This window comes from Mytilus californianus, unplaced genomic scaffold, assembly GCF_021869535.1.
Source record: "Mytilus californianus isolate M0D057914Y unplaced genomic scaffold, xbMytCali1.0.p SCAF_4, whole genome shotgun sequence".
Taxonomy (NCBI): domain Eukaryota; kingdom Metazoa; phylum Mollusca; class Bivalvia; order Mytilida; family Mytilidae; genus Mytilus; species Mytilus californianus.
The window spans coordinates 49871571-50011629 of NW_026262690.1; the positions used below are offsets into that span (position 1 = coordinate 49871571).

Sequence of the window (140059 nt, forward strand, 5' to 3'; positions counted from 1 at the left end):
GATGAAATAACAGCAAATTTATTTACAACTGTATAATCTTTTTTAAATGTAATTTTAGCTAAAAGAAGTTAATTGAAAAGAACCATTGTTAAGTGGTTTTAGAATCATTTTTGGGCAGGGGATGGGAATCTCATATACCTAAGAAATAATCCTTTATGCTCTTTTTAACATGGGTATGCATTGTTATTAGTCAGTATCTTTATACCAAGCGTTATTAAAGTGTAAAATGTGGACAAATATAAAGCCAAACAATGTTAAAATGAGCATAGAGCATGAAAATTATTTCAATTCTAATTGGGAAAATTCAGGACTTTCGTAATTCAAGGCCAACATATAAGACATGGTCGAAGGCAGTGATTATGATTTGATAAAACACCAAGCATCAGGAAAAGCAACTGTTGACACAGAGATATGTCTCGCCTGTTGGCAGAAAATTAAAAAAAAAGACAATCTGATGGACATCAACATTGCTAATTAATTCAAAGCAGCTGGACCATAAACTAAGGGACAGTATATGAACTGATAATAATGCATCTTTATAGAAAACATCATTGTTCTATCACAAGTAGTTCCTATCAAACTAATTTAAACAGAAAATTGGTAATTAATTGAAAGTCAGTGGACCTTGAGAGAAGGTCTTTGAAATAGTCGCCAAACTGTTATATACTGATAGTAATGCAATATCAATGAAAATATCATTGATCTATCACAAGAATTTCCTATCAAACTGTCTTAAGCAGAAAACTTAACAATTGTTGACGCTGCTGCAATTGCTGGAAAAGCAATATCTATGTCTCGCCTTCCTCATCTTTCCTCGCAGGTGAGACAAAAACCGAAGTGAAACATTTCAAGTTAGTCTAGAATGATTTTATTAAATTCCCTAGTGAACACCAACAAAAAATTCCATTTTGATCTCCCGCATTGTTTAAAATACAATTGACTAAGTGTGATGTAATGCACTTGCACCTCATGTTCTATTGAATTTCGAACAGGGGTTTGTTTTTATAGGGAAAGAAGAGCCTCTTTATAGATTGTCCATTGATCCTTCCCATCAATTTTTATATGCCGTTGTTTGTCATTTTGTGCATGTTTAGGTTTTCTGCTGAATTTTCTAAGCAACTTGTCATTAATATTTTATATCATGTTTCAGGGGAGTATATCATAACCCCATTAAACAGCTATAACATGTTTTTTAATGCATGTATCAATACATATTCTTCCTTTATATTTTCAGCAAAAAAAGGAGAAAAGTGTATATAAGAATAAGAAGGTTAAGTCCACTAGCTACCAGTCACAAACAGAGCATAATATATAACCAGGAGGAAGTAACTCACAGTACTTCATTTTTTTAGATCTCTTTTGGCATATAAAAAATCAACAAGGCAGAAAATATGAAAACTACTTTTTTTACTGAGAATGATAATGATTTGTACAATGAAGAACATCTTCAGAATACAAATTAATAAAATTTTCCAATGTCTGAAAAAAATGCTTATTGAGATGTTAATTCTAGAGAGATCATTAAAATATGTTTAAAAAGTATTTCATAGAAAAGCAATATAAAACTGGTAAAATTATAAAATTTAGTAATTATCAAAATGGAACAAAACTTCCAAGGTTGCCTGAATGATTTTCAAGAAATGGCTGCTTGCATTATTTACAATATGACAATATATATATAAAGTAATTTTAAACCATGAAAAGAGTAAAAATGTAAATGCAAATTTTTTCAGACATTACTTAAAACTGCCATTTAAAAGTTCTGCTAAAATATGTATATAGTGTAAACTATGCTTGCCTATTCCACTTTGCTAATGGTTTCGAGAAATTCTTATGGTCTACATGTAAGTAGTCTGTACAAATTTGAACACTAACACTTATAAAAACTTGTATAAACAAACACACACACAATATAACATTCTTCTAAAATCTTTACAAAATTCCCTACAAAAATAATATTATAGAACAAATGGTATCCAAATATGAATACACAGAATAAAAATATTGCAAGTTAACAATAAACATCTTCTTAAATGTTTTGTTTCTGAACACTTGCAGAAAAACTATACAAACTTAGAACTCATCATTTACAACCCTCCCCAACTTTACAGTTTCTTTAAACACAAATTAATAACTTATTTATAAACCCTCCCATATTCTATATATTGCCAATGCATGCAAAGTCCAATAGAATTTGGCAGAAAACTATCATACATATGCTCAAAAGATCAAGAATGGATCTTATCTTTCTGACAAGATGATTAGCTGTTTATTGCATTGTTTCTCTGTGTATATGCTTATGTCATCACATCTGTATACAAATGTTAAATGAACAGACCATATTATGATTTACTATTTACTTATGGATATTAAAATGATAAAGGAAATCTACCATGTGTTCACTTTTTTATGTACATAAATAATGTTAGGTTTGGTTAAAAAAAATATCTGCCAGTTTCAAAGTATTTACCCTTTCATCAGATTACAAAATAAGAGAAAAATGTGCTGCTCTGAAAAAAAAACTGGTATCCAACAAAATATCAACGTATTCGACATTTATACAACAACAGTCAACCTCTCTGCCATGAAATGTTTCCTGATTTAAATGTTTTACTGAGTAATGAGCATTGTCACAATCATGAATCTGTGTTTGCATTGTTTCATTAGATTTCAATTTAGAGACATGAAAATCCTGTCTGAGATCATTTAGTGGGTTTATAGATTTATAGGACAGAAACAGTAACTGATTCATAGTCCAGAACGTAAAACTAATGAATGCAAAAAAATTGAGTAGAAATCAATTAAAATTACACATTTGGTTAACATGATATAGTCTTTACAAATCAAACATGTGTAATTTTAATTGAGATATGTAATAGTATCACTAACAGTATAAATTAACATTAGATCCAAATGAAACAATTAAAACAACATTCTGTAACATATGATTTCTTTTCCAATTTCATTTGGTCACACACATTCATAACATTGTCAAGTTTATGCAAGTTTATGCATCATCTTCATCATCATCATCTTCAGGAACATCCTCTTCGTCATCATCCTCTCCCTCCAAATCATCTTCCTCTCCATCTTCATCATCATCTACTTCACCATTGTCTCCTGCTATTCGTTTGAAATCTTCCTCATCGTCATCACCAAACAGTTCATTGAATGATTCTATCACCAAATAATTCTGGAAAACTTCATTCGATAGTTCAGCATTGCCTTCTCTCACAACTATTGCGCTACGTAAACCTGCCTTCACAGCTGCTGCAGCCTCTGAAGACATAAAGTATCAAGAAAAATATATATTATGTATTGAAATAATAGATAAGGACACAACACTTTATTGGAATGCAGGTATTATTTATTTCGGATCAGAGTGTTTCAAGGTCTAAAAATATTATCAAATATATTTTTTGTCAGGTTGTGTTCTTTTTTTTACATACAAGTTTGCCAACTTATGTTATGTTATTTGCTTGTTTCAATGTGTTTCTTGCATATATGAAATTCAAATAAGATGGTTTTACATGTAAAACGTCCAACATACAACCCTCTAAGATTCTTAATTAAGTTGGAGTATAAAAATAAGAAGATGTGGTATGATTATCAATGAGACAACTCAGAATCAGAGACCAAATGATGTAGAAGTTAGCAACAGTATGTCTGACACCATACCCATCTTCTTTCTCTTTCAAAATATTTTTTTCTTCAATACAGACATTATTATTGTAGCTGAATAAATTAGTGTTTACACTGTCTGACAGAAAGATATGCAACTATTTAATTTAAAAACTTATTTTTCTGTGCAATTTCTTTTGGCCTTTTAAAATAAAGCACCTAACATAAAATCAGAAGGATAAAAAAAATTATTTTCTATTAAATTATAAGCATTTATTTTTAACATTCACCAACAGTTATTAATATTTGAGATAAATAACTTAGTTAAGAATCTGAGAACTTGGTGTAACTTACTGCCTTAAATGCTCACAACAAATAATTTATAGTTTTCTTAATTCTATTGTCTTCTTCAAATCAAAGATTCAACATTTAAAGGTAGATGTGTTTTGTTCTTTTGTAAAGTTTTTTTTTCTTGATTTTCATAGTATCATTTGTCCCTGAGGGTATCATCAGCTCAGTAGTTAGTACTTCGGTACTGACATGATTTATAACAAACCTTTTTTTTTAAATTGTCCATTTATAAATTTTGAAATTATAAAGAAACTAAGGTTTCAACTTCCTCAGGCAAAGTTGACCTTAGATGAATTTGGCTATTTCATTTTAGGTACTTTTTGGTCATATAGCTCTTCAACTGTTTCGGTCCTTATACATCCTAAGCTTTCAAATAATCGGCTTTGACCATTCCTGATTAAGGTAAATCCAGAAAAGCGCTTTGAAATTAATAACGTGTTGTTTTCATTTTTTGTTCTTACTTCCCTCTATGATCGAGACATTCAGTGATTTGAGATTTCAGGGAAGGGTTGAATATAATCTATACAAAATTTACAGTAAATTCAGAAATTATTGTGTGCATTTATTATTGTAATTTTTGAAGAATGGGCAAAATTGTGAGATTAATTATTATGATTTCAGTAGATATATGTATATATATTAGATGTCAAAATCCAAATTCTTATTATTGCATTACTCACCCAATCACAATTATTCGCATTAATAAAAACCTCACAATAATTTCGGAATTTTCATCACTATGCCTCTGAGCAAACAAGTATTTACCTCCTTAATGTTGAGTGCTTAGAGGAGAAGCAGCAAATACCAATTTGAAAGTCAATGATTGAGATTTCTGGGAAGGGTTGAATATAAACTAGAATGACCAAATTGCATGTACATGTCTGTTCAAAGTCAGAAATTTTGTCAGTGACTGTTGCAGCTTTATTTTTAAAACTATCTGTTTGGGCCATATCTTTTGGTGTCTTTGTTATATTTTGAACTGTGGGCAACTAAGAGCTGTTATTTTATCTATGTGTAAATGAATAAAATACATAAAGTAATATCTCACCATCTGGACTATCTGTTAAGAATAATATTTCTTCTGGTTGAGCATCTATATCCTCTGCTATTTTAGTGTAACTTGTTTTGTCAGTTTTAGATCCTGTCGTTGTATCATAGAAACCAGTGAAAAGCTAAATACGAAAAAAAATCATCAATTTCAGAATGCATGACTACAACACTTGTCTACAGAAGTTTATAGATGAAAAATTACAGGTACATGAGCATTACTAACATCATAATATAACACCAATAAAGATGAACTGAATCTGCATAAAGAGGAATAAAATGTTAAATCAATAGATACTTTACAGTCTGTTTACTAATGATACATGTAATAAATGGCCATTTTTAAATCAATAAATTTGGTCTACGTGGTATGATATCAACCATGCATGTTTAAATTTATCAACTGTACATCTGACATTCAAATCCAAATACCATCTGTTTAATGGATGTATCTTTGGTTTATACCAAATACAATGTAATCACTTTTTACTCATAATCAAACTTGAATTCCTTTGACCAAGATTGGTAAAATAAATACCTCTAACAAGTTGCCATCATCTGTATTAGCAAAGAGAAGTTTCTGACTTTCTACACTCCCTGATGAGAAAACATACACAGCTATTCCTATTTCTACTATTTGTTGAAGATTTGGTCCTACATCTTCAAACAATCTACAATATACAGGTAAAATTAAATGAATATAATAAACAGTTTGAATTAAGAATATTCTGTGTTCAATGAGCAGTTACACAATGTTTTACCATACAGCATGTACAGATTTGCTGGTTTTTATAAATTATTATCAAGAACATGAATGACACTTTAAAGTTGACCACTTAACCATGAGTTTGACATATATCACTTATCCTGGCTAAGTGAATTATTAATTGTAAGCATCAGGGTATTTTGTCTATTTTACCTATAAATACATATACATGTAACTGTGAACCTTTTCCCTCTCTGATCTATAACATCGTATTCTACCTGCTAGGAAATCACATAGCAGTAAATGTACCATAATACTATGGCTGAAGTTGACAGACATGTTAAAGCGCAACCATGAGACCAAAGAAACAGGCTGTAACATTATCTGTCCAGTTGCTTAATACAGGGATGGTACATGTATACAAGTTTTGAGATAGATTCAGAGAAAAATAATAAATGATAATAATGTTAATGGAAAACATCGGTGATGTGTTTATAATAGTTTATCTCTGAATCTTCCAATAAATCTGCATATAGTTATATTTTTTTGGGGGGAAGGGGGATTTTTTTCATTACATGACTTTAACCTTCTTCATTAATTTGCATTTTTTGTAGTAGAATACGATTTCTACTGAAAGGTTAGACAATGTAGCTATACTGTATACACACTCTGCTTTTAGTTTTTCTTGTTCATATCCTTCTCTCCAGATGTGTCCCTGTAAGGCTTTTAGTGCTGTGGATTTCCTATCTTTGTCCATCTGCCATTTTACATTGGCCACAACAGCTTTAACTATATCTTCCTTGCTCCCGTCTGAAGCTGGTATCCCTACAACTCCTTCACATTTGTCTTCTTTGTCTTTTGCTGCCTGTCAACAAAAATAAAAAATCTTGGGTACTTTAACATAAATATGACAAATCACAAGCAATGGTAGTTTCATAAGCACTCACATCACTCAGTCTGGGTATGACATGGTACAATGTTCATGTTTCATATGAAGCAATATTTTTGTTATTTCAGTAGTGCAATTATACTGCAAAATATACACATTCATTGTATTTCAGTATCATGAATTTGCCTTACACATTCAAGTATTGGTTATGGTGTAAAAACAAATACGATGTATGTTATATTTTCATGCTGTAAAGGACAACTTTTTTCATAACTATGTTTTTTAAGTTAATGACAACCATGTCCTATTCTAGATTATTTATTTACACAAAAAAAAAAAAGTAAAATTTAATAGACCACTTTCGAGTTTGTCCTTCACCGGAAAAAACTCGTCAATTATGCGCCCCTTTATGACGCCATTTACCAGATAGAGGGGATCGCCTGTATCCCTGCACTATTAACGTTCATCAAGCGTCTTAGTGATCGTCATTGTGCAGGATAAACTAGAAATAATTGTTGTTATGTAGGTACTTAATCACAATTCCCTAATGACAGCAGTGCTGATTGTCAATTATGAGAATTCAATTTGCCGAATATTTCGTACAATATAGCATTATAGTTTTCCAACCACTCGCTCAACATTGGAATGGAAGTGACGACGCCCCTACACGCACGAATGACGTTCACTAAAACCAAAGTTTTTGACGGAAATGCATCGAACTCGAAAGTTGTCTATTATGAAGCCTTTTACAGAAAATTGAATATAAGATCAACTGCACAAGCAGAGCTTCAGTTTCAAGATTTAAAAGAGAACTTCATAGAATGGGAATCTCGATAGAAGAACAATCGGACAATTTCTTTTTGACCATTTTGGACACAAATTTTTTTTTTCACATTTCCAAAAACTGTAAAATCAGAAATTTTCATGAAAGAAAAGGTTAAGCGAAAATAAAAACACTTGTTTTATAATTTTATTAGCATTATTTGTATCCCAGACAATAAATGTTTTGTTAGCTTATTCATGTTAAATGCATGAAGTAAAAGAAATATCTCAGCATTTGATCTTATCTGGTTTATAGCTACCCATGTGTAAAAAAAACCCAAGCTCTTTTATTATTTTCTCTTTACATAACATTTGGTTGAGGCAAACTAAAGTTGGAGAACGGAAACGAAAAATTCAGCAATTTTTCCATTTGTTAAGGGGCATAACTCTAGAACGGTTATAGTGATACCACCAAAATTCAAAATGATCTGTGTTTTGTGGTAATAAGCATTGTGTATAAGTTTCATATCATTTGGTTGAGGCAAACTAAAGTTAGAGAACGAAAAAACAAAAAATTCAGCAATTTTTCCATTTATAAGGGGCATAACTCTAGAACGGTTAAAGTGACGCAACCAAAATTCAAACATGATCTGTGTTTTGTGGTTATAAGCATTTTGTATAAGTTTCTTCAAATTTGCACTCTACTCCAATCTTAATTGACTAGGATTGTCAGTTTTCCTATTGAAGGTCGGTGGTTTTTTCCAGGCACTCCGGCTTCCTCCACCAATAAAAACTGGCCGCCACGAAATAGCCCAAAAGTGGTGCTTAAAAGTGCTGTTAGAACACCAAAAATCAAAATCAAATCATAACATTTGGTTGAAGCAAACTAAAGTTAGAGAACGGAAACCAACTTTGGGACGTACGGACGGACGTATGTACCTATGGTACCTATGGACAAGGGTAAACCCTAAAAAGAGCCGACGATGAAAGGCATTACTTGACTTTTGAAAGCTATGTTTTTATATAGCATAGTGGGTAGTGGTTTAGGGCGCTGGATATAGTGCAGGCCGTATTGCCACGATGTCTCAGATGCAGGGTTCAAATCCCGCTGTGGGAAGAACAAAAATTTAATAACGCAAATTTGCAGATACATTGTTGAGCTTAGTAAGAGACGAAGTACCTATATATTATGGTATTAACCCTGTATAACCATAGGTTATCTGATGGAGAATGTCTGTCGTAATGTTATCACATATTTAGACGTATATATATATATATACACAAGTCTAAATTGAAAACAATGTTCAAACCTATGATTACGTTAGATAAAAACCGCAATTTTTATACGTGTGCATTCAAAACAAATTTCTTGGTAGAGGGGTCTAAATAATATATTTAAACAATAGCACAGACTAAATGCAGATTTTATGATTATTTCAATTTTTTTAAGACATAAATTTAAGAATTTTCTTAAATTTAGTGGAAAATTTAAATAAAAGATCACCTTAAAAATGATGCCAGAAATATTATTTCATACATATGTGAAATAATTAATAATTACAATTATATCATAAGAGAATATGTTTTTGTAATGGGTTACAAAAGAGGGACGAAAGATACCAGAGGGACAGTCAAACTCATAGATCGAAAACAAACTGACAACGCCATGGCCAAAAATAAAAAGACAAGCAGACAAATAATAGTACAGATGACACAACATAGAAAACTAAAAATAAGCAACACGAACCCCACCAAAAACTGGGGGTGATCTCAGGTGCTCCGGAAGGGTAAGCAGATCCTGCTCCACATGTGGCACCCATAGTGTTGCTTATGTTATTACAAATCCGGTAAATAGTCTAATTCGGTAAGTCACATTCGTGAAAAGTGAAGGGTATTGTAGTTACGACATAAGGAACATATCCGATATCATTTGTGAAACGGTTATACCATTACGGTCAACCAACTCGTGATGGCGTCCGTAAAATTTACGAAGGGATGATTTCAACTTCAACTCTTGGTTTAATAGCTTTCTTTACAAACTATAGATAAATTCAAGTCTCAATAAAATCAAAAGTTTCCATTCATTTATATGTGTATCTTCATAATCAGGAGCTTTAGTTTTGTACTTCATGAAAAAAATAACCAGATGTCTTTGAGAATTTATTTTTATACAATTAAAATCTGTATGAATGGTCAAATCTTTATATTTACAAAAGTAACTAATATACCAATGATATTATCTAAAATTGCTTCATTTTCAACATAACTTGTTTAAGTAAAGACCTTGATTACATGTATGAAATCAAGTTATAAGTTGAAGAAAAAAATAATTACACTTCCAATGCAAATAAATATTTGGAGATCTGAAAATAAGAGTACAGGTACACTAAATAAGAACAGACAAAAACATATTCAGCTATCAAATTCATTAGAGGAAGCACTAGCTGGAACCCCACACTTCAGGTGCTAATAGTGCATGCATTATATAATGCTCACCTTGTTGTTATGTTACTATGGCACATCCCTTGTGCCTGCCAGCTAGCATACAACAGAGGGTGATTAAGCACTAAAGGGTGCATATACTACACAGTATCCATAAGTTTATAAATACCAAAAGTCCACTGTTACCAACATTTCTAGGTGTAAAGTTCTATTTAAAAGGGCTTATTTGACATACTGATTTCATATCGACTCCACTTTGTACTCTTTGCAACTGAATTATCCACAACACAAATTATTTTTATGACTTACCAATTCTCTCAAGGCCTGAATGTCTTTCTTTGTTTCCTCTTCATCATAATTTTTTGTTAAATATTCCTCTATGTTTTCACTGACATATGGGAAAAGCGTCTCCTACAAAGACAATATAAGCTTATTAGTATGATCATGGAAAATTACATGCCATGCGAAGTTTAGTTTTTTTCTGGTATAATTTGTTTTTTTTTCATATCTTTATCATCAATATTTCATTCTTAAACCTGTAAAGTCACACTGCAAATGTTTGACATGCTACACAAAAAAAAAACAAGAGCTGTCTCATCTAAAATTTAGTCTCATATACATGTATTTTCCAAAAGATTATAAATAAGTCATTACAATTAACAAAGTATATTGGTTTCTTCATCTTGAATGATTGCTATTTAGAAATGTACATGTATTGCTGTTAATGACTGAAGACTGAACAGTTGCCTCTTCAGTCTTGGGGTCTTCTTTTGTGTTTGCATTCTTTGATTGCTATCTCATTGACATAAACAGGCCTTGGTGGCTGAGTGGTCTTAGTAGTCAAACTACTGTATCACTAGCCTGTCAACTCTCAGGTAATGAGTTCCAATCCTGCATGTGGCAGGTGTGCTTGACTCCAATCTTAATTGATTAGTATTGTCAGTTTCCCTACTGAAGATCAGTGGTTTCTCTTCCGACAATAAAAACTGACCGCCACGAAATAGCACAATTGTTCTGCTAAAAGTGGCGTTAAACACTAATCAATCATCACCAGAAACCGAAAATTTCTTTAAATTACAATGCATATGTTTGTAAAAGATACACATTCATTGTACAAGTGTTGACTGTGATGTTAAAAATTCTAATTGCATGTACATTCTTATTGTATCCTGAAATTGACTTGCTTTACTTGTGTAAAGTCATTTGAAAAAAGTTCTTTAAAAGAGGGAAACATATAAAAGTTTGAAATAACAACAACGGAGTGTTAGAAATAAGTTTTTGCCTGCTATAGTTCAGTTCAGTAAAGCAGGTAAAACACTAGTGACTCTGCCAATTACTGGAGATAATTATGCAAAATTGTTTATTACAACCTGGCTAAACTCAGCAAATTGCAATAAAGTTTATACATGTTTATTTTCTATTTTATTGCCTTTTTAACAGGATTTGGTATTTTAATACTTTATATTTTAAGATACAGAAAATTTATATATATTTGTTAAAAGAATGTACATGTACCCCAAATCAAAGAAAAAATCGTGAACTTCAATTCTTTGAAAAAATGCAAAAAAATCAATCCCGCCCTTAAGAAACATCCTCATCACAACAATAAAAATTATTAATGATCAATTATCAGGGGAAATAATGTAAATGTAATAGACTTTTTAAAATTATAATATCACATAACTAGCATTGAAAAATTTTACAACTTTAAACATCTGAATAACAACTTAATAATGAAGTTAACATTATAAAAATGAAAATTACCCTGTACCACCCTAAATATATACATGTAGCATCAATAATTCATCTTCAAGATCATAATTTTTATCAATCAAATGAAGTTTTGTGGGGCAATAAAAATGAAAAATATTCTTATATATTGGCCCCATATTTTATAATTAAAATTATATGATAAATTAGTATCATAAACTTTTTAATATAAGTATAATTTCATTAGGATCAGTTTCAAAATTTCAATCACAAAAATTGATTTCTTGTGAATAAACACAATGATGATAGAGACTGATAATAATTTTACTTAAGTTTCTGTTTTTCTAAAGTTATTTAACAGTCAATTGTGTTTTTAAGGAAAAAATGATACATTCATATGCAAATGTTTTCTAAAACACAAAATCTGACTTACTGTTTCAAAGATATTTTTTCATTATCTAAAAGTACAATGATCATAGTGACATTGCATTGTTTATTGATATCAGGAACAGAATAAGTAGCTGTATTTCAAATAGCAGTAAACAATAAAAGAGAGATAACTCTATTTCTAAAAATCTATACACATATCAGGCGTTCAAAATGAAAATCACACACACACACACTAAATTTTGTTTATTTGTATGGCGTCGGTTATGATGTGTGCAATACATGTACAATGCTAGATTCAACAGCATGAACAATTCATTTTTCTTCGCAGTTTTTTCGTTTAAATTGGTTTAAGTTAACGTTAATCTGCTTCCGATGTCGCATTTTCAAATGTGTTTTTATATTTCCCCGCATTTTTTTTTTCAAATTTCAAATTTCAGATTCAATAATTATTTTTATTTGATTCATGATTTTCAAACATAATACTGAGTCAAACTGGATCACAATACTTTATATTTATATTTAAAAAAAATATAAAATACCATCGAAACACGTCTGCAGAGATAGCATGCCGGTTAGTTATGGCTATGCGGAAGATGCATCACTGTGCATGGCTAACGATTAAAAAGCGTTACTTTACCTTCACGAAGTCGATAGGCGTTGTTGTACCCTCAATGTCAACAATCAAAGCCTTGACACCTTCAAGAAGAGAATCTGCTTCTTCTGCTGTTCTTTTTAATGATTCCATTACTGAGCCTTTATAAATTTGAAAATACACAAGTGACGGGTGACGCTTTCTATGGACAAAGAAGCAAATTAAACAGGTGCGCTAAATACTGCCGATAGATGGCGTTGTTTACTCTGCTGTTGCATTCAAAATTATTCCTCCCTCTGATTGATTATATGAGGTAGAGAACGATAATCTAAATTCCTCCTGCATTAAGGTAATTTCTGTGATGAACATAGCTAAATAACTTAATCACATTTGTATCATATTGGGGATGGATAATTATATTCCTTTATTCTTATATGGCGAATTTAATTAAAAAAATCACATTTGTAACAAAACAAAGCAGACGATGTCTGACATCAATGCAGAAAAGTGTCCAATAAGAATAATTGTTACTAAAACACGTCGGAAGTTTTCATTCCACCATTATTCCGAAGGCTCAGATGGGGGACGAATTAAATTGACCTGACACGTAACCAAATTTCTGTTTTATTATCACAGAAACATTATTTACAGGTAAAGTTGATTAATAGTGAGTCTATTTGATTACACTTTTGCACAGAATGATCTTCATTAGGAATGTAGAAAATGTCAGCTTATCATTCAGCTTTTTGTTAAATTAAAAGTTTGCCGACGTGGACTACTTGGCTGCGGTTTTCGTTAATTTCACCGGGGTATTTTTTTCTGTATACTGGATTACGAAAACATTTTTTTGTGGAAAGTATTAAATTATAGGTAAGGTCAAGCAGTGATTATAGAATTAATTTAAATATTGCTGCATATTTTTGTTACAGAGAGGGGCGTGGTAAACTTGGTAAAAAGTATCCCATCGGGTTGTCTAGAAATTTTCAGGATGGATCCTCAGGTTATCATGATAGGTATTGTTGCCTTTGTTGTCTCAGCTGTGCTGATATATCTAATATCTGCATTTGGATTCAAAGAGAAGTCGTATGAGGAGGCTATAGCTGAACAGAAGAAGAGACTAGAAGCTGAGCAAGATAAGGTTAGAAAAGAAAAGAAAGCTGAGAAAGAAAAGAAAAAGGGAAAGAAAAGTAAAGACAAGCCAAAAGAAAAGAATGTGCAACAGGTGAATGATACAGAGCCAGAGAGAAAAATGGTAAACTTGGAAATTGAACCAGAAATCATTGAACCACAGTTAAGTAGTGACCAGGAAAGTAAACCAAAGTCAAAGGCAAAGAAAAACCCAAAACCTATACTATTAAACAAAGATGAAAAGCCAAAAGTTGCACCTCAAATGCAAGAGACAATTCATTTTAAGGCAACTCCAAAAGATGAGGTAGAATTACTCCATGAACATGAAAAAGAAAGAAAAACATCACATACCAAACCAAAGAAAGAAGAAAAGATTAAAATTGAAATGAAAGAAGTTAAAAAAGCACAGCCAGTTGTAGAGGACATGGTTATAGTGCAGACTCAGAAACTTCAAGCTGCAGCACCAACTCCAGAGAAGAAAGTTAAGAAAGCATTAGGTGAGTTTGAACAGTCAGAATTTTACTTCGTCGACATTCATGATATTATCTTCCAATATACAACCAAATTTCTCAATCATGAAAATTGAAACAATTGTAGAGATGATACAGTCAATTAAGTTTTTGAAAACTGATAAGTTTATTGATGTGGAATCATTAGGATTCTTACATGAAAGTTGGATTGTATAATAAAATTTATATACTAGCTATTAATAATTAATAGTTCCTTTAGGCCTTTTGTCAACTTAAAATACTGCCTGCCTGGTTGGATATCAGGGTGAATTTAAAAAAAAACACATTCAATAAAACAAAAAAAAAATTGTATTTATATATTTTGTGGAAGGGCAAGGCAGAAATTTCAGTGGTTGAAGACTAATAATACAAGAAAACACATACATAAAATGCATTTTTAAGATCCAAAAGTCAAGTCTGTTGTCAAGGGCTTTTTGGTTAAAAATTTAAGTATTGTCATTTGTAGTGACAGTTTTTGTTGTTGTTATTCAAACACAACTATTCTGTTGTAATGACTCATTAGAAAGGTATTTCACTTAACCTATATATTTCATTTCATGGTACTGTAAATTTTTAATGTAATTAAATATAAAACATGAATGAAAATAATGGGATATGAACAGAGATGATACAATGTATAATAAATATTTTAGTCCTGGTGCGTCATGCTTCAGAGGATATGATAATGTTCTCTGTCTGTCCATAACACATCAATACTTAGAGACCATTCGCCATAAAGCTTTCATACTTGGTAGGAATATTTGTCGTCATATTATCTTAAACATGCTGTATGGTAGGAATATTTGTCATCATATTATCTTGAACATGCATCAGTTGATTTTACCATTTTTACAGGAGTTTTAGGACTTTGGCAATTTTTTTTAGTATTGTAAGGACACCTTGTGAACACATATCTTCTGAGTTCATTCTAGAGAAAGCTCTCAAATGTTGTTAGGTTGTTTGCCATCCTGTGTAGTTGATCATATTGTACTGCCTTTTAAATTCAACTATTTTTACAGGAGTTATAGGACTTTTACCATCTTTTTTATCCCACCGCTCTGGTGGGGGCATTAAGTTTTACCCTTGTCCGTCTGTACGTCCCGAAATTGGTTTTTTGTTCTCTAACTTTAGTTTGCCTCAACCAAATGTTATGAAACTTATACACAATGCTTATTACAAAACAATGCAGATCAGGCTTGAATTTGGGTGGCATCACTTTTACCGTTCTAGAGTTATGCCCCTTTACAAATGAAAAAATTGCTGAATTTTTTGCTTCCGTTCTCTAACTTAAGTTTGCCTCAACCAAATGTTATGAATCTTATACACAATGCTTGTTACCACAAAAAAAAAACCAGTTCAAGTTTGAATTTTGGTGGCGTCACTTTTACCGTTCTAGAGTTATGCCCCTTTACAAATGGAAAAATTGCTGGATTTTTCGTTTCCGTTTTCTAACTCAAGTTTGCCTCTTTCAGATGTTATGAAATTTATTCACATGCTTGTTACCACAAAACTCAGATCAAGAACGAATTTGGGTAGCCTCACTTGAACTATTCTTGAGTTATGTCCCTTTATAACATACATGACATATGCAAGTGAGGGCATCGAACACATTCCCCATTTATTTAAATTTTGTTACAATAACACCTTGTGAATGCAACTTGTTTGCTATCATGTGTATTTGACCACATTATACTGTCATTTTGATTTGACAATTTATATGGGAGTTATGGGATTTTTACCATACATGTATTTTGACTGTCGTAACCACAATGGCACACAATTATACATCTTGCTATGATGTTGCAATCTTGTTTTATACATTTTCAGGATAAAATCTGCAAGATCCAAAAGTATTTGCACCTACTATAATCTGCTGTTTTACAAAAAAAAAATTTTTATTAAAAAAGATTTCAAATATTTCCTACATGTACATGTACATTGTAATTCTGTACTATAAGATACAATGAATCTTAACTATGCACCTACATTAAACTTTAAAAGGCCATAGAAACAGATGTCAACAATCCAAATATACCAATTGGAAGTTGCCCATGTTTACCTACTTAATGAAAGAGTTCCATTTCTTTTGTTTAATTTCAATTTGATATCAGCCTGTTATGAGATATAATATTACATTCAGAACTGTTATATTATTTAAAATATACAGTGTAGGAGTACATGGAAAGCAGGACAATTTCATTCCTTAATTTTCCACTAACTCAACCCACTTTCTCCAACTTATCATTCTTATCTCAACCTTCAAAAGGACTCGCACCAAATCGACCCATTGTTAAAAAGGAGGTCATTCTCCCTGAAACTAGAGATACAAACTCACCTCAGCTAAAATTCCCAAAGATTGGTTTCAACCCTGATAAATGAAACTTCACAGTTGGAATTCACACATATAAGTTGTGCCGCTGCTTTTATCATGTTTATGATATTTTTCAAGGATTTCTTTTCAAATTTTTGTGCATTTTCAAGATTGTTTTGTTTTAACCAAATTTTTAAAACCTGTAATAACTCATTAACTCCTTCGGTTTTCAACCAGATTCTTTGAAACTTCACAGAAAATCTGCTCACTATTGAAATTGTTTATTCATACATACATGACATATTCAAACAGAAAAATAAGCAATCTTTATTATACGACCGCAATTTTTTTTTATTATACACGTATATTGTAGGCGTCAGCATCATCAAAGACATTTGGTTTCAGGACAATAACTTTAGTACAAGTGAATAGAAATCTATGAAATTTAAACACAAGGTTTGAAACCACAAAAGGAAGCTTGGGATTGATTTTTGGGGTTATGGTCCCAACAGTTTAGGAATAAGGGGCCCAAGTAAGCAATTTTCTTGTTTCCAGAAAATAACTTGTGGAACAGTGTATGGATCTCTCTAAAATTGTACCACAAGTTTCCATACCTCAAAGGGATGGTTAGGATTGGCTTTGGGGGGTTATGGGTCAAACCAGACAATATTTTCTCCTCAAAATTTCAGAAATTAAAAAGAAAATTTCTTTTAATATTACTTTTTTTTTGGGGGGGGGGGGGGGGGGGGGCAATTCGCAACAGCATAGTGTATTGCACAAAATAATAAAATTGAATATAAATTCAAATCATATAACCAATTTGAAGTTCTTTGACTTCAGTTATTCTGTGTCAGAATCCTATTATGTGTCAAATATTCAATTACAATCAAAATTCAGACCTGTATCGAGCACGAATATTGTGTCCATTTTTGCCCAAACTGTTCAGGGTTGGACCTCTGCAGTCTTATCCAGCTGCGCTCAGCGAAGCAATTTATCATATTTATGTAGCTATTAAATAAATTAATAAATAACTGTTTTTGTCTTTTTTTTTAGAAAATGATGTCAGGCAGATTGTATCATCCATTCAAAGTGCATCATTAAATGATGGGGAAATACAAAAATTGATTGATATTCTTCTGAACAGACAAAGTGGAACTGATCAATCCACAACTATTGAATCTTGGAATAAGGTAAAAGCAAGATTATATTGTTTTTAGCTCACCGGGGCCCTTTTGGCCCCATGTGAGCTTATGCCATCACTTGGCGTCCGTCGTCTGTCGTCGTAAACTATTTAAAAAATCTTCTCCTCTGAAACTACTGGGCCAAATACCTTCAAACTTTAAATAAATGTTCCTTAGGCTATCTAGTTTATAAATTGTATCCGAAGTTTTGATCCATCGACAAACATGGCCGCCATGGCTAAAAATAGAACATAGGGGTCAAATGCAGTTTTTGGCTTATATCTCAAAAACTAAAGCTTTTAGAACAAATCTGACATGGGGTAAAATTGTTCAATTGGTCAAGATATATCAGTTCAGAAATTTTCAGACGAATCAAACAACCCATTGTTGGGTTGCTGCCTATGAATTGGTAGTTTTAACAAAATTTTGCAGTTTTTTATACGCCCGTTTACGGGACGTATTATGGTATACCGTTGTCCGTCTGTCCGTCCGTCTGTCCGTCGTCAACATGTCGGACATTAACTCAAAAATGCTTTAACCAATTTGCATAAAACTTTGGTGAATTGTTTATATCTATTGACGTGAGCTCCCTTTCGTTTTTTATAAATTTTAGATTTTACGTTTCCGAGTTATGGGGTTTTATTCATTAAAAAAAGGGGGATTTTCCAGTTTTCAGACAATAAGTCAAGAATGCTTTCACCAACTTGCAAGAAATTGTGGTGAATTGTTTATATCTATTGACATGAGCTCTCTTTCGATTTCTATAAATTTTAGATTTTACGTTTTCGAGTTACAGGGTTTTATTCATAAAAAAGGGGGGATTTTCCAGTTTTCAGACAAAAACTCAAAAATGCTTTCAGCAATTCTTATGAAACTTTGGTGAATTGTTTGTATGTATTGATGTAAGCTCCCTTTAGAATTTTATAAATTTTACATTTTACATTTCTGAGTTATGGGGTTTTATTCATTAAAAAAAGGGGTGATTTTCCAGTTTTCAGACAATAACTCAAAAATTCTGTCACCAATTCTCATGAAACTTTGGTGAATTGTTTATATCTATTGATGTAAGCTCCCTTTTTATTTTCATAAATTTCTAATATGACATTGAGAATTAATTGAACTTGATTTGTTTATAGTCTTGACAACTGATTTACTAAGTATTGCACAGCAGCAAGAAATCTTTTAAATGAATATAAATTCAATTCATGTAACCAATTTCAAGTTCTTTGACTACATTTATTCAGAAACCTATAATATGTCAAATATTTAATTACAATCCAAATTCAGACCTGAATCAAGCTTGAATATTGTGTCAATTTTTGCCCCAACTGTTCAGGGTTGGACCTCTGCGGGCGTATCTAGCTGCGCACAGCGAAGCAGTTTATTGTTATTATTTGGAATATTATTATAGATATATATAAACTGTAAGAAGCAATAATGTTCAGCAAAGTAAGATCTACAAAAAAGTCAATATGACCATAATTGTCAATTGACCCCTTAAGGAGTTATTGCCCTTTAAAGACAATTTTACACAATTTGTTCATCAAGTTTGCTAACATTTAAAAATCTTCTTCTCTGAAATTGTTTATAAATTGTATCCGAAGTTTGTATCCATCGACAAACATGGCCGCCATGGCTAAAAATAGAACATAAGGGTCAAATGCAGTTTTTGGCTTATATCTCAAAAACTAAATCTTTTAGAGCAAATGTGACAGGGGTTAAATTGTTTAATTGGTCAAGATCTATCGGCCCTGAAATTTTCAGACAATCGAACAACCCATTGTTGGGTTGCTGCCACCGAATTGGTAGTTTTAACAAAATTTTGCAGTTTTTTGTTATTATTTGGAATATTATTATAGATATATATAAACTGTAAGCAGCAATAATGTTCAGCAAAGTAAGATCTACAAAAAAGTTAATATGACCAAAATTGTCAATTGACCCCTTAACCCTTTCGCTGATGAGTCCCGGTTTACCGGGATTCACGCTTCAGACAGCTGACGATGAGTCCCGTTTTACCGGGATTGGAATACCTCTGTTATATTTCCCGCTCAAAACAGTGCAAACACGAGTTATCTTTCTTTGTTGAATACCCGGATGAAAGTGTAAACATTGCGCTTCCGTTTGTTGAAAACCGTGTCAAAATCAGAGGAAATTTACGGAAATTTTTCAAAGAATATGGAAGAATTGAAGCCAAACTAGATACTTCTTTGACATAAAATGTCGTTTTATGTACAAAACACTTGGAATGGACATCATTCAGTGTAAGGAATTTGTACAGCCTCATTAAATTTTTTAAAATTTTGTCGTTTTGGGTTAAAAAATTACGATTTTGGGTCAAAGAGCAGAATTTTGAGAATTTCACCTAGATAATGCCGAAAATTTGAAAATTTGAGTATTTTATTAAGAAAAAATTATCAAAACATGAACAAAACTGTGAACATGGTGTTAGTGAATGAAATAAAGACACAAATAACTACAGACAAGTTTTTTATTGACATTTATTATGAAGATCTACCACTTGAGTAATAGTAGCCAGGGAAGCCATCGTCTCAGAGTAGCTTCTGTCTGGGCAGCTATCGGTGAAAGGGTTAAGGAGTTATTGCCCTTTAAAGACAATTTTAAACAATTTGTTCATCAAGTTTGCTAACATTTAAAAATCTTCTCCTCTGAAATACAGGTGAGCGATTCAGGCTCTTGAGAGCCTCTTGTTTAGGGTAGTTTTACTTTTTAAAACTGATGGTTGTTAGATATAAGAAGATGTGGTATGAGTCCCAATGAGACAACTCTCCATCCAAGTCAATATGGTTGTACCATTTTATTTGTTCTTGATGTTTGTGCTTTATTCTTTAACAACTGAAAAATGCCACTTTTTAAGCAAATTTTGGTGAAGATGTATTTTAATAAAACTTTTTTATGCAAATCTAATGTTAGATTATGTTCACTGCACTTCTGAATATTAACTGGTTTCAAAGTCCTATCTTGTATTGTAAAATTGGGTTTCTGAGTGTTTATGTTGAATATTTTTACATTTATAGAAAGGCCAGAAAGGTGATCCAATTGCATTGTTAAAAAGACAGCTTGAAGAGAAAGAAAAAGGATTGCAAGAAGGTAAATTTAAATCCAGGGTTTATCACGTTTACTGAATTTTAATTTCTTTTAAGGAAATTGTAAAACAGTATGTGCAAAGATGAAGAAAAAGAGTTAAGATATATAGCCATTGGTAAAGAAATGTACAGGGTAGATTATAATGTTGAACATTGTGTAAAATATTATGAAGCAGTTTTCAAGGATAAAGAGAGCACACAGTACATGTAATGTTCTATTGTCTTACCTTTCTCAAAAGGCCTGGCATAGATGTAACTTTTCTTTCATCTTTCAAATTTTTATGGTATCCTCAGTTTTCTAATCTAGAAAAAAATAATGATACATAATTATTTGATGTGCTGTTGAGATAAGCATAAGAAAATGTGTCTTTGGTCCTCCTTTTAGAATAAAAGTTTAGGTCATGACCCCTTAATAATGCTACATGTATACTCTGAACTGCAGCCATGATGACCTGACAATTAATATTTATCCAAACCTAGTGAAATTCAAATAGAATATTCTGATTCATTTGCTTGACCTTTCCTTCTGACCAACATTAAATCTCTTAGCTCAATAAGCCAACTTGCAATTTAATTATCACCTGCATGAAATGTTCTTCACACTTGTACATTCAAAAAGTATCCTTTTTCTAAAATTTATTCTTTTCCACCATGTTTGGTTTTGAAATATGCTGATAAGTAATAAAACATTCAATTTAAGTTTCCTATCCTGCAAGTTACTTGAGGAGTCAAATTTAACACTTTTAATAATGCGTGTAAATCACTGTCTTTTTAGACATCCTTTTTATTTATTATAAAAAATTTGACAACCATCAAGTTCTAAACTTAAAAGGTTTAAAAATTCTTATGTAATTTTCCCTTGTTTGTTTTTGTTGTCTTTAGAACAACAACTGGCAATGTCTAGCAATAACAAGTACAAAGAGCTAAAACAGGAAGTACAGAAAGATAAAGCCAGATTTGCTGCAATTGAGAAACAGTACCAGGACAAAGTTGCTGGTAAAGAACAGGAATTCCAAGCCCTGCAGTTGAGAATGCAAACAGCTATCAATGAAAATATGGCTGACAGAAATGCAACACAGGCCAGAATTCAGCAGCTTGAAAGGCAATGTGGAGATCAGAGTAGATATACACAGCTTATTGAGGTAAATAATATTATCAAAGGTTTCTGTAAAAGTCATTTAAGGAATTTTTAAATTAGGTAACCTCTCAGGAAAAAAGGAAAAGAGATGACGTGAGGCAGTAAATACATACTTGATTTATACATACTATATATTTTTGATTCAGCCATGCTGGATCTATGTGATCAATCCGTATTTGGAGATGGTGCAAAATTCTAAGATGAAGACATATTATGAAAATAATTATGTGTTTCTATGAATTGCAGAAACTTTATGCACCATTTTAATCATCAACTGCCAACTTTTGATATGTTATTTGTCCTGAAATTAAGAAAAGGTTTGGTAAACAACTTCTTTATTTTAGATATACACTAGCATATTGTTCCTTTGTAAATAAAAATTTATATGAAATTGCCATTTATTAATTAATGTGGAAAATGTGATTTATTAAATTTAAGCAGTTGATAAGAAAAATGAAAGTGTTTTATCATAATCTTATGTTCCTGTAAGCCATTAAGTAAAATTTGGATCGAGATGTGTAGTGGTATCAGAGTTGATTCCCACACTTTTTTGAAATGCTATTATTCCCATTCTTTCATTAGGCAAGTAAGAGTATTGATACAATACCAGTATGATAGACAACTGTCACAATTTGCAAAAAATTACATTCAAAGCTGTAAGAATTAATTGGATTCAACTCCACTCAAATGCGGTCTTAATTGACCACAGTTAATTTATCATGACAGTTGATAATCATAATGGTATTGAGGTCAAGTATTTGTGCATTCAATTTATTACACATCTAACTGAATACACAAAATCTTGACCTCAATAGTGTACCTATTATTTATTTTAATCAACACTACATAAAATTATTCTGTAAATTTTGTGTGAAAGCTGACTGATTAATAAGATGTGTTTTTTTTTCAAAGAAAATACTTAAAATAGAATATGTACAAGAAAATGCAACCAGATTTTATTTCACTTGTAAAATCAATGTCATAATCATCTGACATAAGTTAATAACTAAGGTCTATTTAATTTACAATTATCAGTAATTTGGTTTAAACAATAAACACAATTGCATATCTCTTACCTGAGCAATTTCTGCAATAAATTTATTTGTGTATTCCCCATTATATTGCTATTTAACAGTAATTGGAATTATCTCAGCATTAGGTATTTGTACATGTATATTTGATTACAAGAAATGTATTTTTTCCTTAATGAAGAATGAACACCAATTTAGAGAGTAATAGTTATTTATTTTTGTTGTTGTTGAGAAAGGGGATTTTTAATGCCTCTTTCTGGAAATTATTGAGCAAATTATTATTAATGACATATAAAAATATGCACGTTTGAATATTTCCCTTAACATTCTTGTCAAAATCATTGAATTTCAAATGTTTCTAAAAAAAGAAGATGTAAAAAAAATCTGACAGTGTCTTAAATTGAAATACCAAAATAATCTGGATCATTATTGCAAAATTCTGCATCTTTGGGCAATAGAGTAGTAATTTTAAAATCTTAATAAAATCAAGCGTAATCGGTTTAAGATATTTATCATAGAACATGTTATGTCTCCAAATAACAAAAGAGTCATTGATTTACATTAAAACAATATGTGCATAGGATAAACTTATCTCTTAAAAAATTATTAATGACCAGACCAAACCTTGAACTTATGCCATAGTTTTATTGGTAGAGGATGCAGGAGTGCCCAGGGGTACATCATCTACCACTGACAAGTGATTTACAAATTCTATCTCAGTCCAGTTATGAACAAATTCTATTTCAGTCCAGTAATCTACAAATTCTATCTCAGTCCAATATAAGTGAATCTCACTATTTTTGAAAATGATGAGGGCAATCTTGAACATTAACCCATATTATAGGTATAGTGGAAGTGTCTGCCGGAGTGCACAGGTTAAAACGTTGACCTTTGACAAGTGATGTACAAATTTTCTCTGTCCAATTGATTTAGATAACCTCCAAATTTTTGCAAATGATTTAATCAAACCTTGAACCCATGCGTTATTAATGTAAGTATGAAATTGGTAGATGTCATTATTTAGGTAGACCATGAAAACAAACAACATAGAACTGATGGTGCATACAATTAATTTTTTTCTATGTTTTGTAGGAAAACAAAAAATTGAAAGAGCAATATGAAAGAGTCAAGTAAGTAGTTTTTCCATAAAAAAATGGGAATGTGTGCATATATACAGAGATGTTCATATGGTTAAAGTTTTGCAGCATAATTTCTAAATAATTGGTCGAGTGTAATTTAGTGACAAAATATGGGGTTCTTTTTTTTCTTTGCATTGTTGTTAATTTTCAAGTTTAAGACCAAAGTCAGATTAATTTTGTATAAGGTTGATCTTTCTGGTTTTTATACAACCGCAAAAATTAAAAAAAATTTTATACCACAGCAAAAATTAAAAATTTTTTGGTCGTATATTGGTATCATGTCGTCGTCAGCGTCGTCCGAAGACAGATGGTTTTCCGGATAATAACTTTAGTATAAGTAAATAGAAATCAATAACATTTTAACACAAGGTTTATAACCACTGAAGGAAGGTTGGGATTGATTTTGGGTTTATGGTCCCAACTGTTTAGGAATTAGGGGCCAAAAAGGGGCCCAAATAAGCATTTTTGTAGTTTCCAGACAATAACTTGTGTAAAGGTGTATGAATCTCTCTGAAATTATACCACAAGTTTCCATACTACAAAGGGATGGTTAGGATTGACTTTGGGGGGTTATGGCTCAAACCAATTAGTAATAAGGGGCAAAAAAAAAGGGGAAAAACAAGGGTTTTTCTTGTTAAAGGACAATTGAGACAATTTAAAAGCAGTGTAAGGGAGGTAATCCAAATCAATTAAAAGAACACTGTTTGATTACCTCCCTTACACTGCTTGTAAATTATGTATTAAGAAATGATGATTGTCTTGAGGTGATTAGCTGTCAATTTATTTTTAGCAGTTACTATTAATTAATATTAATTTTAGCCATGACTATGTTTGTCATTTTATATTTTAAAACTTTTATGATGTATTTAAATGGGTAATTATGGTTGCAAACTCCATTAGAAATTTGAATTGAGATACTTACCATATCTTGAGGGAAAGATTTTTTTTTTTGGAATAAGGGGGGAGGTGAAAAAAATTGGAGGGGGGACAATTTCTCTCATTTCAGATTTCAGAAATTAAAAGAAAATTTCTTCAAATATTTTTTTTTGGGGGTTAATATTCAACAGCATGGTGTATTGCACAAAAGCAAAAAAATGAATATAAATTCAAATCATATAACCAATTTGAAGTTCTTTGACTACAGTTATTCTGTGTCAGAAACCTATAATGTGTCAAAAATTTAGTTACAATCCAAATTCAGACCTGTATGAAGAGTGAATATTGTGTCCATTTTGGCCCCAACTTTTCAGGGTTGGACATCTGCGGTCGTATGCAGCTGCGCTCAGCAAAGCAATTTATTTTCATTGTTGACCAACCAAATCTACATACTTTAGGTTTATAGAAGGAAATGGAATCAATGAAAAGGGAAATGGAAAATTGAAATTTTTTTCGTTTGTCCACTCTAACTTAGTTTCTTCATCCAAAATTTATGAAACTTAATACAAAATGCTAAGAACCAAAACTTTCAGACAGAGTTTGAATTTGGGCCATGAGTCATTTTGTTCTAGAGTTATGCCACTTTATAACTAGGAAAATTGCAAATTTTTGTGTTTCTGCACTCTAACTTAAGTTTGCCTCATTCAAACTTTATAAAACTCATAAACAATGCTTAGAACCACAACACGCAGACAGAGATCAAATTTTGGCAGTGAGTCATTTAGTGTTCTAGAGTTATGCCCCTTTTTAACTTGAAAAAGTGCAAATTTTGAGTGGAGGCATTCGTATCCTCAGACACATTCTTCTTTTTTGTTCAAAAAGAAAGAGAAAGGCAAATCAATAGGCTACAGGTGGTAAAAATAAGCATTAATATTTCTTTTGATTGAGTTAAGCCATTTCAATTGATATTTTATAGTGTGTCTTTCTATGTTGTGATGTTACACTATTGTTTCAGATAATGGTGAAGGTTTGTTACCATTACAACGTTTAAACCCGCTGCAATTGTTTGCACCTGTCCTAAGTCAGGAATCTGATGTGTAGTAGTTGTCGTTTGTTGATGTGGTTCATAAGTGTTTCTCGTTTTTTACATAGATTAGGACGATGGTTTTCCTGTTTGAATGGTTTTACACTAGTAATTTTTGGGGCCCTTTTAGCTTGCTGTCCGGTGTGAGCCAAGGCTCCGTGTTGAAGACCATACTTTGACCTAAATTGGTTTACTTTTATAAATTTTGACTTGGATGGAGAGTTGTCTCATTGGCACTCATACCATATCTTCTTATATCTATTGTTTTTGTATTGTAGGGCTGAAGCTGTACCTCAAGCAGAATTTATCAGTTTGAGACAAAAGGTTTCCATAATGGAAAATGAATTGTCAAATAATTGTTCTAAATTGAATGTGAGTGAAAATACAAGAAGAACACTGGAAAGTAAACTTTCTAAATATGAAGAAGAAAAGAAGAAATTAATTGGAGTACAGGTATTTCTAATTAATGTGTTAAAGCTATTTAACATGCATTATTTGCTTCGTTCAAATTTGTGGAAAGAGTCCCAAATATAGTTTAAAGGTTTAAGATTTACAATTATTTAAATTCAAAATTATGATTCTCAGGTCACTCACCTCAAAGAATTAATTGATGCTATATAAATTTGAACCTATTAAAAAAGCGCCACAAAAGCATGATCATTGTCAGAAAAATTATTCATATAAAAAAGACGATGTGGTATGATTGCCATTAAGACAACTCTCCACAAGAGACCAAATGACACAGAAATTAACAACTATAGGTCACTGTACGGCCTTCAACAATGAGCAAAGTCCATACCGCTTAGTCAGCTATAAAAGGCCATGAAATCACAAATGTAAAACAATTCAAACAAGAAAACTCACGGCCTAATTAATGTACGAAAAACAAACATGTAACACAGCAACAAACGACAACCACTGAATTACAGGCTCCTGACTTGGGACAGGCACATACATACAGAATGTGGCAGGGTTAAACATGTTAGCAGGATCCCAACCCTCCCGTAACCTAGGACATGCACTATCAGTATTGAAGTGTTTAGCAAAATTTATTGCAGCTGTAAATTTGGTCCTCAACAAATGAATAATACAGAAGAGGTGTTATGTTTTTTTTCTTATTTGATAAAACGGTCCACTAATGAAAACAAAATTAGTATTAGCCACTAGAAAATTACTTGTAGTGACAACTGTTCAGTAATATTGGAAACATAGAAAAATGTCATGTATTGCGTCATTATTGTAAAAATTACAGTCATCTCAGTAAGTCAAAGTCAACGTATACAACTTATCTGAGGTCACAACACTTCAATTGTTTACATGCTATTGTTAGTCTGGTATGTTAATGTAAAAATCAGCATCAATAATATTGCTAAATAGACTTATTTAAGAAAAAATGTTACAGAGAAAACAGTTCACTTCTAATGTTTACAAAGATAAGTAAATATAGATAAAAATAACTGTGGAATGAAACAGTTATTAGGAGGCCATCTGGTGAAAAAAAAAAAATTAGTCTTCCTCTTTTTATATGATTTTCTTTTATTGATGCTCTCAGGTTGGATATTTTAATTTGGTATATAAATTTTTCTACTGGTAATACGTATTTGGCAAATAATTAACATGAAATTCTGATTTTTGTTCCTCATTTTTACTACCAAGTAATATACCAAATTATGTTTATTTTTCTTTGAGGGACTCCAAATTATATGATGTTAGGTTTTAAATGAACAGAGTTTGACTCAAGCTTTTCAAAATTTTTACATAATTTATGTTGATTCAAGGGTTTATTACGGTATCTTAAATTTTGTTCATATATGTAATGAGTGATATAGTGAGACCTTAAGAAGATTTTATTTTGAGCTAATTTGACCAACACTTAGGTTTAGGGTGATGCTAAAAATTCATTTTGTTTTTGCAATTGATGAATAATCTCTGAAAGGCCCATTTGCAAACTGTTATCATTTAATTTGTTAATTTAATTGTTTATATTTTTCTTGGATAGGTAAGTTAAGTATCTTTGTTCATTTTTCATGCGAACCCAACAACTGATTGGCAATATTAAACTTTGGTCTTTAAAAATGCATGATTTGCTTACAGACTGCCAATAAAGAACATGTTACTATTTTTGTATAGTTTATTTGATATTTAAGTATAATTTTTGTAGGGTGATAGTGAAGGTGTTTGGTCAAAGAGGGTAGATGAGGTTAATCAACAGTTAAGGAAGAGTGAGGCAGAGAAAAATAATTTATCAAAGAACTTAAAGGCTGCAGAAAAGGAATGTTCTGATGTCAAGAGTCAACTACAAGATCTTAATAAAGCATTATCGGGAAATGATAATGTGTCAAAAGAATTAGAAGTCAAATTAAAGGTTTGTATTTAGAGCTGATTTTAATATTCTATGCTTTTTTTTAAAACTTGTTGGTATTTGAATAGGTTGAAGGTGATTTTTTGGTCTACTGGACATCGTTTTATCAATTTTGTTTTTAGCTCACCTGGCCTGAAGGGCCAAGTGAGCTTTTCTCATCACTTGGTGTCCGTCTTCCGTCGATGTTAACTTATTGCATTTTGAACTTCTTCTAGAGAACCACTGAATGGAATGAAACCAAACATGGCATGAATATTCCTTATGAGGTGCTGACCAAGTGTTGTTACTTTGAAGCCGATCCATCATCCAAGATGGTTGCCAGGGGGGGGGGACTTGTTTAACATAGGACCCTATGGACAATACATACAAATGTCTTTTTTTAGAGAACCACTGAATGGAATGACCAAGTGTTGTTACTTTGTAGCAAATCCATCAACCAAGATGGCTGCCAACGGGGGACTTAGTTTAACAAAGGACCCTATGGGGAATATATACAAATGTCTTCTTCTGGAAAACCGCTTAATTGATTGAAACCAAACATGGTATGAAGGTTTCTTTTGAGGTGCTGACCAAGTGTTGTTACTTTGTAGCTGATTTGTCATCCAAGATGGCTGCCAGCAGGGGGAGTAAGTTTAACATAGGACCCTATGGGAAATACATACAAATGTTTTCTTCTAGAGAACCACTGAATAGAATGAAACCAAACATGGCATGAATGTTCCTAATGAGGTGCTGACCAAGTGCTGTTACTTTCTAGCCGAATCATCATCCAAGATGGCCGCCAGCAGGGGACTTAGTTTAACATAAGACCCTATGGGAAATACATACAAATGCTTCTTCTAGAGGTGCACTGAATGAAATGAAACCAAACATGGCATAAATGTTCCTTATGAGGTGCTGATGAAGTGTTGTTACTTTGTTGCCGATTTACTGTTCAAGAAGGCCACCAGGATTTTTTATTAAATTACGGGGCCAATATTAAACCAAATTTGGCCTCAATCATTATTAGGGTATCTGTTATGATTTTAATCTATTTTTACATGATTTTTAAAACCAAAGTAGAATCAGGTGAGTGACACAGGCTCTTGAGAGCCTCTAGTTTAATATACTGAGGGCTGATGAAACTGGGTCAGTAGATTTTTTTAAAAACAAACTTGACTTTAGTATATACCAGATATATAGCTTATTTGTTCTGAAATTCAGGTATGATTTAGTTATATTTCCGGTTTGATATATATATAAAGTCAGACCAGTAATAATCACAATCAAAAACAGTAACTTTCTGAAGAGTGGTCAAATATTAGTGAATAGAGATTTGAGTATATGTCCAATGTTTGTTAATTTTATTTAAAACCTAGAATGTGAAATGGTCTTTTTTTATTTGTAATCTCAAAGATGACCTTATAGTCACTGTAGTATACATACCATGATAACTGCATGCAATATGCTATTGAATTCAGGGAGCTGAAAAAGAGAGAAGTTTATTAGAGACATCCTTAAAAGCTGTAGAAAAGAAGCTTGCAGAAATTGAAAAAGAAAAGGATACAGCTCAAAAAGAAAAATCTGAATTTCAAACAGAACTGAAGGTTTATAGTTTTTTATGCAGTATATTAATTGTACTCAGAATCAAATTAATCCATCACTGGCCATGTTAAAAGATGGATGTGTGACTACACAAACAAGCTTATCTTTCCTCTTGGTAATGTACCTGTCCTAACACAAAAATTTCAAGAGACATCTAGAGATCAACATGTGGTTTTCAACAATAATCAAGTTGCGAGCCTTGTCATGAATGATCTTTTGCATATAATATCCATGCATGAGATTTTTGTGCAATTCCATTAGTCCCTGTTTGATTTTAAAATTATGTTTTTTTTCAGTCTGCAATTCAGACACCCATCAGCATTTATTGTGAAAAATTGCCAACAGGTGTAATTTTCAGCTAAATATTATTTTATGATCTGTGTTACTACTTTGCATGTCAGAACACATTTCAGTGACTTTTCTTGTCATAGCTTGGAATGATTTGGTTACAATTTGCATTCATGTCTATGTTTGGGAAAGATGTGGTGTTTTATCAATTTTTATTTATTTGATACATAATTCACAAACATTTCCTGGTAGTAGACCCCTGTTGCAGTTTACCAATGATAATAAACCATTTTATTCATAATAGAATGCTTAGAAATTTGAAAACTTTTAACCTTAAAGAGCTTTCAAATATTTCGTATCAATTACCTGTATATAAACTTGCAGGAGTCAGTGATCCATCTTTATATAATATTTATTCTGTTTTCTAAAATATCTGATATTTTTATGCCCCCGCCATAGTGGTGGGGGCATTAAGTTTTACCCTGGGCGTCTGCACGTACGTACGTACGTCCCAAAATTGGTTTCTGTTATCTAACTTGAGTTTGCCTCAACCAAATGTTATGAAACTTATTCACAATGCTTATTACCACAAAACACAGATCAAGTTTGAATTTTGGTGGCGACACTTTAACCGTTATAGAGTTATGCCCCTTTATAAATGGAAAAATTGCAAAATTTTTAGTTTCTGTTCTCTAACTTAAGTTTGCCTCAACCAAATGTTATGAAACTTATACACACTGCTTATTACCACAAAACACAGATCAAGTTTGAATTTTGGTGGCGTCGCTTAAACAGTTCTAGAGTTATGCCCCTTTATAAATGGAAAAATTGCAAAATTTTTATTTTCTTCTAAATATCAAGTAATTTTTAAAAATTGGAGTTATCTTCCTTTGTCCATGATTATAGTTGAATCAACTACAATCAATGCTTTATACAATGCAATGTTTAATTTTGACTTCCACTGATAAAACACAGATCAAGTTGAATTTGGGTAGTGTCACTTTAACCATTATTGAGTTATGCCCCTTTATAAATCAAAAGATTTCAAAATTTTTAGTTTCCATTCTGTAACTTAAGTTTGCCCCAACCAAACATTATGAAACCTATACACAATATTCATTACCACAAAACTAAGATCAAGTACAAATTTTTTGTTTCCGTTTTCTAACTTTAGTTTGCCTCAACCAAATGTTATGAAACTTATACACAATACTTATTACATGTACTACATAATACAGATTAAGTACAAAATTTGGTGGCGACACTTTTACCATTCTTGAGTTATGTCCCTTTATAAACATAAAAATTGCTGAATTTTTCCTTTCCATTCTCTAACTTTAGTTTGTCTCAACCAAATGTTATAAAACTTATACACAACCGTTCTAGAGTAATGCATGTTTACAAATAGAAAAATTGCTGAATTTTTAGTTTCTGTTCTCTACTTAAGTTAGCCTCAACCAAATGTTATGAGACTTACACACAATGCTTATTACCACAAAACTCAGATCAAGTTCAAATTTGGGTAGTGTCACTTTTACTGTTCTTCAGTTATGTCCATTTATAGCTATATGATATGCAAGCGGGGGCATCATCTGTGTCCACATGTGGACACTATCCACATTTATTTAGATAATGCTACTCTGCAAGAACCAAAGGTTAAATAATATAATGTGCTTAAGAAAACAATACATTTATAAGTGTTTTTAATACTATGATTTTAAGTTGTCAGCACAAGGTTTGAAAAAAAATTCTGGCTAGGTTTAAACATATATAGGACTTTCACTTTATGATTTAGCCAAGCGTGGATAGAAAAGCCCTTTTAAAGTCATTGTAGAGAGAAATTATTTTTTTGTCAACTGATCAAAATATCTTTTCTGTTGAGTAACCTGGAATATTTGGGGTAGTATATAAAAAATTATGCGCATATACATTATCTCCTTTTACCTGAGGAACTTCTGTTAGTCCAACTTGCTTCAATTCTGCGTACCCAATTGTCTTGATAATATTTATCTTTTTTCTCAGCATGTGTTGAAAATTCATCCATCTGTTTAACTCCTTTCTGGTAATGTTGCAGGCTGTTTTATTAATATTATATTTTGTTAATGACAAATAGAGTATGACAGGCTGAGTTGCTTTAATATCCATGAATACCAAGTCCCAGGTATAGAGATTTAAAAAATTCCAACCTCTGCAGCATGTAAATGATACTAAATGAATCATTTTATTTATTTCTTTACAATACATTCCCCATTTCCATTCTCAATTTTAAACTTTGTCATTTTATAACAGTTTTTTTCTTCTATAACAGAAAATTCAGGAAGAAAAGAAAAAATTGGATGATGAAGTAAAAATGACAAAAGAGAAATTAGTTAAGTCAGAAGAATCTGCTAAAACAGCATCTGCGCCAAATGGAGATATACATAATGAGACAAGTGGAAACAAAATTACAATGGTTGAACATGAAAAAATGTAAGAAATAAAAAAAATTATATTTAAGTTTCATATTTACTGAAAATGTTCTATTTTTGGTTACATGTAAACTGAGAGGAAGATAAAGTAGATCATAAATAGGAAAAAACTAAATGAACCAGCCAGTCAAAATAAAGAAAAGAATAAGATTGAGCACTCTGAAAATGTACATTACATGTCTTATGGTGTGTGTTTTTGATTATTTACATTTGTTTGCAACACATAAACTTTTGTCATTGTTGAAACTTATAATTTTCTTTTCTTACTAACTTTGGAACGACATTCTAGTAAATCCCTTAATAGATTCGAGTACAACCAAGTCAGCCATAAAATTAGTTCAAACTTGTTTTTCCTCAGTCAGACGTATAGGCATGTTTGTTGGAACCAAATGTCAGACAGAAACTCAGACAGTTTGGCAAAGAAGTTAAATTTCTTTTATACTCTTATTAGCTCATACATTAAAAATCTGGATTAGGATGTTGATCAAGTACAAGGCAGGATATCTTCATATCAATCAAGTTATTATTCTGATTATGCATGATATATTTGTCACTTGGCATTTGGGAGCCATTAATCAACAATCAACCCTTTACACACTGCTTGATTTTACAGATTATCAGAGAAAACAGTTGAGGTAAAGAAATTAACAACAGAAGTTGAAAGTAGAAAGAATGAAATAACTAAGATACAGGAACAGCTAACAGCACAGAAAAATGAAGTGAATAATATGCAAGAACAATTAAAATCTTTGAAAAATGAAAATTCAAATCTCAAAAGTCAATATGACAACCAAACTCAAGAACTGTCTAGTGTCAAGGCAGATATTGGGAAGAAACAGTCTGCAGTGTCATCAGAAACTGAACAGCTGAAAAAACTTCAAGCTGACATTGATGCACAAAAGAAAAAGAATAATGTAAGTATTAGTACACCACCACTCAGAGAATACAGTCTAATGGTACCACAGATATTTAAACCTAGTTTATAATGTGAATGTGACCAAGTGGTCAAATCCGTAAATGAATTAGTAAATGTCTATTGCTGTTGACATCCTTTGCATACTTGTTATAAGTAATAAAGAAAATGCACTATTTTTCTTTGGATAATCAATGAACAGCAAATTGTCAAACTACATATTCTGTTTTTAAAATGAGATTAAAACAGTTGATTTTGTAGATTTTAAATGTTTTGAAGGAAACAGGTTTTTGACATGTTCAGTTTTTTCTCTCACAAATTGTCTTGAAAAATGAGGTTAATTAGCCTATATTCTCTGTGGTAATGGTGTATTTAAGATTATGAAATCAAAACTCATTATTTATTTCTGAGCTGTTAGAATTGAAATATTCAGAAAATATATTCTGTCAAATTCTCTTCTTGTGGATAAAGACCTTTCAGATTTAAATACAAATGGTTTTACATTTTTGTATATATAAGACTTAATAAAAAAATGTTACTAACAAGCATGTAGTGGGTGAGATTTGTAAAATAAATATTATTACACATATGTTCAAACATGAATGTCTATGGACCATGCTGTTTTAGTAGGCTGAATCAAACTTTTAAATTTTTGATGAACATCAATTTTAGTTGTTTTTTCCAATTTTGATTTAATTATTGTCAACTGTTTTGATTAATGTAGGACTTAAGAGAAAAGAATTGGAAAGCAATGGATGCTTTAGATAAAACTGAAAAGTCTTGTTCTGACAAAGTTCAGAAAGCAGTTAAAGAAACAAAGGTAAACAAGAAAAAAAATAAATTTTAAACACTGATATCATTTAATACTTGATTTTAATTCTTTGCTTCATTTCAAAATTATTGCACAAATTTGCATTTAAATTTTATCAGTAGATGTTGTGATTAACTTGTAAATCTTTACTTTAAGGGTAGGGGGTCTGCTTTTTATTATTTTATAAAATACATGTTGTGATCTATTGGTTTTGCTACCTGAGAAGGAGGTATCAGTATTGCAATGTGCATGTGACACTTTTTTTTGCAGTTAAATGTGCTTGCTTTCAAGGCTGTCCCATTAATAAGAATCAGAAATAAAATATTGATGAGGGTACTCAATTTCTTACTGATATAACTTGGGATTTGAATTTTACTTTCCTAAAAAACTTGGGATAGTGATGTTTTTTTGTTTTGTTTTTTTTTTAATCAAATGGATTTGTCTTGTATTTTTATACGCCCGTCAAATTTTTGACGGGACGTATTATGTTATACAAATGTCCGGCGTCCGGCCGTCTGTCTGTCCGTCTGTCTGTCCGGCGTAAACATGTCGCACCGTAACTTGAGAATGACTTATCCAAATTTCATGAAACTTAAGATAGTTGTTTCTTATGATGGTCAAACGATCTGTATACTTTTTGGTGAAGATAAGATTAAAACTTTTTGAGTTACGGGACTTAGTAACTAAAACAGGTGTGTGTTTTTTTTCACATGTCGCGCCGTATCTCAAAAACAATTTATGATTATTGCTTAAAACTTTACACACTTCTTAGTTATATTAATCTTAAGATCTTTATACTTTTTGGTGATGATTCAAAATTTTATTTTTGAGTTATTGAGTATTTTGTTAAAAAAGGGGGAGGGGTTTTTCACATGTTGCGCCGTATCTCAAAAACAGTTTATGATTATTGCTTTAAACTTTACACACTTCTTAGTTATATTAACCTTAAGATCTGTATACTTTTTGGTGATGATTCAAAATTTTATTTTTGAGTTATTGAGTATTTTGTAAAAAAAGGGGGAGGGGTTTTTCACATGTCGCGCCATATCTCAAAAATGATTTATGATTATTGCTTAAAATTTTACACACTTCTTAGTTATATTAATCTAAAGATCTGTATACTTTTTGGTTTTGATTCAAAAATTTTTTTTGAGATATTGAATTTTTTTTTTTTTTAAAAGGGGTGTTTTCACATGTCACGCCGTATCTCAAAAACGATTTATGATTATTGCTTAAAATTTTACACACTTCTTAGTTATATTAATCTAAAGATCTGTATACTTTTTGGTTTTGATTCAAAATTTTATTTTAGAGATATTGAGTTTTTTGTAAAAAAAAAAAGGGGGGTTTTCGCATGTCACGCCGTATGTCAGAAACTATTTATGCTTATTGCATAAAAATTCACACACAAGACGACGGGCGTATCATGCGCTCATGGCGCAGCTGTTTATTTCATATATATTTAACTTTTTCTGAAGGAAAAAGACGGTTGTGTGTCAGCTCATTTCTTGTCTTAAAATGTAACAAATCTGAGACATTTTCAAGAAATTGAAGTCTGATAAGTTAAGCTGCAAGCTGTTCTCAAATAGTCTTTAACAATTTTATGTCTTAGTCCTTCAACATATTGACCATTAGAAGGGGTAGGCATAATGTTTTCTGATTGATGCGTCTATCTATTGGTCCGTCTGCCCTGCATCAGGTTAAAGTTTTGTCTCTAGTAAGATCACCATGACTTGGTGTTATATCATCTTTGAAACTTAGTATCAAAACAATGATTTACATGCCTTTAATCTATGACCTGAAATATAACACCTGGAAAATCGTCTTTATATGATTGCATGTGCTTGTCTGTATATTTGTGTTTATAAAAGTTTTATTGGGTCATATGACCACCAGCTTTCTTCAGATGTCATCTGGATGGTTAATTAGATGCAACTAGTCTAATATACACATGAAATGTTGATACATTGTAACGAGTCCATGCATTGTTAAATGTTTCTTTAGGACTTTGAACATAGAAATGTGATAGTGTCAGCTGTGTGTATTGTCATATGAACACATTTGTTTCTGTAAATCTTTTAATTTATGAATTATTTTAAATTGTTAATTTTACTGTGTTTAAGCTAAATCTTCAACTTCATTTCATTCAATAGAAATTCTGTTTGATTTGGTAAAAATTGAAGAATTTGTAATACTACCTATATTGTCAACTAAGTTATTAAAAAAATATAATTACTACTTTGCCATTTTCATAAGAATCATCAGACATTTGATGTACTCTGAAGGCAGAAATTTTGTTTAGGTTCAATTTCATAGTTAGTATCCACAACATTAAAATCCCCAAAGATGTTAGTTAACCTGCCTTCTCGAACTGAAATTACAAGTATTGTTGGAAATCATGCTACGAAGAATATGTTACGGTAACACGGTGTTATTGTATCTTACCTTGTTTACTTATGACGTTGTCTTTTCCTATAGTCATCGATACAAATTCATACAGTCGAGACATCTTTATTTCTATACATGCAGTTTTAGTATTACCTCTTTACGATAAGTATGATAAGTATGAATTCCTGCTTAACAAGTTTATAGGACAAAAACAATGAAAATTTACCCCCCATGAAATTTTGTGCTTCAACATTATATCAACATTGAAAGGTGGAAAAGAATTGTTGCTTTTTTACTTTGCTTTGAGCAACAGTTTATTTCTAAATTAATTTAGGAAAAATGTACACAATTGAACAGTTTTATTTAAGCTCATTGTAAATTTGAAGTAAGTACATGTATCATGCAAATATTAAAATGGTTAGATATAGAGTTTAATAGAAGATATATATTTCGAAGTGTTTTCAGACAGTTTTTTGATGGTACAAGTTTAATGTGATTTGAACAATCAAATTTTGATTTATAGGAGCAAGAACAGATTATGGTCACAAATACACAAAAGTCAGACCAGGCATTACTTCAGAGGTTGTTTCCTGATGTTAAAGTTAGTGAAAAATTAGTAAGTACATTGTACCTCTTACATGAATACATGAATATAAAAATTTTATGAATGAATAATTTTTTTTGACAAAAAAATGTTATATATCCTATATCAATAAAAGCAAATGATTATGACAGAAAAGTACAACATATGCCCAACAAAATATCATCGAAGTATATGATCTATAATTATTATATTTGGTATGATTTTTGTTGCTGCTTCAAATACTTACAGAAATTTTTAACAACAAGTTAATCATAAGTGACTTTCGATAAAAAAAATGTTTTTACTGTAAATTCAGAAATTATTTCGTGCATTTATTATTGCGATTTTTGAAAAATGAACAAAAATGTGAGATTAATTATTGCAATTTCAGGAAAATCTGTATACAGATATATGTACTAAATATCAGAATGCGAGTTCTTATTATTGCGATCATCACCAAGTGGCATAATTCGCATTAATAAAAACCTCGCAGTAATTTCCGAATTTAAAGTAACTGGAAATTTTTTGAAAACTATTGAGAAGGGAATTCATAGATAGCTTTTATTTTCAGGTTCATAAAGAATGGATGTCCACATTTGAAAAGGAAATCCAGACATATTTAGTCACCTTAAAGTCACAAAAAGGAGTAAGTAAAAAATAGTTGCATATTTTCATTTCTCTTGGATATTTTATAGTCAATGTGACTAAGTATTAAGTAAAAGATCCAGATCTATGCTGAAATGTTTGTGTTGACTTTAAGGGATTTACTGCTGTGCAAGTTGGATGCTTTGTAGATCATATTCACTGTTATTGAATTGGAAATATCATCTTCCTTATACTGAATTGGAAATTACATTTGATCTGCCTTTGATTTTCATCATCACCAAGAGGAGAATTAGAAAAAAAAATCACTTAATTTTAAATATCTTTTTCAGAGTGCCAAATCAGATGATTCCTCAAAATTAATAGAAGACAACAAAAGATTAGAGTCCCAAGTTGAGGAGTTCAAAACAGTTTTACAAACTACAGTATGTATAAAATTGATTAAATCAGTACATGTACACTGTAGTTATATATAACAGTCTGTTGATGATTGATTCTGGAAGTAGGTTTAAAAGCCAAATGTCAATAAAGAAAAAAGTAACAATCAAGGTTACAGCCTTAAATTATCTAACAGATTGATAAGAGATAGTTGATGTTTAAACTCGGAATAAAGCTACTCCAAACAGCCTGTTCACCAGATTATTTTTTCTTTCTTTGAAGGTAGAGCATATTGTTCCCACTTCAAATGATTAACTGATAACAAATTAATTAAGTGTCAATTGGAAAGATATCAAATGTTTGTATCTTGCTGGTGAACTGTATTTGTTTAGTACTAAAGGTATTTTATAATGCTGGTAAAACAATGGAAGAGATATGATAGCAAAACGGTTGTATTCCTCAAATCATTCAAAATATTAGTTGTATTGATAAATGAATATGATGAGATAGTAAGGTGACTTTTGTTCAGAAGCATAATTTTTCAAATTGAAGGAGTAGAGCAAGATACTGTATTACACTTTCTTCTTAAGCTTTAGAAGAAGAAAAACCCATCACATTGAAATATTTCTCATTGTTTATGCTGAATTGCTTCTTTTGAAATGAAAAATAAGCTATACTGGAATATTGTCTCCTGTGGATTTACTGCTGGCTTAGTTTTGTATTTTTGCACCAGCTCATAGACAATCCCCTGATAATCTTGATTTATTTTCAGGAAAATAAATTACAGCAGTTGGAGAATAGTGTTGAAGGTGAAGAAAGAAAGTGGCAACAGAAATTACAAGAATTACAATTAGATCTTGAGCAGGTATTAATTATGATCCTAAAATTATTGTGTTAAAAGATTCAAGAATTGTGTAGATGTAGGTATAAACATATTAAAAATATTCAAATCAATTATGGTTTTATATTGAAAACAGATTTTTTTTTTGGGTCTCTCCTATGCCTTACGTTTGAAGTTCAGACATACAAGTTATCTTTTGATGTCATTGTTGTCATTAGGTCCATTTCAGAAAAAAAGTTTTATTGATTTTTTATAGATATTTGGTATATCAGTGGCATTAGCATCTATGCGTCTCATTTCCATGCAGTTTAAGATCCCTATCTGCATAGTCATAGAAAGTGACCTAAATATTTTATATTGTTTAAATGTTGTTTGCTGATTTGGTGTTCTTATAGAAAATTTGCTTTGTTAATGATAAGCTATGGTTTTATGGCATGCTTATTAATAAGCATCTATGCATTTCAATTTCAAGTTGAATATGAGGTTCTGTCTTTTCAGTGTCTTGCTATCATGACTTGGGAATTTTTACATGAAGATTATTCAAATGGGGGATTTTCTTAAAAGGTGTTTATTGACAAGTACTTACAATAATTCATTGATATCTGGTATGCTCTGACATTAGTATATAACACTCACCCCTCAGTCAGGCTTTTAGTGTTTTATGCTTCCTTACAATGTGTTCTTGTTCAGAATAACTCATGAAAGACCATTGCTATTTGAAGTGTTGTTCCTGGGTAGACGCTGAAAATACATTATTGATTAATATGTATAATTAGTGTTTCATATTATATCCCCCATTCTAGGAGTGGGGGCTATATTGTTATCACTCTGTCTGTTTGTCAATCTGTTCATCTATCTGTCCAACAAATATTTTCTTCACACTATTCTCAGGTACTAATGATCAGAATGACTTTATATTTGTTCAGAAGCTCCACAGTGATGAATTGTAAAGTGTAAGCCGTTATCAGATCTTTCAATTGCCTACTTCATTTTTTCTGACACTTTGAATTACAAGTAAGGGTGTGCTTAGCATGACAAGGCATGCAACTTCTTGATTATTATGTTTCATTGTTGTTTTACAGTCGCGGCAAGACAATTCAACATTAAAAGTTGAATTAGAAAAATCTAAAGGCAGTGCAGAGGTAAGTGTTATATAGAATGCTATGTTATGAATGGTGATGTAGATGACCCAGATTTATATTGTGATAGCAATATGTTTGTACACAAAAGCTGGTTAAGTTTCATATATTAAGAATTAAGTTCATATGAAGTTTAATAGTAGTAAGTCTCCTGAATTTACTATTTAAAACAGATTTTTCAAAGAAGTTCTACACGGAAGTCACATATTACTATTTCTGTGAAAATGAATGCATGAGTTGTTTCATATTGTAAATGCACGTTTATTCACATGCTTATATAAAGCTTAGATTACATTATAATAGTAGTCATTCCACATCACATAAGATAGTAGATAATAATGAATGCCTGTAGCTTCAGCTGACTTCTATTGATTGGTTCAATTCAAACTTAACTTTGCTTACAAGGTAGCTCCTTTCTTGTTTTAGGTCAAGAACGATAATCAATTATTGTTAATATGTTATGCTAAAGTTTTCAAATTTGCATTTAGCATTAAAATATATTAAATTCATCATGTAGGCATTTCAGCAAGAAATACTGATGACTGAACATTTTATTGTGTTTTGTTGGTCAAGGTGAAATATATAATGCAAAAATTAACAACCATTCTGTTATTTAATGCAAAAAAAAAAAAGTTTCCTTAACCCTTTTGTTCATGTTGTTAAATTTTCCAATTTTCGTCATATTTACAAAAACATTTATATAATTTATGTGCCTTGTTGCATCTTAATTCGTGGCCATTCTGCTTAAAAGGCAATTTTTTTTTAAAAGCATACCGTAGAAAGGCTTGTATAGTCCACGGTTTTATTCTCCAAAATTGGACCTTCCAGACGGGGTGCGGACTATAGAGTACAATAAGCAAGAAATAAGAGAAAAATTTCAATTTCGCGGGCGAGGTGGTTTGTTTACGTTCCGCCATCTTTGTTATTTATATGGTAGAGGGCGCTCTTATCATTTTTCAAACTAATAATTTTAACTCATCCATATTAATAAGTTATTTTTATTCAATATCAAATTAATACTGATAAATATAAAAACTAAACCTTTCATTACAAATTACTCGTTTCTTTTCAATGCATTGGTTGAAATAAACTGGTATCTGCTTGATTGAAACGATACAAACATAGTGAAAAAGACAACCGTAAACCAGCTTAGAATTTGTAAACTACAAAACATAATCGGTTATTGTTCGTTCCGTTTTGGTGTTTCATACTGACTAATATGGTTTGTATTAGCTTAAGACCCTTCAAACATTAACGTGATAGATATATTAAAGACTGTTTTACAAAAGGATGGAACTGTTTTACTTTCAAAGTCGTATTATAGTGATATCTGTTATGTACGGATTTCGACTCTCACCGGTTAATTTCTTCATTTACACGTGCTTTTTAAACTTCCTGTTTAAACATACACAAGTTTCTAAATTGTTTTTTAAGTGAATTAAACTTATTTTAACAATCATGAAGCGTTCTAGAATCATTTACAAGCAGTTTCAGCTTCTGTTTGATGATGGAAAACAGGTTTTTCCAAGAAAATACCGCAAACGACCGCACAGGATTTGAAATTACCGGAGTTTCATTAGACCTTTTCTAACAGTTACAAAAAGTTTTTTTACCTAAAATTTCGCGGGGAGAAGGGGGTGCGGACTATGTACCAGTGCGAACTATACAAGCCTTTCTACGGTATATATTTATTCTATAATCTTACTCTAAAAAAAATCCTAATATATTGAACAACACATAATTCTATTTAAGGAGAATATGCAGTAATTTAAAAATAAATAATTCCAAGTTTATTGTGATAATAATGCATGATCATTGTTCTCGATGCAGTATATTGGCTTTTGTACTTGGATATATTGACTAATGTACTCGATATGGTATATTGACTATTGAAATTGATGCATACTAGTATATTGGCTATTGAATCCATTGCGATAAATTGGCTCTTGCACTCAATGTGACCTATAGGCTTATTGTACTCAATATAGTCTACTTGCTGTTATTACGAACAGGGAAACTCTTTAACAGCAAACAAGATGCAAAATTTTGATAATTTTTTCCAAGGGTGCAAAAGTTGCATTTTTGGTTTCTCAAATGCTGTATAGAGCTGTAGCATGCATTTATAATCACACTTAATATTTTGCAGTGAATCATACCAAGATCCATCACCATCTTCACTCACCATCACTAGTCTCACCATCATTCACCATCCAGACATTGTAGCATAGCTTTATTTGTTGTCATTCATATGAACTGTTTTCAATTTAGTGCTGGAAGTTTATTGTATAATTAATTATTTTTTTTGGTATTCTTAAATTCTATGGTTGATATAGTTTTGTTTTTGTTTTTTGGTTTATTTATATGGGGTGTGTCTGTATGTGTGTATGAGAGGTAAACATGGGCATTTGAAATTAGAGGTTATATATACTTTTATGATGAATTATGAGTAAATAGAATATTAAAGCTTTTGTGTCTAGTAAGCAGCTGAAAGCTGTAAAAAGTGTCAGGTGAACCTCTTTATCCATCTCTTTTAGAAAATTATAGTTGGATTTTATTTATATTATTTGGGTAGGACGCTTTTTTTGAAATTACGGGGTTAAGGGTTCTTTATAAGAATGCTTAGGAAAATAATTGAAATGGGAAGACTGGAAGGCACTGTATTTTCACACTAATCAACATTAAAAGTTGATTTTAAAGTACAGTGTCTATATATGAACATGAGTTATTTTACATGTATTTTGATACCAAATTGTTTGGAGACTTCAGTATGTGATTGTGTTTAGTTACTGTAGAAAAGGAGCTTAAAAGTACTGCATACATTTTTTTAAAGCATCTGAATATGGTAAATCATGCAATAAGAAAAGACCAATTTATCATTATACTTTTTGCTTTATTGAACATTTCATTCAAAACTAAAAATAATACTAATGTTATGTTGTTTTCATTGTTTTTATCATTTTAATGCTAATATAAAGCATGAAGTCAGTACCAATATTTGAGCTGTATTGATATTAACAGATAATAATAGTTTGTGTGGTTCATTCCTTCTAGGCCTTAGGTGAATTGGACTTTGCTTATCGATGTTTAGAGAAAAGTATAACAAAAATTACAGATGAGGTAAAATGATATGGAACTACTTGGAAAATTAACCACACAATCCTGCTTCATTTTCTTTAATTTTATGGCTGTGGTTTCTTGATATAAGTTTGATGCATGATGTATGGGTAGATAGAATTGTAATATTAACTGACTTATCATCACATTTGTATATTTATATTTGACACTTGCAAAAAGTTTTACAATTAAATTGTTAGGTATTACATAAAACATACATTTAGTTAGCATACAGTATTATAACAGATATATATATATATACAAGTCTGAATTGAAAACAACGTTCAAACCTGTGATTGTGTTGGATAAAAACTGCAATATATATATAAATGAATAATTTTTTGTTTATGGTCATACAAAATAAGGATAATTTGTTTTTTTAGTTAGAGAATGAATATTGGGCGTATTAAGTAGATTGTTTGGAAAACTAACTTTGGTGATCAATGTTTTACGTCAAAGAAATTGTGCACTTGAAGTCTTAAAGTCTTATTTCACATTTCCTTTAATCAACATAAAGAAAAATAATGAAATATATCCATAAGTCTAGAAAATTTGTATCAAATGCTAGCGATATAGTCATTAGGGCCCACCAAATATTTGTTGGAAGACCAATAGTAACCAGCTTGTAGATCTGCCACAAATCGTTACTACTCTCTTAACTTTCAAACCCCTTTAAATTGGGTTATGAAACTGTGCATGATTTATCAACACTAATAAAAGGTATGTAGGGTTTAGGGAAGAAAACCTTACATTGAAAGTCATTGTCAAAATCTTAGTTCAACTACATATGTACAAAAATTGTTTCAACTCAACTTTAAAACACACTTGCAGTTTTGCAATGAGTTACTGATGCATCAGCAAAATTTCTGCCTTCCATGGGGATATACTATGTTTCAACAGAATAACCCTGATTATTTCTAATTTGCATCACAATTTACTTGCTTACCGTACTAGAGCGGGGCCCTCTTTGATGGCTCCTCACTACCCTTTAGTTTAAAATAAGTACCAGGTTTGAATTTTAAGAAATAATATGTAAGTTATAATACAGTTAATGAATGGATCATATGCATTTTCTCTAAAATGCAATCCTAAACTAAAAACTTGTGGATATAACATACCACTACTTTTAATCTGTATGGGGAATCTACTTTATTCTTTTGCTTTTGATAATTAGATCCTAGACTTTGTTAAATTACATTAAATGCATTTTTCGGGATTGAAATTCATCAATTTTTCTTTGAACCAAAAGTTTTGGAGAGGGGTGAGGGAAGAAGAATAAATGAGCTAGCAGATAAAAATGGGCATGGAAAAAGCCAAATTTGTATAAGGTCAACCTTACAAAATTGATATGTTTCTGTATGGTCTGTTTTTATACCATTTTAAGTTATTTTATTTTTTGTTCAAGTATAAATGTTCATCAAATAGTGTGTAGGGCCTAGGTGGCCGAGTTGCCTTAAGTAGTTGAACTACTATATCACTAGCCTGTCAACACTGAGGTTGTGAGTTCGAATCCCACACATGGCAGGTGTGCTCGACTCAAATCTTAATTGATAAGGATTGTCAATTTTCCTACTGAAGTTCCTGGCACTCAGGCTTCCTCCACCAATAAAAACTGACCACCACAAAATAGCGCAATAGTGCTGAAAGTGGCATTAAAACACCAAACAATCAATCAATCAATCATTAAATAGTGCAAAATCAGCAATTTCATCTTTTTGTAAACATTTAATTCATAACTGCATTTTTTTTCACTGTAACATTGCCAATAAAAAAAACTTTTAAAGTTTAGAAGATATTAAATGTAATATATGGGTATAATGATGCTGAAATATTGTGAATGAAGTAGTTTAATTTATATAATTTGTTATTTAATTTAGTGGATATTTAAGTGAATTATGTAGTCTCTAAGACAAAAGAAAGGTGGGATTCATGTCAATTTTTCATGGTTTCATGTTTTAATAAACTGTTATCTTGATTATTTTGTGTTAATTATTGTTTCTATTAGACTTCAGTTAAAGGTTATACCTTCTTGATATTTGGTAGGTAGTTGTGTTTGCATTGGCACATCTATTCTCCCTGGAGATTATTTGGCTATGACCCCTCAGTCATAGTTGTTGACTTTGAAACTTTTCTATAGTTTACATGTTTAATAATGCAATCAGAATTTAAGATTTGAGTTCAAGTTGATGTGATATTAGTCCTGACACATTTTTGTGAAATAAAACATAGCTAAATTTTCTGAATTATCTTTTAGCAGAATGAGTTTTGGGGATCTTCCATAGCAAAACACAGACTTGGCCATTTTTACATGCAGGAGATTTAATCAATACAAGATTTTCTAAATTGCTGTGCATTTCAACATGTTCAAGAGTTCGATAATTCTTTTTTTAGAATATCAGATCTTCATAAGCAGGGCAGGAGTGAAAGGGAGAAGGGCATTTGTTTTTTAACCAATAACACAATTTTATTAAATTGTACAATAATATGCCAGAGTGGATCTTTCATATTAAAAGGACAATATATAATTAACACACTAATTCAACATGCATGATGATGTGCACAGCAGGCTTCTGTATCATCTGTCATTTCATCTGAGATTAACCCTTCATAGCATAGGACATGATATATAATAATTCAGTAGTAAAACTCTTTGAATGGACTAATGTGATAGGATGAGCATGACAGTAACACTTCAGCAAGACAGCTTGCTTTTGTTTAAGCAGTATTATAATTGACGCTTTCTATCATGCTGCACATGTCATTATTCCAAGTAGTGTTATTACAGAAGATTATATTCAATAAATATATTTTGATTTTTAAAAAAATAATGAATATGTTTAGTTCAAACTGCATACTTTTAATTTCTATTTCTGATACATACATTTTTTGACATAGAAGATCATGCAATATTCATTAAGAACACACAAAAAATATGGCATTTTCAAAATTGAAGCCACAGCAATTTCCTTTTTTGTTCTTTGGATTTTAGGGAGACAAAAGTATATAAGCAAGAGAAATATAGATTCTTACATTGGTACCAGTGGATTATCGGATTCATCCAATCGAAATAGGTAAATTATCAAAATTTAAAGTCTGAGCCTCGGCGAGGACTTTGAAATTGATAATTTTACTATCGAGACTGGATAATCCAAGAGTAACTATGTAAGAATCTGTTTCTCTAATGGTTAACAAAAATCCCCTTCAAATGCCTTCCACATTCCACAAAGTTGTCAATTTTATTAACACCTGTTAGCATACTGTAAACAGGGAAATTTTCGCGGCAGTTTTATTTTCGCTATTTTCGCAGTAAGAATTGAAACGCGAAAATAAAACGACCGCGAAAATTTCAAGGAAACTCTATTCATAAGATGAAAAACATACATGTATGTAAAAGAATAGGATATGTAGAGGACCACTGTATAACACGGAATTTACAAGTTAATCTCATCAACATGGAAGACATCTCAAACAAGCGGACATTGCAAATATTGTTATGTAAACAACACTCGTTACAAATATGTAAATGACACCAGTCAATCAGTTTTAAAAGTATCACCTCGTTGAATCTGCTACACAGATTAATCAGATCAAAAGATCGATTAATTAGCATTAATCCTGACAGCATTTTATTTTTATTCACTCTTAATTAGGCCTTCTTTACTGTGTATTGTGTATGTGTTTTTACAAGCAAACATGACACAACTTTCAATCTCCTTCAACATTAATGAACCGAAAACATTTCTGATTGATTGTATCACTTGATTTACTATACATGTAAAGCTGTTCACTTTCTATATCCTTTATGAAAATATTTTATAGGCCACAGGGAAATCGCGAATTTAGATTGTGTTCATAAAACACGAAATAAAGATGGCGCGAAAATTTCCTGGTTTACAGTATTTGAGCCGATAAAGGTTATGACCCTTAAAGTCATCCAATCATCTTCTGAGATCATCGGCATTAAATATTTTTATACAATATGTCCGGAAGGGTTAAATTGACACAGAATTAGAGAACTTGTATTCAGCATTTTTCTCGCAGTTATTCTTGATAGAAGAAATGGCAGAAAATAGATTTGCATTTAGCTAAGTTGCAATAGGAAATATTAATTTTACCTTTTGGAACAGATGATAATTTATCTCAAGCACAAATGTCTTCGATGAAAGATTCACATGAAAGTAAAATTAATTCATTTTCTGAAGTTGATGTGAGCAAATCCAAAGAACTTACAAAATGAAATGGTTGTTGTGGCATTAATTTACGGAACATTGATCATAGGAACTGGTAGTCTCTAAAGACATTCACATAAATTGATATTGAAAACTCCTGAACAAAGCATTCATTTCATGGACTGATTTTAGAAAATTCACATTGATTATTTTTATGGCATTTTACAGAGGACAAATAAAAAAAACTTTCAGTGTTGTGTGATCTGTTTCATACCCTCATTCTATATTATGGATTCATATTATGGATGAATTATTCCATAATATTACAAGGGGATTTAAAATCCACATTGGCTGTCATCTTGGACATAGATTCACAAAGGATCCTATTTGAATATAATTATTATGGAAACCAAATCAGTTTTAAATTAATTCCTGTCTTTTATGGATAAAGTTTCTTAAAAAAAAAAAAAATCATGAATTAAATGGAAGTGAGATTCTATGGATAACATACTTTTGTTATTTAGTTAAGGATAAATTTAAATATACCACAATTTTACATAGGATCCTATGTGGTAAAGGCAACTCGTAGGTAGAGCATTTATTGTATGAACAGGGGATTTACTGAATTGTGATATTATAATTTATTTGTGAGAACATAACTGTTGATCTAGTAAATACCCCTTCCTCTATATCAGTGGCATTTCCAGAATTTGCTGATCAGAATTAAAGAATTATAATTAATAGGTCGAGATTGCTCCAACATCTGATGGCCTTTTGGGACTTGCTTGGACTGTGGGGCCATCAGTCTAAAAATATAGCAGTCTGATGTCTAAGCAATCTAGGCCTATCATTAATTTACTTTGAAAGTGTAAATTCAAAGTTTTTGTTGGTAAAACAGAAAAAAATCAAATACTGTATTTACAAGTGGTATTTCAGATGACAGAAAAGGTCACAGGTTTAAAAGATAGACTTAAAGATTCAGAAGACAGATGTTTACAGTTTCAAAATAAGGCAAAGGAGGTGTGGATATGTGTATTAGATTTTGAAATGACTGAAGACAATTTCTTAGCATGTGGCACAAAAATTACTGATGTATAATTCTCAGATAAATCAAAAACTTCCATATTCTGTGTAATGTTTTGCGAGGCTTAGATTAACAAGCTGCCTTTGACCTAGGTACATAGTATGATGAAAAAAAAATGGTCTGGTTTTAGAAGAGAACATTTTCATGTAGTTCATAGATAAGTGTACATTTAGGCCCCCAAAAAGACACACTGTCTTATATTTGGTCTGATTTTTAGATACTTTATTTTCTGTATATGGATCGTGTTTTGACAGTGTATCATTTAATCATTGTATCATAAGTGTGAATTAATTCTGAATTTTATAAGATATTTTCAGAGAATTTAGGTAAAATATTAAAGCAGAGGGAATTTTTTATATGAGATATTTTTCACTTTTCTTGGTTACTTTATTTATGATATATATATATATATACCTTATTTTTATTTGCAAAATCCTGTCCATTTTTGGTGGTTGGCTTTAAAACCATTTCTTTTTGAGGATACAAAGATTTAAGTTACGTTTCCATTAAGCATGTTTATCATTGAGATAATTTTGTCAGAGAATAGAATATGTTACCTACAGTGCAATACAAAGTATATAGCTAATGCTTGATTATTATTGTATAGAAATTAAACAACCTGAGTTGATATCAAGCAATATCCAATTCTCACATGTTGGTAAGAATTCACTTTCTGTTATTAATTTGGTTGTTGCGCTTCATCAACTGAGACAGAGACTAATATGAAACAGCAATTAAGAAAATTTTTACATTTGCCAGTTATGAATCCCTTTGTGCTTTTGTGCTGTTGCATTAATGCACTCATGCACCTTTCATTATTTCTGTGTCTGTTATTGATCGAGTAGATGACAGTAGAAACCTCTAGGTAAATAAACCTTTGCCACAAAAAAAGTACTACCTCATAACTATAAAAACATTAAATGAAAATGAAGCATTTCAGGATAGGCAAACCTAATAAATGCATTTCATTTGTAGAATTACTTATTTATATTACACTCCTTTTCAATACCATACATAAAATATATTTTAATGCTTGAAATAGTTAAAAGGCTAGTTTTTTTCTAATTTATTCAATCACAAGATTTAATTATGCCATAACTGTACACATAAAGAAATTCATATTTATCAATAAAGAAAATTGACAATACAAACAGTGGAATCAATATACTACCAAAACTTGACTATTTTCAATATAAAGATAAAGAGATGTATTCTGGCATACTTTCTATGAAGATAGAGATGATAAACTATAATTTAACCATAGAAAGAAACATAACAAATTGTTAAAGCAATACTGTACTACATCTATTTCCCTTCAATTATTGATGATTTATTTGTGTTTTGATTGTTTACAGGCTGAAGTGAGAATCTCATCATTAGAAGAAGAACTTAATGAAAAGAATAATATTACACAAAATTTAGATGATTTACTGAAGGTAAATTTGTTGGTGATTTCTGTCTTTTTAGAATTTAATAATAAAGCTTTCTGCTATCAATATTTTTTACTTTCTGTGAATAAGTGTATACTGTCGATGACAAAAGAGGATTCACTTGTAATGTATTCGATTTAAGAATGTAGCATGGTTTTTATTTCAGTGATATTTGAAAAATATGATTTCCTTTGTTGATTTGTATATAGTATACTGAAACTAATAGCATACACAATAGTTGCTCATGAAAACATTATGGATTCAAGCTGAAAATGAGAATAAATACAAATTTATCAACTCTATAGAACATATTCAGCTAAAATATCTAACTTGTATTTAGATCTCATGTTTGAACTTCTGGTAAAATGGCAAGATTTTAGGTGTTAAAAATAGTCATTCTTTTATTTTTTATTTAGAAAATAGAAGAACTAAAGAAGAGTAATAAAGATTTGGCCTCTACAAATGTACGGTTAAATGGTATCATAAAAACTGGTCAAGATTCTTTATCCAAAGAAACAGAATTAGTCAATGAGCTACGCAAACAGATAGAAGAGAGAAACAAGGTAAATATGTATATTAGAAAAAGAGAAAGCAAATATAAGAAGATATTAATACCTAGATATTGGCAAATATGTATGAAGGTATATAATGTAGTGTAGTGGACAGAACATTTGTCTGTACATGCAAGCACATGGTAGCCAAAAGGAGGCAAAATGGATATAAAATTTGAAATCAATTTTTGTCTCTCTCTATTTATATGTATGTGTATGAAAGTTTAGTAGAAAAAAAGTAAGAAGAGTTCATAATTTTTTTGTTTAAAGTATGAAAGATATATACATATTAATAGTGCTATTTTTCAATGATTGAAGTGAGTTTTTGTCGAGCCTGCGACTTTTGTCGCAGAAAGCTCGACATAGGGATAGTGATCCGGCGGCGGCGGCGTTAGCTAACTTCTTAAAAGCTTTATATTTTAGAAGGTGGAAGGTCTGGATGCTTCATACTTTGTATATGGATGCCTCATGTTACGAAGTTTCCGTCAGTCACATGTCCAATGTCCTTGACCTCATTTTCATGGTTCAGTGACTACTTGAAAAAAAAGTTAAGATTTTTTGTAATGTTAGATTCTCTCTTATTATAAGTAATAGGATAACTATATTTGGTATGTGCGTACCTTGCAAGGTCCTCATGCCCGTCAGACAGTTTTCACTTGACCTCGACCTCATTTCATGGATCAGTGAACAAGGTTAAGTTTTGGTGGTCAAGTCCATATCTCAGATACTATAAGCAATAGGTCTAGTATATTCGGTGTATGGAAGGACTGTAAGGTGTACATGTCCAACTGGCAGGTGTCATCTGACCTTGACCTCATTTTCATGGTTCAGTGGTTATAGTTAAGTTTTTGTGTTTTAGTCTGTTTTTCTTATACAGTATGCCATAGGTCTACTATATTTGTTGTATGGAATGATTGTAAGGTGTACATGTCTAGCGGGCAGGTGTCCTCTGACCTTGACCTCATTTTCATGGTTCAGTGGTCAAAGTTAAGTTTTTGAGTTTTGGTCTATTTTTCTAATACTATATGCAATAGTTCAACTATATTTGGTATGTGTGTACCTTGCAAGGTCCTCATGCCCGTCAGACAGTTTTCACTTGACCTCGACCTCATTTCATGGATCAGTGAACAAGGTTAAGTTTTGGTGGTCAAGTCCATATCTCAGATACTATAAGCAATAGGTCTAGTATATTCGGTGTATGGAAGGACTGTAAGGTGTACATGTCCAACTGGCAGGTGTCATCTGACCTTGACCTCATTTTCATGGTTCAGTGGTTATAGTTAAGTTTTTGTGTTTTGGTCTGTTTTTCTTATACTGTATGCCATAGGTCTACTATATTTGGTGTATGGAATGATTGTAAGGTGTACATGTCTAGCTGGTAGGTGTCTTCTGACCTTGACCTCATTTTTATGGTTCAGTGGTCAAAGTTAAGTTTTTGAGTTTTGGTCTTTTTTTCTAATACTATATGCAATAGGTCATCTATATTTGGTGTATGGAAATATTTTATGATGTACCTGTCAGTCTTGCAGGTTTTATTTGACCTTGACCTCATTTTCACGGTTCATTGCTCAGTGTTAAGTTTTTGTGTTTTGGTCTGTTTTTCTAATACAATAAGCAATAGGTCAACTATATTTGTTGTATGGAAGGATTGCAAGCTGTAGTACATGACTGCCTGGCATTGTTCATCTGACCTTGACCTCATTTTAGTGGTTCATTGGTCAATGTTTAGTTTTCTTGGTTAAGTCTGTATCTTAGAAACTATAAACAATAGGTCAACTATATTTAGTGTATTGAATGATTGTAAGGTGTACATGTATTTCTTGTTTGGTTTATATGACCTTGACCTCATTTTCTTGGATCATGTTAAGTGTATGTGATAGTTGTAGTAAAACTTTATATTTAGGACTATCAACATAATATCAATGATTAGTAAAGAAGGCGAGACATTTCAGCGTGTGCACTCTTGTTTTGGACAACATCATTTATTTGGAGGTTATAAAGTCCTTCCTGAATGCTCTGAGAAATCACAGAAAAAGTTCCAGTTTATTGTTGAACAAATTGAACAGACATGATTTAGCAATATCATTAGATAAGGAGTAAATGTAATGTATTTCAATACATGCTAATGAAAATCTTGATTTTTATAAAGTAAAATATTTGTCTTCAGTCTCCCCTAACACATCTGGCTCCAGAAATTTCAATTTCAAACAGTAATAATCAATGATTGAAATACAATAAGAGTTATTAGTTAATTTTGGTGTAAGAATATTTCGTTACTAGTCTTTTTTGTATTTCAGTCATCTGGAGCAACACCTAGTCAAGAAAATGAAGATGTAAGTTGTACTTCATGTTTAATTTATTTCTTAGTGAAGCAGGGGAAAAATGCTTATTTATTCTTCCACATGATGGACATATATGAAATTTCATATCTATTTTTTAAGGAACTACTAATAAGAGCTTCCTGAAATTTGTGTTTAGGCTTCATTTGAACATGCTATACCGCATGATGCAAGTTCATATCCATTGGTCTTCAACTTCCTGTTAAATGAATACATAAAGCTGTGTTGTCAGTATGAGCAATAGCTCACAGTTCTACTTGTTAGGATTAATATCATGTGGTTAAAAGTTTATATGACATGTAACATTTATCTTATTTATGGTCGGCATGAAAATGTTACTGTAGTATGCTTATCATCAAAAACTTTTTCCTAGACGATAACAAAAACTAAGTGAAAACACCTAACAAACAAAAAGTCTTCTTGGAAATTTATTGATTTGATTGTATATTTACTCATTGACAGGATTCAGTCAGATGATGGTAGTTTAGCATATTTACTTCTTATATAGTGAATGAAAATCTACACAAAATTATGTATATCTCTTTGTATGACAGACTTTTTAGCTCACCTGGCCCTAAGGGCCAAGTGAGCTTTTCTCATCACTTGGCATCCATCGTCTGGCGTCGGCGTTAACTTTTTACATTTTGAACTTCTTCTAGAGAACCACTGAATGGAATGAAACCAAACATGGCATGAATGTTCCTTATGAGGTGCTGACCAAGTGTTGTTACTTTGTAGCGGATCCATCATCCAAGATGGCCACCAGCGGGGGACTTAGTTTAACAACGGACCCTATGGGAAATGCATACAAATGTCTTCTTTTAGAGAACCACTGAATGGAATGAAACCAAACATGGCATGAATGTTCCTTATGAGGTGCTGACCAAGTGTTGTTACTTTGTAGCGGATCCATCATCCAAGATGGCCGCCAGCGGGGGACTTAGTTTAACATAGGACCCTATGGGAAATGCATACAAATGTCTTCTTTTAGAGAACCACTGAATGGAATGAAACCAAACATGGCATGAATGTTTTTTATGAGGTGCTGACCGAGTGTTGTTACTTTGTAGCGGATCCATCATCCAAGATGGCCGCCAGCGGGGGACTTAGTTTAACATAGGGCCCTATGGGAAATGCATACAAATGTCTTCTTTTAGAGAACCACTGAATGGAATGAAACCAAACATGGCAAGAATGTTCCTTATGAGGTGCTGACCAAGTGTTGTTACTTTGAAGCTGATCCATCATCCAAGATGGCAGCCAGCGGGGGGACTTAGTTTAACATAGGACCCTATGGGAAATACATACAAATGTCTTCTTTTAGAGAACCACTGAATGCAATGAAACCAAACATGGCATGAATGTTCCTTATGAGGTGCTGACCAAGTGTTGTTACTATGAAGCCGATCCATAATCTAAGATGACTGCCAGCGGAGGACTTAGTTTAACATAGGACCCTATGAGAAATACGTACAAATGTTTTCTTTTAGAGAACCATTGAATGGAATGAAACCAAACATGGCATGCATGTTCCTTTGGAGGTGCTGACCAAGTGTTGTTACTTTGAAGCTGATCCTTCATCCATGATGGCTGCCAGATGTGGACAATGTTTAACAAAGGACACTATGGACAATACATACAAATGTCTTCTTTTAGAGAACCACATACTGAATGGATGGAAACCAAACATGGCATGAATGTTCCTTATGAGGTGCTGACTAAGTTTTGTTACTTTGAAGCTGATCCTTCATCCATGATGGGCGCCAATGGGGGGACTTCCTTTAACATAAGACCCTATGGGAAATACATACAAATGCTTCTTCTAGAGGTGCACTGAATGGAATGAAACCAAAACATGGCATAAATGTTTCTTATGAGGTGCCGATTAAGTGTTGCTACTTTGTTGCCGATTTACTGTTCAAGATGGCCACCAGGATTTTTTATTAAATTACAGGACCAATATTAAACCAAATTTGGCCTCACTCATTATTAGGGTATCTGTTATGATTTTAATCTATTTTTACATGATTTCCAAAACCAAAGTAGAATCAGGTGAGTGACACAGGCTCTTGAGAGCCTCTAGTTTTATTCTCCACCGCAGTAGAGGGGGCATTAAGTGTTACCCTTGTCTGTCTTTACTACGTCCGTCCGTACGTCCTGAAATTGGTTTCTGTTCTCTAACTTTAAATGTTATGAAACTTATACACAATGCTTCTTGAGATAGGTCCCTTTATAACGTTATATGCATCATTCATATGTGTCCCATGGACACATTGTCTATTTTTTTTTTTTTTTTTAATTCTTACATTTTTTTAGTTGAAGAAAAAGTTAGCTGATGCAGAAAAACAGCTAGATAAAGAAATTACAGCAAATAAACAGATGTCACAGAAATTGGTATGTAAAGAGTAAGACATCAGTCGTGCACCACTACACTTTATTGTGTATTATATGTTTTATACTACTTTTTGGTAATAGAATAAAGTTTATATTCTTAATTTAATCATTTTTCACCAATATTTTTGTTTTTTTCTTAAGACTCTTCTTTGATTATGCTGTTCAGCGTTCACTGTTTGTTTTTGTCAAGTTTTATCAATGTATATTTCTAACATTTTAATGCAAAAAGCAATTTAAATTTGGCCTAATAGTGGAACAAGTATATAGAATTAATAAGATTTTCCATATACCCGATATGTTGCTTTTTGCTATTGGACACGAAGAAACCACCTGCTACAGTTAGTCCTTACATCTAAATTTTCTTGTTAAAAAGTAATTTTTCTTTTGGTAATGTACCATCATAAAGTGGTTAAGTGAATTATAATCAAAGAAGAGCTTAAAATGGTTGTGGATCTTCTTGTTTTATTTTATAATTGAATTTTTTCTCCATTTAGAGTGAATCTACGGAGCCCAAGTCTGAAACCTGATTTGACAGGTGATGAAATGTATATCTTTCTCACTATAGATGTAAACTAATCTAATTTCTCTGTTTGTTACTTTGAGTTTCATTTTGTATGACATTTTTTCTGTTTAGTTTGAACTAATCAATTAGTATTTTCTCTGTGCATGTTTGATATTACATTAGTAAACCTGGTTTAATCACAATATACTCTCAATGAAATGGCTTTATAGTTGACAAAACTAAATTCTTTAGACCTCAGAAGTATATATTATTTCTGTTTGTGTAATCAAACATGTACATTAATTTTGTAATAGCACAAGTTCTGCTTATTTAATTATTATTTGAATGCAGTATAATATAACTCAACAATTCTTAGTGTTGCTTTTCAGTTTTGCAGTGTTAAAGTTGGTTGCAAAGATTTATTTTATTTCAGTAGAAAATAAATTGTCCATATTATCTTTATGCTAAAACTGTATAATTGAGTAAGTTCAGAGTAACTATTGATTGGATAATCATTAGTACATGTATACCTAAAAATAACTTAAAAAAATATGAATATGCCCAAACATCATAGAAGCTTTTATTTTTCAATACATTTAGCTCACCTGGCTTTATGGGCCAATATATAAGCTATTGCCATCACTTGTCATCTGCCTTTGTTGTAAACTGAAAAGAAACTTCTCTCCTGAAACTACAGAACCAATATATTTGAACCAAACTTAGGCTGAATAATGCTTGAGTATCTATGTGTAAATTTTGCTGCCAATCAGCCAACAATGCCGCTATTGCTAAACATAGAATATAAGGGTATAAGGCTTTCAGAAGCTTCTTGTTTGTTAATTATTCATACATGATATTGACTAAATTTTGTTGACATTCCCATCAAATTAAAAAAAGAAAAACCGAATCACTTTCCAATTAAATTTCCACACTCTGCTGATCATTCAACTTGTTCAACAATTTCATTTGCTACCATAAGAAGTAACTTATAACCAAACTATAGCAAGAAAAAAGTTAATGATATTGTTATACTGACAGTTGTTGATGCGACGAAAGAAAGGTCCTAATCCAATGACAGGTACTTTATCAACCAATCATTGGCCAGGCTTTTATCATGTGATTCTAAAGAAATGGAATGTTGTCAAACAGGCTTGACTAATACTAACAGGATGCATGTGTGGTTTAAAGTATGTTAATCATAAATGACACTATATTGTAGCAATTAAATTGTAAATTTAAGAAGAGCATTTAATTAGAAACTTCATGAACTTACATTCATTTTGAGGTTCTAACAATAATGTATATGCACAGCTGCTTAAATGCTTCTATGCTTTGAAATTACAGAATTTCTTTGAATTAATTTAACAAACAGTGGTACTAAGGTCATTACCAGCATCAAAAATATGTTGAACATGTGTTATAGTTTCAGTTATAAAGATGATTGATAATATCATGAAAATTAAAGAGAGATCAAAACAAATTTTGATTTAGTTTGACATACATGTAGTGTTCAAAGCACCATACCTCCATTGGTGAATTTTCTTTTCAGATTTATTTCTTAAAAACTAAAACAGCTCTGATTGCAAATTTTAGCAATAAAAACAGTTACTGTGATTTCAAAGCATACTTCTATGTATTTATAATTTAAAAGCATTTTGTATGAAGTTATTTTATTTAGATTTGTTTGAAAAGTTAGTTCCCTTCATTAACCCCTCTCTCTGTTAAATTCAGGCTCAATTAGGGGTTATGGTGAGTACAAGGAACACTAATGCCCTCTATGTAGAATTTATCACAGTTTGGTCAGATTTATATATATTGCATGCATATTTGACCAAACAAATTCACAATTATTTTTTTCTATAAATGAATTCACCAATACTGTTGAAATTCTCAAAATGTTATAACCTTTCAACTCTTATGTAGAATTCATTGCAGTGTAATGAATACACATCTTCATAGCTATAAGACAGGAATACATTCATTTAATTGAACCACTTTTAACTTCTTTTAAAGTATACTGGAAAGTGGCAACACATTAAAATGTTAACAATTATCATCTTGGTTGGAACCAGAAAAAGAAAATCATCATGGAATAAGTTATGGACAGATTTGGAAAGTTTAATAGTTTAAGTTCTTCTGTAAGGGTTGAAAAGGGCTACATGAAAAACACCTAAAATTAGTGAAAATTCTACATGTCTTAGTTTCACCATCTTTATATCTGGACTTGGAAGTTTTATAACTGCAGAATGGTGATGGGTAAATTTTATTTGGTGTTATATTTATTTGTATTTCTTTGTTCAAGAACTGTTAATTTCTTTTGACTTAATTTTGATATAGGTCAATTAAGTATTTTTAGTTTCTATTGGTTTCATGTTTGCATCTTTAAATGCAAGATTATTATTTGCTTTGTGTATATGATTTTTGCATTAATAGAATATGCCAAATATATTAAAATTAGGAACTTTTATAAAGACCCTTCCTTACATGATTCATACCAATTTTGGTTCAGTTAATTTTAAGTGATGATAGATGGACAAAGAAGAGCAAATGTTTGTTAATTAAGAGAGCAGACCCAATGCACAAATTTGTTTTCTGTCCTTGAAAATGGTGAAGTTTATTGAGCTTACTAGTCCAAACATAGAGTTCTCTTCTTTCTTTATTATTGTATTTTGACTACATCTGGTGTCTGAATTTTTTGTTTGATATGTTTTACATTTAGTTTCTCTCCTCTTTTTGATATGTTACCATTTTGCTTGAGTGTTTTGTTCATTTGTTTTAGTAGATTCCTGCTTAGAATTTCTCATTGCCATTTTGCAGTAAGTTTTCCTCCTATGTCGTTAATCTTAAAGCTAGCTGAAAAGAAAGAAATGTTTTCATTTGCATGCATTTAGAATTTTAGAAAAATTTTGTACTCTTGACACATATAGAAAATGTATTTCACTCAACTGCACTTTACCAAAGTAGAAATAGAACTCAAAGAAACTAATCATATAATCATGTTAAAAGAAGTTAATTTGTGTTTTGTCAAGTAACAGGGGAATAAAAGTTTCATACCCTGTCCAATAAAAATTCTTACAGCAATAATGTATCAGTTCATACTGTATTGCTAACCTATTTTCACTTTTATGGACCTAAAACAAAACAAATGGTTTAGACTTTCAGTTTGTAAATGTTCCCTAACATTTCTATACAGTACTAATTATTATTCAAATGACACTATAAAAAAATATTACTAAAATGCTTGTTTGCAATTGGATGGAAGGTTTTTTCTAACACATTTAACATTTAATGGTATCTTGTTAGATTATTCTTAATGTTTATTGATGCTGAAAAAATAGGTAATCTTTATTTTGATATCGTTTGTGTCTTTATGTCATGGCTCATTTTTTGACTGACTTTCTCCATCTTTTTCAGGCTGCTTCTCAGGTAAATGACCTGGGTACACAGGTGTAAGCTGTTACTATGGAGGACCAGAAAAACAACTCTAAACAGACATAATCTTTCTTGTAGTTGTTAGAATGTTACATTATGTTTATCTACCATGTTTATTATAAAGGAAAGGATTTCACAAGCAAGATAAACTGTCCATTATACAATATCTAACTGTGATTATTTATAATTCTCTCATGTATAATATATGCCTGAATTTAAATCAGATATAATTTAGATTCAACTAATGTAAGAAAATTCAAGAAAACTGCAAAATTGCAAAAATTAATTGCGAGCATCATAAACATAGTTTATCAAGGCATCTGCTACTACGCATTAAGTAGAAAAATTGATGTAAACCAGGTGGATTTAAATTTCATAATGTATTATTTTTTACAACAGAAATGTTATCATTGATCCATGACACACTGATTAGATGTAAAATCTATAAATAAATAAAAATAATAAAAAATAACAAATACAACCAAAAAAGGATTTTTAAAAATAAATAATATTTATTAATGAATTAGTGCTTAATTTTGCAATAATTTGACTGTTTGTGTGCCATTTAATGTTGTTCTGTCACTACCAGAGATATATTTGTGAAAAATTGTTGGTTTTCTTGGAAAAACCTCTGCCATGTGCAATATATAACAATCATAGATAAACTGATGAAAATTGTTTTCATGTAATGTGAACATGCTAACAGCAATCTAATATTGACTCTTTAACTGAAGAAAAAATACAATTGAAATTCAACAAACTATTCTATGAAGCCAGTTATAAACATTGTTGTCTCTATAAATAATTTTTATCCATTTAAGCCATGTTATAAGATTTTATGACAAGATTTTTGATTTAAAAAAAAAGCATTGTTTCACATTTTGGGCTTTCACATTGTTGTAACTAATACTTGTATATTATGAATTAACAAAAATCAAAATGAAATTTCATGATAAAGGTCAAGTGGATTTAATTAGAATCCTATGAAGGCTTATATTACTAACATAAATGAATATAAATATGCAAAAAGATTCTGTTGATAGATATCATTGAAATGTGGTTATAAATGAAAGATTTGTGAAATCTTATTTTTTGAAGGTATAGATGTTTATAAAGTATTTGTCTTACAATTTTCTGGAACACTCAATAAACATTTGGGTAAGGTCTATAATTTTTTAGAAAATAAAACAAAAATTTAGGGCACCCATGCTCTATTAGGCACAACCCCAAATTCTGAATTAAAAAAAATCATTGTAAATTAACATTTCAACATGTCCAGTAATTGATTATCACCAAATTGCAGCAAATCACTTCAGCTTGATCCTAAAAATGATGAAATAAGAACCCAGCTAAAGTGCTTTTTTTTTTTTCACTATTCTTGTATTTATATTGAACAACATATACCATTACATCAATCTAAGGTCAACACATAGATTAAATCAGTGGCATACAGGTGTTACAATATGCACTTGAAATCAAAGCTTTTTAAAAATTCTAGCTCATAAATGTTGTAGAGTAAGTGAACTTTGAAAAAGAAAGTGCCTATTGTTAGTTGTTTGCAAAATTATTTACACATACTTTAAGTATAGATTTTCTTCTTGAACATTATATGTTCATTTGTTGTTGGGTTTTTGTCTCCTTGACATTTTCCCCTTTATCTTTTATCTGTTGGAATTAAAGCAGAAATTTATTTTTGTCAGTAAAAAAACAAATAATACAGAGTATATGTTATAAAGTTATACTATAACAAATTTATAAGAATATAAATTGCATAACCTCATATTTCTTTTAATCACTTGTATCTCACATCTTGCACTTGCAAACTAATTATACCGGTATATCCTTCACAGTTAGGCTAGGCTAAGCACGTTATTATTTTTATTCACTCATTGTAAAAGTGTTCATCTAGTCATATGTTATTTGTTTTTATGGTTTTCTTGTTTGTTTTGATGGGACAGCTTTAATTTACTTATCATACAGTCAGTTAAAAAATTAGCTTGGAATAAAGTGTAAAATTGAGTTAATGCCATATGCAAATCAAATGAAACATACCAGATTAATAAAGGAATGAACACATTTTTTATTGTTTCACTTGTTAAAAAGAGTTGACAAATAAGGATGAATATCACTTCAACATGATTTGTTGTATTGCAGTATTTGTTTAATTGGAGAAAGCATTGTTTTTTGTGGATTCCCATAGCCAAACAAGTAATTATTTCAGGATATATCTGAAACTCAATTAAACTACCCAATAAAGGCCAACCAACCTTGGTATTATCTTCAACCTCTTTCTCATTTTTATAATTCATGAGTTTCATAAGCCAAATACATATCTTCAACTCTCATCAGTAGCTTGCCAATCATTTTCTGTAAAGGGAAGATTTACACCTGCTATAAATGTATTTCTATCCCATTGAATTCAATTGTTTCATTTACCAACCAAAACTGGACTTTGTCTTTTTTTGGCGCTTGCATGTAGCTTTTAGTAAATATTTATACATATCTTCAATCAAAAACTTCACTTCTTACTAATATAAGTCATTTTTTTTAATCCAGAATTGACTCTTATTCAGAATCATATTTGAATAAAGTTACTTTCCGTTCAGGAGGGCAGGTATATTTTATAAAAAAGTTCACTGCAATGCAAAGCTGTGAGGAAAATACAATAAAGAGGTATTTATAGCTGCCTCTTCCAGCATTTTGAATTGGATTACACAATTGTTCAAAGTTCAAATACCATATTTATACAAACCTTATATTGCATTCAAATTAAAGGAGAATAAGCAAAAGCTATGAATATCTCTGAACTGTAGCTTACCATTGCAGCCAACCAGTTGTACTCCCATTAAATGAATGTATCTTGTATCAAAATATAAGAGTCACTTAAGGATTCAGATTAACTTGTTTAAAAGAGCAATAAGGTTTCATGTTCATACAAGGTTTATGTATTTTACATACACAATTCAAGACCGAACTTCAGAAACTTATAGCACTTTTTGCAAGAACTTTTATAATTTTGTAAAGTCAGTATGCTTGAACCCTTTTACATTTCGCTTATTTTTCGAAGATGACATAGATGTTGTGTATGTGACATAGTTTGAATTTTTTTTGGAAAGGGCTCATTAAAGTTTGTTTATATATTTGATTAATATATGAAAAGTAGAACATAATCATTTGTCATAACATTTTGGTGAAATGATCAGTAAAAACTAGCTCTTGATCATTTTCAACTTTAGGAAAAAATATGCACTTTAGTATATAACACCAGAAGTCAAAATAAGAAGCCCAAAATGTTTTCCTCATTTTATAGAAATAAATTAAAACAACCTTTTTATCATCTTCTGAAACATTGCTTAATTCAACATTGGTTCAAAATTACTGGGAAAAAAGTTGAGAGTGACTTCCAGAAAAGTTCATTTTATTTAAAACAACTGCTAATATTGATATAAATTGACCTCTGACTGTATAAAGAGATAAGTTATGTTATTGCAAGTCCCATCAGCGGTTTATTTTCTGTCTTCCATGTTTCAATTTGTTGTACTTTGCTAGTTCAGCATCCAAGATGTTGATTTATCTAAGGTTGTATGTCATATGTAAATATATTATTTCCACTGCCTTTTTACACTTAACAAGATTCCTCATGGTACATGGATACCAATTTCAATGTCTGCTGTATATAACTGGCTTAATTTCAGATTTCACTGCTATCTTTGTAGTGGACCATGTTTCAATAAAAAGGTTTTGTCATTACTTTTAACGGAAAATTGAATTTCAAAAGGGACTTTAAAATCTATAATCTTTTTATGTTAAATATGTGCAAGATCACACAGTGGAGAAATATTGCATGTATAAGTGACAAAAAATTGTCTGGCGATTATTTTATTCCACCAAAAAGTCTTATACAGTATTATGAGAAAATGAATTATTGTATCTGTGTAGCTTGGTATGATATAAAAATCCGTAGGAAATCTACAGAAAAAAAAATAATGTTTTGAATTAATTATAAAATGAATAGTACATGTAGTTATATGGCCTAAAGAGTTTGCTACAGTGTAAAGTTAGCTTATTGTTGCTGTTATGTTACTGTCTCATGTAATGTGATAAACATTTTGTTTTCATTAAGATAGGAATCGGTTAAGGATAATTATATGGAAAGGACCACAATGTATTTATCAGAGATGTAACAAAATAAACTTCATTCAGTTTATCATTGTTGTTTTTTAATATTTTCAATGGACTTGACATGTTATATTTTATACGACCGCAAAAAATTCAGATCTGCTAGACAGCCATTTTTTCCCCACCTGTGACCAGAATGCGTGACTTAGGGATTACAATTCCATGACAATGGTGTAAACTATTTATATGAAGCTTTATATTTCAGAAGGTAGAAGACCTGGTTGCTTTATACCTTGTATTATTTTGGGAAGTTTGTGTCCATTGTCCTTGATCTGATTTTCATGGTTCAACTGTTTGAAAAAATATTTAGTTTTCTTGTCATGTGAATCTGAGTAATAGGATAACTATATTTGGTATATGGGATCCTTGCAAGGTCTAAATGCCAGTCAAACAGGTTTTACTTCATTTTCAAAATCATTTTGTAGATTAGTGATAAAGGTTAAATTTTGTGGTCAAGTCTGTATCTCAGATGCTATAAGCAATAGGTAAATTATATTTGGTGTATGGAATGATTGTATGGTGTGCATGTCAGACTGGCAGCTTTGATCTTACCTTGACCTCATTTTCATGGTTCATTGGTCTATGTAAAGTTTTCATCGTTTCGTCCATTTATGGATACAATAAGCAATAAGTAAACTATAATTGGTGGATGGAATGATTGTAAGGTGAATATGTCTGTCTGGCAGTGTCCATCTGACCTTGAACTCATGTTCATGGTTCATTAGTTAATTTTAAGTTTTCATGAATAAGTCTGTTTCTCAGATACTATAAGCAATAAGTCAACTATATTTGGTTTATGGAATGATTGTATGATGTAATTTTGTCTGGCAGGATTCATCTGACCTTGACCTCATTTTTATGGTTCATTTGTCAATATTATTTTTTATAATTAGGGCCCCGCCGAATGGCGGCCGCCCTATAGTGATCAGTCTGTCCGTCCATCCATCCGTCCGTCCGTCCGTAACAAATCGTCTCCGCTCTATATCTAGAGAACCGTTATGATTTCAAAGTTTATACTTGACATGTACATCAACCAACACCAGAGGGTGTGTCATAATGTATGTTCAACTTCCTAGGTCAAAGGTCAAGGTCAAAAACTTTGGTTTTAGTTGACAACCCCATGTCCTATATATATGGTAAAGATCTTGTCCGCTCTATATCTTGAGAACCGTTATGATTTCAAAGTTTATACTTGACATGTATATTAACCAACACCAGAGGGTGTGTCATAATGTATGTACAACTTCCTAGGTCAAAGGTCATGGTCAAAAACTTTGGTTTTAGTTGACAACCCCATGTCCTATGGTAAAGATCGTGTCCACTCTATATCTTGAGAACCGTTATGATTTCAAAGTTTATACTTGATATGTATATTAACCAACACCAGAGGGTGTGTCATAATGTATGTACAACTTCCTAGGTCAAAGGTCAAGGTCAAAATTCGGTTTTAGTTGACAATCCCATGTCCTATGGTAAAGATCGTATCTGTTCTATATCTTGAGAACCGTTATGATTTCAAAGTTTATACTTGATATGTATATAAACCAACACCAGAGGGTGTGTCATAATTTATGTACAACTTCCTAGGTCAAAGGTCAAGGGAAAAAACTTGGGTTTCATTTGACAACCCCATGTCCAATGATAAAGATACAAATTTTTTACCACACATTATTCACAGCGGGGCCCACAGAGATGGCTCCCATCTCAATGATATCTAGTTAGGTCTGTTTCTCAGATACTATAAGCAATAAGTAAATTATATTTGGTGTATGGAATGATTGCATGATGTTCATTTTGTCTGGCAGGGTTACTGACCTTTACCTCATTTTTATGGTTCATAGGGCAATGTTAGTTTTTATAATTAGGTCTGTTTCTCGGATACTGTAAGCAATAGGCTTACTATATTTGGTGTATAGTTTGATTATAAGGTGAACTTGTCTGTTTGGCAGGGTTCATCTGACCATGAACTCATTGACATGGGTCATTGATAATGTAAAGTTTATGTGATACTTGTAGTAAAACCTTAATATTGCAAACTTTCAACAAAAATTTCAATATTCATTAGTAGAACAGGAAAGACATTTCAGTGTGTGCAATCTTGTTGATATTTGATAATACTTTGAATTCTTATACCCACCAAGTATGGAATTTTTCGTCAATATCTAATATTGAATGGGGTATACTTTGTGTAACATCACATGCATCTTCTTTCTATGGTTTATTAAAAAGGAGAAAAGAAAGGTCATGTTATTCTCTGACTGTTAATGACAGCTTTACACTAAATCCATTGGATGTTGGATGTGAACTGATTGATATTTTAGTCTTAGATACATGATTTTTTTTCTTTGTTGTAATTGGCTTTAAACTAGCTGTCAGTAACTGGGAGTACGCTCAGATCTGTACATAAGTTTCTTTTTTGTTATTTGGGATGAGAGATGGATAAATGTCCCGCCACGTCCGGTCTGTGGTTTTGTTTGATTTTTTTCTGCTCTGTATCGATCTGATGAGTTGAGCCTTTTTCAACTAATTTTTATACGACAGCAAAAAAATTTTGTGGTCGTATATTGGTATGACGTTGGCGTCGTCGCCCAGTGTCGTCGTCCGAAGACACATTGGTTTTCGCACTCTAACTTTAGTTTAAGTGAATGGATCTCTATGAAATTTTACCATTAGGTTCAATACCACAAAAGGAAGGTTGAGATTGATTTTGGGGGTTATGGTACCAACAGTTAAGGAATTAGGGGCCAAAAAAGGGGCCAAAAATAAGCATTTTTGTAACTTCCAGACATAACTTGTGTGTTAGTGTATGAATCTCTCTGACATTGTACCACAAGGTTCCATATCACAAAGGGAATGCTGGGATTGATTTTGGGGGTAATTGCCTCAAAATATTAGGAATTAGGGGCCAAAAAAGGGGCAAAAAACAATCATTTTTCTAGTTTCATGACATTAACTTGAGTGTAAGCGTATGGATCTTTATGAAATTGTACTACGAGGTTACATATCACAAAGGGAAAGCTGAAATTGAGTTTGGGGGTAATTGCCCAAAACGTTTAGGAATAAGGGGCAAAAAAGGGGCCAAAAACAAGCATTTTTCTAGTTTCCAGACAATAACTTGTGTTCAAGTGTATGGATCTCTCTGAAATTGTACTGCAAGGTACCATACCACAAAGGGAAAGCTGGGATTGATTTTGGGGGTAATTGCCTCAAAATTTTAGGAATTAAGGGCCAAAAAGGGGCAAAAAAAGAAGCATTTTTCTAGTTTCAGGACAATAACTTGTGTGTAAGTGTATGGATCTTTATGAAATTGTACTACAAGGTTCCATATCACAAAGGGAAAGCTGGGTTTGAGTTTGGGGGTAATTGCCCTAAATGTTTAGGAATTTGGGGCCTAAAAGGGGCCAAAACAAGCATTTTTCTAGTTTCCAGACAATAACTTGTGTTCAAGTGTATGGATCTCTCTGAAATTGTACTGCAAGGTACCATACCAAAAAGGGAAGGTTTGGATTGAGTTTGGGGGTGATGAATCATAAGGGGGTTCCAAAAATTTTTTTTGGGGAGGGGGATTTTTTTTTCCTTTTTTTTCTTTAAAATTTTCCATTTTAAATTGGTTATTTCTGATTTATATATAAAAGCAAAAAATAATGATATGGTTTGAATAGGTAAATTAAAATTTTTTAAGTTCTTAGACCACATTCATTCTGTGTCAGAAACCTATGCTGTGTCAAATATTTAATCACAATCCAAATTCAGTGCTGTATAAAGCTTGAATGTTGTGTCAATACTTGCCCCAACTGTTCAGGGTTCGACCTCTGCGGTCGTATCAAGCTGCGCCCAGCGGAGCATTTTATTATAGTTTGTTCTTATGTTGTGCTGTTACACACATCACTGTCCCAGGTTAGGGGGAAGAATGAGCACTCACAAACATGTTTAACCTCACCACATTCTTTATGTGCCTATAGTTCAGTGGTTGTAGTTGGTTCATGTCTGTCATATTTTTTTTGTAAATTATTTTGTTATTAATTAGGCCACTAGTTCTCTCAATTGAATTGTTTCATATTTTCCATGTCGGGGTCTTTTATAGCCGACTATATGATATGGGTTTATCTCATTGTTGAAAGCTGTACAGTTGCCTTTAATTGCTTACATCCATTTCATCATTGGCAATCATAACACATCTCCTTTTTTTTTTTACTTTAATCATTCTGACACAAATAAAATTGTGTGTATCAAAAAATATCCCATGGACCAATGCAGCTATGGTTCTGCAGCTAGTATACATTTATTTAGTGAAGATTATTCCTGAAACATGTGGTGCATAGAATTTAGTACAAGTAGATGAAAATGCCTACAAGGGCATTACTGCTTTAGAATTCTTTAACGAATGACCTTTTCTTGCCACTGAAGAGGATTAAAGGCTACAAAATTGAAAACTGGTTCAAAAAGGGAAGAAACCACAAAAATGTAAAAACAAGTTTTACATTTTGGCTGTATACAGTTTCTTTTTATGCATAAAGTGGCAAAGTGGTCTAAGAAGTTCATCTACAGTATTACTAGCCTAGCCTGCTATTACTGAGGTTTGAACCCAGCACTAAGCAAGTGTGTTTGACTCGGATCTTAATTGACTAGGATTGCCAGTTTTCCTACCCAAGGTTAATGTTTCTCTCTGGGCATTCAGGTTTCCTCCAATAAAAGTGGGGTTTAACACCACCAATCAATCAATCAATCGTTGCCAAATAGAAATTGGTTTTTTTTTGTGTTAATTGTAACCACTGACATATTAGTTTTCTAAAAAGAAATATTGCTAATGAACTTTTCACTTTTAAGTACTAATGGTAAAACTTTGTCCAGTTTTAGTACCCAAGACATTCTCTCATTTGACAAAAAATGTAAATTTGTGATTTTCTTACATCCTTTTTAATTCATTTATGCCTATGGTCTTGTCAATAACAGAATCATACTTTTGGAGTCATTAATAATATCATATGTTATTATAATTTGGATTGTGAGAATAAGCAGGGTGGTGCGAAACTTCCTGGTGTAAACATTCAAAATGAAGATAAAATAAAATTGTTGCTGTAATAAAGTTTATTTAGTATATAGGAAAATTTTTATCCACATGTCTAGTCCATCCAACTAATCCACCTTTCAAGTCCTTTATGTCCAAGTTCAAATCTTTAAATTTGTCTTTTAATTTTTGTGTGACAACTTGTGAATCATTTCCCCTTCTGCAAGCAACCACTACAGGAAGGGGGTCTCCAGTTGCAGGAATAATGCTTTTTAATCTTTCTTCTAAAGCTTGTATACAGTCCGTTTTATCTACAGAACTCATTGGTAAATCTGATAATACTAGATAAGGAAATAATACAAATATCATTCATTATAGATAAAAAGATAAACTATGAGGATGTAATATTTTGCTCCAATTTTAGAAATTTTTCAATGATAAGCCACAATCAGCAGACAAACAATAATCCTCTATGTAACAATTTGAAAAAAAAATCAAAATCAAAAGGAAGTGTTTTATCACCAATCCTAACAATAATATAAAAGTATGAATTAAATTGATCCAAGCATACTCAAGTTAGTGCAAAACTAGCCTTAAATATTACAGTTAATGACCAATAGTTGTGAAATGACTAAAAAGATCAAGGTGACTTACTGATAACAATTTCAACAATAGTGTAAATTTTCAAGTAAATCAGTTCAAGAATATTCTAGTAAGTGTGTGACATGTGAAAATTTACTTAAATCTGACAGAAAAACTCCTATAATTCTGGAATGATAAACCAGACAATTTTCAAAAGGCAGCTTACTTCCTTCCATTCAAATAAAACAAACAAATTTCTCAAAGTTCATCTAAGCGTTCTCTAGATTTTGCACAACTAATATGCAACAGACAGAGGAACAAAAGGGGAAGGACAGACAATGGTATATCATAAAATGTCCCATCTATGACAGGCCTACAAAAGCCTAAAAGGGTACCTAATGTATAATAATGGATTTACAATATCGGTAGTTCAAATACTAGTATATTCAATAAATATAAAATTAGGAAATAAAAAATCAATGGAATCAGTAAGGTTAATTTTATTGTCACATGAAAATAAAAGGTTCAGTATCACAAAAGAACTTTTGCAATACAATGAACCATATCTGCAAGGACATGGATGATTTAAAAAGGAGATCTGGTAAAGTTTCAATTCATATTAGGAGAGAGTTGATACCTATGTAATTGGAAAATCTCTCTTTTAAATAATCAGTTCAAACTATTTTTTTGATAGTGCAAACATTTTCAACACTTCCAACCAAACCAAACCTCTTAGGAATTCATTTTTTTTTCTCTCTCATAAAACTTGTATCTGCAAGCAATTTTCTTTGTCCTAGGGCCACAACTTTGGCTAACATTGGTCAATGTAATGACCCTCAAACTTTATCTTAACTTCTTTTTGATATGACTCAATTGATTCAGGCATAACAAATTAAGATGGTAGTAAACTTGTATTTTCTAGCAGTCTTTTTATGTCCAAGGGCAACAACTTCTGTAAAACCAAACTTGATCAGTAACTTCTTAAAACTAGGCATTACAAAAAACAGCGAGAGATACTGATATTTTTATGCAACTTTCTGTTCCTGGACTACAACTTCTGCAAAAATTCAAATTAGTTCTATAATTTCTTACAATATGATTACAGGGTATACAGTATTTCCATATCTGATATTTATTCCATCAATCCATTAAGGCATTTCAGTTAAAAACATGCAGAAAACAAGAGAGATTGATTGATTGTTGGTTGCTTAATGTCCAGAAAACAAGAGAGAAGGATGTAATGAATGAAAACAAACATGAAGGGTCTTATAAAAATCATTCATTTTGTATGCTGCTATAATTAAGCATTTTATTCTTCTAAAAATAACACTTAAAAATTTGGCTCCTGTGAAAAAAATTCGTCAATGAATATATAGTATCTGTATACAGAAAATTTGTTAAAAGTTGATTTTAATAAACAAGAGGCTCTCAAGAGCCTGAATCACTCACCTGTAATTTTTTGCTTAAATCTTTCATCAATGATTATTTTTGCTTTTTAATATATATTAATGAGTGGCTTAAAAATTCCATTGAGATGTTCTTTGTATCTGTCATATTTTCTTCAAAAGCAAAGAAATACATTTTACCCCTATGTTCCATTTTAGCCATAGTGGCTATGTTTCTTGACGTACAAGAAAATAAAATACAAAATTTATACTAGATACTCTGAAACTCATTCAGCCCAAGTTTGGCTGAAATTGATTCAGCAGTTTCAAAGGAGAGGATTTTTCAAAGTCAGCAAACTAGATGAACAAATTGTGAAAAATTGTCTTTAAAGGGCAATAACTCCTTAAGGACACATTTGAAAATTTTTGTCATATTAACTTATTTGTAGATCTTACTTTGCTGAACATTTTTGCTGTTTACAGTTTATCTTTATCATTAATACTTTCAAGATAATAACCAACAAGAGTGCACACACTGAAATGTCTCACCTTCTTTACTAATCATTGATATTATGTTGATAGTCCTAAATATAAAGCTTTACAACTGTCACATAAACTTAACATTAACCAAGAAAACTAAACATTGACCAATGAACCATGAAAATGAGGTCAAGGTCAGATGAACCATGCCAGGCAGACATGTACAGTTAACAATTCTTCCATATAACAAATATAGTTAACACTTAACTTAACACTGAGCAATGAACCGTGAAAATGAGGTCAAGGTCATATAAAACCTGCGTGACTGACATATAGATCATAAAATATTTCCATACACCAAATATAGTTGACCTATTGCATAGAGTATTAGAAAAAAAGACCAAAACTCAAAAACTTAATTTTGCCACGTTTGCCACCTGCCAGCTAGACATGCACACCTTACAATCATTCCATACACCAAATATAGTAGACCTATTGCATACAGTATAAGAAAAACAGACCAAAACACAAAAACTTAACTATAACCACTGAACCATGAAAATGAGGTCAAGGTCAGATGACACCTGCCAGTTGGACATGTACACCTTACAGTCCTTCCATAAACGGAATATACTAGACCTATTGCTTATAGTATCTGAGATATGGACTTGACCACCAAAACTTAAACTTGTTCACTGATCCATGAAATGAGGTCCAGGTTAAGTGAAAACTGTCTGACGGGCATGAGGACCTTGCAAGGTACGCACATACCAAATATAGTTATCCTATTACTTATAATAAAAGAGAATTTAACATTACAAAAAATCTTAACTTTTTATTCAAGTAGTCACTGAACCATGAAAATGAGGTCAAGGATATTGGACATGTGACTGACGGAAACTTCATAACATGAGGCATCTATATATAAAGTATGGAGCATCCAGGTCTTCCACCTTCTAAAATATAAAGCTTTTAAAAAGTTAGCTAATGTTGCCGCCGCCAGATCACTATCCCTATGTCAAGCTTTCTGCGACAAAAGTTGCAGGCTCTACAAAAACTGCAAAATTTCCATAAAATTACCAATTTAGTGGCAGCAACCCAACAATGGGTTATTAGATTCATTTGAAAATTTCAGGGCTGATAGAACTTTACCTTATGAACACTTTTACCCTATGTCAGATCTTTCATCTAATAGTTGTGTCCCTTCAGGCCAGACTGAGGAATTTGTTCAATACATTTCTTATAAATTTCAATTTAAACATTGAATAGAAGTATAGATCTTTTAAATGATTTTCAAAATATTTTTTTTTATTTGTCCTAAGACATTCAAAATCATAAAATTACAATCCTTTTATGATTCTTTGTTAAATTTGTATTTAATTTATATTCTTTTATCAATTCACATTATTTTGAGGAGGGTTACTTAAAACAAGATTAAACAGGGGAAGTAACCCAAAATTTCTGTGAAGTGTTTTCAAAATACACAAAGCTAGAGGGACAAGTCGTTAATGATCGTTAATTAGTATTATGTTTGACACCCAAGCTGTCAAGTGAAGCCATTTAATTTCACAAGGTCTGTGATTTACAGGTAACAGCTTCCCTAATCATTGACACAAAACATAATTAATGATGTCAGACTGGTCAATCAGGGTAAAATATCCGAAAGTGGGAGATTTTATACTCCCGCGCGGGAGCGGACCGGCAAGTGGGAGATTTCCGAAATTTCGCCATTTGAGCAGGAGTCTCCAGCTCAAAACGGGAGGGTTGGAAGGCAGTGTTCTCCCCAGGCCCTTAAAGGACCGCGGGCCCGCGATGTATAATTTTTCTCCGTGGTGCTAAAATTTTCAGTTAAAAAATCGTAAATCGGTAAAGTTTTAAACGACTTATTAAATCTTTTCCGTGCGGTATAAAATTCCAGGTGAAATTTGACCAGTTCAAACCAGTTCAACACAGATTGTTTACACCACGTGATCGATTTACCTTATGAAGTTAACCTTGTTGATTGGATTTAATCGATGTAATTAACACTTGTAACATGATTCTTTTGTGTTTTAATTAAGAGTTCATAACTTTATGATCACAGATAACTATTTTATGGCTTCACTCTCCACCCAAGCACTGACCTGTGACAAGTCGGCAAATACTTTGTACACAAACAGTGTCTTGACCCGATAGGTACATTTTTTGTACATCATAATGGTGGCTCTTTACGTATAATGGACAACTATACATTTCCCAATTCTTATATTATATGTCTCTGATTAAACCATGGCCAATATTATCTTTAATTATGACATAGTTATTGCATGATAGTCGGGTTTCAAACTGTAGTAGCTGTCTGTACATATCACATGACCCAGTTAGTTCACGTAGAATATTCAAGTTTATTTACAATTAATTGCAATCTATTATATTTTATAAATAAAATGCATGACTGTACCTTCAAACTGGATATCTATATCCATAATTAATGAATAACAGAAGTAATCTTACAATTTTATCCATAAGCACATGTTAAATCTATTAATATCTACTTCCTGTCATTTAGGTGGGAAAATAGGGAGACTTAGTTGTTGACATTTAATATGGTTACTTATAGACCCAAGATAAATTTATAGATTTAGGAATTCTTTTTAAATGGTTCATGACAAATAAAGATTCAGATTTTAGGGCAGTATAAAGTCTGTATCTATGTTTGATTATCACCAAAGACAAGAAAGTTTAATATTTACATGAAATCTAAGGCAAAATGTTTTAAAATTTATGAAAAATTTCTTTTTATCAAAATCTAAGATAGAAAGTGGTTCAAATAATAAAACAATATTTGCAATTGTTCTTGTTAATTTTATGTCTTCTTATGACGTAAATCCTTTCACACACAACAACTTTTTTCTAGAAACTAGAAAGTTTTTTAAATTGAGCATTTTTGTTCTCTTTTGAATGATATTTTATTTTTATTGATTTTGGATTTTACAAAAGATTTAATTACTTTAAATTCAGATGAATATTTTATTATGAATCATAATTTATTTATTTTAAAAAAATATTAAAGTATACAAACTGTTTTTTGATTTACTTCTTTTTTACCAATAATTTTCTGAATCAATGTCAACATAACACAGTACCACAGTGTTAAAACAAAACAAGAGACATAAAAACTACATTAACTTGAGCTAAGCGACGCGACGCAACACGACACAACTGATTGCATGAAATATTTCACCAAGAAGTCCACACACGTTACCCTGGTGCTATCCAAAAATCCTGGGGAGAACACTGGAAGGTATGCCCTAAGGATCATTCAGCTTAAGTTTGGTTGGAATTGGTTAAGTAGTTTCAGAGGAGAAGATGTTTGAAATAGTTTACACCAGACGGATGACAACGACAACGACAGACGACGACAGACGCCAAGTGATGGCTAAAGCTCATAGCTAAAAAATTAAGTTTCCAAAAAAAATTTTAACATTAAAAAACAAACAACATTTTAACTACAACTTTCACCTTGTACTATGTAATAAAACTTCAAAAGGATACTATATGATTGTGCTGGAAGCTGACATATGTCTAATTCCACTGGTAATCTCACATCCACTAATACATGTTCTTGTTTGGTGTCTAGCATTATCTTGTAATCCTATCAATGGATAAACAACTACTGTAGACCACATTGTACCGTAATTGATAAAAATTTTACACTCTGCATGTTTCATTTCATTTTTCTTTTCAAAATAATAAAAGAATAGTTATCTTTACACCACAACAAATATTTATGAATATTGTTCAATTTATTTTCTCATTATATTTGTCCTGAAATATGTTACATTGGCTTAAATACAATAGCAATCTCCAAAGAAGAGGCTATTGTCCTCTTTTCAGACATTGACCTTCTAATTTCTCATTGTAACAAATACATGCATGTGATTAACATCTTCTAAAGTTACATTTGAATCTAACATGCTAATTGGGGCAGCTCTAGAAGGAGCCATGGATCAAGCATATTTCAAAGACTGATGCAGCAAGAGATAAAAATTCAAAAATTCATCCTATTTAACAAAAACAATTAAAACTAACAACAGAATGATATTTGCCTTTTTTCACCATTATCTAAGCTTAAAAGTACAAGTTTTTAAACATCTATGGTATGGGGCCCCAATAGTGTATCCCCCTTAGGTCACAAGGTCATGTTTAAAATTGCCTCAGGTCACTCTTAAACAAACTTTACAGTCCTAAACTGATCTGATTCACAGTTTTGAACATATTTAAAGGTCACAGATCCTTTTTAAATGAGACGTCAGGTCTCAAGGTCATTGCCAAACCCTCACGAGTTGCAGGTCAGATTTGACAATGTAGGAGCCACATGGGTTGTGGCATTACCTTTGGTGATAATCTGTCTGTATCCTTCAGTAAAGTTAAATCTTTATCCTGAAAATAAGTCCTGATATACATTTTCAAAGAATTGAACAAAATGTTTACTTTATGATAAATATTTCTTTCACATTCACTATTTGTAGTAAAATAGATATAACTATCAAATTTGCTGTATGGGTTTTCTTCACTTTTTATACATTTAATGCATACCCATATGAATGTTCAAATGCTAAGTAGCCCTGAGATTGAATTCTCTACTAAAAGACTAGTTTTAAAATTAAAATATTTGATTACTTCTGCACATATTTCTTCAAAGAATTAAAAACATTTCATTACAAAGAGATATTTTATAGTAATGTAAAATTGACACAGTTTTAACTTATTTTTACCTTATCATTTGCTCTAGCTCCACAAAACTGTTCATAGTCTATTAATTCTGTTATACTAGGAGTATCTCCACATACAGGACATGTTGGTTGTCTCCCCCTGATTTTAATAGATCTAAATGAACCTTGCAGGCCATCAAACAGTAATAACTTTTGGCTAAATGATGCTAAATCATGTTAAGAAATCGAAGACTATAAAAATTTGAAACTTATAGATACAATTATCATTTGAATGAGCAAAGAATTGGGATAAACTAATATGATACAGCAAAATCCCATAAATACTTGACAATTTTTTAAAAACCCACAAAATATTTACACATCAAAAAAGCCACAAAACTACTTTCTAATTCCTGTATCAAAAAAATTACATAAATTGTATTGGGAATGAAGTACTCCCACATAATCAAGCACACTTGCCTTTAAACATTTTGTTGTGTCAAAATTTCTCACAAATATCCTAAGATTACGATATATGTAAGTAATGTTCTTCATATGAAACTTCATCTGAAGAACTTACAGCTCAGCTATTCACAACTATATAAGGATACGATCTATCCCAGCACAAATCTTTATAGCTTCTAGTGCTTGCATACATCCTATTATCCCTGGAACTAAATAACAAAAAAATTTGTAAGGGTTCCGCGGAACCCAGTGTCTCGCCTACTTTTTCTGTTAATTGCAGGCTCAACAAAAATGAGGAAGTAAATCAATAAAAATATTCCTCTTGATACTATCTTTTGATTGTAAGAAGGTTCTGTCCAAGTTTGGTTAACTGAGAGAAAACAAAATTTCCTTCTAGATACTAGCATTTGATCATAAACAAGCTCCTGTCCAAGTTTGGTACAAATCCAAAATAGTATAAGAAAGTTATTAAAATTTTAAAAACTTTAACCACAGAGTGAATGTGTTGTTTCCTGGCAGAAAATCTAAGTCCATTTAAAAGTAAAATACGGAAAAAATGGATTTATTTTTTGACAAAATTTCCTTCTAGATACTAGCTTTTGATCATAAACAAGCTTCTGTTCAATTTTGGTACAAATCCAAAATAGTATAGGAAAGTTTTTCAAATTTTAAAAACTTTAACCACAGAGTGAATGTGTTGTTTCCTGGCAGAAAATCTAAGTATATTTAAAAGTAAAATAAGGAAAAAATGGATTTATTTTTTTACAAAATTTACTTCTGGATAATATCTTATGATCATAAACAAGCTTCTGTCCAAGTTTGGTACAAACCCAGGATAGTTTAAGAAAGTTATTAAAATTTTAAAAACTTTAACCACAGAGTGAATGTAATATTTCCCGGCAGAAAAACTAAGTCCATTTATAAGTAAAATACGGAAAAAATGGAATTTTATTTTTACAAAATTTACTTCTGGATACTATCTTATGATCATAAACAAGCTTCTGTCCAAGGTTGGTAGAAATCCAGGATAGTTTAAGAAAGTTATTAAAATTTCAAAAACTTTTACCACAGAGTGAATATTTGTGGACGCCGCCGCCGCCGACGGAATGTAGGATCGCTATGTCTCGCTTTTTCGACTAAAGTCGAAGGCTCGACAAAAATAGCTTTATGTTGTGAACTTATATATCGCTCATACAACAAATAAAGCAAATTTTCAGGACTTACAAAAACGTTACCTTAGCATTCAACCTTTAAACATTAGAACTTTGTATGAATAAGTATCATCCTCTTACCATGACTAATTACTAAATTATTGTAAAATTGAAATTTCATACCAAAATAAACTTGCTTTTCAACAATTTTTTTTTTTTTTTTTTTTGTCAGCCTATGTATAATGTCAGATAAAGAACATAAGAATTAAGCTAAGATGTTTGGGTTAAATGGATTAACAGACAACAAATGTAAGGCTGTATTTTGACCTGCAATTGTTTACATCTTTGTATTTTGGTTCTTGGTGGATACTTGTCTCATTGGCAATCAATTTTTATATTGCAAAGGAGGTAATGAAATGAACTTACTGACTCCTAGAACTCCTCCATCAGAACAGTTGGTTACAGTTTCTGGTGGAGGTGGTTTAGGATATAAACATCTGTAGCATGGTCCACCTTCATAGTTATATACTGTTAACTGAAAAATGAAAAAAAAAGTTCTATAAAAAAAAACTACTGGATAAAAGGGTTTTACCAATTTTAAGTGCATTGAAATTTGGCCATACATTGATTAAATTGTTTTACATGATTTCCCAACAAAATATTTCAAAATATTATACTTTATATGATCCTATACAACTTGTTCAATAAGTCATTACAGAAACAGATTCTACAACTGTAACCAATTCTTTGTAATACAAATGCATTTTCCCAAGCTAAAGTTTCAAATTTCATTTTCTTTCCAGTCTGAAAATTAAACCATCTAGAGAGATTAAATAACATAGTGGGGTATTGTGGTAGAATCAATATTATTTCCATTTCATCTTTTAATTTTTCACATGAGTATCTTAATATAAATTTCCCATGTCCCTAATATTAAGTGAGTGACCGTGGGGAATTTTAAATTAATAGTTATCCTTGAAAAAGAAATTTTGCCACTTACTTGTCCTTCAAATCGTAAAGCACTACCAGATACAAGTGGTTTGTTGGCTAATATACAGGCATCATTCAACAAATATCTAGTAGCTACATTGTCTGTGGCATCTAATACAACATCATATCTACATCCATGTCAAGGTTTAATTTATAGATGATAACATTTTCCCATTTTTAAAATCTATTTTCAATACTAAATAGGTACATCTCTGTATTAAATAAATGCTATATAGAAGTTTACCAACAATTGTCTTAAATAAAGATTTTCTAAAGACTGCATAGTTTCTACCACTTCTATCTAATTTTTTTTAACAAAAACAAGGAAAGGATACTGCTTTATCAGTCTCAGGGCGTTTGTACTGTCTAATTGCAGATGATAAGGAATACACTCAACAAGTGAATTTAACCTGCAAAGAAAATCACATCATTTGTACCAAACATAAAATGTTGAATAGAAATATTTCATTCAAACTTTTTAAAATTTTAAATTTTCATTTGGTGGTGTAAGACAGATAAAAACCAGTCACCAAAGTTTCGTAAAAAGTGCTCAAACAATTTTGAGTTATTGTGCAAAAACTGAAAAATCCCCCTTTTATATGAATAAGATCCCATAAGGGCTATTCCATTAAAATGTATGTGGGCAGGTAGGAAGGGACTTTCAAAATATCCCTACAACCAAGAACCATTTTTTAGATAATTTTGCATAATGGTAATAGACGCATACTGAAAAAAGACCCATGACCCACATTCAATAATTAAACTTCCCTTCCTACCCTCCCACATATATTTTAATGAAATAGCCCTAACTCTGAAACGTAAAATCTAAAATTTATCAAAATCGAAGGGGAGCTCAGGTCAATAGATATAAACAATTCACGAAATTTTCATGAAAATTGGATAAAGCATTTTTGAGTTATTGTCCAACATGTTGAAGACAGACAGATGGTCAGACAACTGTACACCATAATACATCCTGTTAAGGCAAAAAAAAATAATACATGTGTTTCCGCTAACCCTACCTACCCTAATTTTTAGTGCCTACCCTAACACTTTTTATGCCAATTTGGATAAAGCACTGTTGAAGTCAGACTGATTCCCTAGTAGTAACCAACTAAAAAATGTTTGTAAAATAAAATGATATTGCCTACCTACCTTATTTTTTTTCAGCACTTTAGCGGAAACACATGTATTATTTATTTTGGCCTAATGGGCGTATAACAAGAATATGTTTCCATAGCAGTGTCCTAGCTGGTCCAAAATAAAAGTGCAGCTCCCCTCTCCCTTGTATGTGCAACCCTCTGCCCTTATAGCCCTACATAATGCTTTTTGTTTTTCTGCAGAAAAAAAATCATGTTTAATACAAATAAATGGAGAATGTGCCTATAGGCCACAGATGCCCCCGCTTGTAAATATGCATGAGTCAACTTCCACATACAGATGCAGGATTCACATAATTAAGACCGTTTTTTTGTGATTATAAGCATTGTGTATAAGTTTCATAACATTTGGTTGAGGCAAACTAAAGTTAAAGAATGGAAACGACAGATTTAGCAATTTTTCCATTTATAAAGAGGCATAACTCAAGAATGTTAAAATTGACTCCACCTAATTTCAAACTTGATCTGTGTTTTGTGGTAATAAGCATTGTGTATAAGTTTTATAATATTTGGTTGAGGCAAACTAAAGTTAGAGAATTGAAACAAAAAATTCAGCAATTTTTATGTTTATAAAGGGGCATTACATATTAACAGTAAAAGTGACGCAACCCAATTTCGAACTTGATCTGTGTTTTGTAGTAATAAGCATTGTGTTTATGTTTTATAACATTTGGTTGTGGCAAACTAAAGTTAGAGAATGGAAACGAAAAATTCAGCAATTTTTATGTTTATAAAGGTAGTGTTTTATCTAGAACTGAATAAGGGCATGGTAATTTTTTTACAAAAAGGGCACTTTGCGCGTCGACTTTACCAAATAGGGCACATAAATAAAATAGTTATTTACACATATTCAGGGCTCAGAATCATAGGGAGAAGTGACTTCTCTTTTTGAAACTGATAGGGAGAAGTGGTGAGATTTGAAAGAGAAGTGCTCGTTCGCTAGAGCCCTACAATGTTTGGTTTTACTATAATAAAAAGGGCCATATGTATCCTATTTTTTTTATATTGTTCAATTCATACACGGGTATACAATTAAAGTAACAGTTCAAATTCAAAGTTGTTTAAGTTTATCATATTTAGTTGCACAATTATATTAGTCATCTTGTCAGAAACTACCAACTAAATATCTAGCACTAAATAAAAAGAACTTTATTTTATATCAAAAAAGAAAAGAAAGTTGTTATATCAATTAAAATTCAATAAAAAAAAATACTCTGTAATCATGTTCATGAAATTCAGTCTTCATAGTGAAATAACATGCAACCAACTCTTTGTCAATGCTTCGTTGTGGTTGTCGCCCTTTGATCAGCGAAAACTGCGTCTAGATCCCGATAACGCAAAAGGGCACATGGCGTCAAATTTTTCGGAAGGAAAGGGCATGGCGTCGTGCCATGCTAAATTGCTTTATATAAAATACTAATAACTCATGAACGGTAAAAGTTGAACTTGATCTGTGTTTTGTGGTAATAGGCATTGTGTATAAGTTTTATAACATTTGGTTGAGGCAAACTAAAGTAAGAGAACGGAAACCAACTTCGGGACGTTCCGGACGGACGGACTAGGGTAACATTTAATTGGGCATAAAAACATCACAACTACTGGAAAAAGCATTTTACAACCCAAGAATACTATAAATTCAGCAAATATAACTATATTTATTCAATTATTTTTAGACAAGAAACTATAAACCTTGATTAAAAGGAAGTTTCTAGTTTAAAGATTGTGCTTTGCAGCCAGAACATCTAGACAAATTTTACAAATTTAATTGAATTAAAAGAAAGATTTTAAATGCTAAGATGATTAGATGCAGTGAATGCTCACTGGGTCTCTGAATTGAATAATAATAAATTTCAAGCTTACTGTGTGCAGGATGAAGCCACAGATGAAGATTTTGGTGTTCCTACTCTTTTTTCTGTATGTAGAATTTGTCTGTGAAGATTATTCAATTCAACTTCATCATAATCTACAATCCCTATTCTTCCTACAAAGTAAATGAAGATTATACCAGTAGATAAAACTTGATAAATCAATTATTAAGTCTTTATTATGCTATTTTTGTGTTAGGGTATATTATAGAAATATCCTGCATGGAAAGGATCATTTCCTTTATTTTTTCCTATTTGACCAGTACAACATTAATAACTACATAAGTTTACAAAAATTAAGTGCATTACTGAAACCACTGGCATGGTAAGTCTCTGTTAAGTCTATCCACAAGTTTTCTAGACTTTAAGCTATTTAGAAATTGACATGTTTTGTAAAAAAACATTTGTTCCCTTTTCCCTGAATGTGACCCAACGAAATAGACTTATTACCGGGTTTGTACTAACATGAGCAACACGACGGGTGCCACATGTGGAGCAGTGATCTTCTTACCCTTCAAGAGCACCTGAGATCACCCCCAGTTTTTGGTGGGATTCGTGTTGCTCAGTCTTTAGTTTTCTATATTGTGTTTTGTGTACTGTTGTTTGTCTGTTGGTCTTTTTCTTTTTTTGCCATGGTGTTGTCAGTATATTTTTGACTTATGAGTTTAAATGTCCCTTTGGTATCTTTTACCTCTCTTTTGAAGATCATACATGTATAATGATCTCTAATTGACTTTAAATGGCTTGTGTGAAAGAATTGCACTCTTGCTAGAATATTCCACATATCTCCTTTTATTCACACTGAGCTACACAAATGCCAAAATTACCACTTAATTTGAATAAGAGAGAGGCAAAAGATACAAGAAGGATATTCAAAAGTACAAAACAAACTGACAATGTTATGGCAAAAAAAGGGAAATGATCAAAAACAAATAACAGTATACAAAACACATCATAGAAAACTAAAGCCTGAGCAACATGAACCCTACCAAAAACCAGGGGTGATCTCAGGTACTCCAGACAGGTAAGCAGATCTTGCTAAACAAAATAAACACCTAAATTTAAAAGAAAAATTGTTCTATTTTAAGCATGTCATGTTTGTTTCCTACTGAAATTTAAAATATCAACATTTTCATAAATAAAAGGGTTTTTTTTCATAGATAAAATTGAGAATGGAAATGGGGAATGTGTCAAAGAGACAACAACCCGACCATAGAACAGACAACAGCAGAAGGTCACCAACAGATCTTCAATGCAGCGAGAAATTCCCGCACCCGGAGGCGTCCTTCAGCTGGCCCCTAAACAAATATATATACTAGTTCAGTGATAATGAACGCCATACTAAACTCCAAATTGTACACAAGAAACTAAAATTAAAAATAATACAAGACTGACAAAGGCTAGAGGCTCCTTTTGAGAGACTGTCATGACTGTTTAATACAATAGAAACCTACAAAAAGTCTGAATTTCATTTTAAAATACAAGCAATTAAAAAAAAAAAAAAAAATCTGGAAAAAGTTGTCTCTAGATTTTTCATATGAACAATATGGGAGAAATAAATGTTTAAATGTATGAAATAAGAGTGCTCATTCTGAAATGTCTAGCCTGCTTTACTGCTTTATGCTTGAGTTTTTAGTTGAAAGTCTTAATGATCAAGGTCTTACTACAGATAAACTTAACAATATCAATCAAAATAAGCTTAATATGTTGATTTTTTGTTTGAATTGCTTCATATTTTGTCATGTCAACATCTTCTCTAGTTGACCTTACAGTATGGGTTTTCCTCATTGTTGAAAGACCTATGGTGACCTATGGTTGCTTAAATCCATGTCTTTTGGACTCTGTTGGTTAGTTGCAATCTTGCCAATCATACCAAATCTCTTTATTATATATCATTTTTTCGAAAAACTGACCAGACCTTTAATAACACAAAAATTTAACAATAATCACTGAACCATAAAAGATAGGGTGAATGGTGAACCCTATCAGATGACATGTATTTCTTTCAATGATAATATATGCCAGATACAGATATCATATAACTTATAACTGAAAAATCATTTATGAAAAAAACAGTTTTGTAAGCAGTCATTAAACCATGAGAATGAGGTACAGTGTAAAGGACAACAGACATATGCTAGGCACAAGTTTTAGACTTAAAGGCAACAAAATATTCTGAAATGTGAAATAACTTAAGGTCCTTATACATGTACATCCTAGCCTCATACCTGTATAATAATATCATTACGCTTACCGACTCCTGCTGCAGCTAGATATATAGCTGAAGGACATCCTAAACCTCCTGCACCCACTATCAAAACTGATTTACTGCTTAATGACAACTGTCCTGTATGAAGAAAAATTATCATGATTATGTGATTTCACTGTCTGTTCAATTGTAGGATGAATGTCAAAGAGTACTTCTTTAGATTGACTTTTAAGATGTAGAACAAGAAAATCATTGTTTCTTTGGTATATGGTATATGGTATCTAAGGTAATTTTACTTTGTTTGCATTTAAAAAAAATGTGACATTGAACGATTGTCTTATGCATCTTAATCCTACATACCTAGGCTCCATTTCAAGGTGCATGTATTTCCACCAACCCTACCCACTCTAATTTTAGTGCCTACCCTAAAGATTTTTTTGTTGTTTTTTAACAAGCACTATTGAAGTCTGAAGTTTTTAATAATATATAAATAACACATAGCTGAGAGGGTGATAGAGCAGATTGTTACCCCGAGAAAACATTGTCAACTGAGGCGAAGCCGAGGTTGACAATGTCTTTTTCGAGGGGTAACAATCTGCTCTATCACCCTCTCAGATATGTGTTATTTAATTTATTATACTGAATGTTCTGTTATTACTGTCAATTAAATTTCAAATTCAAAGTAATAAACTATGACGTCTTGTACATAACAACCATCCGTGTTTAATAAAGCGCACACTTGATCAAGCGTCTCCGTGAAGGGTAATAGAATATTTGCCATAGGATAGAGTCGTATTCAATAAAGCGCACACTTGATCAAGATTCTCCGTGAAGGGTAATAGAGTATTTTCCATAGAATAGAGTAAATTAACACCCTCGTATAAGCCAATCAAAATATTGCATTTTTACGTGAAGTATAATAATTAAATTTATGATTCACCTTTTACTCCAATCTCTGGCAATATTAACTGTCGACTGTATCTACCAATTTGTTCATTGTTAAGATTGTCTCTTTTTTCTAAACAATCTAATGCTTCCACAGTTGAACTTGCATTGACAAATTCCTGGGGAAAAAACATAAAAAAAAACTTCAATGGAAAAATACATATGCCACATAACTCACAACGTCAAATACATTCCCATACACCTAATCGCTATTTATTCCATTCCGGATAAGTTCTAAAATGACACAACTTTTTCATCCAGTTGAAGCTATCTGGGACCCTGTTTAAACAATGCACCATGCATGATACTTTTTAATGAGACCTGTTTAAAACATCGTAAATACTTCAAACAAAATTTTTTTTTTGGACTATAATTTGAGTTTCGAAAAAGTGGATCATAATCTATCAAAGTTTCGTATTGATCGCTGTCTAAATTTTTCCCTCCCTCAGCTCGTTACTGATGACCTTTGTTGTTTTCCCTGTTGACCCAAACAGGAAGTTGTCTAAATGACTGTTTTTTCCGGATTGGACTAAATAGCGATAAGGTGTATTTATGCCCTATCTGTTAAAGTCACTATATAAAGATATCATCATTTTGGTGTGCATGGAAATTTGTTTACCTTTAGTAATGAAAATAATATTTATCAATTAGATGTGTCTGTGGGCCTTTTTCCTTCAAAAGCTCAAACCCAAAAATTAGAAAGCTAAGAATGAAGCTTAAAGGGAAAATTCGCGATTTTTCACTTATCATCTTATTATGTTCATAATACCATAAAAAACATATTCACCAAGTTTTATCTGGATATGAACACTAATAAAGAAGAAAATTGGGAATTATTAATTTTATTTATTCGAACTTCCTGACTTCTGTGACGTAGTTTAAGTCTTTTTGCATGCCGGGAGTGGATTAATCTCATTTTAAGTCTTGTTCGTTAATCATCTTATAATGCGATTTAAAGCGCATCGACGACTTTTGGCGTAGCTATTAACCAACTAATAATTCAGAAATAAAAGTGATCAGCCGTGCAACTTTTAAAATTAAAATGCACCTTTTATATTTTAAGGATTTCTGATATGATTATATAGTAATAAAAGTAAATCATACAATAGAATGTTTTGATGATTTTTTTTCCGACGGATATGTTGAACAAACATATATATCTGATAGTGTAATAAAAATGCATGTTCGTATTCTCACCTATTACTTCAGTCAAGGATTTGTCTTACTATACAAATCCTTGCTTCAGTCTAGTACTGTGTAAATACAATGCATGTGTATTATACTGACACCACCTGGTAAAGGCGTGGTTAAATTCACGGTTATTAAAAGATTAGCATTATGTAATTTTAATCTTTTGATCTTAACAAGAGTTTTGTTTGGCCTCAAGGGTTCACCGTTGTAAGTATGAAAAACATGGGGAAAAAAAGGATAAAATAGAAGTGCGGGTTTGAGACAGGATATTTTTTTTCTTATTTGGGGAGGAATATGGTGGCAAAATAACTGAATCGCCGTTATATATTTTTTAATATTTTGCGTTAGCTCAATTTTTTAATAAATAGGTGATCATTTTGTTGTTACATCGAAATTCTGAATTACTTTCAATTAAATAATTTTATAGATAAAAATGGCTCACGAAAACGAGCTTATAAATCAAAACTGTACTATTTCAAATTATCATCGGTAACCTTGAATATTTATTTAAATGTGCAGAGAAAATTATCAGTTACATTAATATAGTTTGGTCCGTCCAAAGCGATCTACATTTACCTAATCGGGAATGCCCTGATTAAAATATTCTAAATCTCACAACGTATAAATTCTTTAGCTATTTGACCAACGATGTTTTAAAAAATTAACAGAATCAATCTAACGTCAACTTTCCTTTTTTGAATGGAGAAAGACCGGCGGAATCAATTTTCAATGTGCTTTATATCTTGTACCTTTGCAAGACTTGTCATTCATTCATAAACCCACTCTAAACCAGAGACATATTTACGTCTGTTTAAACTGACAAGAATACTCCTAAAACGGACAAGCAGTATATTCTTTAAATTTCTGTGATTTAATACCAAGAAAGAAAAAAATCCCGAAATTAATTTGATACTCAATATTTTTCCTGGAAAATATTCACATCCTCATTCGGTCTGAAAAAAAGATAAGAATTTGGTATACAGAACATGCAGAAGTGTGAATGTCATAAAACCTAATTGTTATATCAGAAACCATTATAAATGTGAACCTGTATACGTAAGACCTCATGGGACGTCACCTAAGATCACCTAACCACATACAGGTAATATACAAGTAGCTCTGTTATACCCGGAAATGTCGAGGTGAATCACTACTGATACAGAATATACCAATGCAACGAAAATTCTGATGATTGTGAAGCATGACCATTCATTATTTTAGAGGCGTCTTAGGTGGGGGATTGCCGGAACGATTTAATTTAAATTTTGACTAGATTTTTTTTTCTCAATTTAAATCACTGAACTAAAAAAAAAGAAGAAAACTACGCCCAAGAACAGAATTCTTCTTGTAAATTCATAAATACACCGTTCTTATTTTGTAAGTTTTGATAACATGAACTCCAACCCCCCCACCCCCTCCCCAAACCTGGGAACAGTATATCTTACAATGTATATATTCCTGCCAAAATAACAAAAAAAGAAAAGAAAAAAAAAAAAAAAAGACATGAACGGTAAATCACATCAGATTCAGATATTTATATAGTTGTTTGTCGTTAGCTAGAGATGTATACATGTCTCTGCGTTAACTTATAAAAATAACAGGAAAGTATAAACTTGAAATAGATTTATGATGAATACTATGCAACTGCGACACCCCTTTTTATCACAGTGTACATGCATGTATTTAAATGACTGTCCGTTATTTCGATTAAGAATGACAATCGTACGTAAAATCCTATAGTTCATGGTGAGACTTTTTATACCAGATATGCGACTTTTCGTATTTATATTTTCTCTTATATTACTCTCATTTGATATTTTATGCATAAGTGCAATATTGGGAATGGTTTATTTCCACCACAAGCTAACTAAATAAATTAATCAACCCTCTAGCTGACCAGACGTTAATACAACTACTATCAGTCTATCCGCAGTGAAGTTTCTTTATTTCTTCAAATAGGCTTTTTGGGGATCATTAGTGTACGTCCAGTGGCATATGTATTACATGTATGTCGGAACAGGAAAATTGACATCAGGTACTTTTAGAACCATGTTCACATTATTATACATTATACCCAACAATTGTGATGATGACGAATTTCTTAAACTGTTCAAAATAATCTTATTGAAAAATAAATCTGTGATTTTACTGTGTCCATAACTTCGATGAACCAAAGCAAGTTAGATATCGAACTGTATTTAAATCAGATTGGTTCTGGATGTTTCTCTCGTATATTCAATTTACATGTATATATTCTAAATTGCGACTATCTATAGTTCCGTAACCTTCTATCTAGGCGTTTAAACCAATGATCGACAAGTGCGTACATTTTGTTAAATCAATATTTGTATGTTTCAAGATGTCCATACTTATTGACAAAGAGTATATACTTACATTTTCCCCAATTTACCCTTGGAAAATATGTAAATAGATTTTTTATTTTATCAAATCTTTTTTTTTGGAATTATTTAGATTTTCATAAATATCATTCTTTACACCAGAAAGGTTATTTATAAACAAGCGTATGAGTTTAGTAATGACTAGTGTATCACTATCGGACACGCAAGACAAAGATGTATATTACACCTGATAGTTTCAAAATGGAAAGTTACAAGTTATCGGCCGTGTACACTGATCAATACCCTCAGAAGTGAAGTGATGCACGAACTTGATTTATGTAATTGTGTAATAAGAGTTTTAAAGCCCGACAGGAAATCGCTTGAATACCTGGACGTGTCACCTCACAATACCTCTGGGATTTCTTAAGCCATGCTAGTGATCAGATAAGGGAAGGTCCGAATTTATTTAAATAAGTTTATTACATAAAAGAATTATGAACAAACTAGATTTTCGAAAACAATTTTACACGGAACACTTATTTATGACTTTGAACTTTGACTATTAACTAATTTCCATTAAAATTTCTTGTTTCAAAAACTTAGTTAAAAAAAAACAGTTGTAAAACGACAGACCATAGTACTAATTATTTAAAAAAAAAAAATATAATTACATTTTCCTTATCAAGTTAGTTAGGAAAGGTTTCACAACCATGTCTATTATAATCTTGTTTGTGACCCGGTTAACTGTTTATACTTTGCTTGTCGGATAAAACAACCGTACGCTTGACAAGATATCGACACTCAATTACGGCTACGTTAGGTTACTGCTTGTTTTGGTCCTTTGTGGTTTATAGATATATCGTGGTTTCTATTCAGGGAGGATGTCAAAATGGCCGCATGCGGAGAATTGATACTCTAAATTTAAAATCGATGGTGATCTCTTATCTAGCAGAATAAAACTTTAATATTTATGCATTTGTGCTTTTTTATACATAATGAACATAATATCAATTTTTCATTTTTTTGCGAAGTTTCCCTTTAATATGATTTTCGTCACACTTAAAGAAATACATGTATGTTATTAAGAGTATTAAATAGTACACTTTAGTTGTAAGCCTTTTTATCTCTGTACAGTGACCTGCTAAAAATAATCAGAAGTTCATATCCCCCAAATTATTTCTTATATATATAATATATGTTCAATTTGTTGTGTAATAAGTACCGATTTTGTATTCAACATTTCTTTTAAGTTGTCCAACTCCATCTGCTTTTCGTTTATTTGTTTTTGTAAATCTGCTATGTTGTGCTTTATCATTTTGCAACGTTTTAAGTAAACGTGGTTCTCTTTATTTATTTTGTTTTATGTACGTTAAATGTACCTCCTTCAAGGAGAGCACTGAAGCACACGTGATCTTCGAAAAATAAAAGCAGACGATGATATCATGGCAAGAACCAAACAAGCGATAAAACTTGCCACGTCAAAATTCAATTACCTTCGGCAATTTCTGTCAGTCAAAAGACAACAATTTAAAAATGAATTAAGAACAGGTGGCATTAAAAAAGTAAAAAGATTTAGGCCAGGAAATAGTGTTCTTTCGGAAATAAGAAAATTTCAGAGAACCACTGAACTTCTGATTCCAAAAGTGGCATTCCAACGACTTGTAAAAGAAATTTCTCATGGCCTTAATGCAGAAATAAGATTTCAATCGGCTGCATTGATGGCGTTACATGTAATACTAAAAATGATAACGTTGGTACCGTAATTATAAGTTATTTGGTACCATCATATCCTCACTGGTGTTACAAAAAATAAAATTGAATTTTGCCTTTTAAGATCTTTTAATGGGGAGGTCTTTAATATATGATCATAAAGATGTAAAAGTTTCATACAAAAATTAAAAAATAAGAGCATAAATCAAAGTTGTAATAAAACTGCTTATAATGTATAGAGTGGGTGGCGCATATTCGCCATGGACACATTTTCGCCGTTTTGCTATTTTTTCTGTAAAATGTGTGTGCCTTTACCCAGTACTTGCCTAAATAGATGGTAAAGGCTGTTTGTAATGTTCGAACGGTTGATATTCCTCTTAACCCCATTTCCAAGGTTATTCGCGCATACAAAGAAATACGCAGGTATTTTAAACAATTTTTGGCTATTATGTAAGATTTATATGGCAATCATGCGCAGTCTTAAAGTATATATTTGTGAGAAAAATCGTAAAAGAATGATATCTTTAGCTTATTCATGTAATTACAAACATTGGTTTTTATAATATACCAGGATAATGAGGATGGACATTTCATACATTGAGGCGAAAATGTGTCCCCCATGGTACAAGAACAACTTGATTTCCTCTTGAGTTTGCGTTCATTTTTAGAACAACTAACCAATGTTTTGAAGATAATTCCTTTATCAAACATTTTTTTCATATAGTAAAATTTCTGAAACCTACATAAAAAGTTCCAAATATTCGAATGTAGGTCGGATGTAAGTGGAAATGAACGAATTATGCGGCGAATATGGGTCACTCACTCTACCATCAACGCTATATTTTGTAAGAAGGGTAAATGTTATGAGGAGTTATAAATGATAATTATTGATAAGCGTTTAACTTGGGACACAGGCGATTGAGGGCATGGACCCCCTTTTTTCTTTTTATTTGGTGTTTTAACTTATATTCTCTTATTTGATGTGTTCTTGAATTTATCCATACGATTGTTTATAAACATTGTTTGCTTGTAGTGCAACTTGTCCAACTACATGTGTATAGTAAATCGACCGTCTTAGAAGCACAGCAACCGATATTAAGTGTAGGACGACAGGTTAAGTGCCGTTTGGGTTTGCTTTGAATGTTTCAGTAACTGTAAGCATTCTTTGGCACAATATAATTTGTTATTTGTTTTGTGCCTTTTTTGCAGTCTATTATAAAGGTTACGTAAGAGTTAAGTTCTTTTCCAGTACTGGTTTTAGTTCATGTTCTTTTGTGTAAATTTTGTTAATCTACTGTTGAAATTAAAGAAAACGGGACTGTTGAAATTTCAGAAAACTCATTTAACCTCACCACGTATCCAGATGCCTGTCCCAAATCAGAAAAAACCCGCGATAGTTGTTGTGTGTTATATATCTCAAAGTGTTCTGTTATTGATCGTTATTTAAAGAATTGAATGTTGATGTTATAAATCTTCTATTTTTTCTGTTGATTTTTTTTCACAATTTTATAAACTCAGTAAAACCTTAAAGCTTGACATATTTTTAGACACATATCTTTATTGTTAAAGACTGTATGTTGCTTTCTACATGTGTTTTTTTGTTAATTTTTGTTGTCGGGTTGCTGTCTCATTAACACATACCCATTATATAAATAAGTAATATATCAGCGTGTAGACAAATGTAGACTTTTAATGCTAACGTGTGACTTGTGTTTTCTTTTCAGGAAGCAGCAGAAACATATATGACTTCATTGTTTAAAGATGCAAACCTTTGTACAGTTCATGCAAAAAGAGCAACTATAATGTCAAAGGATATTCAGTTAGCGTTACGGATAAGAGGTGAAAGACACTATGTGCATTAATAAAGAATATGTGACAAAAAGACTGCAAGCTGTGATATATATAACAAGCGTTTAGTATACTTTTATCAGTATGACATTAATTATGTATTAATCTATACTTTTATAAAACAAGAAAATGTGTCTTAATTCATAACATCTTACCTTTTTATACCACCATGTTGAATATATTTGTATGTGAAAATATAATTATTTGCTTGTATCTTCAGAAGGTATGCATCTAATATTATCTGTTTTTTAGTGGATTTTTTTACTAGGATATATACTATAAAAATTCTTAGTTTTCCTAATACCATTGGAACTGTGCTCGCATTGAGGTCAAACCAAAGACTTGGGTATTGGTATTTGCTGCTTCTCCACTTAACACGGGGTATTGGGGAGTAAGAGCAAAGAGTAAGGCTTGGGCGACTCAGTCAGCATATAATGGATCCGGTAGGGTGAAATTACTTCATGTGGACTGTTACATTGTGAATAGCTTGTTAAAAATCAGTCTCAGCCAGTCGGTTTAGAAAAAATATAAAAAAAAGAAGATATGGTATGATTGCCAATGAGACAACTCTCCACAAGAGACCAAATGACACAGAAATTAACAACTATAGGTTACCGTATGGCATTCAGCAGTGAGTAAAATCAATACCACATAAAGCATGGTTCATTATGAAAATAAGGAGATGTGATATGACTCGTAATGAAACAAATATCTATGCAAAAGAGACCAAAGAACGATGATGAAAACAATTATATATATATATATATATATATATATCGCCTTACAGCCTTTAACAATGAACAAAACCAATGCTATATATATAGTGAGCTATAAAAGGTCCCAACAAAACAACTGAAGTGCAGGTTCCTGACTTTGAACAGGCGCGCAGAGAATGTGGTGGGATAAAACAGGCTAGTTACTGTTTCCTAGTTCTTAGAGTACAGTGTACTTAAAATCCTTTCATATCATTTAGCAGTGAGCGAAATACAATACTATATATATATATATGCAAGATATCATTTCGATATATATCGAATGTTACTGAAGAGCTCAACGCGGCATGATGCTTTGCGTGGTTATTGCATTACCAGATGTAATCAAAAGCTGTGCGCATAAACGTTACGCGCAAATGTAATGCACTTACCAAGACCTCTATCAAATCTGCATTTATGACCTGCTTACTGTTACAATTGAAACATTCGCAGCTCACCAAACTTACTCTTTCCTTGACGCAGTTGGTGGGTAAAAAGATGATGATGGATGCCTGCTTAACGTCCAGCGGCAAATTAATATACACATTCAGGACGAGAACATGTTAAAGTAATATGAATATTAACCCTAGCTGCTTTGTACGAGACTGACACGCTGAGCCGGGTTTTTAACGCACTAGTTTACAAGGTAACAGTCCGCACGAAGACATGTCTCCTTACCCGAACACACTATTCTGACTTCTTTGCTCTTACTCCTTACTGCCGCGTACTTAGCGGAGAAGCATCAAATACCAATGTTTAAATCTTTGGTTTGACACGGACGGGGTTTCGAACCCACGACCTCCCGCACTCGAGGCGAACATGCTACCACGAGACCACCGATGCGGTTGTGAAAAGAACCTAGGCATTTTTTCTTATGTAAAATTTCGAACAGGATGTGTAAATGAAACTAACACTAACGTCCGCAGCGTTTTCTTGATTAATTTTCATCAGGTACACTGAAACCTTAGTATTTGAAAGCCAGGAATGTATAAATACGTAGAAACGTTAAGAGCTTAATGAACAAAAGGGACATAAAACGAATAGCCAAATTAATCAAAGGTCATCTTTGAATGAGGGAGTTGGAACCGTAGTTTCTATTCAATTCTTTTAATTTAAGAACGGGAAATTTTAGAAAAATATACTATAAATCATGTCATTCCAGAAGTACTGACAACTGACACCTTTGGGCAGTCCAACAGCCATTGTATTCGTCTCCGCGCTAGTATATGGAAATAACACATACATTTCGTTAGTCCGAAGCACTTTTTCTGGATTTACCTTCATCAAGAAAGGATAATCCTAAATATTTCAAAGTCAAGAATGTCCATTAATCTGTAACAGAGAGGCGAAAGATACCAAAGGGACCAATCTAATTAAAATATAGAACTCTGATTTCGTTATATATGTAGTATAACGAAATCTGAGATCTATATTCTAATTAGATTGCCAAAGGGACACTCAAACTCATAAGTCGAAAACAAACTGACAACGCAATGGCAAAAAAGAAAAAGGCCAAAAGACAAACAACAGCACACAAAAAAATACTGAGCAACACGAACCCGTCCAACATAACTAGGACTGATCTCAGGACAGTGGCGGATCCAGAGGGGGGGTTCCGAGGGTTGGAACCCACCCTTTTTTCTTGACGATCAATGCATTTGAATGGGGACATATAGTTTAACCCCCCCCCCTTTTTAAAAATGGCTGGATCCGCCCCTGCAGGTGCTCCGGAAGGGTAAGCAGATCCTGCTACACATGTGGCACTCGTCGTAAAATACCTATAACTGTGGAAAAATATTTTGAAAATTTTGTTCTAAATTCCATCATTCGATAAGCTTCTGTTCAAGTTTCCAAAAAAATCCATGATGGTTTGAAAAAGTAATTGATGTCTAAAAAGATAATTCTACCTTGAACTGTATCAAAATGTTAACTGCAAAAAAAAAAATTGAATAAAAATAAGGAGATGTGATATGATGGTCATTGAGACAACTATCCATCAGATTCCAAATGACCTGTATGTAAGCAAGTATGGGTCACCGTACGACTTCAACAATAAGTTTAACCAAGGATTTATAAAGTTACTATATACATCGTTGGTTTAACATACCGTGCATGTTTTCAGTTAAAAAAAAAAAGACTCAGACATGACAAATGGTATAACAATTTAAACGGAAAACCAGTGGCCTGCATTATGACAAAACAAATATGACAGAGAGCAACCAGCGACAACCGCTGAGTTACAGACATCTTAATAGGTACAACCTGCAAACCTCCAAAACAAATTTTTGTGTCTGTGAAAGTAAATGATTTTTGTGGTAACAAAATCTATATATGACCATTTATCCGTGTAAAAATATGACAAATGGACCAAAATCTCAAATGGCTTGGTTGCGCAGAATGTTTCTGAAACCGAATGGATAATAGTTTATACAGAACATTAATGTGGCAATATAAAATGGAAAAAAATAATCTTGTAACAACTCGACAATGGACTGAAATGCACGACCACAATAGGTTTGCAAACTCCGTGAAGTTCTAAAGACAAAGATTGTCACCATCTTTTGAAAAGTTACTATGTTCCAAAGTCTGGAAAAAACAATTCCATATTTGTGCAATCATTCTGTGAAGTTTCAAAGATCTGTATGGAAAACTGTGGGAGTTACACAAAATTGATATCGTCTTTTGTAAATTTTGACGAATAATAGTTTGGAAAAATAGGGAAAAAATCCCCAAAGTTGGCATACAGTTCCATAATACCAGGTTTATAACTTCGAAATGTGTGCTATCTTTCTTGGAAGTTTGAGTGGTAGGGGTTGGGGATTACACAAATTAGGTAATCACTTTTCTCTGTCCGCCCAACATCATCATACTATAAGCTACTTTTTCACTTGGCCAGATGTTAAATGATATTTTTATAATTTTGACTTGGATACTGTCATTTGACCATAAAGAAGCTTCTGTCCATGTTTCTTAAAATTCCACGATGGTTTGACCAAGTTGTTGATGTCTAAACAAACTGAACCTATATGTTTACGGAATGTATCATCGCTATGTCTCGCTTCAGCGATTTTCATCACAGGCTCGATGAAAAATGAGAGCTACTAGACCTATTTTCTACTATGACCTATGGTATAACTATTATCCTTTGAACTTAAGCATCTCACTTGCTGATCTCTAAGAGCATTATCTTTCCTATCTTCTGACTGAGATCACAACGGTGAACCTGTGGCTTGTAGTCATTAATATTTTGCAATATTCCAGTATCTGTGATCAAGGATTTGTATCGTATATATCCTTTCTGTGATAAACAATTTAAGGACGGTAACAGCACAAGTGCAGATGCGAATCAAATTACAGGTTAGTGGGTGGGAACCTGAAAATTTCGCGGAGCATAGCGAGGAAAATTTTTGTTTTCGTTTTTTATTCCGCAAAATATTTTTCCGACTTTAGGGGGAGCGTGCGTGGGGATTTTTAAGTTGCCGTCACGCCGGGCATAATGAAAAAAAACTTATTAATGTTCTCGCCAGTTACTGACACATATATTCATTTTACTCTTGAATTGAAGCATCCATACCTCACTGGAATGTCATTTAATGATTACTTAGACCCTTATGTATCTTAATATAAGAATTTAGACAAACCCATCTTCATTTGCATTTAAACCCCCCCCCCCCCCCAAACCCCCCCCCCCCCCCCCCCCCCCCCCCCCCCCCAATTAGAACTTGGTTCAACCTGGGACTATCATGCTAACAATATATTGTGTCCCAGGTTCAACTACCGGTAATAGGCTGTATAAAACTGTATTCCCCCTCCCCTACCAGCCAGGCATTTCAGGTGATTTCGTCACCATATTTAAATATGAAAATATTTTCGAAGTCAATCAAGCAAACAAAAAATATATTCCCCAGTGTCAAAAGTTGTAGCCTGGTGTGCACCGCTCATCAAAATCTTTTTTGGTCATGTGAGCTTTTGTCATTATTTGGCTTTCGTAGTCCGTCCATTTCACATTTTGATGTCTGGAAAACCATTGACCAGAATGGAAACCAACTTTTTATAGACATGTTCCTCACAAGCTCCTTTTCGATTGTTTCCATTGTGGTGGCGATACACCAACAAACATTGCCAGCATGGCCTTCTCTTATTTGTGTTTGACTCAGTAAAGAAGCATCTTTTTAGTAATATCTGAACTAATTGAAATCAAACTTAGCAGATAGGTTCCTGTGAAGCTCCATATTAGTGTTGTTACTCTGGTGCCAATCAGAAATTCAAGATGACCACCAGCAGATGCTAAATTTTGAAAACTTTGTGAAATTGAAGTTTGCTTTTCTATAATATTCAAGAACAGATGAAGTGAAATCAAATTAAAACTATACAGAAATGTTTCTAAGAAGGTACTTGCCAATATTTGTTGCAATAATCCTGAGGAAAAGTCTAATATGGCTTCAAAATTTCAGAAGTAGGCTAATATGTCAGATTTTCAATGATCTTATTCTCTAAAACCCCTTGAGCAATTGACACCAAATTTGCTAGATATTTTCTTAATGTCCTTAACAAGTGTTGTTACTTTAATGTGAAACAGGAAGTAAAAAATGGCCAATAGTAGACGAAAAATTACCATTAACAAATGCAGTTATTTTGCTGCTGACCACATATTTAAAATGGCCAGCCAAGGTCAAGGTTTGCATTGAAACCCCATGAGAAACTACAGGTATCTCTTCTTTTAAAGTTATGATGATAAGAAATGAAACTAAATCAACCAGAAATCTTTCCTAGAAGATTCTAACTAAGTGCTGTTGGTCCTGATGAAAATTCTAATATGGTTTCAAAGAGCCATAAGAGGTCCAAATTGGTTCTGATTTTCAAAGACCTTCTTCTGAAGGACTATTCACTCAAAAAACCTTCCTGCCACAGATGATCCGTATGCTATTACTTCAGTTCTAATAGAAAGCCTATTTTTGCTAATTTGGTAAAATAGATCCAGGGAGCAATAGTCTATTTGCCCATTACCAATTTTGATTCTGTTATTACACACTCTAACCATAAGTTGTTTCCTTTTGTCAATTGTAGATTGTTTCTTAACCAGGCAAAATGAGTTGCTGCCTATGCAAAAAGTAAAAGTAAAAAAAATACTGAACTCAAAGGAAAATTCAAGTCCTTTATCAAATGGCAAAATCAAAAGCTCAAACACATCAAACGAACGGAAAACAACTGTCAAAGCATAAGTTGGAAGTGATTTTAAGGTGTTTCAACCAATATTGATTAAAAAATAACTATTGATGTCAAATTTTTTTAGCTTTAAAAAAGATTACTGTATATGTAATTAAAATATTTTTCTAATTTACAGATTACACACACATTACACTAAGATTAATTTGCAAATCAACTTTTCAAGCTCCTAGGACCCTCTGGCTATGTTCAAAAATTATTATTTCATGGCATATTTTGTCTAGATCAGTTAATAAAATGCTCCGCTGGGCGCAGCTTGATACGACCGCAGAGGTCAAACCCTGAACATTTGGGGCAAGTATGGACACAACATTCAAGTTTGATACAGCTCTGAATTTAGATTGTGATTAAATATTTGACACAGCATAGGTTTCTGACAGAATGAATGTGGTCTAAGAACTTAAAATTTTTTAATTTACCTATTATGGTCCAATATCCAAAATCTAAATACATGGTTAGATTCAGTATATCAAAGAATCCAAAGAATTCAATTTTTTATGAAATCAAACAAAGTTTAATTTTGGACCCTTTTGACCTCAATGTGGGCCCAAAAATCAAAATACATGGTTAGATTCAGCATATCAAAGAACCCCATATATTCAATTTTTGTTGAAATCAAACAAAGTTTAATTTTGGACCCCAACTTGGACCAACTTAAAATCTGGGCCCATAATCAAAAATCTAAACACATGTTTAGATTCAGCATATCAAAGAACCCCAAGAATTCAATTTTTGTTAAAATCAAACTAAGTTTAATTTTGGACCCTTTGGGCCTTAATGTAGACCAATTAAAAAAACGGGACCCAAAATTACAAATCTGAATACACGGTTAGATTTGGCATATCAAAGAACCCCATATATTCAATTTTTGTTAAAATCAAACTAAGTTTAATTTTGGACCCTTTGGACCTTAATGTAGACCAATTTGAAAACTGGACCCAAAATTAAAAATCTAAATACACGGTTAAATTTGGCATATCAAAGAACCCCAATAATTCAATTTTTGATGAAATAAAACAAAGTTTTATTTTGGACCCTTTTGACCTCAATATGAACCAATTTGATAGCGGGGCCCACAAATAAAAAATCTAAATACATGGTTAGATTCAGCATATCAAAGAACCCCATATATTCAATTTTTGTTGAAATCAAACAAAGTTTAATTTTGGACCCCAATTTGGACCAACTTGAAAACTGGGCCTGAAATCAAAAATCTAAATACATGTTTAGATTCAGCATATCAAAGAACCCCATATATTCAATTTTTGTTGAAATCAAACAAAGTTTAATTTTGGACCCCAACTTGGACTAACTTGAAAACTGGGCCCATAATCAAAAATCTAAACACATGTTTAGATTCAGCATATCAAAGAACCCTAAGAATTCAATTTTTGTTAAAATCAAACTAAGTTTAATTTTGGACCTTAATGTAGACCAATTTAAAAAACGGACCCAAAATTAAAAATCTAAATACACGGTTAGATTTGGCATATCAAAGAACCCCAATAATTCAATTTTTGATGAAATCAAACAAAGTTTAATTTTGGACCCTTTTGACCTCAATATGAACCAATTTGATAGCGGGGTCCACAAATAAAAAATCTAAATACATGGTTAGATTCAGCATATCAAAGAACCCCATATATTCAATTTTTGTTGAAATCAAACAAAGTTTAATTTTGGACCCCAATTTGGACCAACTTGAAAACTGGGCAAAAAATCAAAAATCTAAATACATGTTTAGATTCAGCATAAAATCAAAAATCTAAATACATGTTTAGATTCAGCATATCAAAGAACACCATATATTCAATTTTTGTTAAAATCAAACAAAGTTTAATTTCGGACCCTTTGGACCTTAATGTAGACCAATTTGAAAACTGGACCCAAAATTAAAAATCTAAATACACAGTTAGATTCAACATAACAAATAAATAAATGTGGTCAAAGATTTTACAAATCTAATGCGCCATACTGTGCAATTTAAGATTACTTCTTGAAATTTTTCAATATTTGAAATTTGAGTAAAAAATAATATTTGAAGAATAATTCTTTTTAATTTCTGAAATCTGAAATGAGAAAAAATTGACCCCCCACAATTTCTTTTTACCCCCCCCCCCCCCCCTTTTTTCCCCCAAAAAATTCTTTCCCTCAAGATATGGTCATAATCTCAATTCAAATTTCCAATGGAGTTTGCAACCATAATTACCCATTTAAATTTACCATAGTGCTAACTTAATCTATTTTATAATAGAATTTAAAATATAGTGTCAAATCTTTCATATGGATTTTTTTGTAAAAAAAAAAGATGCAACATTTGCAGATAGTTTTACCTTTATAAATATGCATTTCTTTAAACATAATTTAAAAGCAGTGTAAGGGAAGTAACCAAAACATTGTATTTGGATTACCTCCCTTACACTGTTTTAAATTATCTTAATTGTTCATTAACCATTACTTTATACATAATTTAAAAGCAGTGTAAGGGAGATAATTTCAATGATGTATTTGATTTATCTCCCTTACACTGCTTTAAATTATGTTTTGTACTAAAGTATTTGTCCATTAACCAGGACAAAATTGTTTTTCCCCCTTTTTTGCCCCTAATTCTTAAACGGTTTGAGCAATAACCCCCAAAGCAAATCCTAACCATCCCTTTGTGGTATGGAAACTTGTAGTATAATTTCAGAGAGATCCATACACCATTCCACAGTTATTGTCTGGAAACTAGAAAATGCTTATTTTTGGCCCCTTTTTGGCCCCTAATTCCTTACCTGTTGGTACCATAACCCCCAAAATCAATCCCCACCTTCCTTTTGTGGTATTGAACCTTATGGTAAAATTTCATAGAGATCCATTTACTTAAACTAAAGTTAGAGTGCGAAAACTAATGCGTCTTCGGACGACGACAACGACGCCAATGTCATACCAATATACGACCACAAAAGTTTTTTTGCGGTCGTATAAAAATGCTTATTTTTGGCCCCTAATTCCTTAACTGTTGGTACCATAACCCCCAAAATCAATCCCAACCTTCCTTTTGTAGTATTGAACCTTATGGTAAAATTTCATAGAGATCCATTCACTTAAACTAAAGTTAGAGTGCGAAAACCAATGTGTCTTCGGACGACGACAACGCCAACGTCATACCAATATACGATCGCAAAAATTTTTTGCGGTCATATAAAAATTGTTCATAGCCGCTATGAACAATTTTTAACTGATTTAGACAAAATATAGTTTCCATTTTTATCACCAATCCCAAAAAATTGTCAAAAATTATTAGTTCTGAAATATTATATTTTTCAAATTGAATTCTACAAAATTAAAACAAGTGATCATGAGCAATCCCATAAGTGATTAAGTCATACATGTAACTCAATCATGAATATTAAAGAGCGAATACTATTTGGTTTCCTAATTTACTGAGTATTGATCACTTTAGTAAATAAGTTCAGATTTTTGTGGAGTTCAGTCAACGCACAAACATGGAGTTTTGATTGTTGAAACAAATTAGGAAAAAAATCTTTTCATGAAGGATTGATTTATTTTTGGTATCGGGGGGGGGGGGGGGGGGGGGGGGGGGTATTTTATGGCAATGCATGGTAAAGACTTGCCAAGGCAGAAGAAAAACTAAATAAATCAATAAATAAGTATAATTTACGTGTGTTTACCTAAAATTTTGTGGTAATGTGTTTAATCGCAAAAATACATGTATAAATAAATATTGTGTGGTATGATTAGGTAATTAGTTCATTATAATAGTTACATCAGCAAAATCAAGACAAATATATATAGTTGAATCATTTGACAAACTTATGAATAAATAATAATGGTAAATAAACTGTTGACACAGAGATATGTCTAGACTGTCGGCATAAAATTCAGAAAAAGACAATCTGATGGACAGCAACATTGCTTATTAATTCAAAGTCGCTGGACCAAGTAGTGGGTAGGGCCTCGAAATGGTGGATAAACTGAGATGTACAAGCTGCAATGTAACTTTATAGAAAATATTGTCTAATGTAAGTAGTTCCTATCAAACTAACTTAATCATAACCTAGGGGGCAGGACCTTAAAATAGTCATCAAACTGATATGTACTGATAGTAATGCAACTTTATAGAAAATATCATTGATCTATCGCAAGTAGTTGATATCAAACTAACTTAAGCAGAAAACTTATCATTGAAAATTGCTAATTAATTGAAAGTCACTGAACCATGGCCTAGGGGGCAGGGTCTCAAAATAGTCGTCAAACTGATATGTACTGATAGCAATGCAACTTTACACAAAGTATCATTGATCTATCACCAGTAGTTCCTATCAATCTAACTTAAACAGAAAACATCACATTTAAAATTGCTAATTAATTCTAAGTCACTAGACCATGGCCTAGGGGCAGGGCCTCAAATTGTCATCAAACTGATATGTACTGATAGTAATGCAACTTCATACAAAATATCATTGATCTATCACAAGTACTTCCTATCAAACTAACTTAAGCAGAAAACTTAACATTGAAAATGGCTAATTAATTCAAAGTCACTGGACCATGGCCTAGAAGGCAGGCCTCAAAATTGTCATCAAACTGATATGTACTGATAGTAATGCATCTTCATCAAAAATATCAATGATTTACCACAAGTACTTCCTATCAAACTAACTTGAGCAAAAAACTTAACAATTGTTGATGCCGTCATCACAGCCGTCGCCGGAAAAGGAATCCCTAAAAAACCTAGGCAGTCTAGACTGGGAGGATATTTTTATCACTTAAAAGTTTACTTGTATAATTATTTTATTAGTTGGAGCCAGGGGTTCCAGTAGAAGTACGCTTTTTGCAATGCATTATTTTTATAAATATGATTTTTCAATAATCAAATTTTCTTTAAGATAATGTTTTAGTGCTACAATATTTACTTGTGTATACCTAAATTGACCTGTTAACTGTAAAATGAAATAAAAAGCTGTGTGCAAACGTAATGTTCATTTAACACAAATGTAAATAAAAGCAAGCAAATGTAAGGCACCTTAGTTAATATACCTGAAATGTTTTGACAACAATATATTCCTAATTGTACCCAGTAAATTCAATTAGTGAAATTCATCATAAGAGATTTAACATAATCCACCATTAATACAAAAAAAAAACCTGAATTCTATGTGATCAATAGGACATTTATGAACATTGTTTATTGTGCAGTAATCTTTTGTGTCATTTTTTATCATCATTATTTTTACATTTACATGTATTAATGGAAAGAGAATAAACTGCTTCGCTGAGCGCAGCTGGATACGCCCCCAGAGGTCCAACCCTGAACAGTTGGGGCAAAAATGGACACAATATTCAAGCTTGATACAGGTCTGAATTTGGATTGTAATTAAATATTTGAAATATTATAGGTTTCTGAATAAATGTAGTCAAAGAACTTGAAATTGGTTATATGTATTGAATTTATCTTCAATTAAAGATTTCTTGCTGTTGTGCAATACTTAGTAAATCTGTTGTCAGACTATAAACAAATAAAGTTCAATTTCTTCTCAATGTCATATTTGAAATTTATGAAAATCAATAGGGAGATTACATCAATAGCTATAAATAATTCACCAAAGTTTCATGAGAACTGCTGAAAGCATTTTTAAGTTATTGTCCAAAAACTGGAAAATCCCCCCTTTTTTAATGAATAAAACCCCATAACTCAGAAATGTAAAATCTAAAATTTATAAAATTCTAAAGGGAGCTTACATCAACAGATATAAACAATTCACCAAAGTTTCATGAGAACTGCTGAAAGCATTTTTTAGTTATTGTCCGAAAACTGGAAAATCCCCCTTTTTTTATGAATAAAACCCTGTAACTTGGAAACGTAAAATCTAAAATTTATAAAAATCCAAAAGGGAGCTCATGTCAATAGATATAAACAATTCACCAAAATTCCTTGCAAGTTGGTGAAAGCATTCTTGAGTTATTGTCGGAAAACTGGAAAATCCCCCCTTTTTTAATGAATAAAACCCCATACTCGGAAACGGTTAATCTGAAATTTATAAAAAACGAAAGGGAGCTCACGTCAATAGATATAAACAATTCACCAAAGTTTCATGCATATTGGTTAAAGCTTTTTTGAGTTAATGTCCGACATGTTGACGACGGACGGTCGGACAGACGGTCAACAGTATACCATAATACGTCCCGTAAATGGGCGTATAAAAACTAATTTTAAATACTTGAAATTAAGTTTTTTATGCAATGTTATTATTGTTGCGAAAATTGCAAGGATAGAATATGCAATAATAAAAACTTCCATTTTTTATTTTTTGTATGCAACTTAATTTCTGAAATCTTAATCATCAATCTCACATTTTTGTCCATTATTCAACAATCACAATTGTGAATGCATGCAAAAGTTTCTGAATTTACAGTATACCACATCAAAAGCTGTTTATAACTATTTTACTGTTCAGCTTTTTTTTTGAGAGATTTCTGAAACATCAAGAAATTTTGGCATATACATCCCAAGGTTTCTTATCAATTCAGGCAATACACCATTTGTATAAACAATATGATATTTGATTTATCCTCAAAGTAGAGGCTTCAAGGAGCCTGTTATGCTAACATGGCATCTATCTATAATATTAAATCAATCTTAGCACCAGGCCTTGAGGTCATAAAAATTTCAAGTACAATTATCGTACTCAGACTCAGAATTTTACCAATCAAAATACTGAATTTGGTGTTTTGAGCACTAACTTTGTACTCCAAGTCCTGAGTATAGTATAGTTTTACGACCAAAGGCCCAGGAATATAAAATGTTGTTCTCCAGTGGTCTGTATAACTATGTTTTTACAGTGTTTAAACTTTATAATATTGTAATGATATATTTGTAGTTTTTAAGTATTCTGGTAATGTTTACAAGTTTATTGACAATATATAACTAATATGTAACATAAAGCTTATAACAAAAAAGAGTATTTCCATCAATCATATACATATATAAAAAGATTACATTTCTATTTCTTCAAATTAGTTAATTATTTGAAGAATCTTTTAAGCTTTATATAACTCATTATTTTGATTTATGATAAATTAAAATAAATAAATAAAAAGTATTTAAAACGATTTAAAAAAAAAAACAATCGCTGAGATCAATTCATACCTTCTAATTTATTTACAATAAAAGGGGACAATCTTTAAAACCTCATACAGAAAAGTTGCACAAGCTAGAACAACTATTTAAGTCATATGAAACTCAATCAGATTGAAAACTATATATGATCTGAAATGACTAATTACAGATATACATAAAACTGTCCATAGGACACCATGCCCCACTAGCACAGTCATATATCCATATTCAGTAATGGCGAAATCTGGGTCAAAACCAAATCTGGCAAATATCTTTAAAAGTTCACATCATAATCAATAAGTTTTCTAAGTTTCAAGTTGATGTCACCACAATTTCATAGAAAACTACCTTAAGCCAAAACTTTAACCTGCTATGGGATGGGCAGATGACAGGATAACAAAATGTCTACCCTCCCCCTTACAATTGAACATGGGCATAAAGAGTCAGCTCTATATATGCATGGAAGGCTAAAAGATGTGTAGAAGAATGACTTATTAATTATGACTGATAATTAAAGGTAACATTTTATGTCATCTACTGTTACATATAAAATATAAAATTTGGCTCTCAAACAGAGCAGAAATGTGTCATTGGACTTGATCTGTAAATACTTGTTTATACCCAATTATTCATCAAAATATTAGCTCATTGCTGTTAAAGTGGTTTTTGCCCTTTGGGACTGGTAAGCTTTAAATTGACAGGTTTGTTCTAAAAAAAATCTGAAGTAGGCTTCAAGATATTCAAAAAAAAATCACCATACATCTTAATCACATGAGATGATGAGAACGTTCTATTTTACCCATTGCAACAAATATCATTATACTAAATTCTTTAGAATATCACATTTACATACATAAACCTAATATTGTTTATTAAAACTATATTATTACTCATAAAAAGCTAACCAACAATATTGTTACCTTCCAACCTTGAGGGAAACAAAGTTCACTATAAGGAAGACAACATCACAGACTAAATTGTATAATAGATCAAACTGATTGACCTTTACAAAGCAGAGCAAAATTAAAACTGATTTGAAAAATGTCTTATGAATAATCAATACTCTGCATAATTATTTTAACAATTTTAAGGAATATGTGCGTCTGTGAACAATATTGAGAAATTGTGAAAAGACTGATATTTGAGAACAAAATAAATCTACCAGTATGCCATTAATATTATGCACCTACCAAAAATAGCTGGGGGATAAATTGCTTCTCATATTTACATGCAAGTCCATATGATAAATCAGTGGCAGATCCAGAACTTTTTGTAAGGGGGGGGGGGGGGCCCGCTGACTGACCTAAGGGGGGACCCGCTCCAGTCACGCTTCAGTGATTCCCTATATAATCAACCAAATTTTTCCCACAAAAGGGGGGCTCAGGAAGACTACTGTGAAGATGATCCTATTTCTTGTGCTGTATTTAATTTACTTAAAGAGGGGATTGTCATTATCAACTAAGCAGAACAGCCTACAAAAAATGAACAACAAATTTGGAATAAAAGTAGAAAAAACATCATTTTCTAATGCTCCATTGTATTCATGCTTAAATAAAGGATATATTCCACTACAATAAATTTGATGAATGTAAAGTTTTGAATTTTCAGATACTATTACATAAACATCACTTCAAGGGGCATAAATGAATCTTACAGATCCCAAGTTTTTTTAATGATGTGCTTTCCATTGGGCATGGCAACAAAGCATACATGTACTCAAACAAACTGCTCTTAATTTGTAGATATAAGTTAAAAATACTAAATAGTGTTAATGCAATTATCACATTCTTATATAAAATATGCAAGTTGATAAACATTATCAAAGAGGTAGAAGGAATGCCTCGTCACTTCTCTTAAAGCCTTTATTCTTACTACTTGTGTGGTGAAATCGGACTGAACCTGTTTCATCATTAATATCATGATTTAGATATGCTGCATCACATTCATCATCAGAAATAATACTCTCATTCTCACTATTGTCATTTCTACTTGGCAATAATTGCATTCCTTTCTTGAAATGAAAAATAATATGGACAGCCATTACTGCAAGGGTTATCCAGCTACAAGCCTGTAACAAACAAACAATGAAAATTATGAACATGCTCACTAAGTATCAAGTTGATGTGAACTAAAACTTCATGGTAAACTACTATAAACCAACACTTTAACCCAATACTTTGGTTGGAGAGGCATAAAACTGCCATGAAACAATAGACCACTTTCGTGTTTGTTGCATTTCCGTCAAAAACTTTGGTGGTTTTAGAGAACATCATTCGTGCATTTAGGGACATCGTCACTTCCTTCCCATGTTGAGCACCTACAGAACAAACATTTTTTTCTAGATTAGCCTGAATAATGACTATCACGAAGATGCTTGATGAACTTTAATAGTGCAGGGATACAGGCGGTCCCCTTTATCTGGTAAATGACATCATAAAGGCATGTATAATTGACGAACTTTTCCAGTGAAGGACATAACTCAAAAGTGATCTATTGTCTTCAGTAAATATAACTAACGGTAATCAGATTCTTTACAGTCCTAAATTAGAAAAGAAAAAAATGGGGTACCATAGGGTAAATGAGTTAATTATCAAATTAATAAAATAATGGCCAGATGGTATCACAAAAGTAGTTCTTTTATTGCTGTTATCTATAGTTACATTTGCTTTATGGTGGTATCCAATGATGACATAAAACCCTCAAACTTTACAGAGTTGCAAGATGAAGTCAGTAATGAGCACGCAGAACTCTTTATTATTTATTGATAATTCTACATATGACCTTAAAGAACAGGTGGATCTAATCAACAATGAAACTAGTGAAGAATTCAAAAAATTCTAACATTCTAACCAGACAAACATACAATGTCAGAGCATCAAGACTTTTGGAGGGGAAACTTGACTAAGATAAGATGTGTATGTTATATGATGTAGTCTCACCTGTCCTAGCTGTAGATATCTATAGAAGGAATGTGTTCTTCCATCTGTATAAACTGACCAAACCAAATCTTCAACTTCTGAACATCCATATCTAAATTAGATATTTATAAATCAACTACACACTTTGAATTTAAATGAGCGTTCATTTACTCACTGAGTAGATAGTGCATGGATAGCATGGAAGGGTTTAAGGTTGAAATAGAAACTAATCCTTTTATATTATTCTCTCAAATCATTGTTTGAGAATCTAATCCATTCTAGGAAATGTTTTTAAATCCTACACCGTTACATAAAGATTAGTTGACAACTTTCAAAATATCTAATATCTATGGATATCCAATGAGGTATTTTGATTTTCAATTTTTTACACCAACAATAAGATTACCAACAATTCTTAAGATTCAAAAACAGCATTCATGTGTAAGAAGTCTGGATACATCTTTTTGTGGAAATTTCTTTTTGATTGAAAATGGATTTTTTTTTTCACTTATTGTGTATAAATTTTTTTTTAAAAATAACCAAAATGCAAATTGTATTTTTACTACCCACTTTTTAATATGCAAAAAGGACCAAAATACCTTTTTTGATCATCTTGGTCATTTTGCTGTTTACAGGTACTTTTTATCTACTATATATTTTGGCCAAAATGTAATAAACTGGATAAAAAAAAAATCATCATTTAAGTGCACTAAATCCGTAAGGAGTCATTCAAAGATTTGGTCATTTTGGAACTTTTGTAGATCTCATAGTTTCTACTTTCTACACAGTTTATGAGATAATTGGCAAAATTATAATAATTAGTCACAAATTGTCATTTAATGGCAATTACTTTATAAGGAGTCATCTAATGGTTCCTGTCATATTGGCCTTTTTGTAGATTTTGTATGAGGGTGTGGATGTGGGTTTAAAGAATAGAGAATAATGGGCAATAAATATAAAGAATAGAGAAAGATGGGCAAAAATAAAAAAAGAACAGAGAATAATGAGGTGCTAAAATATAAAGAATTGAGAATAATGGGCTAAAAAAGTATAAAAAATAAAGAAAAATGGCCAACAAAATCAAAGAATACAGAAATGCAATACAAAGAGGATTTAGATATTTTACAGTTATATTCCAACACCTTATAAAGGAATTTTGCTCCAGCACACAACTGTTATCCAAGAGATTTTCAATTTGTCATGGTCCATAGTTTTTTTCAGAATATAAGATGCTGCTATGCTGAAAATCAAAAGTGACCTGCATTTCCAATGAGATCAAGGCTTTTCCACAGGTAAAACATAAGTTATCAGCTAAAATATTAAGCATATATAAGATTTTCGTACTTATAGTACCTTACTCCTGAACCATAAAAGCAAGGCATATTGTTATGATAAATTAAGTTATAAAAGTTGATTTGTGAACTATAAGCAGGTGATTAATATATGTTTTGGACAGAATTAAAGACCAGTCCACAAAATGATATCTGACAAAATAAGTATCCAAGATATGTCAACTTTATAGCAGCTTACAAACACTTTAACAGTTTAAAGTTAGTATATTCTGTGTTTTCCACTATATTCACTATATTTTTCTGTTAAAAAATTGCAACATCAGAAGTATCCCTTTTTTGACAATTAATATATATACTATTAAAAATATTAGGAAAAACTATACATGTCTATAAAAAAAATGAAGTTCATGCATGCATATTTTACTGTGCTGGATATACATGAGGCCAAAAATAAAATTTAAGTTGTTTGATATTGCCTACCTACCCACTTAAAAGCAGCCTACCCGAAAAATTTATGACACAAATCGTTTTCAATTTTTTTAAAGGATTTTTTCCTGCTCTAACATCATTTTCTTGTCTAAAACATGTAACTTATTTTGTCGGCCAAACACTCTACCTACCTACCCAACACTATAAGTCATGAGTAGGCAACATCAAACAAAGAATTTTTTTAGGGTGACCTCAGTTAGGGTGGAAGTGTCACTTTTAAATCATAAATTTTCATAATCATGCAAGTGGAAATTAGAAGAAGAAAAAAAGACTCAGTGAAAATAAAGTAAATAAATCAAAATAAAAATGGGAAGCAAAGGCTGAAAAAAGTTCACATAGGATTTACTGGTAAAAATATTTTTTACCTTATCTACTCATGCAAAATATGGAGATGTAAGTTCATGTAACCCAATTTCAAGGATTTATGAAACATAAAGCAAAATCAAAAATATAATCTACACCGATCGCAGTCATTCTTATTGTGTTACATACATGACATAGTTAGTGCATTTATAAATACTTACATCAGTTTACTATACACTATCATAAAAATATAATATAAAATTTTATAATACACCATCAAGGCACTGACCCTTACACTGTTGTATAAATAGAATAATCTTACAGTTACCAACTTACAAGTGATTTTTTTCACAAAAACTCTTACGATTAAAATTTATCATAAGTTATACTGAAATGTGTATGACTTACAATTAATTTTACTCTGAAGATTTTTTGTGAAAAGAGCAGCTGACCTTTAATAAAATCTTTTAAATACAAAAAGTACAAATATACTAACAACTAATGAATGTACTGTTCAACAAATAGTTTATGAAATACCCAATCATATTGTTAAAGGTCAACTTCATGTAAATATTAGGAAAACATCAATAAATATGTGCTATATTTATGTGGTCTACAGCAGAAATAGTATAAAATTTCATAAAGCCATAGGTTCATGACACTGAAACTGCTTCAAGGTCTTTTGTTTAGTCTTAACAGGAAGTATAAAGACAGGGGATATTAAAGAACCCTTATAACTATTCTTGCCAATTAATGCTTTTGAATATCTGTTTGATTGTGCTGGATGTATAAATATCTATTCATACCTGGCCTGGGGAACTTGACTAAAAGTGATCTTTAAGAAGGTCATAAATGTATCAATCAACCAAATTTTGATATTTGGTCCTTCACAGGATTTTTCAAATTTTGTCATTGAACTTTTTGTCCAATTTTCTTCTAACAAATAAGAGAGGCAGTTGGGGTCAGCAACCATAATAGTTAAATGGGATGTCAAAGATTCTATTTCCTCAAAATTTGACACACACTGATCACTTACATGATATATTTCATACTTCTTGAACTGATTTTTTATCTAACTTTACCGCTATTTGACTTTTTCGAAGTACAATGTTGGTTTCACATCATGGACATCAGACAAAACATTGAAAATAGACCTCATATGAATAATTACAGGGTATGCAATAATATTTTAAGTAACAAAAACAAACATGTTTTTTTATAAAATGTGTGATGTTGAGTGAATATAGTTTACATCTATTGTAACTTCCTACTAACTACTTGTTATAAAATCTCACCTGTGTTTAAGAGCCTCTTCAATGTTACTGCAAAATTGTGACGTGCCAACCACTACAATACAGCTGGTTACAAAAAGGACAATGAATAGTATGATGTTTGTTACTCCTCCAATTATAAATGCTGCCAATACATTTCTGAAAGATAGAAAATTAAACAAGTTCAAATAAGGTAAATGATTAAAACCTCATTTATACCAAATATTATACTTTTCATTTGGCAGGTTAAAAATAAGAGACCAGTTAAAAAAGAAACACACATTGTTAGTAACAGTATTAAAGTGCATAGTCATCAATCACCTTTACATATTTATAAGTATTTATGTTTTGTCCCTTCTCTGTAATGTGTCCCATTTAAAATATATTTCACATAAGCAGAGTTAATAGTATATTGTATGTTTATCTTTCACTTTGAACTTATTTTTTCTTATGTCAGGCACTCAGCAGAGTCTTGTATGGATTTGTTTTTATCATCATATGAGTACAGATTCTGGTTATCATCAGTCCCTGTACAATGTATACTTTGTTTGTGCAAATGACAAAATTTACATGACTGCACAGTTAAACAATCTGGACACATTACTTTTGTCAGATTTATTGGTTGTTGCATGTTTTTACTGTTCAGTGGCAATGAATTCATGCATATTCAGGTCTAGGAACTATTAACAGTTAAAAACAAATTGTTTAAAGAGCAATTGAAGGTCTTTTAATCTTAAATTCAATTCTTTGGAGCACAACTCCTGTAAAAATAGTTCAAATTGGTCAGCACTCTTCCAAGACCTCCATGATATAAGCCTTTGATATAATATTAAACTTCATAAAAACTCTACAAGAAATGCAGGTGAGAGTGCTTACAATGCAATGGTCAATATAAATGTCAAAGAGACATAGATCCTGTAAAAATGACAGATCAGTCGACTGATTTTAGAAATTACCCCAAAACTTTGAATTTGTATGTAAAAGCATTTCTTTTTTTATCAATTTCAGCAGGCGTTTTTGCAAATATGACATTTTTGGTGGGTAAAACTTCTTTTTTGAAAAGCTTAGAAGTGAGTACACTATAAATTTGAAAACTCAATATTGTTAATCTTAAATTTACAATAAAACTTCGCAACTAGTTTTGTTGATTTTTTTCTATTAAAACTATCATTATAATTTAGCAGCAACTTCAGATTGTCCTACTGTCAATTATATTTACACTATAATTCACTATAAAACTTGAGACAAATGTAATGTTCATGTATCTTATATTTGTTTACGTTTTTTTGTTTTTGAAAAATTACTATTTCAACTTATTTATTCATTATTTGTACTGTAAAAATCTTTTCAGGAGATTTCCTTCCAAAAATGTGTGATTAGCAGTTAGAACAATATCGGGAAGAAATTTTCTTGCTTTTTACATTTTTTAAAGTTTTATAAGAATACTAAAATTCTGCTGTCATTAAAAGTCCAACTAAAACATATGAGTTTAATGCCTCCTGCTACCAAACAACAGAATGAAATCTATGATTTTTTTCTTATTTCTTTGTTATCTTATCAACAAAATCTGAAAAATTACATGTATTCCAAAAATCCATTCTTGATTTACCCTTCATACATGTATACAGTAATTTGTGCATGTGAAACAGAACTTTTGCAATTACCAATAGATAGTTTAAACATATTTTATTTGTTCAAGTACAAATTGGATAAGACACAAGTCAAACAGACTTATGAAGTCTTCTCCATTTAACATTTATAGCAATATAATACAAAATATATGTATGAGCATGCATGTATAGAATGGTATATCTATTTAATATATATATATGGATTTATGTCAAAAGACAGAAAAGTGAAGACAGAAAGAAAACAATAATACAGAAAAAATAAATAAATAAAAATAAATAAAGGAATATTTAGAAAACAAAAACAAAAAATAAAATACAAATTAAACAAACAAAATAAAAAAAAAAAGAAAAAAAAAGGAAGACTTTTACTTAGATGATGATGTGTGTGCGATCATGGTTTGCTATCTAGACAATTAGAAATCTTTCCGAACTTGGTTTGGTTTTGCTCTAGAGAAAGAAGATAACTACCCTAGGTTAGTAGTTCTATGTTAATTTTACAATCATTTGGAAGCCAGCGCAGACTTTCAAACATTTTATTTCGTATGTCTGAATATAATATACATTTAAAAAAGAAATTATAGGAATCTTCACGATTAACACCACAACGGCAAGAAGGGTCAGAAATAATATTGACCCTATATAGATCATAGTTTAAGGATGATGCAAAACATCGAAGTTGGGTTAGAATAATATTCAGTTTTCGAATTCCAAACTCATATTGCTTCAGTACAAATATGTTACTCTGAGGGTAAAGTTTTTTTAGGTTCAGTTTTAAATTTATTTATTGATTCCGCATCACGATATGAATCATCAAGATTATTCCAAAGACGTATGGTTGATGGAATAAATGAATCATTAGTCAATGCTAGTCTGCAGAATGGAATAATGATGTCATTTCCATTGCGTAGAGGATAGACCGTCATACTTTGGATTTTTGGGGGAATTAAATTTGTCAAATATTCTGGAACATTATTTTTTTTAATATTATCAAACATTTGAATTTTTCTTCTCTCTCTTCTTTCAGCTAATGTTTCCTATCCAAGTTCTTCATAAATAACCCTTGAGCTTGTGAATATAGGTAACCCCGTAACTATTCTAGCAGCTTGGAGCTGTAATTGCTCCAGTTTATTGATATAACCTACCCCAATATTATCCCAAACTTCACTGGCATACTCAAATAATGGTCTTAGAAAAACTAAATAGAGTTTTTCTAAATTTTTTCTGCTCAGTTTATATTTCAACTTCCTTAGCATATTTATATGTTTAGATGTGCTTAAGATAATATTATCAACGTGGACATTCCATTTAGCATCATTGCTAAATGTAACCCCTAAATGTTTATGAATATTTGTAATAGGTATATTTTTATCATTGAATATAAAGTTCATTTCTGGGATTTCCACATTAGAAAATAACATAATTACCAATAGATAGTTTCCTATCGAAATAATTTGATTTAGATATCCCATTAATTTGCCACCATGATAGAGGGCAACATGCACAAATTCTTTTAAAAACCAACCAAATTAAACTTGTGTGTTCACTCAACTTTTGAGAAAGTTGTTTTCTGAAACATTTACATTTGTGTAAAGCCTTCTTCAATTTATCACTTTGAAAATTTCCCCTTTAATTTATGAAAATAAACATTATTGCACCTCTAATAATAATTTGAACTTTGCGAGCTTTTTTCACAAATGACAAGTTCGTTATAGATGAATGAGTGATGACTTTGTAATTCTCTTCGAGAAGGGTACATGACCAGAAGTTAACTTATGATAAATATATAAAAACATCAACACCATTACTATTAATATATTTTTTTAAATAGGCAAACAGACTTTAGATACGGACAAACCCTAGCAGAACCAAACTAGGGGTAAGCCCCTTTTCTGTCAATGGTAAGGATACACTGTATATTTTCTTGGCTGGATGACCATCATACTGTAACATACCCTTCATCAAATATCGACATTCTCAACTGAATATGGAACCAAAGCCAAATAAAGGTGTAGATTCCAACCACAACAGGCGTGTATATAACATAGTAACACGTGCTTAGTTCGCCCCAAACTGATGACTTCAAGTCAACTGTTATTGTAGTCAAATTGTTGGGTCGTGTTACAGCAGTCAGAACTGGTTTGGCATAAAGCACACATTCTCCATGAAAATAGTTTTTAACGGATCCTACAGGAATGAAGGTACACATGCAAAATATAATAGTCAAACTATTTAGAACGATTGGAATGTATTTATCAGATTTTTCATGAACTTTTCTGGCAAATTTTCCCATTTTGATTTCGTTTGAGCAGACGACTTTCGGAAGTACTCTAGTATTTTCTTCAGATGAGTTGTGTGCCCTTGTAAAAAAAAGTTTTCTCAGTTCATGTACAGAATATTTAGACTGTTGGTTGTCTTTTGGTTGTTTTTCGTTTTTTGCCATGGGCATTGGCATTGTCAGTTTTCTTCCACTTATGAGTTTGAATATCCCTTTATTATCTTTCGCCTCTCTTTAAATCCGGATTTTTTTTAAATCTTCAAAAATTTAGCTGTGTAAAATACCAATTAGAGTGGGGCGCACATATTCGCCGGGACACAATTTCGCCGTTTTGTGATTTTTAGGTGTAAAAACTTCAAAGGATGGCTGAAATGGAAGAAATGTGCCGGTAAATTATATTTTTATAACAAATATGATTATTTTTTAAACTTAGACAAAATGTCGGCACTTACCGCAAAGGACCGAAAAACGAACAACGATTTTCGGCCAATTTCCTGAATGAAAAGCACGATTTTAAAGAAGTATTTCTTAGTAATTCTTTGACTGATTGCCCTAAATTTCAGTTATTTACACCTTTGAAATGTCTGCTATTCATCTATAATGAAATTGATTTGATAAATATTGTTTAAAGCTGCAGTTATTTGGTTTTAAATAGATGTGTAAAAACGGCGAATATGTGTCCCCCTTTGACAAAACATCAGGAAATTTCAAATAGCCTTTAATCTAACTTTTCAGATGAATTTTTTCAAGGAAACACGTTTTCAAGCTAAGAATATTTTGCTTTTGATGTTATCTTCATATAGAAATATCAGTTTACTTCAAAAACATAAAGACCTGAACATAAACTGCAGAAAACATGGAAATTATGGCGAAAATGAGCACCCCACTCTAGCAGTAATCATACATTTGTACATAATTAACATTTTTAAATTGATTAAAAAAACTTTCATATAATAATTCCCCAATTTTTATTCAGGAAAATATTATTTTTTTAGTATATACATATAAAAAAATATCTAATAATTCAACTTGAATTTGAATAAAAATTGGGTGCGAACGTGTAGGGTGCGAACGTGTATTGGGCGCGAACGGACCTGATACCTGCGCGCATTACCATTACATTTAAAAATCATTACGTTTGCGCGCAACTTTTGATTATATTTGCGCGCATTTATTTGACAGGTAAACACAGGTAATAATACCTATCCATTTATTGATTTATTCAATTATTTACAAGTACAAGTACCCCTTCCTAAGTCCCCTGCTCACCAACGAGGAGGTGGAAGTGGGATTTTATTATGCACAAGTACTAAATCCTAGAAATATATACAGATAAAAATGTAAAATTTGTTAAAACATAGCTAATCTAAAAATTAAAAGTACTGATATATAGTACATGAGTTACAATGGTACAAAGAAGTTCATCAAACGTTATAACATTACATAAACTCACATGACAAGATGAGATGAAAAAAAAAACAGTATAGTGACGAAGAGTGGTGATTAACCAGGAAGGCTCACTTGAAAAGTTATAACCCTGATAAATTTACACATCTTTTTTTGTGTTTTTTTTTTATTTGAATTAACAAATATTTTCAAAATTAATAATTTATAGTCATATTTATTATGAAAATTCACAAATTATAGTCATATTTGTATTTTTATATTATTTTTATTAATTAACTTTATTTTAACCTGAGTTTACCTGTAAAATAAATGTGCGCAAATGTAATCAAAAGCTGCGAGCAAACGTAAAAAAAAATTAATCCCCAAACGTAATGCGCCCTAATAGATAACGGATCATAACGATTTGCAGATTTTGACCATCTTTACTAGAAAGCTAACGTATATAGCATTTTGATAAAATATAACAGTACCCAAATTGCACCGAATACCCAAATTGCACATATTTAGCATAAATAGCAGTGGAAATTTTACAAGTTTTCTTAGAGACTATAAAACAATTTGTATTTTAATGATTTGACATTATGCACGTCTTTCAACATAGATAGATATTTTTAAATATACACAAAATGGTCACAGATGGAGTATTCAGTGAAAAAGTAAACTCTACGGAAACGTCGCCATGCGACGTCCACAAAAAGTTAACTTTTATAAATGAGCAATTACAATATGTCACAAGCACTATACCTTAAAGAAATTATTAGTAAGCATGAACTATTGTCAAATTGTTCTAAATATTTGAAAAAAAATAAACAAAATTTTAGTTATTTGATTTTTACGGATGTGAATTTAAGCATGGATGCAATTTGGGTACTCCTCGATATAGAATTATGGGTCGTTTCGAGGTCGGTTCAAACATATTTTTCTATGATTCAATATGGATTCAAAATTAAATTGGTGGATTTATATAGTATATAATGATACATCTACAAAATAAACACAGAATGGAAAATTTCTTCTGTACCATAAATAAAAGTAGGTAAAAAAACTGTCAAAATAGGTGCAATTTGGTTACTGTCACGTTATACATGAATTCTGGGACTATTATACTATTAAGTTACTTAGTATAATAGTCCCAGATGAATTAAGCGGAACAGTCTTTAAAAATTCTAAAAACGTCTTTTTCTAATAAATGTTGTTGAATATTTGAGCATATTTCTGTCCATATTAAGGATAAGATAATATTAATATCAGTATACGAAGAAACTAATAGCCCTTGTATTAGTCCTTTGACAAATAGATTCCGAGTTCATTCCATATTTTACATGACACGCGGAACATGATCGTTGTTTGTTTGTCTATATAAAACATAAGGAGATGTAGTATGATTGCCAATGAGACAACTTTTCACCAGATTTACAATGACGTGGATGTAAGCAATTATAGGTCACCGTACAGCCTTCAACAATAAAAAAAATCCATACCGTATGGTCAGTTATAAAAGACCCGTGACGTCCATCATGTAGTAAGGGTTAAAGGTTTTAAGAAGTCAACCTCTCCCTCCCGCTATTATCTTGGTCAAAAGAAGATACATTTTGAAATAAAAAACAATTTTAAAATCAAACCATGCTACTGGTATTAAAAGATTTAAACAACTGAAACAAACCATCCAAAGAAAATCAAGACAAACCTATTGGAAATATATAGAAGACATAATAATTCCAGAAGATAACGAGGACATCCGTTCACCAACAAAAAGATTCTGGACCTATATCAAATACAAGAAAAGTGAAAAAGGAAAACAATCAGATCTGCTAATACTGGACTTTTCAAAAGCTTTTGAAAATATGTCCCACAGTTTACTCCTCCATAAACTACACCATTATGGCCTTCGAAGTAAAACAAACAAATGGATAAAGGAATTTCTCACCAACAGTACCCAAGTAATAGTTGTTGAAGGCGAAACATCAGACAACGTGAAAGTAGAATCCGGAGTACCACAAGGATCAGTCTTAGGACCCAGTCTCTTTCTTTTTTACATCAACGACCTACCAGAAGGCCTACACTCCACAGTGAGACTGTTTGCGGACGATACTGTGGTCTATTTGACCATTTCCACAGACAACGACTGCTATAAACTCCAAGAAGACCTGGACAAACTGGCAAAATTGAAAAAACTTTGGAAAATGGAGTTCCATCCTAAAAAATACAGCGTCCTCACAGTCACAAAAAAGAAAAAGCCAATCAAGTGGGACTGCAAACTCCACGGCCATAATCTTGAGCATGAAACATCGACTAAATTCATAGGCTGCACAATTGCAAATGATCTAGATTGGGGAGAGCACATTAACAACATCACAAGAAAAGCCAGCCGAAGCCTAAGTTTCTTACACCGAAACCTCCACATTAGCTCAAAATCCATCAAAGAGCATGCCTATAAAATATTAGTAAGACCGCAAATGGAATACGCCATGACAGTATGGGACCCATACCAGCAAAACCACATAGATAAAATTGAAAAGGTACAAAGACGAGCAGCACGATATGTAACCAGCAGACATAGAAATAGATCAAGTGTCAGCAACATGATAACTGAATTAGGATGAAAAAGGTTACAAACAAGACGAAAAGAAGCTCGACTCATCATGTGTTACAAAATAACGAACGACCTTGTGGCCATAGACAAGAGTAAATACCTACAAAAACCAACAAGAAGCTCTAACCGGACAGGACATCATACTTACCTATTACAGCCAGCCACCAAAGACTGTAGGAAATGGTCCTTCTTCGTAAACACCGTCAAGGATTGGAACAAACTGCCTCCAGATATCGCCACAGCTAAATTTCTTCAGATATTCAAGTCTCAAGTGACCAAACCCTCAAACTAAATCAACTGAACAATTTGTTTTTAACCTGTTTTTAATCATGCGCAACTTGCCAGAATATTCATCATGTTGAATGTGAGCAGTATTTGGAGGAAGAAAAAGAAGACAATAACCAAACTCCAACACATATACTGTAAACAAATGACGTATAAGAATGCCGACGCAATCAATAAGAGCAATCTCCAAATACTCGATCTGTTGATAATGAAAAATTATATCTTCTTAACCTATAGTATCAGCCACTGTACCTCTTAAATTGTATAAATCATTCCATGAAAACTATACAAAAAACTGAAGGCTGAGCAAAACGAACCCCACCAAAAACCCGAGACAACTTAGGCGATCCAGAAAGGTAAATGAATATACGTACACATCGAGATGATGTCATCATATGCACTGACAAGGCATATCTACAACCATATGTGAAAACCTATGTCAATCATGATTTTTTTAATTATTTCATTGCCATGATGAAATTAAATACAAGAATAGAACTACAAGTTATATCTGACAGTGTATATTATATTATCGGCCATGTAGTTCACTAATGTAACTTTCAATCATTTCTTATTAAACCGTCCAGTTTGTTCAATTATTTATTAAATTATGATGACGAAAAGATAGGACACGACAGTCTATACAAAGCATCATAATAGGACCAGATTTTGTCTAATCTTTATTAAAATATAGATTGTTTGGTATTAAACTGATAAACAACAAACAATTCCACAAGTATCTCTTGGCGATAAAAGGTAAGCGGTGACATCCTTGTAATCAATACACACTTAACAATCCAAACTTCCGAAACTTTTCAATCAAAAGAATGGAGAAAGAAGGGAAACACGTAATATTGTTGAGCTCATTAATTAGACCAAGCAGCTATACTCCTGGAGCAGCCAGACAGCGGCGTATTATACTGAAAGTAAGTAGACTTGACAAATGTATATATTTATATGGAAGATACAGATTAAGATATTTTATTAGGGGGTAGGGAGGTCGGCAGTGAAATATCTAATAGTTCACATACATTATAAGATCATGTTGAGCATAGATATTATAAACATAAGATGAAAGGTTTTTTTTCACAAATCTTGGTATATCATCAGTTTAAAGCGGAAAAGTGGACGGACATTTCTAGTAGAAATTTAAATGAAATTGTATTTTTTGTCGTATAACGAGAAGATAAGAAATAGTAAAATTATTCAATTGAAAAAGTACTTTGTCAAAAAACTTCAATGATCGAAAATTTCTACTGCACAAATACATAAAATATAATTATATATGTGGAAACGATACAAAAAAAAATACGTAATAAAAGAAAGAATGAATTTGATTTTTAAATCTGATTGGCAGAAAATACCATTGTTGTGGATCAAATCGTGATATGGACCAACTGTCAAATTGTCTTTAAGTGAAACCAGTAGGTAACAATAGATTAAACAAATGCACCAATGACTTAATTGTTTCATTGTTTTGACAATATTAGTCTCATGGTATAAACAAAATACAATTCTAACAAGGGATAGTTGATGAGCCGAAAATGACAGAGATAAATGAAGTGAGTAATGGTCTAATTATTTTAGTATATTTTGTATTTTGTTTTATTTTACTCCCAAAAATATTGACCACTGCCGACTTGTACAGCATTCAAATGTATTATGATATATGATTAAATAGGTATAACTTCTATTAACGAAACTGAACATCTAATTTAACCACGAGAAACACGGCGAGTGCCACATATGGTGCATAACCTAGCTGCTTACTATCCTCAGTACCTGAGTTTACATTCGGTATTTGTTGGCGATCGTGTTGCTCTGTCGTTATAGTTTTATATTAGTGCTTTGTAGACTGTTGTTTGTCTTTTCGTCTCTCTTCGACTGTTTCTTATTCTCCGTTTGGTAACATACTCATATTTTTTTTATAGAAAAAAGTAAAGAACTAGATATTCATAGAAAGGATACTGAGGCCTATTATATACATTAGATTAAGGTTGCGTTCCTAAACTTGCAGTACTATGAAAATTAGAAGATGTAGTATGATTGCCAATGAGACAATTCTCCGCCAGAGACTTAATGACTTGAAATCTTCTTTAAAAGTCATAAACAGTGGAATAAACGGAAAAGTAGGGTGATATACAATCACTTTTTTTTTGGTAACGTTCATTCTCTTGACTGGGGACTGTATGTCTGGGACTTATTTATATCGTGTGCATTATAAATGACCTTACTGTCTCATTTGAGATGCGGTTTCGTGTCTCAATTTTTCACTTGCTTTACATTTTATTTTTAGGCCCCCGTTTCACAAAATAGTAGACAGGGAAGAAGAACAGTAACAAGCGCGTCAAGTAGACTAAGACGATCACGTAGAGAGACTGAATCAGATCCAAATAGTACTGAAAACTCCAGGCAAAATACAAAGGATTTAGATATTCATGATATTCCTGATGAAGAACTTCGTGGTAAGATTTCAGTTTTGATTCGTTGATATTCCAAACCAGACTTAAGTTTATATATTATGAGTTAAACTAGTTACAAAAATGGTCTCACTTCCAAATAAGATGTTAAGCACATTTTACGAAAGGAAGCTATTGCTCATAAGTTCACAAGAAAACTTTCTTGTAAACAGTATTAATAAAAAAAAGAAATATTCGAACTAAATAGAGTTAACATATAATGTGAATATTTCCTTTATTAAATATAACAAACAAAGGGCACAGGAGATTATCGGAGAGCTGTGTAAATCTAGTTTATAATGTTGCTATGCGAACACTTTCCCAACTTTTCTTGTGAAAAAATGTCTAAATGCCGGACATTTAGTCAATATCTTTCATTAACAATCAGTCCAATACTAGTATACAATATTTATATGCTTTAAAGATCAGTCGGCTCCAATCATCTCTTGTACGACACCATACTAATTGCGGCTATTTCTTTTCAACCACAAAGAAACGTGTAACTTGCAGGATTTCGATATTGTCGACTTCAAGAAGAAACCTCCTGATGCTATCTGCGCAAGTCCCCCTTGAACATTCAGGCAGGCCACTTTATATAACTGTTGACCTAAACTTAGCCAAAGAGCCTAAATACCAATAGCCTAAATACATTAACTGAAAATAAATCTTCAAAAATCTAATGGATTCCGAAGGTGATTCTGCCAGACAGTGGATAAAAGGCAAATAAGAAACTGTTGATACCTTTTCAGAAGGGGTTAAGGCTGTGAGATCGTTTATACAAGTCTAGACTTTTAATGGGTCTATGAACACTCGTGCTGCCCGAAATGTTGCTCAACACCTATCCTATACCTCCATGACAAATATATTTTTTTCCCGCAGACAAAGCCCCAGACCTATATCTTTTTTGTTTGTTAGTAAATAAACTATTTGATAAAGGAATTATGGAATTGACAGTTCACTTGGAACCAACATAAATATTTGCTAAAGAGTGAATTCTAAACAATCATAAATCATAGATCTGTTTTATGTTTCTTTGAAATTTCAACCAAAGATATAGAACTAGCTACTGGATACCCAGATTACACGATAAGTGTCCATAAACCAACGTTATATTGCTGGGTCTGTCAAATTCTCCACGAAACTTCTTTCCAAATGATTTAAAATATATTTTATCAGCAGGGCTTCAGAGTTACTGTCCTTCTTTTAAGGGTGGGTGACACATATGTGTATACTTAATATATGAAAAGATTTGTTATAATACATACAATCTAAGTCACTCTGCTCGTACAATGATATAAAACATTTGACTTCTCTACCCTTTACAATCATACATTCTCTGTAACAGAAAACATTAAGATGCTTTATTTTTTATTGACAACCAATTTATTACGTTTCGAGGACGTTTTTTGACGTGTTTTTCAACAACCAGTCGCCATTCCTATATGAACCACCTGTGTTCCTCTTGTCGAATTTATCTCTTATTCTTATTAGGCAGACTTCACACACTGTTGTTTTTCTTTGTGTAGTTTTTCTTTTTTTGCCATGGCATTGCCAGTTAGTTTTTGACTGATGAATTTGACTTTCCCTTTGGTATATCTTCCGTACTCTAAAAATAAAAAAAAATAAGTTGACATTAATTAAACGCAATATAACAAAACAAAATCGGTCCAAGTCAAGGTGGAAAGCGGAAAGGTCCATTTTTTATGGTTTAAAGTGTGAATATATTAGAAGTGAATAAGTGTAGCTCATGATATAAAAATTTAGCACACATATAGATTTGGCCGGTATTAGTTTCAGTTTCAATAATTATGAAGTTTAATTACCGAAATACATTCTTCGAAAAGAAGAAATTCAAACGTATTGTTTGCAAACATGTGTTGAAAACAATAAACAATTGTTCGATTTTTAACTCTTTGATATAATTCTAATTATCAGTTTGGTTAACAAGAAAAAAAAACACATCATATATGAAATATAGATCTCTGATTTATAAATCTAAACTATAATCAGATTGCTGATCACATGTACCACCTCCTTTTTATTTGTCCATCTTCCGGACCAGTCTTGGATTATATATTTTTAGATGCAGGTACGTGTATACACATGTTTTCCCTAATATGAAAATCATATGGCTGTAACTATTACCAGCTAATGTATTTTGATTCCTCAATGTCTAATATATGATTTTTTTTCTAACCTTGTAATGCATAGTGTACTCGTATAGTATGCTCGAATCAAGCAGCGAAAAAGAACATCAACCTAAACTATTACGAGGAAATTCATCGTAAAATACTTTTAAATTGTTCTGTTATTACAGCAGATTTGGTAGTAGAAAAAAGCCAACGGAAATCCGGAACGATTTTGACAAACACAATAATTTTTTCAATTACGATTTTAACTGCCATCAAATGAAAACAAATACTTAAATAGCCACAAATAGCAAGAATTGAGTATGCTAATTGGTATTTTCCTACAGAGAAATCGATTTTATATGGATCAGTTTTACGTGATATATAGCTCAGTCTACAGCTCTGGAAATAATCTATACGTTATTTATTTATGTAAAAAGGTGTATACGACTTTCGTCCCGATATCATTAAAATCAGTATGTTTGACAAAAAATATTTTTCATAGTTCAAATGCTTGTCAGGAAAAAAGAGATTAGCAAATAAACTACATTTTAAAGTCTTTTCAATATATTACATTTTAAAACCCATGTTGCATACTAATATACCTGTAAACCGAAAATTTTATTTTCGCATGCATGTACTACTCATCGCTATCTAATCTTCTTACGTGGTCTTGGTTTTAAGTAGTCGAAATCAAAAGAAACATTTTTTTGTACAGTGTTATCCAGTTAAGCTGAGGATTAGCGAACATTATTAAAAGAAAATCATGTTTTTATATTGATTGCATATCGCACTTTCGAACTTAAGAGACAAATTTACAAGAGATGTTTCTTTCAATCTTTTTGTTCATAAATATACAAACACATAAATATTTGATCAGTTTTATTGTTTTCTTAAGAAACAATAAACCTTCAACAAGGTCGGCAAAATGTCATTTCTCAGATTATATATACGTGAGCTGTTTGTACAGTCAATTTATAATTTAAATACAGTTTTCTTCATCTCGGAATTCAAAGTAATCCTAGATCGAAATATTGAACGAAACTATTGTACGCTATATTCAGCTTCGTTGTTGCATGTATTTCATTATTGTTTGAATGCTTTATGAAGCGTTGAACTTTAAGCAAGTCTAAAAGCAAAAAATCGACTGGGAATGAGAAGATTGTTTTAAGTAAAATGGATAGGAATTTAAATGTTATACGTACTCTTACAATTCCATTTTTGTCTACTGATGATACTCTGTTGACAATTTCGGAAGGTAAGTTTTTTTTTATTTATTGATGACATTAAATAATAGATGTTTAAGATTTTTGTTATTGTCCTTTCTTTACAAATTATTTCATTTTTCGTAGAGAAGAGAAAACAGAAATTGGAAAGACCAAAAGTTATGCAGAAAATGTATGAAAAAGCCTGCAACCGTTTCAAAGTGGTACCTGTAAGACAATACTGGGAAACACCAGACACACATACTGTATCTCTTCCAAATTACAACTTGGGAACACAGGGTGTGCAGGCACTTGCTACACCATTAATGGTGAATATGTATATATAACTTTGTTTAATAATTGTTTATTTTATATAGTCTTATGTAAAACAGCAATGTTAATCATTAATTCCATCTAAGCATTTTGTTGAGCGTTCAGTTTTAACAGTTTTTTGGCTCAACCATCTCCATTTTAATAAATGTTTACCACTGTGACAGTAAATTTATTTTTCTGGCAAATATTTGTATGTTTAATTGGTTAGTATATTTATTTGTATACTTTTCTTACTTGACAGCTTCATGACTCAATAACAGTTATAGACCTGTCTGGAAATGATATGGGAGCGAAAGGTGTACAATCATTGGTCGACGCTTTGCATGGAAATACATCATTGAACTCTTTGGTAATACATATACTTCTGTAGATTTTTGAAAATGATTCTCCTGACTATTGTTCGCAGGGGCGGATCCAGCCATTTTAAAAAGGGTTGGGGGGTGGCGGGTCCCAACCCAGGATAAAAGGGGGGGAGTGTCCAACCATATGTTTCCATTCAAAAGCATTGATCGTTAAAAAAAGGTGACGACTCTCTATACAAATGTTGTTATTTGTTAATTGATTCGTGCATAATAGTATAAAAACAACAAACACTGGAATTATTACAGGCCACTACAGTATTTGTAGAAAGACTTGAAAATGGAAATCAAAGTGATGCAAAATTTTTAACAAATGGATGAACTGGATTTATAATTTAAAAACAAGAACTCGGATGAAAATTTGAAGAAGTAGTATAACGATAAGTTGTATTGTAATATCTTTATTAAAATTGTTTATTCCATAGAATTTAGCGGAAAACAAGTTACATACTGCAGGAGCAGTTGCATTGAAAGAGTTTCTCCGTGAACATCCCACTTTGCAGATACTATCTTTGTCAGGTAAATCTAATAAGCATATAATTAAGGTCTCAATTGTGATTTTTACTTGACAGTTATAGAAAGTTAAGAAAAATAGATAAGATCATCATTAGTAACGTCGCACATATACGGCATTTCAAGGATAGTTTGAGATAAATGTATATTTTAAAAAAAAGTTAAAACACAGTTCTTACAAATAATTTAATAACATAAAAATCACTGTAAACGAATGCCCTCTTGTCAATAATGAAGGTCGTCTTGAACATGCATGAAATATTTTCCACTGGACGTAAAGCAAACAATAACTTGCTTATCAATCAATCTATAATGACGGCGTTAACGAGAATATTTAGCCAAATGTGAGATATTATATTTGAATCTTGTTGAGGAATATCTTGTTTCATAATCATATGTCATATACTTGTGTTGATATATATTTTGTGTATAGTTTACATTTTACATTTTATTTGTACAATGGTAGTTTTCTGGTAGATGACAATACACTGTTACGCTATTAACAGTTGTTATGATAATGACAAAACTGTCCCCTTAATCTACAGACGTTAATTACTTAGTACTATACATTTGCACATTCTACAAAAAAGGGGAGGATTGAGACCTCAAGAAAACTAACCCTGTTGTGCGTTCATTGGCATGTCTCAGAGTTCGGTGTTGGTGACCGGTCTCCGATGGTCTCTTAATTGTATTCGCAACTTTTCTGGGCTGTGGATGGCTGAAAAGCCTTACGCATTGTATTTATATAGACACTTGTCAATTGTTGTAGATTTTTTTTTCGTTGTGGGTACTATTTCATTGACGTATACGCCACTGATAATTTTATTCGCATTATTACATCAATAAGAAATGCAAAACAAGTATTACTGTTTTATCGTGTTCCTATTTGTACCGGAGAACGTGAATGGAGAGCATAAAAGGCTTCATTTGGCCCCAAAAATTTGATTAAAAATATATTGATAAATTAATAACATGATTTAGAATATTCATTTTGCATTTATGATAATTAGATTTTAGATTTAAAACTACACGATTCAAAGTTTTTCAATAAAGTTGAAATGCTTATTAATCGCATGAAAAGGTCTCAAACGTCACCAAAAATTGACAAATTTGAGCGAAAATTTCATCAAAAAAGTGAACATCACAGTCTCTCGCCACGAAAAAAGATGATTATAATGCATGTTATACCATACTACACTTTCTGCTGAAATAACTTGAGTGTCGGAAGTTCGATGAACACTAAATTAAAGTAAGTGTGTTCATTTTTGTGGTGAAATCGATGAATTCACTACTGTCTGATGCTTTGGTATGATTCAGTGATGATCAGAACGACCTTCATACCTATACTATAAAAACTCAAATAAAGTAGTATATGTGAAAACATTTATCATGCTAAAAAATAAAAACGGTCTCATTGATATCTGTACAAAAACACTTTTTGAGAATCATGGGCAGATTAAAGACTGAAAGACCCAGCTGCCCACTCCCCAATCTCAAGTTATTTCTTTATTTGACGTATACAGTTTAAAATGGCCATTAGCACGGTTCTATTTTTTGAAATATTATAATGGAAATATTCAATTGTATATTCTTGCAGTTAATATCAACTTGTATGTCAAATACGAAATGGTGCAAAAAAGTCTTTCAGCTTTCTATGTACTAGTATTTTGTTTCTTTCCTCAGGGAATGGCTTTAAAGACGAAGATTCCATTATATTTGGTCAAGTAATGAAGGTACGTAACCTGATGTTTCATACTTCATGAATAAAAAACTTGTTTGAAGCTAAAAACAAATGGCTTTGCTTTCGATTATTTATTACATTCTACCATTAAAAAATTATGTGGAATAAATAATTAATACAAACCTGTAACCGTTCACTTATTTGGTATGCATAAAAAATTAAACATTTATATGTTTATATGAAAGTTGGTTACCGGAAGATGTTTTCCAACGGATCAAACTAAAACTTTGTTTTGACAGTGTTGGTCATCTTTGATTTCAGAAAATCATCACCAAGCAGTACAAGTTTATATTTCTACTCATTCATGTATTACGTTACTATGTATGAAAAGCGATATCCAAGTCAAAATCATATCATTGATAATATTACTATAGGATGTGTTCGTGTTTCAATCAAGAAGCTGTAAAGTATATTTTAGTAAGGGTCTTTGTTAAATTATATGACTCGAGTGGACGCCAATCTTTGATTTCATGTCGAAAGCATGAAGCTGTTTGCACTTTTTACTCCGAAGTTATGTTTCTCAAATTGTTCGACGTATTAAGCTTGTCTGTGAATGCGGTCATCTTGAACTTCATGGTTGGCACCTAAGTACAAATTTTAAGAGATACCGTCATGTCACGACCCATGCAGACAAAATATTTGTTCAAATCTGTATTAGGCATAGAAAGTGCTCTCTACGTTTATTTCCCCGTAGAGCCCCATGTCAAACAATGATATGCGATGGCGGTCATCTTGAATTTTAGATCGGCCCTAGAAGTAAAAGTTTGATTTTGAAGACCAAAATAATAATCATACCATGTAACAATTAGCTGAATGTTTTTTTGGCAAGAAGATATTCCAACCAATCAGAATCTATTGACAATAGTGGCCATCTTATATTTGCACTCGTGACGATGTGACTACCGTCTAGGTAACATATCTTTTCAGTTTGGTCCTTTATGGCTCAGTATTTTTCGAAGAAAAAAACATGTATTACTAAGTAACTCCAGCAACGACAACTGTAGCAGCTGAGCCGGACCTTTAAACATTGATGTCCAATTTAGAACAGCAAAAGCCGATTTACACAGACCCCTCAAAGCCCTAGAGATTACTAGGGTGCTTTGCGTGCAGAGAGCGTAATACACTCCCAATAAGTGCATGCATCTAAATTTACGTCACAATTTTGATCAGACGAACGAAGCTGGGTATTTTTATTGCCTGTATTTTTTTTTATCTATACATTTTATTTGTACAATGCTAGTTATCTAATAGATGACAATAAATTGTAATACTGTTATTCACTACCTCAATTCGAACGAACTGGTCTTACAGACTGGTGAATAAACTTGAAGATGGAAACGGGGAATGTGTCAAAGAGACAACAACCCGACCAAAGAGCAGAACACAGCCCAAGGCCACTAATGGGTCTTCAACACTGCGAGAAAATCCCACAACCGGAGGCGGGCTTTATCTGGCTCCTTAACTAAAATGTATACTAGTTCAGCTAAAATGGACGCCACACTAAACTCTGAAACATATAAATGAACCAAAACTAAAAAGACATACAAAATTAACAAAGGCCAGAGACCAGTTCCTGACTTAGGACAGGCGCACAAATGCGGCTGGGTTAAACGTGTGTTGTGAGATCCCAACCCTCTCCCTATACCTTTAGCCAATGTGGATTAAACAAACACACAGCAATACGCCGAGATTGGTATTAAGTATTTTTCCGTTTCTGAGTTTCATTTTGTTATCCGTATTTCCAATTGAAAGGAGCAATGACTGACATCCAAAATATGAACCAGCACACGGAAATTGAATCAAGTTAAAAGATGAAACTGTTCGGCTAAAGACGTCAAGCGCTACCCGTCATCAGGCAACCGACAAAATACGTAAACTTCAAAACCAGAGGACAAAAACAAAAGACAGGGTATATCAGGGTAGCGCCTGACGTCTGACTTGATAGAAGAATTGGGCTGAACAGTGAAATATGAGTTTTAGATAAATATTCCTACAATAATGGACATAGAGGAACCACACTCCATAATCTTGTATTTTATAAGAGCATAAATCTGAAACACGAGGAGGAAGTCCATATGACCGTATTTCTTCTCCCCATCCAACTCTTGAGGTTTAAATAAATGGTGAAGGTAATGGTTATCTCATAGAAGTTTTTCAAACACCATACAGGATCTGCATGAATGATGATTAATGTTGTACTTTTTAATTTTAGGAGAATCAGCGCCTGCAACACGTCAACTTTTCACACAATGAATTCGCTGAAACGGCTGGCCTACAATTTCGATACGTTTTGAGTAAGCAAATATTTAGTTGTTCTATTTGCGAAAGAGCACGCTGTATGATGGATAGGGGTCTACATTTCTTTCAACATTCAAGCATACTTTATTTATTTTGCCAATTATTCTCTATTTGTTCTCTATTTTAGCACTCCATTTTTCTCTATTCTTTATTTATTGGTCCAACCCTTTTCTATTCTGTAAACCCAATCTAGATCCTCTTGTATGCACAGTTACAATTCACATTCTTTTTAATGTTACTAAAGAGTGAAATAACAGCAGGTAAAGGATTTTGTTGAGTATAAAGCTATACCCTAAACTAAGAAATATTATTTCCAGACGATGGCTGTCTACTGAACTTCTTCATAAATGTGTTTGTTCAGAAAACTTTCCCGAAAGAAAGGTTATCATATGCACCTTTATCATATCATTTAAATGCTGTTTACATAGGTTATTTGATTTCTGATACCACTATTTCAACTTTGATAGTGTATATAAAAAATAAGGAGACGTGGTCTGATTGCCAATGAGACAACTATCAACTACAGTCGTAAGCTACTATATATATAGGTCTTTTGACTTGGATGGAGAGTTGTCTCATTGGCACTCATACCACATCTTCTTATATCTACTTATTATGAATGTATTTCAAGGAAAAAAGGTTCTATATTTTATTGCTACGTTCGCCTCCCACACTAAAAAAGTTCATCGGAAGATACCAAGACCTTGTTGATAAATATTCTGTATCATTCACAAATAATACATGATGGTCTTGATGTAAAGATTCTAGGTACTGACGTTGTTTATCATCTTAATGACGTGTTATAGTGTTCTTTTATTTGTCTTTGTAAATGATTAACGTTTACTGCATGTTTTGTCCATTTTTGGTAATATCCTTTAAACGTGGCTCGGTACTTGTACATCCCGCCATTGTGTTGTGCTGTTGTCATTTTTTGTATTCTTGTGTTTCAATGTTGCGTATGTGCTTTGTCTATATGCCATTTTGTTTTTCTTTGTTGACATATTTGTTTGTTTTTATAGTAATTGAGATTATAACACAATGTTGACTGCTGTACCCCTATTTTTGACATTTTTACCTATTATGCCTGTTTGTTTTGTTCACACATTGTTGTAAATATAATGGATTTTTTTGCGACTGTCATACAAGTGGGAGGTTTAGCTAGCTTTAAAATCAGGTTTAATCCACCATTTTCTACATAAGAAAATGCCTGTACCAAGTCAGGAATATCACAGTTGTTTTCCATTCGTTTAATGTGTTTTAGCTTTTGATTTTGCCAATTGTTAAGGTACTTTCCGTTTTGAATTTTCCTTGGAGTTCGGTATTTTTTTTTTGTCTTACTTTTTACACACCGTTTGGGAACATTCTTTAATGGCTCACTTACTTCAATCTTTTCAACAGGTGACACCGAAAACTTAGAAACTTTCGATATCAGCTGGAATCATTTGAGGAGAAAAGGTGCAATGGACTTATTAGCTGGTGTGAAGGTAGGTTATTATCGAAGACAGCTTTCGATTGAAAATAAGAATTGCAATTATGTCGTCATTCATTCTAATTTGAACTTGTGGTGTAAATGTTTTTGTAAATTCAAAAGCAGTCTTAACTTAATCAGTACAAAGAAGTACATGGCTTAAATATTCAAGGAAACTTGCTGAAAGACTTACACTAGAAGATTGAAAAAAAAACACTTAAATAACATAATGCAAATGGTCACAACATGTGGTTGCTTTTATTGATTGCATCATGGAAATTTGGTCTTTGATGATAGTTGTCTCATTGGCAACCATTCCACACCACCTTACTTTTATACAGATATCTTACACTATAATAACAAAAAAATAAATCAGTACTGAAAATAGAACGATTTGAGTAACGGAATATTTCGGTGTAGCCTGTAATAAGGCAATGTCTAGGTGCGAACATCACAGACATGTTTTCTCTTCATACTATCTAAACTTTCTTTAGAAGTTAATTTTAAGAAGATAATCAAATTCATATAATATTACAGAAAAACTATGGTTTGAGAGTACTTGATGTAAGCTTTAATGGTTTCGCAGCTGAAGGAGCAGCCGTTATGGCCAACGTTTTAAAAAAGAACAGAACTCTACAAGAAGTTGACATGCGTCATAATAGATTAAATGATGCTGATATCATTAATATTGCAACAAAAATGGACTGCAATGATTCTTTAAAAGTTTTAAAGGTATTATTTATATACACATGATCTTAATATTCTCAATATACCTAATGAGTTATAAGGTAAATAGTAGGTAGAACCAGAGACATATAATATAGGTCTCTGGACGAACCTACCGAAATCCAAATGATAGTACACGGACAATACTTACAAAGCAACAAGATATGTTAACGGGACCAAAAAAAACAAACATATGTAAACACAGAACAACCAGGTACATCGACAATTATGATGATAACCATATTCTGCTTCGTATATATACAAGGCACCCGTCGTATTGCCACTGCAGTAGTAAACACCGGCAATGCATCAAATTTAGGAAGGGTTGTAATCGATGAAAAAACATTTATGGGGAAATATGTCTTCGATCCTTTGTCACATGATCACATAATAACGATCGACTAATTCGTGTTGTCGACCATACAAATTTTGAACTGAGGGACTATAATTTGATATTTTCTAAGCAGCTTATGTGACCGTGATAGTGCTCTGAATTTGTACACTGGACATAAACGTTAGAAAAATGAACCAGGTGTGTTAGATATAAGAAGATGTGGTATGAGTGCCAATGAGACAACTCTCCATCCAAGTCAAAATTTATAAAAGTTTTGGCTTCAACACAAAATCCTTAAAGGGACAATACATTACTTGGGTACTATAACGACAAGCACTAACGAGGTTGTCGACTTAAGGAAATACGTGTGGCGGGATAAACTAGTTTTAGTGTACCAATACCTTAACGTTAATCATTGTGTGCTCCCCTTTTGCCTGATTTGTTTAAAGATATTGACAGAGACATATATACACATGTGTCTCTGATATTAATAAGAAGTATTACTAGATAATGAGATTATTAGGCTTAATATTCAATACTTTAGAAAAGATTGACTACTTTTATTCAAAATATAATATTTTACTTATGATGCCCTGAAGGTTAACAGCATATGTTTTAATATATTTCAGCTTGGTGAAAACCATTTTACACACTTAGGGGCTCTAGCCCTGATAACAGTTTTACTCAATCCTGATAATGTTATTGCTCTGGAATTACTTGACCTAGGAGTAAGTTACACGTACCAATAAGACACAAATGAGCATGAAATTAAAATAACATAAAACATTATACTAGAATTCTGTAGTGAGCGCAGTACAAGGGAAATGCAACAGAAACCATACATTTTTCTTGCAGGTGACAAATACCATTGAAATAAATTTTATCAATTGTCAAGTATTTAAACCAAAACATTTACGTAATGTTATACTCTTTTTTGTTCTTTTTCTCAAATACCAAATCCAGTTATTTTCTTTTTGCTTTAAACATCATTCTTTTATATCCGTATATGCTATTGATCTTTAAATAAATTCCATGATTAAAAAAAATTGCATTTTTTTTTCAGAATACTCCTGTCAGCGACGATTTTGATTTTATAGCAAATGAACTAAAAACTTCAAGACAAAATCTTACGATTAAATATGGGAGAATAATGAATATGAAGAAAAAGCTTCCGCAAAAGCAACAAATAAGTGACAATCAAGATTCTAACTTAACAAATCATCAACAAAACGAATCCGAGGTTGATATAGAAAGGTCTAAAACGCTCCCTACCATGAGCTCTTCGGCTGGTACTGATGTCGACGACTTGGTATTTAGTTCTGAATCAGAGGCAAAAAAGTCTGCCTTGGATTTAAAAGAGCCATCATCACAAACCAGTGCGAATATAAGTGAAGCTGCAGAAACTGAAAAGCAGCACGAAAATAACAAAACCGTTGTAAAAGAAGAGTCAATAACATTTCCGAAAACTGAAAAAGATAGTCCTGGTGAGGAATCAAATTTAACCTTGCCAACTAATTACGAGGAGAAACAAAATGTGCCATCTGAAACTAAGTTAGTAAGCAACAGTGTAGATAAAACAAAAAATCAGATAGATACTAACAATTCCAATATAGTTACTAAAGAAAACTCTGAAATATCATCAGCTGAAGATAAACAGTCAAAGAAGGATGAAACAATTAATGCTAACAAACTGGCTTCACAACCTTCACAATTTGACCCCAAAAATCTGTTTGTGCTGCAACGACAGACATTCATAGAAAAGAAGCCAGACGATTAAAAATATTTCTGTTAAGAGATAAAATTCGTTATTTACCAAATAATTGACTGAAAACAGAAGAAACTGTTGCTATTAACCGAAGAATAAACATAATATTTTCATTGTTCATTTTTATATTTTCCTGTATCAAATTTAATTCCATTAGTCATATGACTGCAAAACAATTCAGATTTTTATAACGGCAAACATGGATAACCGAGGGTAACAAACATATTACCACCCTTTAAATATGTGTCAACAGGGTTAGGGCCCTATTATAACCCTTATAAAAGATGACGTTTACGTGATAATAATCCTAATTTAACTTCTAAACAAGAGTAATAAAATGTATTTACAAAAATACCGAACATTTTTGTGCCTGTCCCAAGTCAGGAACCTCTGGCCTTTGTTAGTCTTGTATGTTTTTTTTTATTTTGGTTCATTTATATGTTTCGTTGTTTAGTGTGACGTTCATTTTTGCTGAACTAGTATATATTATTGTTGAGGGATCAGCTGAAGCCCGCCTCCGGGTGCGGGATCTTCTCGCTGTATTGAAGACCCATTGGTGGCCTTGGGCTGTTTCTGCTCTTTGGTCGGGTTGTTTTCTCTTTGACGCATTCCACCTTTCCATTCTCAATTTTATTAAAGTAATTTGTTGTAACGAAATCTACGACTTAACAAATTGTTATTCATAGATTACGCTCATTAATATCCAAAATGTTGTTACAGACACGGGCATAGCGAATGAGTTGTGATATATAAACATCGTATCGGTGCTAGAGAAACATCACCGTCCAAAAAATGAAAATTAACAATAGGGAAAGAAAAATCGTCCCTTTTGTAGTAAATTTTTTTGTGTAGAGTTTCTCGTGTTAAACTGAAATATCTTAATATAGAAAAGGACAGTTATGGCTTTTAATCTTTAATTTATTTAAAGCAAGTTCCTTTGGGTAAATTTCGGCAGTATAATTAGAGAATTCTTGATTATTTAACGAAAAAAAATATTATCAATATAACGGTAAGTGTTGTTGAATTTATCAATTGAATCGAATTTAAACGGGTCTTTACTGCGGTTGGCCATACACTGTGATTCATAACAGTAAAGGAAAAAGTCTGCAGTTAAAGGGGCACAATTTGTGCCCATAGGAATACCTACAACCTGCCAATAAACTTCATTGCTGAAACGTACCTAAATGTTTTCGAGGAGAAAATTTACAGCTTTAATCATTTAATCACACCTCCAGTAATTAAATCTAGCATATTTACCTTTCTCATTCGACAAAAAGGCTTTATATGAATTGCCACAAATAAATTTGCAATCAGATTTATCAAACGACCATTTAATTAAATTGAGAAAAATAACGGCCCAATTCATAACAAAACAATTTACGAAAAACAAATGTGACAGACATGAACCAACCGCTCAAGTCTCCCATTGACTGGGTTAAATTAGGTGAACGTTCGTCTGTACCGCCCACTTATCACGTCGTATTTATTATAGACATTTAAACTGTGGGGTCACCAAAGGTTCTCAACGCCTAAATCAAATGATTCGCAAAACTAGTACAGGAATAACCGTTGTGTTTCGATTAATATTGTCTTTACTTGCGTTTTTGTTATGTTTTATAAACAATTTGTATGATATCGCTTGTGAAAAACCCTTGGTAGCAGAATGATTATGCACAGACTATTCTTCTTTTCTGAATGTGTGTGTGTTGTTTTTTTTTGTGAGGAGGGGGGGGGGGGGGGGGGGGTTCTCATGCACATACATGAACATTTCTTTTTTAATCTTAGTGTCGTATTTTTTTTCTCGTCCCTAATATTGAATGTATATCAATTAGTTTTTTTCCTCTTTTTCTAAAACAAAGTATTTGTTTCCTTTCCATTTTTTTCTTCGAATCAATTCATTTTTTAAAACGGCCCAACTTACACAAAGACAATAGAATGAATTTCATAACAGCATGGACATGGACACCTGATATTTAAATGATATCGTGTCGGTCACTGGCTGTCGACAATAAAGACTTCGAGCAATTACCGTATGTTAGGGGCCTCTCAATGGGGATATACATAATTGCTATTTGACACATGTCCATTCATAAAATATTTTTTTTGCATGAAAGTTTATAGGTATTTGTTTTGAATATATGTATATATGTATATATATTAGTCTTGTATGTTTTTCAATTTTAGTTCATTTTTGTGTTTTGGAGTTTAGTGTGACGTCCATTTTCATTGAACTAGTACACATTTTTGTTTAGGGGCCAGCTTAAGCCCGCCTCCAGGTGCTGGATTTTCTCGCTGTGCTGACGACCCATTGGTGGCCTTCGGCTGTTTTCTGCTCTTTGGTAGGGTTGTTGTCTCTTTGACACATTCCCCATTCCTTTCTCAATTTTACTCTCAGCATAAAGTTTCTTTTGAAAGAATTAGTATATTCAGAGGTGATATCAGCAAGTAATTAGAGAAAAAAGTCAGAACAATTCTTTTCTGGCAATAAGTGAAAAATTAAGTAGTGTGTCAGTTATAGACAAGTAGTCCATCATGCATTGCAAATCATTCAGTGGGTTGGTCAATTGCCAAAATAAAAAAAAATGCTTTATTTATTAACAAACACTAATACATGCATTGACGGGGGCATACGTATGCTAAATAATGCGTGTCCGTATAAGGAAAGGTGCCCGACCTGTTGAATGCAGCTGTTCTGTTGATTTGAAAAACGAATGGACGAATCACAGCGATTTAATTTAGAATTGTACTTAATAATTTTTTTAATTTGTGTTTCAGTATCTATCCATAAATTAAATATGTTCACAATACCTTTTATACTAGAATAATTAAACCATTGCACCCAGTTTAAAGATTATTACACTGTTACTGTTATGTTGACATAATAAACTGTACATTATCTCGTGCTACAGTTGACCAGTTTAGTCTTGTGCACATGATTTATTATTCCAAAACAGATGTATTGTGAACATATCATTAAAGTCATGGATATATATTGAAACACAGAAACCGAAAAAGAAGTGAGTACAATTTCAAATTGTAAGAGGGCAACCATTCTTGATTCAGTTAAAATACGGGAGCGGGTGGCTATGCAAGAGGCTTTTAAAATCAGCATGAATAGAATTGCAAATAAACGTTTATGCAGAATTGTCTCAAATATGCGTCCTCAAATAGAAAAAAAAAAATCAGTTGAGTAGGACCAAATTCTTTGAAATTACCTGCTTAGTTTGTAGTAAAAGAATATAGATCCCGTAACTTTTGTTATGCGTGTTCAGGTATAAAAAATCTAAAATAAATATCAATGTTTACAAAAAAGCTACTCCGACTCCAATCAACGTAAATTTTGCACACAAGACCGGATTCATATGCTTTTTGATATTTTCACGAGTTTTTTTTTAAGTTAGAATGATATTTAAATGTTCACGAAAATCTGATCGTTGGAGTCTTCGATGGGAATTCAAATTTGTTCCGTGCAAAAAATTATGCAGCCAAGAGGACTTAAATTATTTTTTATGAAGGTCCGGGGTTTTTATTACCAACAAAAATAATCTTAGTATGAAAGTTGATCGTAGGTTACTCTACATAAACTCGTAGGAATAAATGTTTTCTTATTTTTTTTAAGGAGCCACAGAACGTTTTTTTTTTCTCGATTTTTTGTTGGTATCACCTCTGGATATACTCATTCTGTCAAAAGAAACTTTTTGTTGTGAGTATATAAATATACATTGTATTCATAACAAATTCCTATAAACTTTCATGCAAAAACTTTTATTTTATGAAGGGACATGTGTAAAAATAGTAAATATGTATATCCCCATTGAGAGGCCCCTGACATACTGTAATTGCGTGAAGTCTTTGTTATCGACAGCCAGTGATACACACGATAACATTTAATTACCATGTGTCCATGTCCACGCTGTTATGAAATTCATTCTATCTATCCCTCATCCCAGGAACATATATATTGATATACTGTTCCCAGCTCATCCCTAATAAGAAAAAAGACACTAAGTACAGATCTGAGAATACTCACAGTTACTGACAGCTAGTTCAAAGCCAATAACAACTAATTAAAAAAATCTTGTATCTAAGACTAAAATATCAATCAGTACACATCCAACATCCAATGGATTTAGTGTAAAGACGTCACATACAGTCAGAGAAAAACATGACCTTGTGCAATGCCAAAATATAGTTTTCGACAGATTGTAGTACCGTGAAAGTACATATGTGTAATATTTAGTATGGTTTTGATTTACTGATAACAAACTCTATATTTATACCAATAAAACAATATTCAAAGATTTAATTACAGTGTTGAATAGGTAACCTTTTATAATAAGTTTATTTAAAGGATTGATAAGTTTACCCGGATCGTATCTAAATTTCCGGGCCCGGTTAACAACATCACGTAAAATTTAGGATGTGCTATTCCGTTTGAAATAAGTTTTCTACAGGTACAGCCAAAATTGCAAACCAAATATTTGTATCTATGGAAGAATTTAGTTAAGGCTTTAAGTAATTTGTGGTAACAAGAAAGCACGTAATTTATCCAAAACATCCAAAGATTTTTTTACTCTTCAAAAAGATAATTCCACGTTTTTCATATGTTTTATTACAAAAGTTAATGATACGTGTTCTTTAATAGTAGATAAGGAACTCGTTAAAAGCACTGCAAGATTAGTAGTAGAACGCTTGCTAGAGATCGAGATAAAACGATATTTTACGTTTTTTTTTGTGTAGTTTAGGAAACCAATACATAGTGGGGACCTTCACATATTCAGAGGGGGATTAAGCTGAGCTGTGGTAGTGACATTATTATTTACTATTTGACTCTCTGTGGAGCGTACGGCCTTGAATGTAGTTGGATGTATAATTTCATTCTTAAGGACTTCCGTGTAGTATTTACGCCATACCACAACCACATTGTTGGCTGCTTTGTCGGCCGGTACGAACACAAAACGCTTCAGTGTGAGTACTTGAATTTTGTTTTTAATCCTAGAAATGGGCGTGTTACTTACTCAATTATTTTTTTTTATTACACACCTTTTTGCACCTCAATATTTCATATTTTGGGATAAGATCAGTTTTGATGGTTATATCTGTAAAATTACTTTATTTCCAGGATACCCAATAGGTAAAAGAAATTTCAAAGGAAAAACAGAAACAGGATATTAGTGACAAGAAAGTGAGACCCTTTTTAAAAAAAAGATAGATAAGGGTAACAATATTATCACTTTTCAACTTTTCAACAACACTTTTGCCTAAAACAGACAAAAGACAGAAAAGTATTTAGGATTACATTATAGTTATATGTTAATTTATACTTATTGACTGGGTATGAGTGGAATAGTAAGTTTATTGTCCCCCGAGGTGCAACTATTGCCCTGAAGCGTAGCCGAGGGTAATAGTTGTATCCGGGGGGACAATAAACTTACTTTTCCACGAATATCCAGTCGGTAAGTGTTTTATTATACTAAAAGAGACAACAGACACAAAGTTATGCCAAGGACTGAACGACACAGCTGACCAAAATTCATTACTATTTACTTATTATTCCATCTATAGCCTGTAAGTAA

At 31.8% G+C, this 140059-nt stretch overlaps 5 protein-coding genes and 1 long non-coding RNA gene across 18 annotated transcripts; 3 read left to right on the forward strand and 3 right to left on the reverse strand.

Moving 5' to 3' along the window:
- Positions 1 to 1387: 1387 nt before the first annotated feature.
- LOC127738206 (enolase-phosphatase E1-like) lies at positions 1388 to 12810 on the reverse strand. Its single transcript, XM_052249375.1, has 6 exons — positions 12556 to 12810; positions 10128 to 10229; positions 6394 to 6590; positions 5558 to 5690; positions 5021 to 5144; positions 1388 to 3279 (listed from the first exon to the last, which is right to left on the reverse strand). The coding sequence occupies exons 1-6, from the start codon at positions 12661 to 12663 to the stop codon at positions 3008 to 3010; spliced, it is 936 nt and encodes a 311-aa protein (XP_052105335.1). The 5' UTR covers positions 12664 to 12810; the 3' UTR covers positions 1388 to 3007.
- Positions 12811 to 13008: 198 nt separating this feature from the next.
- LOC127738203 (kinectin-like) lies at positions 13009 to 63592 on the forward strand. Of its 12 annotated transcripts, XM_052249365.1 has the most exons (26): positions 13009 to 13161; positions 13440 to 14135; positions 17512 to 17648; positions 20678 to 20750; positions 21629 to 21888; positions 24008 to 24045; positions 26293 to 26467; positions 28176 to 28379; positions 29837 to 29962; positions 32557 to 32717; positions 33330 to 33630; positions 34354 to 34449; positions 37352 to 37444; positions 37983 to 38057; positions 38347 to 38439; positions 39165 to 39257; positions 40316 to 40375; positions 43424 to 43489; positions 48592 to 48675; positions 50095 to 50175; positions 50586 to 50732; positions 53018 to 53053; positions 55376 to 55453; positions 55948 to 55988; positions 57687 to 57704; positions 59370 to 63592. In XM_052249365.1, the coding sequence occupies exons 2-24, from the start codon at positions 13499 to 13501 to the stop codon at positions 55978 to 55980; spliced, it is 3147 nt and encodes a 1048-aa protein (XP_052105325.1). In that variant the 5' UTR covers positions 13009 to 13161; positions 13440 to 13498; the 3' UTR covers positions 55981 to 55988; positions 57687 to 57704; positions 59370 to 63592. The 12 variants fall into 12 exon arrangements, with proteins under 12 accessions (XP_052105325.1, XP_052105326.1, XP_052105324.1 ...); XM_052249366.1 differs by lacking the exon at positions 57687 to 57704 and having other exon boundaries at positions 55948 to 55998; XM_052249364.1 differs by lacking the exon at positions 57687 to 57704.
- A 5044-nt stretch (positions 63593 to 68636) lies between these two features.
- LOC127738205 (adenylyltransferase and sulfurtransferase MOCS3-like) lies at positions 68637 to 89403 on the reverse strand. Its single transcript, XM_052249374.1, has 12 exons — positions 89253 to 89403; positions 84496 to 84619; positions 83601 to 83693; positions 81342 to 81462; positions 78657 to 78731; positions 78332 to 78449; positions 77758 to 77866; positions 76327 to 76389; positions 75779 to 75942; positions 75396 to 75443; positions 74556 to 74655; positions 68637 to 68906 (listed from the first exon to the last, which is right to left on the reverse strand). Exons 1-12 carry the CDS (start codon positions 89343 to 89345, stop codon positions 68659 to 68661), a joined length of 1356 nt encoding a protein of 451 aa, XP_052105334.1. The 5' UTR covers positions 89346 to 89403; the 3' UTR covers positions 68637 to 68658.
- A 69-nt stretch (positions 89404 to 89472) lies between these two features.
- On the forward strand, positions 89473 to 91705 carry LOC127736952 (uncharacterized). Its single transcript, XM_052247514.1, has 2 exons — positions 89473 to 89760; positions 91465 to 91705. Exons 1-2 carry the CDS (start codon positions 89473 to 89475, stop codon positions 91600 to 91602), a joined length of 426 nt encoding a protein of 141 aa, XP_052103474.1. The 3' UTR covers positions 91603 to 91705.
- A 14364-nt stretch (positions 91706 to 106069) lies between these two features.
- LOC127738208 (uncharacterized) lies at positions 106070 to 109930 on the reverse strand. Its single transcript, XR_007999959.1, has 3 exons — positions 109913 to 109930; positions 107629 to 107719; positions 106070 to 106757 (listed from the first exon to the last, which is right to left on the reverse strand). It is a non-coding gene; the product is annotated as an uncharacterized LOC127738208 (long non-coding RNA).
- A 10021-nt stretch (positions 109931 to 119951) lies between these two features.
- LOC127738210 (leucine-rich repeat-containing protein 74B-like) lies at positions 119952 to 134596 on the forward strand. 2 transcript variants are annotated; one of them, XM_052249377.1, is made up of 11 exons: positions 119952 to 120079; positions 121450 to 121618; positions 125094 to 125275; positions 125521 to 125628; positions 126064 to 126157; positions 127835 to 127884; positions 130105 to 130186; positions 131589 to 131674; positions 132196 to 132390; positions 133348 to 133446; positions 133782 to 134596. In XM_052249377.1, exons 1-11 carry the CDS (start codon positions 119981 to 119983, stop codon positions 134493 to 134495), a joined length of 1878 nt encoding a protein of 625 aa, XP_052105337.1. In that variant the 5' UTR covers positions 119952 to 119980; the 3' UTR covers positions 134496 to 134596. The 2 variants fall into 2 exon arrangements, with proteins under 2 accessions (XP_052105337.1, XP_052105338.1); XM_052249378.1 differs by lacking the exon at positions 119952 to 120079 and adding an exon at positions 120628 to 120715.
- The last annotated feature ends 5463 nt before the right edge of the window (positions 134597 to 140059 follow it).

Bases quoted from the DNA above. Each gene is read 5' to 3' on its own strand.
- LOC127736952 (XM_052247514.1), top strand. From the start codon at position 89,473: ATGGCAAGAACCAAACAAGCGATAAAACTTGCCACGTCAAAATTCAAT. The intron at 89,761-91,464 runs GTAATACTAAAA...TTTTCTTTTCAG, and splicing joins CTGCATTGATGGCGTTACAT to GAAGCAGCAGAAACATATAT.
- LOC127738203 (XM_052249361.1), top strand. From the start codon at position 13,499: ATGGATCCTCAGGTTATCATGATAGGTATTGTTGCCTTTGTTGTCTCA. The intron at 37,445-37,982 runs GTAAGTACATTG...TTTTATTTTCAG, and splicing joins TTAAAGTTAGTGAAAAATTA to GTTCATAAAGAATGGATGTC. The intron at 50,733-53,017 runs GTAAATATGTAT...TTTGTATTTCAG, and splicing joins AGATAGAAGAGAGAAACAAG to TCATCTGGAGCAACACCTAG.
- LOC127738210 (XM_052249377.1), top strand. From the start codon at position 119,981: ATGGAGAAAGAAGGGAAACACGTAATATTGTTGAGCTCATTAATTAGA. The intron at 125,629-126,063 runs GTAATACATATA...TTTATTCCATAG, and splicing joins ATACATCATTGAACTCTTTG to AATTTAGCGGAAAACAAGTT. The intron at 132,391-133,347 runs GTATTATTTATA...AATATATTTCAG, and splicing joins ATTCTTTAAAAGTTTTAAAG to CTTGGTGAAAACCATTTTAC.
- LOC127738205 (XM_052249374.1), bottom strand. From the start codon at position 89,345: ATGATAAAGCACAACATAGCAGATTTACAAAAACAAATAAACGAAAAG. The intron at 83,694-84,495 runs GTGAATCATAAA...TTCTTCATACAG, and splicing joins GCCAGAGATTGGAGTAAAAG to GACAGTTGTCATTAAGCAGT. The intron at 78,450-78,656 runs GTATCCTTTCCT...ACATGGATGTAG, and splicing joins GCCCTGAGACTGATAAAGCA to ATATGATGTTGTATTAGATG.
- LOC127738206 (XM_052249375.1), bottom strand. From the start codon at position 12,663: ATGGAATCATTAAAAAGAACAGCAGAAGAAGCAGATTCTCTTCTTGAA. The intron at 10,230-12,555 runs GTAAAGTAACGC...TTGTCTTTGTAG, and splicing joins CGCCTATCGACTTCGTGAAG to GAGACGCTTTTCCCATATGT. The intron at 6,591-10,127 runs GTAAGTCATAAA...TTTTGTTGACAG, and splicing joins TTCAGGCCTTGAGAGAATTG to GCAGCAAAAGACAAAGAAGA.